Raw genomic sequence first — 144179 nt, forward strand, 5'->3', positions numbered from 1 at the left:
TTCAACTGCTTAGGAGACTCAAGATAAGTCAAGTTCTTATGATCAGTCAATACCACCACGCGATGCTTAGCTCCTTCAAGCCAATGACGCCACTCCTCGAATGCCCACTTCATGGCCAGCAACTCTCGGTTGCCCACATCATAATTTCGCTCAGCAGGTGAAAACTTCCTGGAAAAAAAAGCGCATGGTTTCATCACTGAGCAATCAGAACCTCTCTGCGACAAAACAGCCCCTGCTCCAATCTCAGAAGCATCAACCTCGACCTGGAACGGAAGAGAAACATCTGGTTGACACAACACAGGGGCAGAAGAAAAACGACACTTCAAGTCTTGAAAAGCTTCCACAGCAGCAGAAGACCAATTGACCAAATCAGCACCCTTCTTGGTCAAATCGGTCAATGGTTTGGCAATACTAGAAAAATTGCAGATGAAGCGACGATAAAAATTAGCAAAGCCCAGGAACTTTTGCAGACTTTCCAGAGATGTCGGCTGAGTACAATCATGGATGGCTTGGACCTTAACAGGATCCATCTCGATAGTAGAAGGGGAAAAGATGAACCCCAAAAATGAAACCTTCTGCACACCAAAGAGACACTTTGATCCCTTCACAAACAAAGAATTAGCACGCAGGACCTGAAAAACTGTTCTGACCTGCTTCACATGAGACTCCCAATCATCCGAGAAGATCAAAATGTCATCCAAGTACACAATCAGGAATTTATCCAGGTATTCTCGGAAGATGTCATGCATAAAGGACTGAAACACTGATGGAGCATTGGCAAGTCCGAATGGCATCACTAGATACTCAAAATGACCCTCGGGCGTATTAAATGCAGTTTTCCATTCATCTCCTCGCCTGATTCGCACCAGATTATATGCACCACGAAGATCTATCTTGGTGAACCAACTAGCCCCCTTAATCCGAGCAAACAAATCAGATAACAATGGCAAGGGGTACTGAAATTTAACCGTGATCTTATTTAGAAGGCGGTAATCTATACAAGGTCTCAGCGAACCATCCTTCTTGGCTACAAAAAAGAACCCTGCTCCTAATGGTGACGATGACGGGCGAATATGCCCCTTCTCCAGGGATTCCTTCACATAACTGCGCATAGCGGCGTGCTCAGGCACGGATAAATTAAACAGTCGACCTTTTGGGAACTTACTACCAGGAATCAAATTGATAGCACAATCACAATCCCTATGCGGAGGTAGGGCATCGGACTTGGGCTCATCAAATACATCCCGGTAATCAGACAAGAACTCTGGAACCTCAGAAGGGGTGGATGACGAAATTGACAGAAATGGAACATCACCATGTACCCCCTGACAACCCCAGCTGGACACCGACATGGATTTCCAATTTAATACTGGATTATGGGCTTGTAGCCATGGCAACCCCAACACGACCACATCATGCAGATTATGCAACACCAGAAAGCGAATAACCTCCTGATGTGCAGGAGCCATGCACATGGTCAGCTGGGTCCAGTATTGAGGCTTATTCTTGGCCAAAGGCGTGGCATCAATTCCTCTCAATGGAATAGGACACTGCAAGGGCTCTAAAGAAACCCACAATGCTTAGCATACTCCAAGTCCATCAAATTCAGGGCAGCGCCTGAATCCACAAATGCCATGACAGAATACGATGACAAAGAGCAGATCAAGGTAACGGACAGAAGAAATTTTGACTGTACCGTACCAATGGTGGCAGACCTAGCGAACCGCTTAGTGCGCTTAGGACAATCAGAGATAGCATGAGTGGAATCACCACAGTAGAAACACAGCCCATTCAGACGTCTGTGTTCTTGCCGTTTAACTCTGGTCAAAGTCCTATCGCACTGCATAGGCTCAGGTTTAAGCTCAGGTAATACCGCCAAATGGTGCACAGATTTACGCTCACGCAAGCGTCGACCGATCTGAATGGCCAAAGACATAGACTCATTCAAACCAGCAGGCATAGGAAATCCCACCATGACATCCTTAAGGGCTTCAGAGAGACCCTTTCTGAACATAGCTGCCAGCGCAGATTCATTCCATTGAGTGAGCACGGACCACTTTCTAAATTTCTGACAATATACCTCTATCTCATCCTGACCCTGACAAAGAGCCAGCAAATTTTTCTCTGCCTGATCCACTGAATTAGGTTCATCGTACAGCAATCCGAGCGCCAGGAAAAACGCATCGATATTACTCAATGCAGGATCTCCTGGCGCAAGAGAAAATGCCCAGTCCTGAGGGTCGCCGCGCAAAAAAGAAATAACAATCAAAACCTGTTGAACTGGATCACCAGAGGAGCGAGGTTTCAAGGCCAGAAATAATTTACAATTATTTTTGAAACTCAGAAACTTAGTTCTATCTCCAAAAAACAAATCAGGAATAGGAATTCTTGGTTCCAACATAGCTTTCTGATCAATAGTGTCTTGAATCTTTTGTACTCTTGCCGAGAGCTGATCCACAGATGAAGACAGACTTCTAATGTCCATCGCTACACCTGTGTACTGAACCACCCAAATGTCTAGGGGGAAAAAAAGGCAAAACACAGTGCAAAGAAAAAAAAATGGTCTCAGAACTTCTTTTTTCCCTCTATTGAGAATCATTAGTACTTTGGGCTTCCTGTACTGTTATGAAAGGCAATTCAGTACTACAATGGACATAGTGGTCAGAGCACATACAGTGATCTGACAATAACCCAAAATCATAGAACGAGCTCTGAGACGTGGGAACTCTGCAGACCGCAATCCCTAATCCTCTCCAAACAACACTAGAGGCAGCCGTGGATTGCGCCTAACTCTGCCTATGCAACTCGGCACAGCCTGAGAAACTAACTAGCCTGAAGATAGAAAATAAGCCTACCTTGCCTCAGAGAAATACCCCAAAGGAAAAGGCAGCCCCCCACATATAATGACTGTGAGTTAAGATGAAAAGACAAATGTAGAGATGAAATAGATTCAGCAAAGTGAGGCCCGACTTTCTTAACAGAGCGAGGATAGAAAAGGTAACTTTGCGGTCTACACAAAACCCTAAAGAAAACCACGCAAAGGGGGCAAAAAGACCCTCCGTACCGAACTAACGGCACAGAGGTACACCCTTTGCGTCCCAGAGCTTCCAGCAACAAATAAGACAAGCTGGACAGAAAAAATAGCAAACAAATAGCAAAGAAGAACTTAGCTATGCAGAGCAGCAGGCCACAGGAATGATCCAGGGAAAAGCAAGTCCAACACTGGAACATTGACAGGAAGCCAGGATCAAAGCATTAGGTGGAGTTAAGTAGAGAAGCACCTAACGACCTCACCAGATCACCTGAGGGAGGAAACTCAGAAGCCGCAGTACCACTTCCCTCCACCAACAGAAGCTCACAGAGAGAATCAGCCGAAGTACCACTTGTGACCACAGGAGGGAGCTCTGCCACAGAATTCACAACACACCCCAACCTGTCTGACTACCACTGGACTTAAGGAGGGCTGGCTAGGACAGGAGGTGGCTGGGAAGTCAGCTCCTGTGTGGTGAGGTTGGTGTGAACACAGCACATCAGAGAGAAAGGGAAGTGTATGGATTTTTTATCCTCTGTCTGCTGGATTATTGGACTCTCATCTCCTTGGACATTTTATCCTGTTTGTACTGAACTGCATTCATGTTCTGGACTATTGTATCCTCAGTGTGGTGGATTGTTTATGGACCTTTTAGTTTTGCCTATAATAAAGGTCTTGGGATTGTTCACACCGCTCCCGGCACATTAACCCCCGGAGCACACTGCGATCAAACATGATCGCAGTGTTCCTGCGGCATAGGGAAGCATCACACAGGGGGCTCCCTGCGTGCTTCCCTGAGACCCTCAGCACAATGCGATGTGATCGAGTTGTTCCGAGCATCTCATGCGTCCTTCTCCCTGCAGGTCCTGGACTCAAGATGGTCGCGTGGGGCCTTCCGGGTCCTGCAGGGAGGTGGCTTGCAGCTGGCAAGCCTGCAGCACGGCCTGTCAGATCGCTGATCTGACACAGGACTGTGCAGAGTGTCAGATCAGCGATCTGACACTATACCATTATGTCCCACCCTGGGACACAGTAAAAAAGTTTAAAAAAAATATTTCCATGTGTAAAAAAATAAATACATTTCTTTATGTAAATAAAGAAAACAATAAAAGTACACATATTTAGTTTTCCCACGTCCGTAACAACCCGACCTAAAAAACTGTCCTACTAGTTAACCCCTTCAGTGAACAACATAAAAACATAAAATTAAAAAAGAGGCAAAAAACAATGTTTTATCATCATACCGCCGAACAAAAAGTGGAATAACACGCAACCAAAAAGACGAATATAAATAAACTTGGTACCACCGAAAACGTCATCTTGTCCCGTGAAAAACGAGCCACCATACAGCATCATCAGGAAAAATCTTAAAAAGTTATAGCCCTCAGAATAAAGCGAAGCAAAAATAATTATTTTTTTCTAGAAAATGGTTTTTATTGTATAAAAGCACGAAAAAAATTATATAAATGAGGTATCGCTGTAATCGTACTGACCCGAAGATTAAAACTGCTTTATCAATTTTATGAAACACGGAACGGTATAAACGCCCCCCCAAAAGAAATTCACGAATTGCTGGTTTTTGTTCATTCTGCCTAACAAAAATCAGAATAAAAAGTGATCAAAAAATGTCATGTGCCCAAAAATGGTACTAATAATAACGTCAACTCGTCTTGCAAAAAACAAGTCCTCACATGACTCTGTGGACCAAAATATGGAAAAATTATAGCTCTGAATGTGGTAACGCAAAAAATATTTTTTGCATAAAAATCGTCTTTAGTGTGCGACAGCTGCCAAACATAAAAACCTGCTATAAAAACCCTCTGTAAATAGTAAATCAAACCCCCTTTATCACCGCCTTAGCTAGGGAAAAATAATAAAATTAAAAAAATGTATTTATTTCCATTTTCTCATTAGAGTTAGGGTTAGGGTTGGGGCTAAAGTTAAGGTTAGGGTTGGCGCTAAAGTAAGGGTTGGGGCTAAAGTTAGGATTGGGTAGGGGTTAAAGTTAGGGTTGGGGCTAAATTTAGGTTTGGGGCTAAAGTAAGGGTTGGGGCTAGAGTTGGGGTTAAAGTTTGGATTATGTTTACGGTTGGGTTAGGGGTGTGTCAGGGTTAGGGGTATGGTTAGGGTTGGGATTAGGGTTAGGGGTGTGTTGGGGTTGGGATTAGGGTTAGGGGTGTGTTCGGGTTAGGGGTGGGGTTAAGGTTGGGATTAGGGTTAGGGATTTGTTTGGATTAGGGGTGTGTTGGGGTTAGGGTTGGGATTAGGGTTAGGGGTGTGTTGGGGTTAGGGTCAGAGTTAGATTTGGGAGGTTTCCACTGTTTAGGCACACCAGGGGCTCTGCAAACGCAACATGATGTCCGATCTCAATTCCATCCAATTTGGATGGACCAAGTGGTCCTTCCCTTCCGAGCTCTGCCGTGCACCCAAACAGTGGTTTACCCCCACATATGGGCTATCATTGTACTCAGGAAAAATTGGACAACAACATTTGGGGTCCAATTTCTCCTGCTACTCTTGGGAAAATACAAAACATGGGGACTAATAAATCATTTTGGTGGAAAAAAAGATTTTTTATTTTCACGGCTCTGCGTTATACACTTTAGTCAAACACTTGGGGTTTCAAAGTTCTCACAACACATCTAGATAAGTTCCAAGGGGGGTCTAGTTTCCAATATGGAGTCACTTGTGGGGGGTCTCTACTGGTATATTAGGGGCTCTGCAAACGCAATGTGACTCCCCCAGACCATTCCATCAAAGCCTCATTCCAAAACGCCACTTCTTCCCTTCTGAGCTCTGCCATGTGCCCAAACAGTGGTTTACTCCCACATATGGGGTATCAGCATACTCAGGACAAATTGCTCAACAACTTTTTGGGTCCAATTTCTCCTGTTACCCTTGGGAAAATAAAAAATTGGGGGTGAAAAATCATTTTTGTGAAAAAACTAAGATTTTTTATTTTTACGGCTCTACATTATAAACTTCTATGAAGCACTTGGGGGTTCAAAGTGCTCACCACACATTTAGATAAGTTCCTTAGGGGGTCTCCTTTCCAAAATGGTGTCACTTTTGGGGGGTTTCCACTGTTTAGGCACATCAGGGGCTCTCCAAACGAGACATGGCGTCCTATCTCAATTCCAGCCAATTTTGCATTGAAAAGTCAAATGGCGCTCCTTCCCTACTGATATACAGTATCAAGTGACTCCACCCTCAATTTTTCACTTGAACATAGGTTCCTAGTTTATCAGTCGCTAGATTCATCTATTGGCATATTCCTGTTTTGTCTCACCTGTTATCGACCCAGCTTGCCTTCTCGTTTATCCAGATCTCTCCGCTCCTGACCACGGCTACAAATTCTGAACATGTGCTGCCTGCACTGACCTTGGACTGTCAGACTATGCTTATGTCTGGCCAACCTCTACCCCTTTCCTGAGTCTCTGACCCTCCAGTCAACTGCTGCAGTTTCGGAAACTGCCCTAGAGTGATAACTTGTGTGTACCTGCCACTCAGCCTATCCTAACCATCAGAGGCTCTAGTGAATATCCAGTGGACACATAGGTATGCCCCACCAGGGTATGAAAAGCCCATGGCGCAATAAGTTCACACCCACCAGCATTATACAAGTGACTAGGCCACATTCACACATTGAGTATTTGGTCAGTATTTTAAATCAGTATTTGTAAGCCCAAACCAGAAGTGGATGAAAAGTTCTAAAGTGGTGCACGTGTTTCTATTATACTTTTCCTCTGATTGCTCGACTCCTGATTTTGGCTTATAAATACTGGTGTAAAATACTGACCAAATACTCAACAACGTGTGCACATCACCTTACAATGGCCAAGTTCAGTTGCCAGTTAAATTAAAAAGCCATTGATTATAGGGGTGTACTTAATTTTTCACACACTACTTTTGCATTTTGGCGTATTTTTTGTTAAATAATGACATATTGTAACTCATCATGTGTTCTAGTTTATATGAGCTTATATTTACCTAATGTTAAGACCTTCTTAGTACCAAATGTTTTTTTTATGTACTGACACGTAAAAACATAGAGCTCAAAGATATAACATGACTGTCCATTGAGTTCATACAGTATATAAAGATAAAATCAAACATTCATGTCTGCATATATCCCTACACTGTCTTTCAGGCAGATGTCATAAAAAAAAAATCAGAAAATTGTATTTCTTCCGAGTACTAGACAAATGGTGAGGATAAATCTACCGTAATATAATGTCCTTGGAAAAAATCCTTGAAAATGTCGCTGCTCTATATGTTTCATAGCTTTGGTTCAGCTATAGCCTCTGTTCTCAATGCTGTTGTATTAGTTCTTTTATTCTTTCTGTGCTATTCTACAGAGGGGCAGACACTGACCGATTGGGGCCCTGTGCAAGAAATGTGTCTGGCCCCCTCTCCTTTTGTGGTGACAAAGCTATATATATGTTATATAACTTTACACAGTGACCTCTCTTGTCCTTTACATATCGGATTCTCATTATTTTTTATATTTATAGCGCCCTGTCTTTATTTCAGAGCATCCTCTCTTGTTAGATATGTAATGCAATGACTGCTGATGGAATATGGTAAAACATATTTTCTGATGAGGTGGCTGGTGGACTGGTCTTCTGGTCAGATGATGCTGCATCAGCAGTCATTATATAGTATATAGCAAGGGATGATACTATGTGCCCTATACCAATATGTAGTAGGTGAAGTAATATTAGCAAATGCCTTGCCTCCAATTAGAAATGTTCTCCAATTAGAAATAGATAATTAGCTATGTCATTTACCTCATCTGCAGGCATTGCAGTAGCTTAAGTATCAATGGTTACAACCACTAACTGCTGACTAATTACCTAAATTTCACTATGTATGCGGCCATAACCGTGGATACCTAAGCTACTGCAATGCCTGCACATTATGTAAGCAATATAGGTAATCACTAGTGTTGAGCATTCCGATACCGCAAGTATCGGGTATCGGCCGATACTTGCGGTATCGGAATTCCGATACTGAGATCTGATACTTTTGTGGTATCGGGTATCGGTATCGGATCCATAGGGATGTGTAAAATAAAGAATTAAAATAAAAAATATTGATATATTCACCTCTCCGGCGGCCCCTGGACATCACGCTGGTAACCGGCAGGCTTCTTTGTTTAAAATGAGCGCGTTTAGGACCTGCGAATGACGTCCCGGCTTCTGATTGGTCGCGTGCCGCCCATGTGACCGCCACGCGACCAATCAGAAGCGTGACGTCATTCGCAGGTCCTAAATTCCTAGAATTAGGAGTTTAGTGAATGAGAATGACGTCGCGGCTTCTGATTGGTCGCGTGCCGCTCATGTGACCGCCACGCGACCAATCAGAAGCCGCGACGTCATTCTCATTCACTAAACTCCTAATTCTAGGAATTTAGGACCTGCGAATGACGTCACGGCTTCTGATTGGTCGCGTGGCGGTCACATGGGCAGCACGCGACCAATCAGAAGCCGGGACGTCATTCCTCAGGTCCTAAACGCGCGCATTTTAAACAAAGAAGCCTGCCGGTTACCAGCGTGATGTCCAGGGGCCGCCGGAGAGGTGAATATATCAATATTTTTTATTTTAATTTTTTATTTTACACATTAATATGGATCCCAGGGCCTGAAGGAGAGTTTCCTCTCCTTCAGACCCTGGGAACCATCAGGATACCTTCCGATACTTGGTGTCCCATTGACTTGTATTGGTATTGGATATCGGTATCGGCGATATCCGATATTTTTCAGGTATCGGCCGATACTATCCGATACCGATACTTTCAAGTATCGGACGGTATCGCTCAACACTAGTAATCACGAGAAGGCCACCTATGCAGATTGATTAAATACTCAAACAATGAGAGTTGACCTCCTGCCAACCAACTTCCCCCCATATTGTGGAAAAATGCCTGAATAAGAGCTGTGAACTATAAAAGCGGGATTTACCTCTGTTTCCAGTGAGACTCTACAAAACAGCAGCCAGGACACCATGACTCCATCAGGAGAGACTCTACAGAGCAACAGTTAAGTCACCATGGCACCATCAAGCGGAACACAGATTTGGCATTCTACAGGATGCTAGCTTAAGAGACCTCTGTCTTAGCTGGAGGAATACAGATCAGCTTCATTCATTAACCTTTACGGAACCTATGAGATGTTTGGGAAAGCTAGATTGTGACCCTCCAGTCACCTGGCCTCATGGTTACGTTTTGGGGAAACCAGGTTGGGACACTGTCGGCATAGTTTGTCCTTCATCGCCAAGTGCAATGGGTAATCAACATATTAGCAAACACTGATTGTTCACAAAGATAGCAAACAATAACATGTTGGAGCTGATATAAGAGGTAAACAGCAACCATTCAACAATTTATAAGCATCAATTCAAGAGTCACCGTTCAGACTCATATGACAACAGTCTATGTTTCTTGACCCACTGAAGAAAAACACATAAATGCAATTGTCACCATTCAGACAATAGCCTATGACCTACTGAAAATAGATGCCTGGCATAAATAAGATTAAATGTTTTGTCATCATACTACATTTTTGTATTATATTTTTGCGCTGCTCAATTTTTTTTCTCAGACGGCACACAGACGCCCTGAGTATGTCCTATTCTGATCTTCAAAATGATATCAGAATAGGACATGCAATGCGTCTTACAGATCATATTCTCAGATCTGTGATTCTCGCAGATATGTGAATGGATTTATGAAACTCTATGTCCGTGTGCAAACCACTAAAAAAAATCCAGCAGCACACAGACATTTCCCATGAATGTGAGGATGCAGCCTAAGGAATTTTACAAATAACAGTATTACTCCTAGTCATACAGTGCAGATGCAGAATAAATACTTACATCCAGTGACTGCTGATATATAATTTAACATGCAATAATATCAATGCAACCGATGTGCCGAGCTTGAAAGAGTCAGCAACCTGTAGAACTGTGGACTCTGCTCTATGTGCATTGGTCAACTAGACTTTAGTAAGTGGCCATCTTCTCACAGCTTCAAATTGTGGACATTCGATGTTGGATTTGTTTCTGGATCATAACAAATATTAATAAATAAGAGAAAATGTTGTGTAGACAATATCTATCCTTAAGGCCTTATACATACGTCCATTTTTTATGTATGTATGCGGTCTGTTTTTTAATTCAATGGTGGTGCTCATATTTCAGGTTTTTCTCATGGACTGTGTGACTGTGTGAAAAACCCACAGGCATGTCCTTTTTTTCATGGAGCATGGTCAAAATGCGTGCTGCACATGTGCACACTGATGACACATGGATGGTGACTCCTCCCCATTACTAACCCCTGGGCTTGATGTTAGCTGACATTACAAAGCTGACATCAACCTCACAACTATTACCCCACTTGCTACAGCACCAGTGTAAGTGAGAAGAGCAGAGGTTAAGAGCCAGATGATTTGGTGTATGTTATGGAATGTGGCATTTCTGGGGCTGCTGAAAGCTGATTTTCTTAGTCTAAGAGAGGGTAAATATCCATGGCCCCTTCCCAGGCTATTAATATTAGCCCACAGCTGTCTGTTTAGCCTTTGCAGGATAGTAATCATAGGGGGACACTACATCATTTTTTTTCTGGGGACCCCTGTAAACTAACCAGTTAAGGCTAAGCAGACAGCTGTGAGCTGATATTATCCTCATCATGACCATGGAAGTATCCAGACATCCAGGTGGCCTGGCACTTACCGCCCCTGGATGTATGGATACATCCAGGTGATTTTGCATGGGCATGGGCTGGTACATGCTAGGTGTCAGCTGATTCTGACATCTGACACCCGGCACTCAGTGCCAGGAGCGGTGCCCGCATGGCTCCCGGGACTTTAACTCCCTAAATGCTGTGATCGCTGTGATCACAGCATTTAACGAGTAGGCACAGGGAACAAAGCTCCTCTGCCCTTGGATCAAAGATCCTGCAATTCATCGTGGGGTCCCAATCGCTGCATGATTTAACATGCATGATCTTACTAATTTGTGTCTGCAGGGCTGACAGGCTATAAGGTATAACAATGCTCCTGCCTTATAAAATATAATATAAATCTGGTATTGCTGTAATTGCACCGACCCAAAGAATAAAGTCGTCTAATCACTTATACGACAAGAAGAACGATGTAAAAAATAAATAAAACCAATTCTTCACCTGCTGTTGATTTGTTCATTCAGCCTAGAAAGGTTGGAGTAACGCTCGGCGCTCATTTATCCTGTGCTCTATGCTGAGCGCTTACACTGGGGTTTCCATGTAAATCTCTGAAATACATGATTCTGACGGCACCCCCGGCAGAAGACTACCTATAATGAGGCAGATGGAGGCACTGTGACCGCTGTCTGGACTGTGATCCAGTGATGTCTGTCTTTTTAGGCGTACATAAAATCGTGGCTGGCTACAGTTTTGTGCACTAATGAAAAGAAGGACAACGCTGAACAGAGGCCAGATGGAGTCCAGAGTAATTCTGCTGCCTCATTATAGTGAATGGATCCCTCGGTGGTTTCATCTGAATCATGTCGCTTTGAGATTTAGATGGAAACACTAAAGTAAGTGCTCAGAGTAGAGCCCTAGATAAATGTGATCCCAAACATTGTAAAATGTTACCAATTAGAGTTTCAAATCAGTCCACAAAAAAATCAAGTCTGCACTTAGGTCCATCACCTTTGAATGGTAATATAAAAGGCTTCCATGTTACTGATAGTACAAGGACTCTGGAAAAGCAAAATAGCTCCTTGCACTCCAAAAGAAATCCAGAGAATTCTGCGCTTTCAGAACCAAATGCCACTCTCTGTTCTGAGCTCCATAATGTGACTAAACCACATTTAGCGTCCACATGTTTTGGAATTTCTGCAGTGATAAGAGACCACCTAATTTACAGGTGCATATCTCGAGAAGCACAAACTGGTCATAATATACCTGTCACTACAGTGTATTGGTCTCTACAATGACAGTTTGCAATTTTCAGTTAGCAGCATCCACTGTTGCTTGTTTCTGAAAAACATCAATGGAGTAAAAATCGCCACGACACCTGTAGATAAATTGAAAAGGTATAATTTCTAAAATGGGGTCACTTGAAGGAGAATTCTGCTTTTCTAGCACTTCGGGGCTCTGTATATGTAGTACGTAAACTATTCTAGGAAAATCGGCGCTCCAGGAAACAAAAAGCACTCTGTCCCTCCAGAGTCTTACCGTGTGGCTAAGCAGCTCTATACAGCCACATATGGGGCATTTCCAGATTCAGCAGAAATTGTGGGACAAATTTTGGTGCCAAAAATATATTTATTTTTTCCTTCATAGCCCAATGGTATAACATTTTGTGACCAACCTGTCGTGTCAATATGATCACTGCACACCTAGATTAATTCATTGAGAGGTGTAGTTGTAAAATGAGGTCTCTTATAGGGGGTTCTGCTGTTCTGTCACCTTAGAGACTCTCAAAACAGTCCAGCAAAATCTGAACTCCAATATGGCGCTTCATCCTTTCTGAGCTTTGCGCTGTGCCTCAAAGCATTTTTTTTGGGCCACATATGGGAGTATTAGTGAACTCAGGAGAAATTGCCCAGTACCCATCTATCTCCAACCTGCACAGACTACTCAACCTAATACTGAGCCCCTGCTGCCTTATGTGTTCCTAATTTTGCACCTGCTGTGTGATACAAAAGCAATGCTCCTCATACTTCTTCACATAATAATGCCACCATTGGGACCTTTACACAGTAGAATGTCTCTTTTGTGCCCTCACAGTAGCTCCCACACTGTATATAAATCCAAGTTTATGATAGACCCCACAGTAACTCCCACACTGTATATAGGCCCCCATACTGTATGATGGCCCCCACAGTAGCCTTTAAACTGTACGCTATAATGGCCTCCGCATTAGCGCCCATACTGTATAATGTCCCTTACATTATTTGCTCCGATGCTGTATAATGACCCCCGCATTAGCTCATCTGCTGTATACAGTGTCTTGTGAAAGTATTCGGCCCCCCTGGAACTTTTCAACCTTTTCCCACATATCATGCTTCAAACATAAAGATACCAAATTTAAATTTTTGGTGACGAATCAACAACAAGTGGAACACAATTGTGAAGTTGAACGAAATTTATTGGTTATTTTATATTTTTGTGGAAATTCAAAAGCTGAAAAGTAGGGCGTGCAATATTATTCGGCCCATTTAACTTAATACTCTGTTGCACCACCTGTTGCTGCGTTTACAGCTGCAAGTCACTTGGGGTATGCCTCTATCAGTTTTGTACATCGAGAGACTGAAATTCTTGCCCATCCTTCCTTGGCAAACAGCTCAAACTCAGTGAGGTTGGATGGAGATCGTTTGTGAACAGCAGTTTTCAGCTCTTTCCACAGATTCTCGATTGGATTGAGGTCTGGACTTTGACTTAACAATTCTAACACCTGGATACGTTTATTTGCGAACCATTCCCTTGTAGATTTTGCTTTATGTTTGTCTTGTTGGAAGACAAATCTCCATTCAAGTCTCAGGTCTTTTGCAGACTCCAACAGGTTGTCTTCAATAATGGTCCTGTATTTGGCTCCATCCATCTTCCCATCAATTTTAACCATCTTCCCTGTCCCTGCTGAAGAAAAGCAGGCCCAAACCATGATGCTGCCACCACCATGTTTGACCGTGGGAATGGTGTGTTCAGGGTGATGAGCTGTGTTTCCTTTATGCCAAACATATCGTTTGGAATTGTTGCCAAAAAGTTCAATTTTAGTTTCATCTGACCAGAGCACCTTCTTCCACACGTTTGGTGTGTCTCCCAGGTGGCTTGTTGCAAACTTTAAACAACACTTTTTATGGATGTCTTTGAGAAATGGCTTTCTTCTTGCCACTCTTCCATAAAGGCCAGATTTGTGCAGTGTACGACTGATTGTTGTCCTGTGGACAGACTGCCCACCTCAGCTGTAGATCTCTGCAGTTCATCCAGAGTGATCATGGGCCTCTTGGCTGCATCTCTGATCAGTCTTCTCCTTGTTTGAGATGAAAGTTTAAAGGGACGGCCAGGTCTTGGTAGATTTGCAGTGGTATGATACTCCTTCCATTTCAATATGATCGCTTGCACAGTGCTCCTTGGTTGTTTAAAATTTTGGAAAACATTTTGTATCCAGATCCAGCTTTAAACTTCTCCACAACAGTATCACGAACCTGCCTGTTGTGTTCCTTGGTCTTCATGATGCTCTCTGTGCTTCAAACAGAACCATGGAGAATATCACAGAGCAGGTGCATTTATACGGAAACTTGATTACACACAGGTGGATTATATTTATCATCATTAGGCATTTAGGACAACATTGGATCATTCAGAGATCCAAAATGAACTTCTGGAGCGAGTAAAGGGGCCAAATAATATTGCACGCCCCATTTTTCAGTTTTTGCATTTACACAAAAATTTAAAATAACCAATAAATTTCGTTCAACTTCACAATTGTGTTCCACTTGTTGTTGATTCTTCACCAAAAACTTACATTTGGTATCTTTATGTTTGAAGCATGATATGTGGGAAAAGGTTGAAAAGTTCCAGGGGGTTAATACTTTTGCAAGGAACTGTAATTGCCCCCGAATTAGCTCTAACACTGTATGATGGCCCCCAAAATAGCTATCATGCTGTATATTGGCCCTACATTAGCTCCTATACTGTATAATGACCCCTGCATTAGCTCTCACACTGTATACTGGCTCCTGCATTAGCTCATCTGCTGTATAATGACCTCTGAATTAGCTCTAAGGCCGGCGTCACACTTAGCGTAGGGAAATACGGTCCATTTTTTACAGGCATAATACGCAGAAATGTTCCCAAAACAGTGTTCCGTATGTAATCCGTAGGCAAGGTGTGGCTGTGTATTTTGCACATGTAAACCTCCGTATGTAATCCGTATGGCATCCGTACTGCGTTTTTTTTTTTCGCAAGCTTCCAAAATGGACATTTAACGGTTTTCAGACCTGAAATTAATTTAAATCATCATCAGCGACCCTATTTAAGACCTGTACAACAGGTGGCAGCCTCCAATCTGGCCATTTTATTGCTGTGCTTCTGTTGTTGTGCTGGTGGTACAGTGGTCAAAAAAGAGGTTATAAGGGTGCTCACTGTCAAGAGGAAGGTGCTCTGGAGAAAATAAGTCCAATATAGCATAAATAGACTCCGGCACACTAAAGTTGCTTTTAAAGATGGATATTATTTTATTTAAAAAAAATATATATGATGGTAAGATTCCACTCAAAAAATTCTGCAATTTATACGATAGACATATGAGAAATTTTCCCAAAGTTTCGGCACATTTAGCCTTTCTCAAGGGACATCTGTCTTTCTGCAATATATACAAATAAATAGAACTTAAACATAAAACAAGGACCATAACAATACATGATACATAAGAGAATCATATTCTATACAATATATAGGATCCAACCATCTGTATAGATAGCTGTATGGATATAAGATATTAACTACGTGAAAGCCTTCGCAGTATTTATATGGGAAGTCTCATCTAGTATGTATTTTTCTAAATATACCGTATATACTCGAGTATAAGCTGAGATTTTCAGCCCACTTTTTTGGGCTGAAAGTGACCCTCTCGGCTTATACTCGAGTCAGTGTCGGTGTGAGGTCGGCGGGTGAGGGGGAGCGGCGGCTGTGATATATTTACCTGCTCCTGGCGCGGTCCCTGCATGTCCGAAGGTTTCCGGGCAGCTCTTCCTGTGTTCAGCGGTCACGTGGTACCGCTCATTTAAAGTAAAAGTATATTTTAATATGGAGCATCTTATGGGGCCATCATAAACTTTATGGAGCATTATATGGGGCTCCTGATTCAATATGGTTATTCAAAACACACTTAACCTACTGATGTCTCAATTAATTTTACTTTTATTGGTATCTATTTTTACTTTTGACATTTACCGGTAGCTGCTGCATTTCCCACCCTAGGCTTATACTCGAGTCAATAAGTTTTCCCAGTTTTTTGTGGCAAAATTAGGGGGGGTCAGCTTTGACTCGGGTCGGCTTATACTCGAGTATATACGGTATATACAAAACGAAGCATCTAAATAAAGAACCAACAGGAAAAAAAGGAAAATGGTGGCAAACTTGAGAGAGTGCATCCCTTCTGTCCATAAGAAAAAAGACATGACCTATCCTAATTGCGGTTCATCTCATTTGCAAGTAATGTAACCTTTTGTTTCTTTTCTTTCCTTGCACATAAATGACGACTATATACCACTGTACATATGGGGGATGGTAGTTATATTTTTTATTTTTCATATATTTATTTTCCTTTTTTTAGGACAATTAGGATAGGTCATGTCTTTTTTCTTATGGACAGAAGGGATGCACTCTCTCAGTGAGTGAGATCCATGATAGTGGATCCGCAAAAGAGGAGAAGAATGTGGGTGTATCCACTTTTGAAGCAATGCCTCATTAAAGGGCATTTTCACAGGCTGTATACATCTCTGCGGACCCATCCGGACAAATTCTATCAGTACTGTCACATGACCATAGCCACCTTTGACATTTTGTTTGAGAGAGTACGACCAGGCATTACGTATCAGAAAACCAGGATGCAGAAATGTATATCCGCAGAGGAGCGTCTTCTCCTTACTTTACGATATGTATTCACCATCTTCACAAACTGTATGTTGATGATGTTTATGTAATCGAACTTTGTTTTTTTCTGTGTCCTAGCTGCTGATTAAAATTGTTTAAAATTATATGGCTAACTTAAACAAAATTCAAAACAAAAATATGTCGTTAATGTAAAATTTCTGTAGCCAGTGTATTATTTTGAAGGTACACTGGAATTCTGCCTTTTTAGATCCACACATTACTTGTCTTTACTATGCTTTTTCACAAGCATTATTACATTGGTAATAATTGTTTTTTTGTTTGCTTTCAGCTTCTTGTCAACTGGATTATCATATGCTGGACTCCATCTTGAATTTCTAATAGGGAGGTCCACTATTTCCGGTGTAGTGCAGGCTACATGTATTGAACTGTGGGCAAGACTACATGAACTGGTGATACCTGAGCAAAAAATGGAGGATTGGGTGAAGATAGCACGTGGATTTCAAGACAATTGTGATTTCCCCCACTGTATTGGAGCCCTTGATGGGAAACATATCCGGGTGCGTAAGCCGCCGAACTCTGGCTCCCAATTCTACAATTATAAACAGTTTTTCTCTGTAATACTGTTAGCTGTAGTTGACAGTCACTACAGATTTATAATTATTGTAGATATTGGGAACTATGGTCGAACTAGAGACTCTAGAGTCTTCAATTTATCCATTATGGGTCGGCAGCTGCAAGAGAACCAGTTGGACCTACCACCACCACGACAACTCCCAAGCTCCAATGTTGAAGCAGTGCCATATGTCCTTATGGCAGATGAGGCATTCCAGTTGACAAGGCATGTCATGAGGCCTTATCCCCGTCGCAACCTGGACCACCGGTGGCAGGTGTTTAATTTGCAGCTGTAAAGGGCATGGTGACTGGTGGAGTGCGCCTTTTGGCATTCTGTGTGCCAATTGGTGGGTCCTTCCGTCTGCCATTCAGTTGAGTGAGTCAAATGTAAACGAAGTGATTAAAGCTTGTGTAGTATACATAACTTCACAAGACTACATGAGTGCTCCTCAGCTGATAGTGGTGAAGGCATGTTGGCCAATGTTGGTAAGCCTACACCACATGGCCTTCCTCAGTGTCGTCCACTTTCTGGAATAAAAGTTTGGGATATTTTGACCAATTATTTTGTTTCTCCTCAGGGTGCTCCTCCCTGGCAAGAAAATGCTGTTTCTATGTTGTGATTTGTTCCTTCACATACTGTATATAGTTTCATTTAAAATGAAAACATTACTTTACTTACTTAACTCTGTGTGCTGAATTGACTTAATTAACGGATGGTTAAGAACATAGTAATTGTGCATGATGTAATAATGATTGTTCCAGTAAACTTAAATTGGCTTTTTACTATAAATTTTAATAATAGCAAAAGCCAAATGTTTTTTGTTTTTAACACCATATTACCATCATATGGCTTTTGCGGCCAATTAAACTTGGCATGACAAAAATTTTTTAAAGATAACTAAAAGTGCAATCGCAACAGACAAACAAATATCTGGTTAGTAACCAAAATATGCAACAAAAGAACACATTTCTTACAGATTTCTATAAGTTGGTAGAGGTGATGGCGGCAGCTCGGTTTCCTGTTCTGGTGGCCTTTCTTGGGCCAATTGTCCTTCACCCTGTGTGGATGATCACGGGCTCTGCTCAAAATACTGGGCTTGCTCAACTGGGCTTGCTCATTGGCCATAAGGGTTTTGACTATGGGCCTCATGAGGATGGAAATATTGCCGTGACTCATACCCCCCAATATGGCCAAGTTGTCCAAACCCAGGTTGGGACCAGCCTCCAGTTCTGGGTCTGTACAAGTGGCCATATTGGGAAGGTTGATGGTAGGATGAGATATGGTAAAGTGCTGGCCTTGGTGGGTTTTGGGTGGGAACGGGTAGAGGTGTAGGCACACATGGAGGTGGTGCTTCAAATCCCTGTTGATCATGCACCTGTTGAGTTGTTGGAAGTCGTATGAGATTACGTGGTGACAGCTGCCACCTCTCAATGTATTCAAACAACTCATACGGGTCATTTGGGGGGGTGCATGCATCAATAAGGATTTGAATACACCCTCTCACACGTAGCCTCACCTCACGGGCTAGGGGATGGATGTACCGGACCAGGCTCCGTGAATAGGCCTCCTTACTCTCATCCTGAGCAGCCCTGGCCAGATAATTAAGGACCCTAGTTTCCACATTCCTCCTACTTTCCTGAAGCTCTCTCATTCTGCGACCACGGCGTGAAGTCACAGCAGGCTGTGGGGAGGTCTCCAGTGGAAAAGTAGGGCTGCTGCTGTTTCCAGGATCATCCTGGCTTATTGGAACTTGTGCTGCTGTGGGTGGTGGTGCAGTATTTGGCCCAGTTGTTGCCGGAGCTTGGGTTGGAGCAGAAGAGGTTACAGGAGGGATGGACCTGGAATGACGGGCCAGCCACCTCTTCTCCTTTCCCAACCGGATCAATGAGAACCTCGGAGTCTGACCCGGTCTCCCTCTCAGTGAGGTTGGACTGTGTTCTGTTAGGAAAGTATGAGAATATTAAAATAAAATGTAATATATGACCATTCTAAACATATGTGTAATGTGTTGTGAGGTTTGTACTTACAGTCTCAGATCCATACTGGGATCCAAAAAGGAGAGATGATCAAAATAGATGTATTTCCTTTTTTTGGAAGGAACGGCTGACCCCCTCCTGGCCCGCTGCTGCCTTTCCCTCCTGTATTGGTCCCTTATGCTGCGCCATCGTCTCATAACATCTTCCACTGCAATGACAGAGAAGAAAATAATGTATAAGGCCATTTTGCACAGTGGTACCACAAGGTGTCAGTGATTTAACATATCTTAATGTGCCCTAGTAAGCTGCATTTCTTACTAAATAACTTCAGTAATAAAATTAAAAACACAAATAGCACAATATGATATAAGGGGAACCCCATAGAATGTAAGTACACAAGGATAGGGTCCTCTCCCCTCTGTACCAGTCTGTCATTGTAAATTTACTTACTATAAACGACATCTATAACTCTGTACGTAACCCCTTTCTCATGTCCAGCACCATGAAATTAATGGTGCTATATACATAAATAATAAGAATACTAAAAATAATAATAGTGTGAAAATATTGTAATGACTGCAGTTTACAAGATTAACTAATTGAGAAACATGAGTGTACTTACTTATTTGCCTCTGGCCCTCACGTGGCCGCTGCTCATAATCAGGGAAAAGAATCCCACAAATGCTCCTCCAAGCAGCCTCTTTTTTGGCCCAATTTGAGTAATTGGCATCGCGTTGGTCCCAGATTTGTGGCCCCTCTTGGACCAGAATCAGAAGCATATCCACGTTATTGATGGATGCCATGCTGGTTGAGACTCCGTGGAGGCATGTGGCAGACTTCCGGGATGTCTGTCTAGCTTTTTCAGCTAATTAGCATGTCTAAGCTTCCTGATTGAGGGTTTGGCACATTTCCTGTCACCTGCAAAACTCTTGCGTATTTTTTGCAAATCACCCTGATTTTTCGTGTGCAATCCGTATTTTTCTCGCACCCATAGACTTTCATTGTGGATTTTTTGCGCAATATGCTGACAAACGCAGCATGCTGCGATTTTCTATGCCTGTAAAATACGGCTGTGAAAAATACGCCAGATAGGAGCTGCCCCATAGAGAATCATTGGTCCGTGTGCAATGCGTTGTTTTGCGCCTCTCATACGTCCGTAAAACTCTCTAGTGTGACCCCAGCCTAACACTATATAATAGTGCTGTAGCTACCATGCCTTTGATTCTGGTCTCTGTCAGTCCATGTTTGTGGGCTACAACCTGCAGAGTCCTGATATATATACGACAAAGGGCTAAATAGAAGAAAATAGAAACAGATAGTGGGTGTGTATAGAGGCCAGCGTATGTGCATAGCTCCCTTAATGTATCCAGAATTTTTCATGGTATTTAATCCATCATCCGTTTGTGTGCTGACTGACAAGTGTGAACAGAATCATATCTAGCAAGATTTTCTCATGGTATTTAAGCCATCACTCCTGTGGTGTTTTTTTTTCTTTTCCTTTTTTTTCTGGTTTCTGCTTTAAAGTGTTCAAAGCTATTTTTTTTTCTTTTTGGTTTCTGCTTTAAAGTGTATAAAGCTATTTTTATTCACTGTTTTATGGCCTTTTTCAGCATTGGTTGTTTACCCTGCAGAGTAATGCCTGCTCTGGCCTTGTGCTAATTGGTTAATTATTGATTGTGGCCATTTGGTGCCTAATGCTAGCAGACATTTCATTTCATATATATTCAGCTCTGGCTTGGGACAGCAAGTGTGCGGGGTCACGTGTGCAACAGATATTAAGTGCAACAGGATAAAGTGCTTGGCAGTTACACAATGGCAGTTGGACAGGGCAGGAGACAGTTAAGTGCATAAGTTTTTCATACAAACATGCTTCTTGGTCAGTCATACTACATTATGCATTGATCATATCAGTCTGCTTCTTATTTGTTTTTACTTCTGCTTTCTCACAACTCACCCGCCCTTTAACACATTCTGTGCACTCTCTCCATATCCCTTCCTTCTCCCCTCTCCCATGTATAACTCTGAGGCTCTACTGACATTTCTTACCCACTACAAACCATCCAATACCTCCATGCAACACTCAAAACGTTCATACAAATCCCCCCACCACCTGCTTTTTCTGTTTTTTTCTCCTTTTACTAGTTGCAGGTGACATCTCCCCCAACCCTGGGCCTCCCTCCACCAGCATACATTACTCTCCTCCAGCTGCATATGGAAACCCTGCTAATCTTATTAATATTCAGTGCGTGCCTTCTCCTATCGTTTTCCAATGTGCTCTCTGGAATGCATGGTCTGTGTGCAACAAACTAACTTACATTCACAATTTTTTCCTCTCTAATTCCCTTAACCTTCTGGCTATTACAGAAACCTGGACCCAGCATTCAGACACCACCGCCACTCTCTCTCTCGTTTGGTGGGCTGAAATTTTCACATACCGCCGGACTTGAGAACAGACAGGGTGGAGGTGTTGGTTTGCTCTTTTCATCACAATTTGCTTTCCGGTCATCCCCCAGTTCCCTCACTTGCATTTCATTCCTTTGAAGTCTATGCTGTCAGACTCTTTAAGCCCTTCTCCTTGCGAGTGGTGGTTGTTTATTGCCCTCCAGGCTCCTCCCGCCAGTTTCTAGACCACTTTGCCACCTGGCTTACTCACTTTCCATCCCGTGACATCCCCACCCTCATCAGAAGAGACCTTAACATCCCCATCAATAATCCCCTCTCCCCATCTCCCTCTCATCTTCTTTCTCTAACTTCTTCACTTCTTCATTCTTCATTCATTTAATAAAAAGTTATATAATTTACAATGTGAGATGATAGGACCCTCACCACGGCTACAGGACCAAGTCACAGGGTGTATATGTATATGTATAGCAAATAGATCAATGGCTGCACTCAACTGTACTAAAGCAAGGAAATGTGTGATCGCACATTTCCTTGCTTTAGTACAGTTGAGTGCAGCCATTGATCTATTTGCTATGTAAGCTTTTTTTGGTTATGCACCAGTTCAGCCTAGATTGCTGTTCAGTCAGTTTTCCTATATTTACTATGTATATGTATATACAGTACAGACCAAAAGTTTGGACACACCTTCTCATTTAAAGATTTTTCTGTATTTTCACGACTATGAAAATTATAAATTCACACTGAAGGCATCAAAACTATGAATTAACACATGTGGAATTATATACTTAACAAAAAAGTGAGAAATAACTGAAAAAATGTCTTATATTCTAGGTTCTTCAAAGTAGCCTTTTGCTTTGATGACTGCTTTGCACACTCTTGGCATTCTCTTGTGTAAATATGTAAATACAGTATATATACACCATGTTCCAAATTATTATGCAAATTATATTTTTCTAGGATTTTCTTAAATGGTTGGTGCAAATGACAGTCAGTCTAACAAAAGTCATCACCCGTTAGAGTATACATCAAATTTTATTAAAAAAAACCTCCCAATGATAACAGTATAATCTCCAAAATGAATAAAACCTCAAAATGCACTGTTCCAAATTATTATGCACAGTAGAATTTCTATACATTTGATATGTTTTAAAGAACTGAAAATGCTAATTTGTGGAATTTGCAGCATTAGGAGGTCATATTCACTCAACAAAAAACTATTTACCTCCAAAACATCCTAACAGGCCAAGTTAAATGTTAACAAAGGAACCCTTCTTTGATTACCTTCACAATTCTTGCATCAGTTGAATTTGTGAGTTTTTTGGAGAGTTTCTGCTTGTGTTTCTTTGCATGAAGTCAGAATAGCCTCCTAGAGCTGCTGTTTTATTGTGAACTGTCTCCCACCCTCATAGATCTTTTGCTTGATGATACTCCAAAAGTTCTCTGTAGGGTTGAGGTCAGGAGAAGATGCTATGTGCATAAAAGGAGTTTATCTCCTTTTATGCGCATAGCAGCCAATGACTAAAGCCCCCGTCACACACAGCGAGATCGCTAGCGAGATCGCTGCTGAGTCACAAGTTTTGTGACGCAACAGCGATCTCAGTAGCGATCTCGCTATGTGTGACACGTAGCAGCGATCAGGCCCCTGCTGTGAGATCGCTGGTCGTGTCGGAATGGCCTGGGCCATTTTTTGATCGTTGAGGTCCCGCTGGGTAGCACACATCGCTGTGTTTGACACCTTACCAACGACCTCGCTGACAGGACGTCCCATTGAATCGTCATGAAATAGGATCGTTGTACAGGTCGCTACAGGTCGCTACAGGTCGCCGCATCGCTGCTGCGTCGTTGGTGAGATCTCACTGTTTGACATCTCACCAGCGACCACATAGCGACGCTTGAGCGATCCCTGACAGGTCGTATCGTTGTCGGAATCGATCAAGCGTCGCTATGTGTGACGGGGCCTTAAGAGGTATTCTTTGCAGCATGAGATGGTGCATTGTCATGCATGAAGATGATTTTGCTCCTGTAGACACGTTTCTGCTTTATATACCATGGAAGAAAGTTGTCAGTCAGAAACTATATACTTTGCAGAGGTCATTTTCACACCTTCAGGAACCTTAAAGGGTCCTACCAGCTGTTTCCCCATGATTCTGGCACAAAACATGACTCCTCCATCTCCGTGCTGACATCGCTGTCTTGTTGGGACATGGTGGCCATCCACCAACCATCCACTACTGCATCCATCTGGACCATCCAGGGTTGCTCGATACTCATCAGTAAACAAGACTGTTTGAAAATTAGTCTTTGTGTACGTCTGGGCTCACTGCAACCATTTCTGCTTGTGAATACTATTTAGGGGTGGCCGAATAGTAGGTTTATGAGCTTTTGAATGATCCTACACTTTGAGGTTTGAGAAACTCCAGAGGCACCAGCAGCTTCAAATATCTGTTTGCTGGTTTGTAATGGCTTTTTAGCAGCTGCTCTATTAATCCCATGAACTTGCCTGGCAGAAACCTTCCTCATTATGTCTTTATCAGCACGAACACATCTGTGCTCAGATTCAGCTACAAATCTCTTAACAGTACTGTGATCACACTTAAGTTTTCGGGAAATATCTAATGTTTTCATCCCTTGACCAAGGCATTGCAGTCTTTGATGCTTTTCGGCAGCAGAGAGATCCTTTTTTCTTTTCAATGTTACTTGAAAATTGTGGCCTGCTTAATAATCTAGAACATATTAATTAGAATCACCTGGAAAACTAATTATCACATGTGTTTAAGATTGATTTCAGTGATCCATTGAGCTTTGAGACACAATACCATCCATGAGTTTATTTGAAAAACAAAGCAATTAAATCTTTATGACACTTACATCCAATTTGCATAATAATTTGGTACATGTTGTACATATACATATACACTGCTCAAAAAAATAAAGGGAACAAAAGGGAACACTAAAATCCCACATCCTATATATCACTGATTTAAATATTCCAGTTGCAAATCTTTATTTGTTACATAGTGGAATGCGTTGAGAAGAATAAAACATAAAAATGATTCACTGTAAACTAAAATTAATATCCCATGAAGCTCTGAATTTGGAATGATACTGTACTCAAAATCAAAGTGGAAAATCAAATTACAGGCTGAACCAACTTCAGTGGAAGTGCCTCAAGACAAGGAAATGATGCTCAGTAGTGTGTGTAGCCATCAACTGCCTGTATGCTTGGGTATGCTCCTGATGAGGCAGCGGATGGTCTCCTGAGGGATCTATTGCCAGACCTGGACTAAAGCATCCGCCAATTCCTGGACAGTCTGTGGTGCAATGTAATGTGGGTGGATGGTGCGAGACATGATGTCCCAGATGTGTTCATTTGGATTCAACTCTGGGGACAGTCCATAGCTTCAATGCCTTCATCTTGCAGGAACTGCTGACACACTCCAGCTACATGAGGTCTGGCATTGTCCTGCATTAGGAGTAACCCAGGGCCAATCGCACCAGCATATGGTCTCACAAGGTGTCTGAGGATCTCATCTCGGTACCTAATGGCAGTCAGGCTACCTCTGGCAAGCACATGGAGGGCTGTGCGGCCCTCCAAGGAAAGGCAACCCCAAACCATTACTGACCCACAGCCAAACCAGTCATGTTGAAGCATATTGCAGGAACCAGATCGCTCTCAATGGCATCTCCAGCCTCTGTCACATGTGCTCAGTGTGAACCTGCTTTCATCTGTGAAGAGCACAGGACACCAGTGGCAAATTTGCCAATCCTGGTGTCCTGTGGCAAATGCCAAGCGCACTGCACTGTGTTTGGCTATGAGCACAACCCCATCTATGGACGTCGGGCACCCAGACCATCCTCATCGAGTCGGTTTCTAACCGTTTGTGCAGACACATGCACATTTGTAGCCTGCTGGAGGTCATTTTGCAGGGCTCTGGCAGTGCCCCTTCTGTTCCTCCTTGCACAAAGGCTGAGGAAGCGGTCCTGCTGCTGGGTTGTTGCCCTCCTACGGGCCCCATCAACGTCTCCTGGTGTACTGGCCTGTCTCCTGGTAGTGCCTCCAGCCTCTGGACACTATGCTGACAGACACAGCAAACCTTCTTGCCACAGCTTGCATTGATGTATCATCCTGGATGAGTTGCACTACCTGAGCCACTTGTGTGGGTTGTAGAGTTAGTCTCATGCTACCACGAGTGTGAAAGCACAACCAACATTCAAAAGTGACCAAAACATCAGCCAGAAAGCATTGGTACTGAAATGTGGTCTGTGGTCCACACCTGCAGAACCACTCCTTTATTGAGTTTGTCTTGATAATTGCCAATAATAATAATATAAACAGGGAAAGACACATATTCTTATCTGTGCTGTCCTGCAGCTGGGGTGACGTCTATTAGGGCAGTGAATGATACTGACTATTTATGTCAGTGGCTCTATCTGAGGCACAATGATATTTATGGCAGCTGAATTGCATTTGCAGAGACACCTTCTGATCTGTTTAAAAGTTCAAGTAGCCACCATAAACCTACTGTTCCTCAGATACAAGACAGCAAATACAAGAAAATAAACAATCCAGGACTTGTAAGGAGGGGAACAGCAACCTGCCCTCTCCTCACTGCACAGACACCTCGGAATCCCCTCATCCCCCCCCTTCCTCCGCTGCACACAGCAGCCCAAGTTCTTACTCACTGCACCATCTTGTCTTGCTCCACTCTGGCAGGAAGAAGCCGGTGCTGCGTGGTGACGTATCTCCTGCAGACACACAGGGTGCAATGTGGACGTGTCTGCAGTTTGCAGGAGGCAGCTTACAGGTTTAGTGCCGGTATTTAGAGTCCCGTGGGGTGTATAGTATAGAACAGACAGCGGTAGTGCAGGGAGAAAATGTCTCCCTGCACTAAAGTGGAGCTTAACTACATGCATGCCGACATAGTTCACAGTGGCAGAAGCTCTGGGTGGGCCGTCTCAGAGCAAGGGGCCCGAGGCGACTGCACCCTCTGCCCCCTGGTAGCTACGCTACTGTTTCATCAGATCAATGTTGTAAAATTTTGTGAAGTTCCTGTGGGTTCAAGGTGATCAAGACACATCTAGATAGATTCCTTGAGGGGTCTAGTTTCCAAAACAGGGTCACTTGTGGGGGGTTTCCACTGTTTAGGCACATCAGGGTCTCTCCAACATAACATGTGCAAACTATTGCATCACAATCTGCATTCCAAAACATCACTCCTTCCTTTTTGTGCCTCCAAACAGTAGGTTTTCACCACATACGCAGTATCAGTGGACTGAGGAGAAATTGCACAACAATGGGGTCCATTATTTCCTGTTAACTTGTGAAAATAAAAAATGTGGGACTAAAAGTAAATTGTGGTGAAAAAAAACAGATTTATTTATTTTCACAGCTCAAAGTTATAAACTTTTGTGAAGCTCCTGGGGGATTAACCCCTTAGTGACGGAGCCAAATTTTTGAAATCTGACCAGTGTCACTTTATGTGGTAATAACTCTGCAACGCTTCAACAAATCCCAGTGATTTTGAGACTGTTTTTTCGTGACACATTATACTTTATGATAATGGTAAGTTTAGGTCAATATGTTTTGTATTTATTTATAAAAAATATCAAAAAGTTGAGAAAAATGTAAAAAAATTAGCAATTTTCAAAATTTGAATGATTATCCCTTTAATCCAGATGCTCATACCACAGCAAACCATTAATAAATAACATTTCCCACATGTCGGTTTTACATCAGCACCATTTGTAAAATGTTATTTTATTTTTTTAGCATTTTAGGAGGTTTAAAAATGTAGCAGCAATTTTTCATTTTTTCAAGGAAATTTACTAAATGTATTTTTTTTAGGGACTTATCCATGTTTGAAGTGACTTTAGGGGTCTCATATATTGGGAAACCCCCAAACATGATACCATTTTAAAAACAGCACCCCCTGACATATCGAAAACTGTTGTCAGGTAGTTTATTAACCCTTCAGGTGCTTTACAGGAATTAATGCAAAGTGGTATGACAGAAATGAAAATGTGTATTTTTACCACCTAAATGCCTCTAACTTCTGAACAGATTACTACAGCAGTCAGACTCTAAGGCCATGTTCACACAGTGCGTTTTTTACTGCGGAACCGCAGCGGTTTTGCCGCTGCGGTTCCGCAGCTGTTTTCCATGCAGGGTACATAACAATGTAACCCTATGGAAAACAGTCACTGCTGTGCACATGATCCGTAATTTCGTTTAAAAAGCCGCGCAGAATAGCTGCGGCAAAAAAGAAGGAGCATGTCACTTCTTTTTCCTGAACCGCAGCGGTTCTGCACCCATAGACCTCCATTGTGAGGTCAAAATCGCAGTAAAACCCGCAGATCAAAAATATATCTGCGGGTTTTACTGCGATTTGATGTGCAGAACCGCTGCAGCAGGAAGTGCGGGGGAGCGGGCGGAAGTGCGTGGGCGGAGTGTGGCTGCCCCCCTGTGCTCCGATCCCGCCCCCCATGCTCCGATGCCCCCCCCGTGCTCCGATGCCCCCCCCCAGTGCTCCGATGCCCCCCCCGTGCCCTAATCTCCCCCCCTTATACTTACCCAGCGTCCCGGTGTCCGTCCGGCCGTCTTCTCCCTGGGCGCCGCCATCTTGCAAAATGGCGGGCGCATGCGCAGTGCGCCCGCCGAATCTGCCGGCCGGCAGATTCGCTCCAAAGTGCATTTTGATCACTGAGATATAACCTATCTCAGTGATCAAAATAAAAAAATAGTAAACGACACCCCCCCACTTTGTCACCCCCATTGGTAGGGACAATAAAAAAATTAAGAATTTTTTTTTTTTTTTCACTAAGGTTAGAATAGGGGTAGGGGTAGGGTTAGGGGTAGGGTTAGGGTTAGGGTTAGGGGTAGGGTTAGGGGTAGGGTTAGGGTTAGGGGTAGGGGTAGGGTATTTTCAGCCATTTTAGCCCTAAAAAGCTTCCTAGGAAACACACAGTCTCTGCATAGAAAACTGCATAAAAAAAGGATAAAAAAACGCATCAAAAAACGCATCAAAAAACGCATCAAAAAAGGACAAAAAAAGGACCTGCGTTTTCTGCCAAGAGCTGCAGTTTTTTAAAAAAAACTGTCCTGAAAAAAAAAGGATGGAAATCCTGAACGTGTGAACATACCCTAAGGCCGCTATTTGGTCATGAATTGCCATTGCAAACATCAGGACCACAAAATCATGATCTGAGGGCACCAATTGGGATAAAGAGGAAGCCCCCACACTCTGTTAACCATATATAATGATGTAGTGACTATTTACAGCAGCATCTAAGGGGTTAAACAGATTTGGACGGTGCAAACACTGATCGTGGCTGATGCAGAAAGTTGTCAGCTGTATGGGGATACTATTCTCTTATATGTCAGGTCAGTTAAAAGGCGTATTGGCTGTCATTAAGGGAGTGGTCATCATACATCTAGATAAGTTCCCTGAGGTCTCTAGTTTCCAAACTGGTGTAACTTGTGGCTGGCTTAGGCCGGCCTCACACTCAGCGTATAAAAATACGGTCCGTTATTTACGGCCATAATACGCAGAAAAGTACCCAAAATAGTGATCCGTATGTCATCCGTAGGCAGGGTGTGTCAGCGTATTTTGTGCATGGCATCCTCCGTATGTAATCCGTATGGCATCCGTACCGCGAGATTTTTTCGCAGGCTTGCAAAATCGACATACGGACATACAATGGATGAATGGGCTCAAATAGTCGTAAAAACATATATACTGTCTATATATATATGTGAAAACCATCTAATATCCCTTTTTTTTGCATATTCCACACTACTAATGTTAGTAGTGTGTATGTGCAAAATTTGGTCGCTCTAGCTATTAAATTAAAGTGTTAAATCGCAGAAAAAATTGGCATGGGCTCCCACGCATTTTTTTCCGCCAGAGTGGTAAAGCCAGTGACTGAGGGCAGATATTAATAGCCTGGAGAGGGTCCATGGTTAATGCCCCCCACCCCCTGGCTAAAAACATCTGCCCCCAGCCACCACAGAAAAGGCACATCTGGAAGAAAATATTCTGAAAAGTTTCCAGGCCCGAGTTCATATGAGGACATCCATCAGAGGGCGCATCACCGCAACTCGAGGTAACTACAGGTCATTCACCTACATTCCATTCATTCGCCGGGGTTTTACAGCCAGGGGCGGCTGCATTAGCAGGCTTCTGCTTGTAAAATTAAGTAACCCCTTCAGATGGATTTACATCGTGGGACGTGACAGAACAACGGAAGGTATGGGATATTGTTGATTTTTTATTTGACCTTTTTTACAGAACGAGGGTCTTCAGGTGGATTACCAGTATAATAAAATATTACAAAAACCTGTGTCTTTATTTCATTAAAATACTTTGTAATAATGTGTGTGTTTTTTTAACCATTTCATATTATTGGATTAATAATGGATAGGTGTCATAATTGACACCTCTCCATTATTAATCTGGCTTAGTATCACCATACAATAGCAAGGTGACATAAACCCTTCAATACCCTATATCCCGCCGCTATTTTATTATACTGGAAATCCACCTGAAGACCCTCGTTCTGTAAAAAAGGTAAAATAAAAAAACAACAATATCCCATACCTTCCGTCGTTTTGAACTCGAGCCTGGGAACTTTTCAGAAAAAGGGTTATTAGTAGAATATATGTAACTTTCTTCCCACCACGCCATCACCAAATTAGCTACAGAAGGGGAAAATTTGGCCCCCATAGAAACTCCCCTGTTCTGAATGAAAAACTTTTTGTCAAACATAAAATAATTGTGTGACAATAAAAATGCCCCTCCCCCATATTGTCAATGAATTTACAGGAATAGACTTTGTAGAGCAGTATGGTTTGTCATCCCTCATTGATTTGGACACATATAATTCATCAATTTTGGACATCAATTTTATTTCTTCATTTAAAAAAAAAAATCCTACTTTTTACCCTGTTCAGACCAGAATGGATTCCATGGACCGGTTCCAAGAGAACATCGAAAGAGATATCCGTAATCTTGTTTCAAAATCTCCGGATAAAATGTACAAACCAAATTTATCCAAGCTTGAAACGGAAATCTTTAGAAAATATCAAAAATAACCATAGCATCGTTATAAAAATGTCGGACAAGGGAGGTTCCGTAGTTATTTTGAACAGAACTGACTATTTTGAATCCATTTATTGTATGTTATCTGCAAACGATGATTATAGACAGATTAAGTCAGATCCAACATTGGAATAAGGTTATACAGTGTAAAAAAAATTATTGACAGTGGTCTTAACCAGGGCTTCTTCTCTCAGAAACAGGCAGATTATTTATTTGTTGAAAATCCAATGATTCCCATCCTACATGCCTTCCCAAAACACACAAAGATACATTTCCACCTCCTATGCGACCAATTATCTCAGGTATCGGCTCATATAGTGAGCATTTAGGTGAATGGTTGGATACTGTTTTACAACCTTTAGCGCAGAGGGTTCCGGGTTATTTAAAGGACTCTCGGGATGTTTTATACACGTTTGAAGGTGTGGTCTGGAACTCACATTGGTCATGGCTCACTTGTGACGTTGTCGCTTTGTACACTTCGATCCCTCACAAAATTGCATTACATGCCATCCAATTTCATTTAACCAAATATAGTAATTTCTCCCTTGAATTGCAATCATTTATGATATCTGTCGTGGCATTTTTATTGTCACACAATTATTTTATGTTTGACAAAAAGTTTTTCATTCAGAGCAGGGGAGTTTCTATGGGAGCCAAATATTCCCCTTCTGTAGCTAATTTGATGGTGTGGTGGGAAGAAAGTTACATATTTTCTACTAATAATCCTTTTTTTGAACATATAAAATATTATTCCAGATATATTGATGATTTACTCATTGTCTGGTCTAGTGATCATATTTCTTTATCACATTTTATTTTTTACATTAATAATAATCCGTTCAACTTAAAATTTACTTATACTCACAATGATAGATGCATAAATTATTTGGATCTGACTCTTACAGGTACTCATGAGCAAATCGTTCAAAGTCAAACTTATCGTAAAAAAAACGCAGGCAATACAATCTTACACGCTCAGGGCTTCCACCCGCCTCATACTATACAATCTATTCCATAGGGCGAAGTACTCAGAGCCAAGAGAAACTGCAGCAATAATTCAGCTTTTAATCATGAAAAAACCATCATTAAAAAATGTTTGACCACCAATTGGAGCATTAATCGTGCTTTTGATATTGCTGACACCAAACACAGATCGGACCTTTTCAATATTAATTCCATTTCTGAAAAACAAAACATCACTAATAAAAATTCTAGTGATCAACCAGTTTTGGTATTAACCCATATTACTTTTTTTTAAATCTGTATCTAATATTGTTCATAAAAATCTTAACATATTAAGGGATGACCATATTATGGATACTATTCTCCAGGATGGTATAAAAATAGTATCAAGACGTGCTCCCACTTTGGGTAATGTTTTATCCCCTAGTTATTTAGATTCTATGAGTGCCAGGAATCCAACTGGATGGTTATCCACTAAAGGGTTTTTTTTAAATGCGGGTAACACCCTTGTAAAACCTGTCCCTATATTAAAAAATAACGCTAATTTCTCCTGTTCTGAAAATCAGAAGAATTTTTTTATTAAGAGTTTTTTGAATTGCAATACAAATTACGTAATTTATATCATTGAGTGCACAGATTGCAAACTTTTTTTATGTCGGATCTACTAAAAGAAGATTAAAAGATCGTTTCCGTGAACATCTTCATGACATATTGCAACCAACAGTCAGACACGTTTCCAACATTTCTAATCACTTTATCAGAATACATAACAGACAAACAACTTTTTAAAGAGTTTTTGCAATTGAACAGATATACCGAGATATCAGGAGGGGAGATAGAGAGAAAAAACGACGTGACAGAGAAGCATTCTGGATCTATTTGCTAAATACTCGTGTTCCATCAGGTTTTAATCTCAGAAAAGAAGCTATGTTGCATTATTAACCCCTTAGTGACAGAGCCAATTTGGTACTTAATGACCAAGCCAATTTTTGCAATTCTGACCACTGTCACTTTATGAGGTTATAACTCTGGAACGCTTCAACGGATCCCGCTGATTCTGAGATAGTTTTTTCGTGACATATTGTACTTCATGATAGTGGTAACATTTCTTCGATATTACTTGCGATTATTTATGAAAAAAACGGAAATATGGCAAAAAAATTTAAAATTTTGCAATTTTCAAACTTTGTATTTTTATGCCCTTAAATCAGAGAGATATGTCATGAAAAATAGTTAATAAATAACATTTCCCACATGTCTACTTTACATCAGCACAATTTTGGAAACAACATTTTTTTTTTAGTTAGGGAGTTATAAGGGTTAAAAGTTGACCAGCAATTTCTCATTTTTACAACACCATTTTTTTTTAGGGACCACATCACATTTGAAGTCATTTTGAGGGGTCTATATGATAGAAAATACCAAAGTGTGACAAAATTCTAAAAACTACACCCCTCAAGGTTCTCAAAACCACATTCAAGAAGTTTATTAACCCTTTACGTGCTTCACAGGAACTGAAACAATGTGGAAGGAAAAAATGAACATTTAACTTTTTTTTGCAAACATTTTAATTCAGAACCATTTTTTATATTTTCACAAGTGTAAAAACAGAATTGTAACCATAAATTTTGTTATGCAATTTCTCCTGAATACGCCAATACCCCAAATGTGGGGGTAAACCACTGTTTGGGTGCACCGCAGAACTTGGAAGTGAAGGAGCGCCGTTTGACTTTTTCAATACAGAATTGGCTGGAATTGAGATCGGACGCCATGCCACGTTTAGAGAGCCCCTGATGTGCCTAAACAGTAGAAACCCCCCACAAGTGACACTATTTTGTAAACTAGACCCCTTAAGGAACTTATCTAGATGTGTGGTGAGCACTTTGAACCCCCAAGAGCTTCACAGAAGTTTATAACGTAGAGCCGTGAAAATAAAAAATTGCATTTGTTTACAGAAAAATGATCTTTTCGCCCACAAATTCTTATTTTCACAAGGGTAACAGGAGAAATTAGACCACAAAAGTTGTTGTGCGATTTCTCCTGAATACGCCAATATCCCATATGTGGGGGTAAACCACTGTTTGGTTGCACGGCAGGGCTTGGAAGAGGAGTGCCGTTTTACTTTTTCAATGTAGAATTGTCTGGAATTGAGATCGGACGCCATGTTGCGTTTGGAGAGCCCCTGATGTGCCTAAACAGTGGAAACCCCCCACAAGTGACCCCATTTTGGAAACTAGACCCCCCATGGAACTTATCTAGATGTGTGGTGAGAACTTTGAATGCCCAAGTGCTTCACAGAAGTTTAAAATGCAGAGTCGTGAAAATAAAAAATAAAAATTTTTTCCACAAAAAATATTTTTTAGCCCCCAAGTTTTTATTTTCACAAGAGTAACAGGAGAAATTGGACCCCAAAAGTTGTTGTCCAATTTATCCCGAGTACGTTGATGCCCTATATGTGGGGGTAAGCCAGTGTTTGGGCGCACGGCAGAGCTCAGAAGGGAGGGAGCACCATTTGACTTTTTGAGCGCAAAATTGGCTGTCGTGTTTGGAGACCCCCTGATGTACCTAAACAGTGTAAACCCCCCAATTCTAGCTCCAACCCTAACCCCAACACACCCCTAACCCTAACCCGATCCATAATCCTAATCACTAACCCTAATAATAATCACAACCCTTACCCCAAAACAACCCTAATGTCAACCCTAACCATAACCCTAATCAAAAACCTAAATTCAACACACCCTGTTGTGAATTCTGCTTTTGAGCTCCCTCTGGTGGTAGCAGATGGTAATGCAGTTGTTTCTGGGCTGCAGTCTTGGACAGGTGTATCTGCTAATTGCAGTTCTGACTGGGATATTTAGGTGTGCATGATTCATTAGCCCTTGCCAGTTGTCAATGTCTTTTGGGATATGAGTGATCTCTGCCTGGTTTCTCCTGCTTGGCTGCTATTTCAGCAAAGATAAGTGTCTGTTTATTTTTCTGTGGCACACTGCTGTGTGCTAGTTTTTGATTGTATTCCTGCTCTGAATGTAGGATTCGCTGGAGTTGCAGATTTACGCTCCTATGTCTTTAGTTAGATGGAGGAAGTTTTTGTATATTCTGCTGTGGATATTTTTGAAGGGTTTTAATAGTGACCGCACAGAACTCTGTCCTATCCTGTCCTATTTTAGCTAGAGTGGCCTCGTGTGCTAAATCCTGTTTTTCTGCCTGTGTATGTTTTTCCTCTCCGACTCACTGCTAATATTTGTGGGGGGCTGTCTATCCTTTGGGGTTCTGCTCTGAGGCAAGATAGTATTCCAATTTCCATTTTTAGGGGTATTTAGTCCTCCGGCTGTGACGAGGTGTCTAGGATTGTTAGGTACACTCCACGGCTACTTCTAGTTGCGGTGTTACGATCAGGTTTGCGGTCAGTATAGTTACCACCTACTCCAGTGAAAGTTTTCATGCTGCTCCAAGGTCACCGTATCATAACACCCCTAATCCTAATCTCAACCCTAACCTCAAACCTAACCATAATCCCAATACTCCCCTAATCCCAACCCTAACCTTAACCCTAATCCCAAAACTAACCCTAATCCCAAGCGTAACCCTAATGCCAACCCTAATGCCAACCCTAACCCTAATACCAACCCTATTCCAAACCCTAACCCTAATCCCAACTCTAACCCTAACTTTAGCCCCAACCCTAGCCCTAACTTTAGCCCCAACCCTAACCCTAAGGCTACTTTCACACTTGCGTCATTTGGCATCCGTCACAACCCGTCATTTTGGACAAAAAACGGATCCTGCAAATGTGCCCGCAGGATGCGTTTTTTGCCCATAGACTTGTATTGCCGACGGATCGTGACGGATGGCCACACGTCGTGTCCGTCGTGCACTGGATCAGTTGTGTTTTGGCGGATTGTCGGCACAAAAAATGTTCAATGTAACTTTTTTTGTACATAGCATCCGCCATTTCTGACCGCGTAACTCCGCCCCCTACTCCCCAGGATATAGATTGGGCAGCGGATGCGTTGAAAAACTACATCCGCTGCCCACGTTGTGCACAATTTTCACAACGTGCGTCGGTATGTCGGGCCGACGCATTGCAACGGCCCCGTACCGATGTAAATGTGAAAGAAGCCTAACCCTAAATTTAGCCCCAACCCTAACCCTAAATTTAGCCCCAACCCTAACTGTTATGATCCGGTGACCTAGGAGCTGCATGAGAACTTTCACTGGAGAAAGTGGCCACTATACTGACCGCAAACCTGAACTTAACACCGCAACTAGAAGTAGCCGTGGAGTGTACCAAACACACCTAGACACCTCGTCACAGCCGGAGGACTAAATACCCCTAAAGATGGAAATCGGAATACTGTCTTGCCTCAGAGAAAATCCCCAAAGGATAGACAGTCCCCCACAAATATTGGCAGTGAGTCGGAGAGGAAAAAGCATACACAGGCAGAAAAAAACAGGATTTAGCACAGGAGGCCACTCTAGCTAGATAGGACAGGATAGGACTGAGTTCTGTGCGGTCAGTATTAAAACCCTTCAAAAAATCCACAGCAGAATATACAAAAAACTTCCTACATCCAACACTTCCAGAGAAACATTGACAACTGGAAAAGGCTAAAGGATCCTGCACACCTAAATATCCCAGTCAGAATTGTAATTATCCGATACACCTGGCCAGGACAGCGAGTCAGAGACAACTGCATTCCCACCAACAACCACTGGAGGGAACCCAAGAGCAGAATTCACAACAGTACCCCCCCTTGAGGAGGGGTCACCGAACCCTCACCAGGGCCCCCAGGACGATAAGGACGAGCCAGATGAAAGGCACGGACCAAATCAGCAGCATGGACATCAGAGGCAAAAACCCAAGAATTATCCTCCTGGCCATAACACTTCCATTTGACCAGGTACTGAAGCTTCTGCTTCGAAAAACGGGAATCCAAAATCTTCTCAACAACATATTCCAACTCCCCATCAACCAACACAGGGGCCGGAGGATCAGCAGAGGGAACAACGGGCTCCACATATTTCCGCAACAAAGATCTATGGAAGACATTATGGATAGCAAAAGAGGCCGGAAGCACCAGTCGAAAAGACACCGGATTAATAATCTCAGAAATCCTATCAGGACCAATAAACCGAGGTTTAAACTTAGGAGAAGAAACCTTCATAGGAACATGACGGGAAGACAACCAGACCAGATCCCCAACCCGAAGCCGGGAACCAACACACCGACGACGATTAGCAAAACGTTGAGCCTCCTCTTGAGACAACACCAATTTATCCACCACATGATCCCAAATCTGCTGCAACCTGTCCACCACAGAATCCACACCAGGACAGTCAGAAGGCTCAACCTGCCCAGAAGAAAAACGAGGATGAAAACCAAAATTACAAAAGAAAGGCGAAACCAAGGTAGCAGAACTATCCCGATTATTAAGGGCAAACTCGGCCAATGGCAAGAAGGCCACCCAATCATCCTGATCAGCAGACACAAAGCATCTCAAATAAGTCTCCAAGGTCTGATTAGTATGCTCGGTCTGGCCATTTGTCTGAGGATGAAATGCAGAAGAAAAAGACAAATCAATGCCCAGCCTAGCACAAAAGGCCCACCAAAACCTAGAAACAAACTGGGAACCTCTGTCGGAAACAATATTCTCCGGAATACCATGCAAATGAACCACATGCTGAAAGAACAACGGAACCAAATCAGAAGAGGAAGGCAATTTAGGTAAGGGCACCAAATGAACCATCTTAGAGAACCGGTCACAAACAACCCAGATAACAGACATCTTCTGGGAGACCGGAAGATCAGAAATAAAATCCATCGAAATATGCGTCCAGGGCCTCTCAGGGACTGGCAATGGCAAAAGCAGCCCACTAGCACGGGAGCAACAAGGCTTGGCCCGCGCACAAGTCCCACAGAACTGCACAAAAGAACGCACATCACGTGACAATGAAGGCCACCAAAAGGACCTACCAACCAAATCTCTGGTACCAAAAATGCCAGGATGACCGGCCAACACGGAACAGTGAACCTCAGAAATCACTCTACTAGTCCATCTGTCAGGGACAAACAATTTCCCCACAGGACAGCAGTCAGGTTTGTCAACCTGAAATTCCTGAAGAACCCGTCGTAAATCAGGGGAAATGGCAGAAAGGACCACCCCCTCTTTCAGAATACCGACCGGCTCTAAGACCTCAGGAGAATCAGGCAAAAAACTTGTAGAGAGGGCATCAGCCTTAATATTCTTAGAACCCGGAAGGTACGAGACCACGAAATCAAAGCGGGAAAAAAACAAAGACCATCGAGCCTGTCTAGGATTCAGCCGTTTAGCAGACTCGAGGTAAATCAAATTCTTATGATCGGTCAAGACCACAATACGGTGCTTAGCTCCCTCAAGCCAATGTCGCCACTCCTCAAACGCCCACTTCATAGCCAACAACTCCCGATTGCCAACATCATAATTGCGTTCAGCAGGCAAAAACTTACGGGAAAAGAAGGCACACGGTTTCATTAAGGAACCAACAGGATCACTCTGAGACAAAACGGCCCCTGCCCCAATCTCAGAAGCGTCAACCTCAACCTGAAACGGAAGAGAAACATCCAGTTGGCGCAACACTGGAGCAGAAGTAAATCGACGTTTAAGCTCCTGAAAGGCAGAGACAGCCGCAGAGGACCAATTCGCCACATCAGCGCCCTTCTTCGTCAAATCGGTCAAGGGTTTAACCACGCTGGAAAAATTAGCAATGAAACGGCGATAAAAATTTGCAAAACCCAAAAATTTCTGAAGGCTCTTCACGGATGTGGGCTGAATCCAATCATGAATGGCCTGAACCTTAACCGGATCCATCTCTATAGACGAAGGAGAAAAAATGAAGCCCAAAAAAGAGACTTTCTGCACCCCAAAGAGACACTTAGACCCTTTCACAAACAGGGCATTGTCACGAAGGATCTGAAATACCATCCTGACCTGTTGCACATGAGACTCCCAATCATCGGAAAAAATCTAAATATCGTCCAAGTATACAATCAAGAATTTATCAAGATAAGTCCGGAAGATATCATGCATGAAGGACTGAAAAACAGATGGAGCATTAGAGAGTCCGAATGGCATCACAAGGTATTCAAAATGGCCTTCGGGCATGTTAAACGCAGTTTTCCATTCATCACCCTGCTTAATACGAACAAGATTATATGCCCCTCGAAGGTCAATCTTGGTAAACCAACTAGCTCCCTTAATCCTAGCAAACAAATCGGAAAGCAAAGGTAACGGGTATTGAAACTTGACCGTGATTTTATTCAAGAGGCGATAATCTATACAGGGTCTCAAGGAACCATCTTTTTTAGCAACAAAAAAGAACCCCGCTCCCAACGGTGAAGAAGATGGCCGAATATGCCCTTTCTCCAAAGACTCCTTAATATAGCTCCGCATGGCGGTATGTTCAGGCACAGATAGATTAAAAGGTCGACCCTTAGGAAACTTACAGCCTGGAATCAAGTCAATAGCACAATCACAGTCCCTGTGCAGTGAAAGGGAACTGGACTTGGGCTCATCGAATACATCCTGAAAATCAGACAAAAACTCTGGAATCTCAGAAGGTGAAGAAGAGGCTGCAAGGGAAAACCACAACGCTTGGCAAACTCAAAATCCATTAAATTCAAGGCGGCGCCTGAATCCACAAACGCCATGACAGAAAATGATGACAATGAGCAGATAAAGGACACAGATAACAGAAATTTAGGTTGTACAGTACTGATGGTAATTGAACTGGCGATCCTCTTTGTCCGCTTAGGGCAGACAGAAATGACATGAGAAGCGTCGCCACAATAATAACACAACCTATTTTGACGTCTGAAACCTTGTCGTTCCGTTCTAGACAGAATTTTATCACATTGCATAGGCTCAGAAATTTGCTCTGAGGATAACGCCACAGCGCGCACAGTTCTGCGCTCCCGCAGGCGTCGGTCAATCTGAATGGCCAGAGACATAGAATCACTTAGACCGGAAGGCGTGGGAAACCCCACCATAACATCTTTAACAGATTCAGAAAGCCCCCTTCTGAAAATTGCCGCCAAAGCATCATTATTCCATTTAGTCAATACAGACCATTTTCTGAATTTCTGACAATACAATTCTGCCGCCTCTTGACCCTGAGACAGGGCCAACAAGGTCTTCTCAGCTTGATCCACAGAATTAGGTTAATCATAAAATAGTCCTAAAGCCTGAAAAAAGGAGTCAATATTAAGCAAAGCCGGATTCCCAGATTCCAGGGAAAACGCCCAATCCTGCGGGTCGCCACGCAGCAGGGAGATTACGATCTTTACCTGCTGAATGGAATCACCAGAGGATCGAGGTCTTAGAGCAAAAAACAATTTACAGTTGTTTTTAAACCTCAAAAATTTAGACCTGTCACCAGAAAACAAATCAGGAGTAGGAATCTTCGGTTCTAAAGCAGGAGTCTGAACAATATAATCAGAAATACCTTGCACCCTATCAGCAAGCTGGTCTACACGAGAAGCTAATTCCTGAACATTCATGCTTGCACCAGGCTCCTCAGCCACCCAGATATTAAGAGGGAAGAGAACACAAAACAGACTGGAGGAAAAAAAATGGCTCAAGAGCTTCCTTCCCTTCTTCTGAGATGCATTTAACTCATTGAGGGCCAGTTGTACTGTTATGATCCGGTGACCTAGGAGCTGCATGAGAACTTTCACTGGAGAAAGTGGCCACTATACTGACCGCAAACCTGAACTTAACATCGCAACTAGAAGTAGCCGTGGAGTGTACCAAACACACCTAGACACCTCGTCACAGCCGGAGGACTAAATACCCCTAAAGATGGAAATCGGAATACTGTCTTGCCTCAGAGAAAATCCCCAAAGGATAGACAGCCCCCCACAAATATTGGCGGTGAGTCGGAGAGGAAAAAACATACACAGGCAGAAAAAACAGGATTTAGCACAGGAGGCCACTCTAGCTAGATAGGACAGGATAGGACTGAGTTCTGTGCGGTCAGTATTAAAACCCTTCAAAAAATCCACAGCAGAATATACAAAAAACTTCCTACATCTACTAAAAGATGTAGAAGCGTAAATCTGCAACTCCAGTGAAACCAACCAGACTGAGAAAACACAGACACAGTCTAATCAGGACAAAAGAAAAACAAACGAACAGTACTGAAAATAAGCACACTGCATGTGTGCCACAGGAAAAGAAACAGACACTTATCTTTGCTGAACTGGCAGATAAGCAGGAGAGGCTAGGCAGAGATCCAACACTTCCAGAGAAACATTGACAACTGGCAGGGGCTAAAGGATACTGCACACCTAAATATCCCAGTCAGAATTGTAATTATCCGATACACCTGGCCAGGACTGCGAGTCAGAGACAACTGCATTCCCACCAACAACCACTGGAGGGAACCCAAGAGCAGAATTCACAACACCTAACCCTAAATTTAGCCCCAACCCTAACCCTAAATTTAGCCCCAACCCTAACCCTAGCCCTAACCCTAGCCCTAACCCTAACCCTAGCCCTAACCCTAGCCCTAGCCCTAACCCTAGCCCTAACCCTTGCCCTAACCCTAACCCTAACCCTAGCCCTAACCTAGCCCTAACCCTAACCCTAATTTTAGCCCCAACTGCTCTTCTCCTGCCGACCGGCAGATGCTGACAGATGATAATGTGTGCAAAACTGTAAAGCGCTGCGGAATATGTTAGCGCTATATAAAAAAATAAAGATGATTATGGCGGGCGCACTGCGCATGTGCCCACCATTTTCTGTTCCCATGAAGACGCTGGCGGCCAGGAGGAGCAGCAGGAGGACCCAGGGACACTGGTAAGTATAATAGGGTCCCCGAATCCCCCTATTTCTCTGTCCTCTGATGTGCGATCACATCAGAGGACAGAGAATTACACTTTGCTTTTTTTTTTGCGGTTGCCGGTAAACAGTTAATTACCGGCGATCGCAAAACAGGGGTCGGTAAAACCGACCCCGATCATGTTCTTTGGGGTCTCGGCAGCCGAGACCCCAAAGATTCTCCCAGTGCCGGCCGGCGGGCGCACGGCGCATGCGCCCGCCATTTTGAAGATGGCGGCGCCCATCGGGAGCCACAAGGAGCAACGGGGGAGACAGGTAAGTATTGGGGGGCTACCTGGGACCCCATTTCTCTGTCCTCTAATGTGCAATCACATCGGAGGACAGAGAAATTTAAAAAAAAATTGCGTTTTTTTTTTTGCGATCGCCGGTAAACGGTTAATTACCGGCGATCGCAAATGCGGGGTCGGTAAAAAAAACCCCGAATCATGTTCTCTGGGGTATCGGCTACCCCCGGCAGCCGAGACCCCGGAGAAAATCCGACTCTGGGGGGGCGCTATTCACTTTTTCCAGTACTTTATTAAGTACCCTTAGCGGACGCCGTTAAAAGGCCTGTCGGCGGTCGTTAAGGGGTTAACCCCTTTCTGCCATTGGACGTACCATTCCATCCATGTGGGGTGGGCCCTACTTCCCAAGGATGGAATAGTACGTCCAGCACGATCAGCCACGCTCACTGGGGGAGCGCGGCCGATCGCGGTCGGGGTCAGCAGACTATCGCAGCTGACATCCGGCACTATGTGCCAGGAGCGGTCACGGACCACCTCCGGCACATTAACCCCCAGCACACTGCGATCAAACATGATCGCAGTATTCCGGCGGTATAGGGAAGCATCGCGCAGGAAGGGGGCTCCCTGCGTGCTTCCCTGAGACCCTTTGAGCAACGCGATGTGATCGCGTTGCTCCGAAGGTCCGTACCTCCTCCTCCCTGCAGCAAGCCCGGATCCAAAATGGCCGCGGGGCTGCATCCGGGCCCTGCAGGGAGGTGGCTTCACAGCGCCTGCTCAGAGCAGGCACCGGGAAGCCTCCAGGAGTGCAGGTCAGATCGCTGATCTGACACATTGCACAGCAAAGTGTCAGATCAGCGATCTGTCACTTTACTGTTATGTCCCCCCCGGAGCAAAGTAAAAAAGTAAAAAAAAAAAAAAATTACATTTGTAAAAAAAAAATAAATCCTAAATTAATAATAATAATAATAATAATAATAATAATAAAATATTGTTCCAATAAATACATTCCTTTATCTAAATAATAAAAAAGCAATAAAAGTACACATATTTAGTATCACCGTGTCCGTAATGACCCGACCTATAAAACTATCCCACTACTTAACCTCTTCTGTGAACACCGTAAAAAAAAAAAAACAAGGTAAAAAACAACGCTTTATTATCATACCGCCAACCAAAAAGTGGAATAACACGCGATCAAAAAGACGGATATAAATAACTATGCTACTGCTGAAAACGTCATCTTGACCCGCAAAAAATGAGATCAGGGAAAAAATATAAAAGTTATAGTTCTCAGAATAAAGCGATGGAAAAATAATTATTTTTTCTATAAAATAGTTTTTATCATATAAAAGCGCAAAAACATAAAAAAATGATATAAATGAGGTATCGCTGTAATCGTTCTGACCCGTAGAATAAAACTGCTTTATCCATTTTACCAAACGCGGAATGCTATAAACGCCCCCCCCCCCAAAAAAAAAAATTTCATGAATAGCTGTTTTTTGGTCATTCTGCCTCACAAAAATCGGAATAAAAAGCGATCAAAAAATGTCACATGCCCGAAGATGTTACCAATAAAAACGTCAACTCGTCCCGCAAAAAACAAAACCTCACATGACTCTGTGGACCAAAATATGGAAAAATTATAGCTCTCAAAATGTGATAACGCAAAAAAATACTTTTGGCAATAAAAAGCATCTTTTAGTGTGTGATGGCTGCCAATCATAAAAATCCGCTAGAAAACCCGCTAGAAAAGTAAATCAAACCACCCTTCATCACCCCTTAGTTAGGGAAAAATTAAAAAATTAAAAAAAATGTATTTATTTCCATTTTCCCATTTGGGTTAGGGCTAGGGTTAGGGCTAGGGTTAGGGTGAGGGCTAGGGTTAGGGTGAGGGCTAGGGTTAGGGCTAGGGTTAGGGTGAGGGCTAGGGTTAGGGCTAGGGTTAGGGCTAGGGTTAGGATTAGGACTAGTGTTAGGGTGGTTACAGTTAGGGTTGGGGCTAAAGTTAGGGTTAGGGTTGGGGCTAAAGTTAGGGTTTGGATTACATTTACGGTTGGGAATAGGGTTAGGATTAGGGTTAGGGGTGTGTCGGGGTTAGGGGTGTGGTTAGGGCTACCATTGAGATTAGGGTTAGCGGTGTGTTTGGATTAGGGTTTCACTTATAATTGGGGGTTTTCCACTGTTTAGGCACATCAGGGGCTCTCCAAATGCGACATGGCGTCCGATCTCAATTCCAGCCAATTCTGCGTTGAAAAAGTAAAACAGTGCTCCTTCCCTTCCGAGCTCTCCCGTGTGCCCAAACAGGGGTTTACCCCAACATATGGGGTATCATCGTACTCAGGACAAATAGGACAACAACTTTTGGGGTCCAATTTCTCCTGTTACCCTTGGGAAAATACAAAACTGGGGGCTAAAAAATAATTTTTGTGGGAAAAAAAAAGATTTTTTATTTTCACGGCTCTGCGTTATAAACTGTAGTGAAACACTTGGGGGTTCAAAGTTCTCACAACACATCTAGATGAGTTCCCTGGTGGGTCTAGTTTCCAATATGGGGTCACTTATGGGGGGTTTCTACTGTTTAGGTATATCAGGGGCTCTGCAAACGCAATGTGACGCCTGCAGACTATTCCATCTAAGTCTGCATTCCAAATGGCACTCCTTCCCTTCCGAGCCCTCCCATGCACCCAAAAGGTGGTTCCCCCCACATATGGGGTATCAGCGTACTCAGGACAAATTGGACAACAACTTTTGGGGTCAAATTTCTCCTCTTACCCTTGGGAAAATACAAAACTGGGGGCTAAAAAATAATTTTGGGGGAAAGTTTTTATTTTTTTTATTTTCACGGCTCTGCGTTACAAATTGTAGTGAAACATTTGGGGATTCCAAGCTCTAACAACACATCTAGATGAGTTCCTTAGGGTGTCTAGTTTCCAAAATGGTGTCATTTGTGGGGGGTTTCTACTGTTTAGGTACATTAGGGGCTCTGCAAATGCAATGTGACACCTGCAGACCATTCCATCTAAGTCTGCATTCCAAATGGCGCTCCTTCCCTTCTGAGCCCTCCCATGCGCCCAAACAGTGGTTCCCCCCACTTATTGTGTATAATCGCACTCAGGACAAATTGGGCAACAAATTTTGGGGTCCAATTTCTCCTGCTACCCTTGGGAAAATACAAAACTGGGGGCTAAAAAAATAATTTTTGTGGGAAAAACTTTTTCTTTTATTTTTACGGCTCTGCATTATAAACTTCTGTGAAGCCCTTGGTGGGTCAAAGCGCTCACCACAGATCTAGATAAGTTCCTTAGGGGGTCTACTTTCCAAAATGGTGTCCCTTGTGGGGGGTTTCTACTGTTTAGGTACATTAGGGGCTCTGCAAATGCAATGTGACACCTGCAGACCATTCCATCTAAGTCTGCATTCCAAATGGCGCTCCTTCCCTTCCGAGCCCTCCCATGCGCCCAAACAGTGGTTCCCCCCACATATTGTGTATAATCGCACTCAGGACAAATTGGGCAACAAATTTTGGGGTCCAATTTCTCCTGTTACCCTCGGGAAAACACAAAACTGGGGGCTAAAAAAATTATTTTTGTGGGAAAAAATTTTTGTTTTATTTTTATGGCTCTGCATTATAAACTTCTGTGAAGCCCTTGGTGGGTCAAAGCGCTCAAAACACATCTAGATAAGTTTTTTAGGGGGTCTACTTTCCAAAATGGTGTCACTTGTGGGGGGTTTCAATGTTTAGGCACATCAGTGGCTCTCTAAACGCAACATGGCGTCCCATCTCAATTCCTGTAAATTTTGCATTGAAAAGTCAAACGGCGCTCCTTACCTTCCGAGCTCTCCCATGCGCCCAAACAGTGGTTTACCCCCACATATGGGGTATCGGCATACTCAGAACAAATTGTACAATAACATTTGGTGTCCATTTTCTCCTGTTACCCTTGTAAAATAAAACAAATTGGAGCTGAAGTAAATTTTTTGTGAAAAAAAAGTTAAACGTTCATTTTTCTTTAAACATTCCAAAAAGTCCTGTGAAAGACCTGAAGGGTTAATAAACTTCTTGAATGTGGTTTTGAGCACCTTTAGGGGTGCAGTTTTTAGAATGGTGTCAGACCTGGTTATTTTCTATCATATAGACCCCTCAAAATGACTTCAAATGAGATGTGGTCCCTAAAAAAAAATGGTGTTGTAAAAATGAGAAATTGCTGGTCAACTTTTAACCCTTATAACTCCCTAACAAAAAAAACTTTGGTTCCAAAATTGTGCTGATGTAAAGTAGACATGTGGGAAATGTTACTTATTAAGTATTTTGTGTGACATATCTCTGTGATTTAATTGCATAAAAATTAAAATTTTGAATATTGCGAAATTTTCTCCAAATTTCCGTTTTTTTCAAAAATAAACGCAGGTTAAAGAAATTTTACCACTATCATGAAGTACAATATGTCATGAGAAAACAATGTCAGAATTACCGGTATCCATTGAAGCATTCCAGAGTTATAACCTCATAAAGGGACAGTGGTCAGAATTGTAAAAATTGGCCCGGTCAATAACGTGCAAACCACCCTTGGGGGTAAAGGGGTTAACTCATACTTCTGTTTTTGTGTTTATCCCACACTTCATATTTAGTTATTCATTTTTTTTTCCATTTTGCCTGTTATGTTTTTTATTTCATGAATATTTTACATGTCTTGTTGTTATTGCAGTTTTTGCTTTGGTTCTCTCCCTCCTGCAAAATCGGCATGGTAGTGACCCAAAGTATTTAGCTGAATTATTTTCACCTGTTTTTACTGGTTATATATTGGGTTCATCTGTTTAGTCTTATGCTGAAGTCTAAGAGCGCCGTTTGTGCTCGAAATGCGTCCAGCGACTACATGGTAGCTTTCATGCAAATGATGAAATTTTTCGCCTGTCAGCAGTTTTCCATATTTTAATATGTTTAAATAAATTTTTGATACTTTTTATTCCTGGAGCTGGATTTTTCTTTCCATGTGCATTTGTTCCCTGTATTTGATATTATTCGATCACTGTGGTGGTAATATGTGGTCTGGACATGGTGTAGCGGTATTTTTTTGTTGTATGTGATATTATTCGGTCACTGGTGATAATATGTGGTCTGGGCATGGTGCGGTGGTATTTGTTCGTTGTATGTGATATTATTGGTCATTTTAAAAATTGAAAAATAAATAAAAATATACCTAAATTGTATTGCAAATTTTAACAAATATTTAGTAGGTTACAGTAGAGTAGGGCCCGGCCAAAAGTGTCTACCGTGTTATGGTGGCAGCTTAAAAAATCTTTTGGCCAAATCAAAAGCTGCTGGCTATATGTGTGATCTGGTGAAGGGAACTGTTAATGTGTGATAGGTGAGAAGTGGAGTTTTTCCAAGAGAGAGCGGTGGGGCTGTGGACAGTTCGATGGGTGGATGTGGGGCTGGAGTGGAGATTGGCGTAGTCTCAAAGGGGCCTCGAAAATTTTGACAGTATGGGGCCCCGAAATTTCTAGTGGCAGCCGTGGTGTCATATATGGGGGTTTTCCACTGTTTAGGCACATTAAGGGCTCTCCAAACACGACATGGCATCTGCTAGTTATTCCTGTAAATTTTGTATTCCAAAAGTCAACTGGAGCTCCTTCCCTTCCGAACCCTGCCATATGCCCAAACAGTGGTTTACCCCCCACATGTGGGTTATTGGCATGCTCAGGAGAAATTGCACAACAATCTTTGTTGTCCATTTTTTCCTGTTACCCTTGCTTTTTTTTGTGAAAAAAAGTAAAATGTTTATTATTTACCTTCCATGCTCTAAAAATTCCTGTGAAGCACCTCAAGGGTTAATAAACTTCTTGAATGTGGTTTTGAGAGCCTTGAGGGGGAGCAGTTTTTATAATGGAGTTAATTTGGGGTATTTTCTGTCATAAAAGCAATGTGGTCCCCCAAAAAAATGGTTTTGCAAATTTTGCAGAAAAAATTAGAAATCACTGATCAACTTTTAACCCTTTTAACTTTCTAACAAAAAAATTATGTTTCTGAAATTGTGCTGATGTAAAGTAGACATCTGAGAAATGTTATTTATGAACTATTTTGTGTGACATACCGCTGATATAAGGGCATAAAAATGTGAAAATTTCTAAATTTTCTGAATTTTGATCAAATTTCCATTTCTTTCATAAATTGTTGCAAGTCACATAGAAGAAATGTTATTACTATCATTAAGTACAATGTGTCATGAAAAAAAGTCTCAAAATCAGTGGGATACATTGAAACATTCCAGAGCAATTACCACATAAAGTGACACTTGATAAAATTGTAAAATTTTACCTAGTCATGAAAGTGTAAACAGCCTTGGGAGAGAAGGGGTTAATTGCCCGTGAACCTTTAGGGCCAAGAATAGTAACATCAGCCCTCAGGATCGGCTTTCCTTCTGCTGGTTATGAAAATTATGGTTGATCTTTTTTTTAATTAAATAATTTATTTAAAATAAAAAAAACTATAGAAAAAAAAGCAAACAAAGAACTGATTATACACACTGACAGCACAAGGACACACAGATGTCACATGTGTACACAGGGATGGGACACTGACCACGAATCTCACCAGTACTGTTTTTTCCAGGACCAAAATCACCAAGACGTCTGAAGAATGCCTAAAAGCAAGTCCCCTCTTCTGTACCCCTATCTGTAAAGCAAATTGGAGAGTTGTGGACAGGGTAAAATAAGCTGCCACTCATTTAAATAGAGACATGTCTTTAAAATGTTTAAGACTTGGATTTTTCTTCAGGAAATTTTAATTAGCTTTGACTTCTGAGGGATTTGATTGTATCTGTAATACTTTCTGGAACAGAATGTGGGCTAGCTTTATTCCATCACTTTGACCAGTTATGTTCACTATTGTTCAGCAGTGTATGTAAGGAGTTACTACAAGCCAGCCAGATGTCATAATAAATATTCATAGACTACGAAGCTTCATACTTATGACATCCAATGGAGCATGCCATGATTTGTGTGGAATTCAACAGAAAAAAAAAATGATACATGATTCCAAAAAAAAATCAGGAGCACAGGGAGGAATAGTAAGACTCAGTAGAAATTAGAGCAGTAGTATGGGAATATGCATGAAGCATCATCCTGCCATCACTAGCTCTGTACTTAAAGGGATTCCTATACATAACTGATGATTACGTTACCACAAACACACTGGAAATTTAACTAAGAGCAAATGAAAACTATAAAATCATAGCATACACAGTGTATTTTGATGGGTAGGACAAAATATTTAAATCATGAAATGGGAACCGTATAATTTTAGAATTGCTTCCTTTTACAGAATATAATTATGTAAATATTATTTACAGACAATATACACATATGCCAGTGCTAATAATGAACCTAAACAAGCTAAGTAAATAGTATTCGACAATTTAAAATCTCTTTATGTGCAGCAACATTCGCAAACATAAACAGCACTTCAGAGGGTTAACACTAGAGCGTATAAAAACTGTTTCATAAATGCAATCTACACGTAGCCATTCATTTCTGTATCTGCAGATGCAGGGGGAGAGGGAAGATTAGAATTTGCTGGGTGGATAGCTATCCAATGAACCCTGCCAGTGTATCCAGGGATGTTTGGAGTGCTTAAAAAAAAAAGAAAAATAAATAACATTAGTAATGCCAAAGACAATGAGATACCATCACTTTCAAGGTTATACAGTAGAGAAGTAAACAACTAAGCGTAATGATTAATTCACTTCATTTTGCCCCATAATGATTATGAAATAAAATGTATGTGTGAGATGGAAAGTGCATCTAAAATTATAATGAAATATTAAAATAATAAAAAAAAAGTTGATTTTTTACTTTAAAGGGAAAATGTTGTCAAGATTTTATACCCTGGTGATGTATTTATATATCGAAGGTGGTTATGTTGATATATTCATGTACTGATGATGGTTTTGGTGATATATTTATGTACTGATGGTGGTTCAGGTGATATATTCAGGTAATGATGGTGGTTCTGGTGCTGTTTTCCTGTACAGATAAAGATTCTGGTGCAACTGTATTGCAGTATATGGTAAAAATCATGGTATTCTATTAATCCCAGTGAAAGCACAGGATCTTGATCAGGTTTCAGTGAAGCACTGTCATGGCGGGACAGAAAGCCTCCAGCTGATATGGCAACCTATCGACACCCTGTGATCTCATTGCAGGAGGGGAGACAGATGAGCACACGGAATAGCATTCTCCGTGACTCATGTGCTTTAACCCCTCCCTGACATATGACATATGGTTACATCATATGGTAGGTTCCTGACTTTGATGCAGGCTCACAAGTCAAGCTGGAACCTTTCCTGGCTGATAACCCCTTTACCCCCAAAGGTGGTTTGCACGTTAATGAACAGGCCAATTTTTACAATTCTGACCACTGTCCCTTTATGAGGTTATAACTCTGGAATGCTTCAACGGATCCTGATGATTCTGACAATGTTTTCTCATGACATATTGTACTTCATGATAGTGGTAAAATTTCTTTGATATTACCTGCGTTTATTTGTGAAAAAAACTGAAATTTGGCAAACATTTAGAAAATGTTGCAATTTTTCAACTTTGAATTTTTATGCCCTTAAATCAAAGAAATACAGTACAGACCAAAAGTTTGGACACATCTCATTTAAAGATTTTTCTGCATTTTCATGACTATGAAAATTGTATATTCACACTGAACGCTTCAAAACTATGAATTAACACATGTGGAATTATATACTTAACAAAAACGTGTGAAACAACTGAAATTATGTCTTATATTCTAGGTTCTTCAAAGTAGCCATCTTTTGCTTTGATGACTGCTTTGCACACTCTTGGTATTCTCTTGATAAGCTTCAAGAGGTAGTCACCGGATATAGTCTTCCAACAATCTTGAAGGAGCTCCCAGAGATGCTTAGCACTTGTTGGCCCTTTTGCCTTCACTCTGCGGTCCAGCCCACTCCAAACCATCTCGATTAGGTTCAGGTCTAGTGACTGGAGGCCAGGTCATCTGGCATAGCACCCCATAACTCTCCTTCTTGGTCAAATAGCTTTTACACAGCCTGGAGGTGTGTTTGGGGTCATTGTCCTGCTGGAAAATAAATGATGGTCCAACTAAACGCGAACTGGATGGAATAGCATGCCGCTGCAAGATGCTGTGGTAGTCATGCTGGTTCAGTTTGCCTTCAATTTTGAATAAATCCCCAACAGTGTCACCAGCAAAGTACCCCCACACCATCACACCTCCTCTTCCTTGCTTCATGGTGGGAACCAGACATGTAGAGTCCATCTGTTCACCTTTTCTGCATCGCACAACGACACGGTGGTTGGAACCAAAGATCTCAAATTTGGACTCATCAGACCAAAGCACAGAATTCCACTGGTCTAATGTCCATTCCTTGTGTTCTTTAGCCCAAACAAGTCTCTTCTGCTTGTTGCCTGTCCTTAGCAGTGGTTTCCTAGCAGCTATATTACCATGAAGGCCTGCTGCACAAAGTCTCCTCTTAACAGTTGTAGAGATGTGTCTGCTGCTAGAACTCTGTGTGACATTGACCTGGTCTCTAACCTGAGCTGCTGTTAACCTGCAAATCATGTGGAGCCATTATACAGTATGGAGCATCATGTGTGGCCATTATACAGTATGGAGCACTATGTGTGGCCATTATACAGTATGGAGCATCATGTGTGGCCATTATACAGTGTGGAGCATCATGTGTGGCCATTATACAGTATGGAGCATCATGTGGGGCCATTATACAGTATGGAGCATCATGTGTGGCCATTATACAGTATGGAGCACTGTGTGGCCATATTTTTTGTTTATAATTATTGTTTATGAAACATTGTGATCAGCAGTGCTAAATGGGTGTGGTTGTGGCATGACTAGTTGTGAAATGGGTGTGGTCATAGGCGTGGTCTAAAATTCGCCACGCTATCTTGTGTATGGAGCAGATTTGTGTGTGTACGAGGTGTACGGAGCGGACGCCAGCTGTGTCGGATCGGAGCAGATATTGCTCCTCGCTCTGACATTGACTGGCACAGGAGACACGGAGAGGTCTTTATCAGTGGCGTATCACAGCTGCAGTGACGTGAGCAGTCAGTGGCACAGCTGGATGACATCATTCAGCGCCACAGGAGTGGAAACTGCCGGCTGCTGCAAGGGAGCACGGTGAAAGGTGTGTGTCTAGTGATGGGGGTGGGGTAACCATATGTGGCCATTATACTGTACCCAGCATCATGTGGGGCCATTATACTGTACAAAGCATCATGTGGGCCCATTATACTGTATGGAGCATCACGTGGGGCCAGTACACTGTATGCAGCATCATTTGGGCCTTTATACAGTATGTAGCACTATGTGTGGGCTTTATACAGTATGAGGCATCATGTGTGGCTATTGTACAGTAAGGAGCATCATGTGTGGCCATTATACAGTATGGAGCTTCATGTGGGGCCATTATACAGCATGGAGCATCATGTGTGGCCATTATACAGTATGGAGCACTGTGTGGCCATATTTTTTTTTGTTTATAATTATTGTTTATGAAACACTGTGGTCAGCAGTGCTAAATGGGTGTGGTTGGGGCATGACTAGTTGTGAAATGGGTGTGCTCAAAGGCGTGGCCTAAAATTTGCCACGGCACCGCGCTAACTTTATCACGCTTTCCCTTCCTCATAAGTTGGGAGGTATGAGTCCATGAAAATTATTTCCTTTTCCGATAGATCAGCATCTGATTCTCCTCATAGAGGAAAGGGTTTACCAATATGGCCAGACTTAGCTTCAAGATCTTTGACACTAAGGGAACTCCCGCTCAGGGCATTCACTTCATCTCATGTTCTATTCCAACCTGGCCCAATACCTTTTAGAGCTGCAAGCTACTCGGACCCATGCTGCTAGGTGTACCCTCTCCAGACACTTCTCACTCCTCTCTGGTCAGCCCTCCGAACTGGCACTGTCCTTCTCTCTCTCTCTGTTTCAGTCTGTTTTTCATGATCCCACTGTCTCTATCTTGGTCTCCTTTCTTGCCACAGAACATCCAATGCATGCAGCTTTGCTGAGCACTCAGACCAAATGTCTGCTCCAGCTGCAAGCTAAGCCCGGTCTAAGCTTCAAGAAGGAAACTGTCACTGTGCCTTGCAGTCCCTCCCACTATGGGATAATCCCAAACAACAACTCTAACTGTCCTTGCTCACTCTCTGTTGCTGGGCAAACACATCTTTCTCACAGTACATTGAAAAACATTACAAGGCAAACATTAACTCTATCTTGCCCTACTGTCTGGTACAAAACAGTCACTAGCAGCACATATTACAATTCACATTACACATCATTAACACTTATCACATTATACATTACAGTTCTCATTACATCACATCACCCCCATTTTATCTTCCTTAGTTGGTAGCCGATTGCTAGACGATCAAAGTACAATGTCAATGTCAGCTCATAGTAGTGTATCTGTGGCAGAAAGCAACCTTTCCTTATCATCAACAGTTTTTACAGTTTTTTTTATATGTGGCATTAAAAGTCCAACAACATAAAAAAATTAGTCAAAGCATCAAAGCATTGCATCTTCCTGAAGTCAGATGTCAATAGAGTTAAGCGAATATTTCAATGTTTGACTCGGATTACGATTACCGAATTAGCAATATTCGCCGATTAATTAATCAAATATTCGCTTAATAACTGAATGTCATTCATGTCAATGGGAAGCAAAAACAAATGCATGCACAACACCTTATAATGGCCCCAAATGCTACAAAAACACATCAAATGAGGGACAGACAACAGGAAAGTGGCCTCAATTCACCCACAGTACAAATTGTACCATGGTACTGCAGCAATCAGCCAGGCATAAGGTATCGGGGTCTGGGACAGCATTTACAGTTTTGAATTGAACATCACATTATGACAAGGTGGGTGAGGGATTCATGTAGGCCTCCTTTGCTGGGAGCCCTGATACCACATGCAACACCTCTACCTGCTTTCATGCTGAGCCACACTCAGGTGGCACAAATATCAGTTTTGTAGACTACTTTTGTCAGAAAAATTTAAGGATAATAACACGGGTAATTGAGGAAGTGGAAGCCTGACGGTCTCGGAGGCCTACTGCTACAGGCCACACACATTTCCAAAAATTATTGGCAGGCACTACCAAAGTGGCATCAATTTCACCACATTAGAAATAGTATAATAGGGATCGACATGTCTCCCACTACACTCAATCCAGCAGATAGAGACCCAACCAGGAGTGTTCACATTTCCAAAAAATATTGGTAGACACCACCAAAGTGGCATCAATTTCACCACAGTAGAAATAGTATAATAGAGACCGACAGGTCTTCTACTACGCCCAATCCAGCAGATGGGCACCTAACAAGGAGTGTTCACATTTAAACAAATGAGGGCCTTAAGCCACAGAAGTGGCATAAATTTCACGAGAGTAGAAATAGTAAAATAATATAATAGGGACCGACAGATGTTCCACTACACCCAACCCAGCAGATGGACACCTAACCAGGAGTGTTCACATTTCCAATAAATATTGGTAGACACCACCAAAGTGGCATCAATTTCACCACAGTAGAAATAGTATAATAGGGACCGACAGGTCTTCTACTACGCCCAATCCAGCAGATGGACACCCAACCAGGAGTGTTCACATTTAAACAAATGAGGGCCTTACGCCACAGAAATGGCATAAATTTCACGAGAGTAGAAATAGTAAAATAGTATAATAGGGACTGACAGATCTTCCACTACACCCAATCCAGCAGATTGACAACCAACCAGGAGAGTTCACATTTCCAAAAATTATTGTCAGACAATACCAAAGTTGCATCAATTTCACCACAATAGAAATAGTACAATAGGGACCAACTGGTCTTCCACTACGCCGAATCCAGCAGATGGGCACCCAACCTGGAGTTTTCACAATTTAAAAAATTAGGAATAAAAAAGGGGATAAGCCAGTGCTGCTTATGGACAAAACGCAATACATAAAGTGCATATGCACATATTAAGTTCTAACTGTATTTCAAAATGAGACATATAGCAAACAATTGATCAATTCTTTGAGCAACCCTGCCACGCCAAGGCATACTCAAATGGGGCAGTCCTACTCTATGTTTTTTATGTTCGCTGTGCCATTATGGCCTCCTAAATGTATTAAAAGCAAGACCATATTAAATGCAAATTGTACCTGAATCACTCCCATGGCACCAGAAAGGGCAAGCGCAGATATAGGTGGACCAGGTCTGGACATAGATATTTCAGGTCCAACCTCCACACTGCACTGCCTACCCAGCACCACAGATGAAGGGTGAAACAGGCCCAGACACAGGTGCACAATCAAACAGAGCCTAGGGCAGGGCAGGGCTGTTGTATGTGTGTACAGCAGCCTAGATCAATCACAATGAACACAGAAGGAATGGCGTGCATAACCCAGCGCGCACGGCAACAGTGGTGGTCAGCCACAAACCAATGTCAAAATAAAAAAGGGGAGAAGCCAGCGCTGCTTATGGTCAGAATGCAATACATAAATTGATCGCTAAATGTCTCATTTTGAAATACAGTTAGAAATTAATAAGTGCATATGCACTTTATGTATTGCATTCTGACCATAAGCAGCGCTGGCTTCTCCCCTTTTTTAATTCAAAAAGTTAGGGCCTAACACCACCAAAGTGGAATAACTGTCACAAGAATACAAATAGTATAATTGGGACCGATACTTCTTCCACTACAGCTAACCCAGCAGATGTAGGACAACCCTGTCTGTTCACATTTCCACAAATTTGTGTTAGCAGCAGCAGCCACAACAGTTACAGAAGCCACACTAAAGATATCACAGTGTACAGTTACATGACATTAATGCATCACACTAAAAAATGCTATATAACCTCGTCTGTACAGATTAGGGTGCAAACGTCTTTGGCGATCCATGACTTGTTCATCTTGATGAAAGTTAAGTAGTCTATACTTTCAGGGAACATCCAGCTGCACTTATCCGTCAGGACACCACCAGCAGTGCTGAAGACACATTCTAAGAGAACGCTGGCTGCCGGGCACAATAAAACCTCCAAGGCGTGTGAGGCAAGCTCAGGCTACTCATCCATTTTAGAACACCAAAATGTGAAAGGGTCCAAACGATCTCTGTTGGTATTCATATTCAGTTCTCCATTCGCTCACCACATGTAAGACATGGACTCTGTTGTGCTGTTGCAAGAGATGTTCTAAAAAAGGTGTCAAAGGACTTGCTTCTACCACTTACACCACTGCTGCTGCTGCTAATGTTTTGCGTTGACGAATTAACGTGCCAGAGGTTGGAAGTCTAGAGCTGCAATATGAACTGTGTGCTTCACTGCTGTCTTGGGGAAAAGCTCTTTTAAGGTTGTGTAACAGCGTGTTTCGATACTCCAGCATTCGCGGGTCCCTTTCAAGGGCGTTAAGCATCTGGCAAAATTTGGTTTTATAATATGGATCTAACAGAGTGGCAACCCAGTAGTCAGCAGTATTCCTAATCATAACTATACGGGGATCATGTTGCATATAGTGCAGCAAGAAGGCACTGATATGTCGGGCTCCACCATGACGTCTAAGTCCATGCTGTTTTGGTGGCTGGTTAACAATGAGGCTTGTTTCCTGCTTTCCCTCCCGCCAACTACGAACAACAGAAATGGGAGGATTATCCTCTTTATCTGATAGTTGCTAGCCCATCACCTCTTCAGCCTCCATTTGTTCCTAGGATCTTGCACCTTCCATAACAGTTTGTCTTTTATCACCAGCCCCCAGGAGCAGCCTCTCTGCACTGGTAGAGTGTCAAAATGGCACTAAGGGTGCTGTCACACAGTGGCATTTTGATCGCTACGACGGAACGATCCGTGACGCTCCAGCATCGTAACAATATCGCTCCAGCGTCGTAGACTGCTGTCACACTTTTCAATGTACGACGCTGGAGCGATAATTTCATGACGTATGTGCGATGTAGAAGCCGTTGGTTACTATGCACACATCGTATACAATATCGTGCACACCTTTGTCACACCATGCGATCATGCCGCCACAGCGGGACACTAGACGACGAAAGAAAGTTTCAAACGATCTGCTACGACGTACGATTCTCAGCGGGGTCCCTGATCGCAGGAGCGTGTCAGACACAGCGAGATCGCTGGAATGTCACGGATATATCGCTGGAACGTCACGGATCGTGCCGTCGTAGCGATCAAAATGCCACTGTGTGACGGTACCCTAAAACAAGATGTTCACTCTTTATATGGAGAGGGACATATGATTTCAGCAGCCAATGACACAAGCCATGGTGTCAGAACATTGTGGATGTTTCCTGCTCCCTGATTGGCCAGCCGTGATGTGCACACATAAAGATAGGGGGGAAAAAAGTTTACAAGAATGCCACGCCTATGAGCTCTGAAAACCCCTTCCCCTCATCAAACACATGCAAAACTCTCATGATACACCACCATTTTCATTGCAAAAGTGCTGAAAATACTTTTGTGGCAACGTAAATATTTTCCCACACTTTTACCGAATGTTACCAATTTTATAAAGTTTTGCTCTTGTTTCTGATCATGAATCCAAATGTGCCATATTAGTGCCAAATTTATGTTTGGTGATTGTTTTCCAAACAAATCCGTTCGTTCACTAGTTGTCAAGTCAGAATCTGAAACAAGCTGTTGTCAGTCTCTCCAGTCTCCAGGTCTGAAGCTGCAGCCTCAACAAGACATTCAGAGACTCAAAGGGGTTTTCCAGGACTGAACAATCAATCACCAATGTTTAGGATAGGCCATCAATATGAGTTTGGTGGTGGTCCAACACCTGATACCCACTGACCAGCTGAAAACTCTCCAGCTGTGGCCAGAACTAAGCGATTGAACATTGTAGTCCCGGGTGGTAGGCTTAAAAAATCTTTTAGCCAAAACAAAAGCTGATGACTATGTATGTGATATGGTGTTCGATGAGAACTGTTAATGTGTGATTAGTGAGGAAGAGGTGCAGAAGTGGAGTTTTTCCAAAAGTGAAAGGTGTGACTGTGGAAGGTTCGAGGGGTGGAGGCAGAGCTGTGGTTGAGCTTGGGCGGAGTCTCAAGGGGGCCCGAAAATTTTGCCAGTATGAGGCCCAAAGATTCCTGGTGGCTAGGCTTGAGCGAAACGGATCATTCATTTTCATAAGCCGCCGACTTTTGGCAAAGTCGGGTTTCATGAAACCCGACCCGATCCCTGTGTGGGGTCGGCCATGCGGTACGCGACTTTCGCGCCAAAGTCGCGTTTCAATGACGCGAAAAGCGCCATTTCTCAGCCAATGAAGGTGGACGCAGAGTGTGGGCAGCGTGATGACATAGATCTCAGTCCCCACCATCTTAGAGAAGGGCATTGCAGTGATTGGCTTGCTGTCTGCGGCGTCACAGGGGCTATAAAGGGGCGTTCCCGCCGACCGCCATCTTACTGCTGCTGATCTGAGCATAGGGAGAGGTTGCTGCCGCTTCGTCAGAAGCAGGGATAGCGTTAGGCAGGGTCCATTAACCCCGAAACCGCGTGTGCTGTAGCGATTTCCACTGTCCAACACCACCTTTTGTTAGCAGGGACAGTGGAGGCTACATTTTTTTTCCTCAGCGCTGTAGCTCATTGGGCTGCCCTAGAAGGCTCCCTGATAGCTGCATTGCTGTTTCTACACCGCTGTGCAAACCAACTGCTTTTTTTAAAGCACAAATCCTGTTGTTCCTTCCTTTCTGCACAGCTATCTTGTTTGTTTGTCCACACTTTTGATTTAATTTGTGCAGCAGTCCACTCCTTGTTATTGCTGCCTGCCATACATTGCTGAGATTACTGCAGGGAGATAGTAATTGTAGTACAGTCCCTTATTTTTTTTTTCTCGTTACATCTCTTCAAGCCACTTTCTGCCACAGAAAATATACTCTAATACAGTGGTCCCCATTTATTGACTAGTCTCGCTGAATTAAAAAAAAAAAGGGTGCAGATTAAAATTGGCAAATCTGCATCAGTGGCAGTCCTGTGTGTGGCATCTGTGTCTCATTTTCTGGCACAGAAAACATACAGTCTAACAGTGGGCCTGATTTCTTGCCAATTCTCCCAGAAATAAAAATAGTGGGAGATTAAGATTGGCATTTCTGCTTGAGTGCCAGTCCTGTGTGTGCCATCTCTCTCAAATTTTGGTGCACAGAAAGCCTAGTGTCTAATACTGTTTTTTTCTTTTTTATTCTCCCTGAAAAAAAAAAATAGTGGGAGATTAATATTGGCATTTGTGCTTGAGTGCCAGTCGTGTGTGCCATCTCTCTCAAATTGTGGGGCACAGAAAGCCTAGTGTCTAATACTGTTTTTTTTTTTTTTTAAATTCTCCCAGAAAAAAAAAATAGTGGGAGATTAATATTGGCATTTGTGCTTGAGTGCCATTCGTGTGTGCCATCTCTCTCAAATTTTGGGGCACAGAAAGCCTAGTGTCTAATACTGTTTTGGTTTTTTTTTAATTCTCCCAGAAAACAAAAAAATAGTGGGAGAATAATATTGGCATTTGTGCTTGAGTGCCAGTCGTGTGTGCCATCTCTCTCAAATTTTGGGGCACAGAAAGCCTAGTGTCTATAACACTGTTTTTTTTTTTTTTTAATTCTCCCTTAAAAAAAAATTGTTGGAGATTAATATTGGCATTTGTGCTTGAGTGCCAGTCGTGTGTGCCATCTCTCTCAAATTGTGGGCCACAGAAAGCCTAGTGTCTGTTTTTTTTTTTTTGGTTTTTAAATTCTCCCTGAAAAAAAAAATAGTGGGAGATTAATATTGGCATTTGTGCTTCTGTGCCAGTCGTGTGTGCCATCTCTCTCAAATTGTGGGCCACAGAAAGCCTAGTGTCTGTTTTTTTTTGGGGGGGGGGTTTAAATTCTCCCTGAAAAAAAAAATAGTGGGAGATTAATATTGGCATTTGTGCTTCTGTGCCAGTCGTGTGTGCCATCTCTCTCAAATTTTGGGGCACAGAAAGCCTAGTGTCTATAATACTGTTTTTTTTGTTTGTTTTTTAATTCTCCCAGAAAAAAAAAACATAGTGGGAGATTAATATTGGCATTTGTGCTTGAGTGACAGTCCTGCGTGTGTGGCATCTCACTCATTTTGTGCCACAGAAAACCGAGTGTGTAACGTTGTGCCTGATTTTCCTTGCAGTCTCACCCACCTATAAAGGGATATCTAAATCCTACAGAAGTTTGAGTTCACCTTGTAAGTTGTTTTACAGTAACAAATACCGTTACTTTGGTTACGTTTTTCAAACAATGAGGAAGTCTGGTGGAAGAGGTCGTGGCCGTGGGCGGTCATTGCCAGCTGGTAATGATGGTAGTGGTGGTGGAGCATCAGGTGGTCGTGGGAAAAGCAATATAGCACCTAAGTCTCGAGTTGTGGAGCCAGGTTCGTCGTCTGGCTACACAAGGCCTCGAACGCTCCCTTTTTCTGGGAGTAGGAAAACCGCTTTTAAAGCCGGAGCAGCAAGAGCAAGTTTTGGCTTTCCTTGCTGACTCAGCCTCTAGCTCTTTTGCCTCCTCTTCTGAAACTGGTAAATGTAAAAGCAGCGCGTCGTTAGTGGATGTTCACAGACAGGGACAAGTCGCTTCCTTGTCCTCTTCAGCAAAAACAACAACAGAGAAGGATGCGTCAGGCGACACAACGGGTTACTCCATGGAGCTCTTTACACATACCGTTCCTGGGTTAGAAAGTGAAACAGTTAACAGGCCATGCCCATTACAAGTTGAATCGGACATGGAGTACACAGATGCACAGCCACAGCCAGATTACTATGCTGTTCCTTTGACTCAGACCACAACATTGCCCTCGCAGTGTACTGATCCAGAATCAGACCCTGATGAGACTATGGTGCCCCGTCACGAACGCTATACCACCGGCTTACACGGTGACACAGACGAAGTTGCACATGAGATAGAAGAGGAGGTCATAGATGACCCAGTTGTTGACCCCGATTGGCAGCCATTGGGGGAACAGGGTGCAGGCAGCAGTAGTTCTGAAGCGGAGGAGGAGGGGCCGCAGCAGGCATCAACATCGCAACAGGTTCCATCTGCCGGGCCCGTATCTGGCCCAAAACGCGTGGCAAAGCCAAAACCAGTTGGAGGACAGCGTGGCCATCCGGTTAAAGAAGCTCAGTCTGCAATGCCTGAAAAGGTATCCGATGGTAGAAAGAGTGCAGTCTGGCATTTTTTTTAAACAACATCCAAATGATCAGCGCAAAGTCATCTGTCAAAAAATGTTCAACTGCCTTAAGCAGAGGTCAGAATCTGAAAAGTCTAAATACAAGTTGCATGCATAGACATTTAACCACCATGCATTTGCAAGCCTGGACTAACTACCAAACGTCCCTTAAGGTTGTAGCACCCTCGACCAATGAAGCTAGTCAGCAACGCTACATCCCTTCCGTCACTGTAAGGCCACCATTTCCAGCACCACCTGCAGTATCTGTGCAGGTTTCGTTGCCAGGCCAAAGCAGTCAGGGTCAGGGAAACACCAGTTTCGTAGTAGGAAACACTGCATGAAGGGCACCGGCAAGAATACCGTCTCCAACCGTCTCTCAGTCTGCCATGTCCACCGGCACCCACGCTAGTTCCACGATCTCCAGCTCTCCAGTCCAGCTCACCCTACATGAGACTCTCGTTAGAAAAAGGAAGTACTCATCCTCGCATCCGCGTACACAGGGTTTGAACACCCACATTGCTAGACTAATCTCGTTAGAGATGATGCCCTACCGGTTAGTTGAAAGCAAAGCTTTCAAAGCCCTGATGGACTACGCTGAACCACGCTACGAGCTACCCAGTCGACACTTCTTTTCGAGAAAAGCCATCCCAGCCCTCCACCAGCATGTTAAAGAGCGCATCGTCCATGCACTCAGGCAATCTGTGAGTACAAAGGTGCACCTGACAACAGATGCATGGACCAGTAGGCATGGCCAGGGATGTTACGTGTCCATCACGGCACACTGGGTGAATGTGGTGGATGCAGGGTCCACAGGGGACAGCAATATTGGGACAGTTCTGCCTAGCCCACGGTCTAGGAAACAGTTGGCTGTAGCCGTTCGCCCCCCCTCCTCCTCCTCATCCTCCTGCAGAAGCGAGAGCTCGTCCACAGACCGCAGTTGCACAACCACTCCATCCGCAGCTGCCACTGTTACACACCAGGTGTCCCATTGTGGGGCAGCTATTGGCAAGCGTCAGCAGGCTGTATTGGCTATGAAGTGTTTGGGCGACAACAGACACACCGCGGAAGTTCTGTCCGAGTTCTTGCAGAAAGAAATGCAGTCATGGCTGGGCACTGTAGATCTTGAGGCAGGCAAGGTAGTGAGTGATAACAGAAGGAATTTCATGGCTGCCATCTCCCTTTCCCAACTGAAACACATTCCTTGCCTGGCTCACACCTTAAACCTGGTGGTGCAGTGCTTCCTGAAAAGTTATCCGGGGTTATCCGACCTGCTCCTCAAAGTGCGCGGACTTTGCTCGCATATCCGCCGTTTGCCCGTACACTCCAGCCGTATGCAGGACTATCAGCGGTCTTTGAACCTTCCCCAGCATCGCCTAATCATCGACGTTGCAACAAGGTGGAACTCAACACTGCACATGCTTCAGAGACTGTGCGAACAGAGGCGTGCTGTTATGTATTTGTTGGAGGATACACATACACGGGCAGGCAGTAGGATGGCAGACATGGAGTTGTCAGGTGTGCTGTGGTCGAAGGTACAAGACATGTGTCAAGTCCTTCAGTGTTTTGAGGAATGCACACGGCTGGTTAGTGCAGACAACGCCATAATAAGCATGAGCATCCCCCTAATGCGTCTGCTGATGCAAAGTTTGACGCACATAAAGGAGCAGGCGTCTGCAGCAGAGGAAGAGGAAAGCCTTGATGACAGTCAGCCATTGTCTGGTCAGGGCAGTGTACAGGACGAGGTAGCTGGCGAACAGGAGGAGGAGGACGAGGAGGATGATGGGGATGAGTATTTTTTTAATGAGGAAGCTTCTCCGGGGCCAATGAAAATTGGTGGCGTGGAAAGGCCGTGTTCTGGTTTTTTGAGGGACACAAGTGACGTAGATTTGCCTGTAACTGCCCCTCCACCCAGCACAACCGCAGATTTGGCAACTGGAACTTTGGCCCACATGGCGGATTATGCCTTACGTATCCTCAAAAGGGACCCACGCATTATTAAAATGATGAGCGACGATGATTACTGGTTGGCCTGCCTCCTTGATCCTCGCTATAAAGGCAAATTGCAAAATATTATGCCACATGAGAACCTGAAACAAATATTAGCAACCAAACAATCAACTCTTGTTGACCGTTTGATTCAGGCATTCCCAGCACACAGCGCCGGTGATCGTTCTCACACGAGCTGCAGGGGGCAGCAGACCAGAGGTGTTAGAGGTGCACAAATCAGAAGTGGCGTTGGACAGAGGGGTTTTCTGACCAGGTTGTGGAGTGATTTTGCTATGACCGCAGACAGGACAGGTACTGCAGCATCAATTCAAAGTGACAGGAGACAACATTTGTCCAGTATGGTTACTAACTATTTTTCATCCCTTATCGATGTTCTCCCTCAACCGTCATTCCCATTTGATTACTGGGCATCCAAATTAGACACCTGGCCAGAATTGGAAGAATATGCATTGCAGGAGCTTGCTTGCAGCTAGTGTGCTATCAGAAAGAGTATTCAGTGCTGCTGGTTCAATATTAACCGAAAAAAGGACTCATCTGGCTACCCAAAATGTTGATGATCTAACCTTCATTAAAATGAACCACTACTGGATTTCGAATTATTTTGCCCCACCTTTCCCGGCTGACACCTAGCTTTCCTATGAAAAGGTCTTGCTTGTGGACTGGTCTGACTGAGTTTTCCAATCTCGTAATTTGCAGCAGCTGTTTGTCCACCATACGACATGTTTACACCTCCCTAAATGGGCAAACTCCCCCCACGGGGCCGTGGTCTCGCAACTTGGCGCAAGCACCCGTGAGAGTGCCGTTTGTCTGAAGAGGTGGGTGTGCACGCTTTTGGTCGACAGCACTGCCACTGGGTCCCTCATAGTACAATAAAGTGTCTCTGGCGGTGGTGGTGCGCAACCAATGTCAGACACACCGTTGTAACATGAGGGGCCCTGGGCATGTACCGCCGGCCACAAGACAGTTCCCCCCCCAGCTCAAACAGTGCTCTACGATTTGCAAAATTATCTCTCACAGCTCCACCAATGTTTAGTCTATGCACTGACATCCTTCAATGCCTGGCAATGACAATACCAATGTGTTGACATGTATGATGCTACTTAAAATAGTCAGGGGCAGTGTCCTATATTTACACCAGTAAATACTTAGCGCCAAATTACTAGGTCTGAAACTCAGCAGAGGGGCCCACCCCTGTACCTAAGTATGCCACCCTTTTGTTTTTTGGTTTTGTTGTATTGCGAGACATTAACATCTATTTATTTTTTGGGAGTACTAACTGTCAGACACTCCTTACAATCGGCCTCCACTGACAACACCAATGCTGCCTGTGTACCCCTGCAAGATAATTCCAAGTGCATAGAGCCCACTTTTGTTATGTTAGGCCTACTAAGCCTGTCTGCGGTCCCTCCTTCCAATAGTCCTCCACTGACCAGACCAATGCTGGCCGTGTACCCCTGGAACCTATTTTAAATTGCATTGAGCATCCTTTTTTTAATTGTAGGTGTACTAAGTCTGTCTGCAGTCCATAATAGAAATTGTCCTTTACTGACCACACCACTGCTGCTCGTGTACCTCTGGAACCTACTTTTAAGTGCCTACAGCCTACTTTTCTTATGTTAGGCCTACTAAGCCTGTCTGCGGTCCCTCCTTCCAATAGTCCTCCACTGACCAGACCAATGCTGGCCGTGTACCCCTGGAACCTATTTTAAATTGCATAGAGCATCCTTTTTTTAATTGTAGACATACTAAGTCTGTCTGCAGTCCATAATAGAAATTGTCCTTTACTGACCACACCACTGCTGCCCGTGTACCCCTGGAACCTACTTTTAAGTGCCTACAGCCTACTTTTCTTATGTTAGGCCTACTAAGCCTGTCTGCGGTCCCTCCTTCCAATAGTCCTCCACTGACCAGACCAATGCTGGCCATGTACCCCTGGAACCTATGTTAAATTGCATAGAGCATCCTTTTTTTTAATTGCAGGCGTACTAAGTCTGTCTGCGGTCCATAATAGAAATTGTCCTTCACTGGCCACACCACTGCTGCCCGTGTACCCCTGGAACCTACTTTTAAATGCCTACAGCCTACTTTTCTTATGTTAGGCCTACTAAGCCTGTCTGCGGTCCCTCCTTCCAATAGTCCTCCACTGACCAGACCAATGCTGGCCGTGTACCCCTGGAACCTATGTTAAATTGTATAGAGCATCCTTTTTTTAATTGCAGGCGTACTAAAGTCTGTCTGCGGTCCATAATAGAAATTGTCCTTCACTGACCACACCACTGCTGCCCGTGTACCCCTGGAACCTATGTTTAAGTGTCTACAGCCTACTTTTCTTATGTTAGGCCTACTAAGCCTGTCTGCGGTCCCTCCTTCCAATAGTCCTCCACTGACCAGACCAATGCTGGCCGTGTACCCCTGGAACCTATGTTAAATTGCATAGAGCATCCTTTTTTTAATTGTAGGCGTACTAAGTCTGTCTGCGGTCCATAATTGAAATTGTCCTCCACTGACCAGACCAATGCTGGCCGTGTACCCCTGGAACCTAGCTGAAAGTGCATAGAGCCTACTTTTTTTCTTTATTTTATATTTATAAAGCCCAGATGAACTAAGCTGTACCACGGTTCGAGCTACCCAGTCGACACTTCTTTTGCGAGAAAAGCCATCCCAGCCCTCCACCAGCATGAAAAAGTCCGCATTGTCCATGCACTCAGGCAATCTAAGAGTAGAAAGGTGCACCTGACAACAGACGCATGGACCAGTAGGCATGTCCACGGAAGGTTACGTGTCCATTACGGCGCACTGGGTTAATGTGGTGGATGCATGGTCCACAGGGGACAGCCTACTAAGTCTGTCTGCAGTCCCTAATTCAAATTGTCCTCCGCTGACCACACCAATGCTCCCTGTGTACCCCTGTAACCTTTTTTAAACTGCATTGAGCCAAATTTTTTGTTTAAGGCCTACTACCTGTGTCTGTCTGCGCCACTCAATACAGCTGTCCTCCTCTGAAAAAAGCTGAGCGTCAATAGTCTGGTTTTCAGCCTATAGGAATTTGAAAACTGCATTGGGGCTACTACTTCGGTAGGGCCTACTAACGGTGTCTGCCGCTCCAAGGTGTTCTCCTGGTTGCCTTTCCTGAGCTTCAATCTTCAGGCTCGTCTTAAATAGTTTTTTAATCGAACAACTGCAGTGGGCTACTAGTTTGGTTGGGGCCTAGTAAGATTGTCTGTCGCTCCAAGGTGTTCTCCTGGTTTACTTTCCTGAGCTTCAATCTTCAGGCTCGTCTTAAATAGTTTTTTAATCGAACAACTGCAGTGGGGCTACTAGTTTGGTTGGGGCCTACTAAGATTGTCTGTCGCTCCAAGGTGTTCTCCTGGTTTACTTTCCTGAGCTTCAATCTTCAGGCTCGTCTTAAATAGTTTTTTAATCGAACAACTGCAGTGGGGCTACTAGTTTGGTTGGGGCCTAGTAAGATTGTCTGTCGCTCCAAGGTGTTCTCCTGGTTTACTTTCCTGAGCTTCAATCTTCAGGCTCGTCTTAAATAGTTTTTTAATCGAACAACTGCAGTGTGGCTACTAGTTTGGTTGGGGCCTACTAAGATTGTCTGTCGCTCCAAGGTGTTCTCCAGGTTGCCTCTCCATAGCTTCAATCTTCATGCTCGTGTTAAGTAGTTGTTGAAACAGCACTACATTAGGCCTACAAGTTGGATCTGGGTCGTAGAGACGGTGTCTGCCGCTCCAAGGTGTTCTCCAGGTTGCCACATAATCGAAGCTGCATACAGCCTATTTTGTTATTTTAGGCCTACTAAGTCTTTCTGCGGTCCCTCCTTCCAATTGTCCTCCACTGAGCACACCAATGCAGACTGTGTACCCATGTAACCTTTTTTAAACCTGCGTCGAGCCAACTTTGTGGTGTAAGGCCTACTTGTAGTGTCTGGCTGCGCCACTCAATACAGCTGTCCTCTTTACAAAAAATGACCTGCAATTATCTGGTTTTCAGCCTATCGGAATTTTAAAACTGCAGTGGGCCTACTAGTTTGGTTTGGGCCTACTAACAGTGTCTGCCACTCCAAGGTGTTCTCCTGGTTGCCTTTCCTGAGCTTCTATCTTCAGGCTCTTGTTAAATAGTTGTTAAATGAAACAACTGCATTTGGCCTACTAACAGTGTTTGCCGCTCCTTGCTGTTCTCCTGGTTTCCTGTCCTGAACTTCCATTTTCAGGCTCTCGTTAAGTTGTTGTTAATGTTAGACTGCATTTGGCCTACTAGTTGGTTTGGAGCCTACTATCGGTGTCTGCGGCTCCTTGCTGTTCTCCTCCAGTGAACAAAGCTGTGCCGCCTGTTTACTACTGTTGCCAATTTTTAACTGCATTTTGACTACTTACTGATTTGGGCCTACTCTCTGTGTCAGCCTCTCATTCCAGTTGTCCTCCACTGAACAAAGCAATGCCCCCTGGTTAGTCCTGTTACCAATTTTGAACTGCATTTAGCCCACTTTATTCTTTGGGCCTATATCTGTGTTTCCTCCTCATCCTGCCCATTGCCCAGCCAGTGATAGATGAGTCTGCTGGTACATTGACCCATAATGCAACATTCCCCGTGCATGCTACACAGCAAGATTGTGACCCTGCTGAAAGTCAGGTTACCCTTCCCGCATACCATACCACCTTACACGGGGACAAAGAGGAAGGTGCAGATGAAAGTGCAGGTTCCTTCATCAGGTGGGGGGAGGAATACTCGTTGGTGACGTCACTGACACAGGGCCCCTCATAGTACGCAAAAGTGTCGCTGCCGGTGGGAGGCGCCCCCGCCGTGCAAACACACCGCCGTACTTTGAGGGGCCCTGTGCCAATGCCAACGAGTGGGCCCCCCCCTGCTTGCTCAGGATCACAGCACTTGCAAAGTTGAAATACTTACCTCTCCCTGCTCCACTGCCGTGACGTGGTTCAGATTTCCTGGGCCCACTAAATACTTGAACCAGCCCTAACCCCCACAACTTTAGCCAAATGACCCCCAATTTCCAATGCCTTACTATTATTATAAGGTAAATTTAGATTGACAAGCTTCAGTAACAAGAATGTATGTTTTTTGCCATTGAAATGGGCACTGTACATGTTTTCCTGGCCTCCACTCACTGCCGACTATGCTCCCCCATTGACTTGCATTGGGTTTCGTGTTTCGGTCGATCCCCGACTTTTCGCGATAATCGGCCAATTCCACTCGACTCGACTTTTGAGATAGTCGGGTTTCGCGAAACCCGACTTGACCCTAAAAAACTAAAAGTCGCTCAACCCTACTGGTGGCAGCCCCGCATCTGAGTCACGTGTGTAGGGTGTGTGGTGTTCATGGTAAAGATAAAAACAAAGGGGCTAACCAGAAAGGAAGCAAGCAGAGTGTGAAGACCAGAGGTGCAGAAGACACAGCTAATGGGGCAGAAGCTACTGTTCACAAGTACTTCTGAAGGCAATATACTATGTGTTAATTAGTAGTGATGATAAGAGAATAGTAAAATATTTGGATTCGGGAAAATCGGCAAGAATAATTTATAATATCAGTGTATTCGTACCGAATAACAAATCAAATGCAAGTAAATTGGAAAGCCGAATATTTTTCTGCTGGACCCAACAAACAGGTCTGGGGGCATGAGAAAAAAGCTGAAATGGATGGGAAAGATCTACAGCCAAATAGGAACAGCATTGAGAAGATGACGGCATGCCTTTCTGACTCACATATGGCATCTGGGAACAATGTCAGACTATTGTGCCAGTTTTACAGATTTATAAAAAGACCTACCAAACCTACATTTTTTTTCCTTCATAATCCTTCCATTTTTTTCCTTCATAATTGTATGTGTATAACACAAAATAAAATTAATTTAAAAAAATTATATCTCCCCTTTAGCATATGTTCACGCGGAGTGTTCTGGCTTTAGTCTTTCCTTTAACATTTGTGAGGGCTCTCACTCCTACATTTGGGAGGGCTCTCACTCCTACATCATTTGGGAGGTCCCTGCCTTCAAAATGCCAGTAAAAACATGCCTATTTGAATTTTGGGCTTCGTCTGCCAACACCACTGTCATGTCCATCGCCATGTCATTATGTGGCCCTCGCTTCACATTTTCAGAGGTCCAGCAGGTACAGTGAAACCTTAGTTTGGGAAAGGTCCTCAGGTGGCACTGTATTATACATTTGGGAGAGCTGTCACTCCTACATTTGGGAGGGGAGAGCTGTCACTCCTACATTTGGGAGGGCCCTCCCTCATTCCAAATTGTTAGCTAGTGTAAAGCTGCAGTAGCATCGTGCGCAGTGAAGAAGCAGTGAACCACAAATTCAAACACAAAAGTCTCCTTTAATGTGTTTCTTCACAGCATTAAAGTCCAATTCACATAAATGCATATAACTTCAGTGGATATTATCAGTGACCAGTTTACACCAGATCAAAGCAATACATATCACATGGCTTTAGATTTGCGGTCCCTAAACAGGCCAGAATTCCCTTGTCCAGTTTCCCTGGGCGACCGCACGCCATCTCACGTCTCCATAGACACAGCCTCATATGCTGCAGACACTACACACGCCAGCCCTCCTCTGACTAGTTCTCGTGGGTGTCCTGCATCACTGAATCACAGTCTCTTTACTCACACAGTTGTACACAGTTCAGGATATCCTCCGGATAGCAGCCGGGCACCATATCCACCTGTTTGCAATCGTTGCACATGCTAGTCCTCATTCGGGTACAGGACATCCACCTCCGGGCACAGGACTGTCCACATCTGACTCATTCGGGCACAGGACATCCACCTCCGGGCACAGGACTGTCCACATCTGACTCCTACGGGCACAGGACATCCACCTCCGGGCACAGGACTGTCCACATCCGACTCCTTCGGGTACAGGACATCCACCTCCGGGCACAGGACTGTCCACATCCGAGACCAGTACTTGCATCTCTGTGTACGCTGCGTGTGCCAGGCTATTCAGCTGCCCTGGGTGCTGGCTCTGCTGGCCTCCATGCAATCTGCAGACCAGCAAACACCAGACTGACACTGACGTGCACCTTGCACACCTGGCGTGACCTGGCCAGACACCTGACACACCCATACCCCTTACTGCAGGGCTTTTACACACACACAAACCTGTGGCCTTCAGCCACCTGGAAAACCCAGACCGGAGATCCGTGACTCTCATGCACACCTATGGACTTCATCTGTCTGCATGCACATTCTGGGGAGGACAAACAGTGCCCCTAGCTGTATCAGAGGCCACAGCCTCACATATCCTCCCCCCTGTTCATACCTGTGGGGTTGAACACTTGTTACCCCGTATGGGCATGAGATAATAAGGCATCGGTATGACCCTGTGACATCTCCGCCCAAAACAACGTCCTCAGTTTCTCCTGCCAATACCTCTAGGGGTTAGCCTATCGGGATTACACTCTGACCCTAATTTGGCGACCCCTATGGCAGGTATCTCAATATTTTCAGGTTCTACGCCCAAAACAGTACATAAACACATTCTCATTGCAGCGCCTCTAGCTGCTGCTGCTAGAACTGCAGCTCCTGCTGCGCAGAATTCGTGGACCCGCCGATCCACAGCAAGTCTTTGTAACCCCACCGAGTTACCGCCAGAAGCCTTCAATCTTCATGGCCCTGCCAAGCCACAGCAAGCTGTCTTGAGAAGAAAAAAAAAAAATTCCAGCCGACTTTGCACAATGCTATGCAGCATGCTTTGGGGTATGCCTCAGTTCACACTGCCCCTCGCATTCTCCACCATATGTAAAGCTTCAGTAGCATCGTACGCAGTGAAGAAGCAGTGACCCACAAATTCAAACACAAAAGTCTCTTTTAATGTGTTTCTTCACAGCATTAAAGTCCAATTCACATAAATGCATATATAACTTCAGTGGATATTATCAGTGACCAGTTTACACCAGTTCAAAGCAATACATATCACATGGTTTAGATTTGTGGTCTCTAAACAGGCCAGACTTCCCTTGTCCAGTTTCCCTGGGCGACCGCACGCCATCTCACGTCTCCATACACACAGCCTCATATGTTGCAGACACTACACATGCCAGCCCTCCTCTGACTAGTTCTCGTGGGTGTCCTGCATCGCTGTATCACACACAGTCTCTTTACTCACACAGTTGTACACAGTTCAGGATATCCTCCGGATAGCAGCCGGGCACCATATCCACCTGTTTGCAATCTTTGCACATGCTAGTCCTCATTCGGGTACAGGACATCCTCCTCTGGGCACAGGACTGTCCACATCCGACTCCTTCGTGTACAGGACATCCACCTCCGGGCACAGGACTGTCCACATCCGAGACCAGTACCATGGATGACTTGCATCACTGTGTACGCTGCGGGTGGCAGGCTATTCAGCTGCCCTGGGTGCTGGCTCTGCTGGCCTCCATGCAATCTGCAGACCAGCACACACCAGACTGACACTGACGTGCACCTCACACACCTGGCCAGACACCTGACACACCCATACCCCTTACTGCAGGGCTTTTAAACACACACAAACCTGTGGCCTTCAGCCACCTGGAAAACCCGCACCGGAGATCCGTGACTCTCATGCACACCTATGGACTTCATCCGTCTGCATGCACATTCTGGGGAGAACAAACAGCACCCCCTAGCTGTATCAGAGGCCACAGCCTCGCACTAGATAGTGTAATACATATTCCCGATCCCTTCACAATGCCAGTAAAAACATGACCATTTGAATTTTGGGCTTTGCCCACCACCACCACGATGTCCACTGCCATTTCATTATGTGGCCCTCGCTTCACATTTTCAGAGGGCCAGCAGGTGCTGTAAAACCTGAGTTTTGTGAGCTCCATAGTTCATTTTAGCCACCGGACTCCAGTGGAGCCACTGTCATAGCAAGTGATGTCACTGTAAGGTGAATATAATATAGGAGTTGGGGGAGCTGTATATTCAATGTCAGTAAATTGGATTCTACCAGACACCAAAAGCATATAATTAAATTCTGAGTACAGTGTATGCAAGTGAGGGCCTGTATTGTGGTCAGTGTGTCAGGCCTGAAACCCATGTCAGGAACATGTACAAGCCTCATTTTACATGTACAACCAAATAAATCAATGGAGTACTCAGTCCAAACAAATCTTCCTTTTTTCAAAACATGTAAAGTACTTTATTAAATAATTAATGAATACATTAGCACAAAGTATAATACAAAAACAGGGTAAGGGTAGTCACAGGTACCCGGCTCATACTGATAAAGTGCATAGTGCTCATAATCTACATGAGAAGCTCATCTCCCATTCATATCACATATAGCATCACAAGTATCCACACTGTGGTGGCATATCAATATGCAGTTAAATGCTAATATTTATTAGGGGGCTTACCCATAACAGCGTGGAGTGCCGGGCCCGTGTCACGCCGCCACCGACGCGCGTTTCGCAGATCTTTATCAAGGTGCGGTCACCTTGATAAAGATCTGCGAAACGCGCGTCGGTGGCGGCGTGACACGGGCCCGGCACTCCACGCTGTTATGGGTAAGCCCCCTAATAAATATTAGCATTTAACTGCATATTGATATGCCACCACAGTGTGGATACTTGTGATGCTATATGTGATATGAATGGGAGATGAGCTTCTCATGTAGATTATGAGCACTATGCACTTTATCAGTATGAGCCGGGTACCTGTGACTACCCTTACCCTGTTTTTGTATTATACTTTGTGCTAATGTATTCATTAATTATTTAATAAAGTACTTTACATGTTTTGAAAAAAGGAAGATTTGTTTGGACTGAGTACTCCATTGATTTATTTGGTTGTATAGTGCTAGTAGGAGTGTCCATTTGATGTTAATATGCCTATGATATGAGGACTATGAGAATTCAACTCGTGGGCAGCATATGTAGAGTGTTCTATTTGGTTTGGTTTCACCTCATTTTACATGGAAGCAGCCTCCACAAGGGAAAGAGACAAGAGTGTAATTGACGAATCTGCACAAGCCTATGCACTTCTGGAAACTACACAACCAAGCAGAATGCATCTTTTGCATGGTTTGGAGCATCAATGGAGTAATTACAGGATATGTCCCAGAGAATGTCTAGATCTGTGGAGTGTATTACTCAGGTGGCAGGCAGTGCAACAGAGCTCAAGTAAAGGCCTTAGCGAGGCAACAACCATGTCCCAATACAGGTCCTTCTCAAAAAATTAGCATATAGTGTTAAATTTCATTATTTACCATAATGTAATGATTACAATTAAACTTTCATATATTATAGATTCATTATCCACCAACTGAAATTTGTCAGGTCTTTTATTGTTTTAATACTGATGATTTTGGCATACAACTCCTGATAACCCAAAAAACCTGTCTCAATAAATTAGCATATCAAGAAAAGGTTCTCTAAACGACCTATTACCCTAATCTTCTGAATCAACTAATTAACTCTAAACACATGCAAAAGATACCTGAGGCTTTTATAAACTCCCTGCCTGGTTCATTACTCAAAACCCCCATCATGGGTAAAGGTACTGTCACACTAGACGATATCGCTAGCGATCCGTGACGTTGCAGCGTCCTCGCTAGCGATATCGTCCAGTGTGACAGGCAGCAGCGATCAGGCCCCTGCTGGGAGATCGCTGGTCGGGGAAGAAAGTCCAGAACTTTATTTCGTCGCTGGACTCCCCGCAGACATCGCTGAATCGGCGTGTGTGACACCGATTCAGCGATGTCTTTGCTGGTAACCAGGGTAAACATCGGGTAACTAAGCGCAGGGCCGCGCTTAGTAACCCGATGTTTACCCTGGTTACCATCCTAAAAGTAAAAAAACAAACACTACATACTTACCTACAGCCGTCTGTCCTCCAGCGCTGTGCTCTGCTCTCCTCCTGCTCTGGCTGTGAGCGTCGGTCAGCCGGAAAGCAGAGCGGTGACGTCACCGCTCTGCTTTCTGGCTGCCCGGCGCTCACAGCCAGACCAGAGAAGCAGAGCGCCGAGGACAGACGGCTGTAGGTAAGTATGTAGCGTTTGTTTTTTTACTTTTTAGGATGGTATCCAGGGTAAACATCGGGTTACTAAGCGCGGCCCTGCGCTTAGTTACCCGATGTTTACCCTGGTTACCGGGGACCTCGGGATCGTTGGTCGCTGGAGAGCTGTCTGTGTGACAGCTCTCCAGCGACCAAACAGCGACGCTGCAGCGATCCGGATCGTTGTCGGTATCGCTGCAGCATCGCTATGTGTGACGGTACCTTAAGACTAGCGACCTGACAGATGTCAAGAAGGCCATCACTGACACCCTCAAGCAAGAGGGTAAGACCCAGAAAGAAATTTCTCAACAAATAGGCTGTTCCCAGAGTGCTGTATCAAGGCACCTCAATGGTAAGTCTGTTGGAAGGAAACAATGTGGCAGAAAACGCTGTACAACGAGAAGAGGAGACCGGACCCTGAGGAAGATTGTGGAGAAGGACCGATTCCAGACCTTGGGGAACCTGAGGAAGCAGTGGACTGAGTCTGGTGTGGAAACATCCAGAGCCACCGTGCACAGGCGTGTGCAGGAAATGGGCTACAGGTGCCGCATTCCCCAGGTAAAGCCACTTTTGAACCATAAACAGCGGCAGAGGCGCCTGACCTGGGCTACAGAGAAGCAGCACTGGACTGTTGCTAAGTGGTCCCAAGTACTTTTTTCTGATGAAAGCAAATTTTGCATGTCATTCGGAAATCAAGGTGCCAGAGTCTGGAGGAAGACTGGGGAGAAGGAAATGCCAAAATGCCTGAAGTCCAGTGTCAAGTACCCACAGTCAGTGATGGTGTGGGGTGCCATGTCAGCTGCTGGTGTTGGTCCACTGTGTTTCATCAAGGGCAGGGTCAATGCAGCTAGCTATCAGGAGATTTTGGAGCACTTCATGCTTCCATCGGCTGAAATGCTTTATGGAGATGAAAAAACCACTGGTAAATGGTTTACTGACCATGGTATTACTGTGCTCAATTGGCCTGCCAACTCTCCTGACCTGAACCCCATAGAGAATCTGTGGGATATTGTGAAGAGAAAGTTGAGAGACGCAAGACCCAACACTCTGGATGAGCTTAAGGCCGCTATTGAAGCATCCTGGGCCTCCATAACATCTCAGCAGTGTCACAGGCTGATTGCCTCCATGCCACGCCGCATTGAAGCAGTCATTTCTGCCAAAGGATTCCCGACCAAGTATTGAGTGCATAACTGAACATTATTATTTGTTGTTTTTTTTGTTTGTTATTAAAAAACACTTTTATTTGATTGGATGGGTGAAATATGCTAATTTATTGAGACAGGTTTTTTGGGTTATCAGGAGTTGTATGCCAAAATCATCAGTATTAAAACAATAAAAGACCTGACAAATTTCAGTTGGTGGATAATGAATCTATAATATATGAAAGTTTAATTGTAATCATTACATTATGGTAAATAATGAAATTTAACACTATATGCTAATTTTTTGAGAAGGACCTGTATGTGTAAGACTGTGGCCTGAATAGGTCTGTGGAACGTATTAACCCAGTCTCTTAGACGTGCTTAAAATGTACAGAAACTGGCCAATACCCCACCTCCTTTTTTTTAAGGACCCAAATTTAGAAAATGTAAGGGATGCGACAGTGTAATAAAGAGACGCAAGTCTCATTTAGGAGCCTGGAAAAGCCAGCAATGGTCTTTGTCCAGCACCGGACATTGTAAAGTGCTAACAAATATGTATGCCCTATCTAACTAACAATTTGTGAACTGACATATATGTTGACAAGGCACAACTGAACCCTGCGCTGGGTCAATGAACTGGATGTGGTTGCTGACTATTGTGTCTCTGCAGCTGAAGGTTGTGGCCAGGAGGCATCAGCGCCTACTTGCTGGCCAGCAGATTGGTAAGGCCGTAACACAGGGGAAGGGCCAGTGGTTTCATCATCAGACACAGATTTGATACCCAGGTGTTCCGCACACCTACTGGGGTGCTGCGTATATCAGCAGTATATGGCGTATGCTGATAGAGGTATTATGTCAAAATCAACATCAGGCTAGCAGATACATGCTTAAAGAGACTGTAAGAAGGACAACACAATAACAACATTATAATAATAGAATATATAAAGATTGAGAGTAGAAATTTAACCATTGCCCAATGTACAAAGGTTTCCAAAAAGTACCCCAAGGGGTCTGTATCATAGACGCTGAAAGGGGCCATGATAGGGACCTCCCAAAACATTTTGCAGTTATTACAATAGGTAGAGATAGGGAGTAAAAGTTTCACAATGGCACAATGTTCAAAGTTTTCCAAAAATTACACAAGGTGTCTGTTTCATACAAGCTGAAAAACACCGTGATGGGGACCTCACAATACATTTTGTAGTTATTACAAGAGGTAGAGATAGGGAGTACAATTTTCTCTGTAGAGCAAACCAAAAACTCCCGTCCCTCCTCCTCCTCCTGTTCCTTGTCATCATTCATCACCCAATGTGGCCTGAGAATATTGTGTGAGGCTGGGCTGTGTGGTATCAGCCACTGTAAAGCTTCATAGCCACCTGCTCAGCATTCAAAGCTTTCTCTTTGAGATTCTACAGTGAACATTTTAATGGACAGAGCAGCGGGATGGTTATGCTGATAATAGTCTCATCAGTGCTCATCATCTTGGTGCAGTACAGTTTTTTTGTATTACCTTGCTGACAGACTGCAACAGCAGACTAATACAAATTATTGCTACTGGTAAATTGTGATGTTTGCTTATCTCTGCATGGATTGCGCCAATTGCACAACTGCTAATAACAATATGCTATTTATTAAACCAGTAGAAAATTATTTATTTTTTATATAGCCTTGCTGACAAACTGCAACAGCAGACAAATGACAATTATTGTCACTGGTGAATTGTGACATTTGCTTATCTCTGCACGGATTGCCAGTCGCACAAATGCTAGAAAAAAATGCACTATTTAACCAATAGAATTTTTTTTATATTTTTTTAGATCACCTTTATGTAACATGCCAACAAGCAGGGAAATTGCTGGTAAATAGTGATGATTCCATAGCTCAGCAGATTTTGCACCAGCCGCACAACTGCTAGATAAGTATTAGCTATTTAACCCCTTCATGACCCAGCCTATTTTGACCTTAAAGACCTTGCCGTTTTTTGCAATTCTGACCAGTGTCCCTTTATGAGGTAATAACTCAGGAACGCTTCAACGGATCCTAGCGGTTCTGAGATTGTATTTTCGTGACATATTGGGCTTCATGTTAGTGGTAAATTTAGGTCAATAAATTCTGCGTTTATTTGTGATAAAAACGGAAATTTGGCGAAAATTTTGAAAATTTCGCAATTTTCACATTTTGAATTTTTATTCTGTTAAACCAGAGAGTTATGTGACACAAAATAGTTAATAAATAACATTTCCCACATGTATACTTTACATCAGCATAATTTTGGAAGCAAAATTTTTTTTTGCTAGGAAGTTATAAGGGTTAAAATTTGACCAGCGATTTCTCATTTTTACAACGAAATTTACAAAACCATTTTTTTTAGGGACCACCTCACATTTGAAGTCAGTTTGAGGGGTCTATATGGCTGAAAATACCCAAAAGTGACACCATTCTAAAAACTGCACCCCTCAAGGTACTCAAAACCACATTCCAGAAGTTTATTAACCCTTCAGGTGCTTCACAGCAGCAGAAGCAACATGGAAGGAAAAAATGAACATTTAACTTTTTAGTCACAAAAATTATCTTTTAGCAACAATTTTTTTATTTTCCCAATGGTAAAAGGAGAAACTAAACCACGAAAGTTGTTGTCCAATTTGTCCTGAGTACGCTGATACCTCATATGTGGGGGTAAACTACTGTTTGGGCGCACGGCAGGTCTTGGAAGGGAAGGAGCGCCATTTGACTTTTTGAATGAAAAATTGGCTTCACTCTTTAGCGGACACCATGTCACGTTTGGAGAGCCCCCGTGTGCCTAAAAATTGGAGCTCCCCCCCAAGTGAACCCATTTTGGAAACTAGACGCCCCAAGGAACTTACCTAGATGCATAGTGAGCACTTTGAACCCCCAGGTGCTTCACAAATTGATCCGTAAAATTGAAAAAGTACTTTTTTTCACAAAAAAATTCTTTTAGCCTCAATTTTTTCATTTTCACATAGGCAACAGGATAAAATGGATCCTAAAATTTGTTGGGCAATTTCTCCTGAGTACACCAATACCTCACATGTGGGGGTAAACCACTGTATGGGCACATGGTAAGGCTCGGAAGGGAAGGAGCGCCATTTGACTTTTTGAATGAAAAATTATCTCCATCGTTAGCGGACACCATGTCGCGTTTGGAGAGCCCCTATGTGCCTAAACATTGGCGCTCCCCCACAAGTGACCCCATTTTGGAAACTAGACCCCCCAAGGAACCTATCTAGATGCCTAGTGAGCACTTTAAACCCTTAGGTGCTTCACAAATTGATCTGTAAAAATGAAAAAGTACTTTTTTTTCACAAAAATATTCTTTTCGCCTCAATTTTTTCATTTTCACATGGGCAATAGGATAAAATGGATCATAAAATTTGTTGGGCAATTTCTCCCGAGTACGCCGATACCTCATATGTGGGAGTAAACCAATGTTTGGGCACACGGCAGGGCTCAGAAGGGAAGGCGCGCCATTTGACTTTTTGAATGGAAAATTAGCTCCAATTGTTAGCGGACACCATGTCGCGTTTGGGGAGCCCATGTGTGCCTAAACATTGGAGCTCCCCCACAAGTGACCCCATTTTGGAAACTAGACCCCCCAAGGAACTTATCTAGATGCATATTGAGCACTTTAAACCCCCAGGTGCTTCACAGAAGTTTATAACGCAGAGCCATGAAAATAAAAAATAATTTTTCTTTCCTCAAAAATGATTTTTTAGCCTGGAATTTCCTATTTTGCCAAGGGTAATAGGAGAAATTGGACCCCAAATGTTGTTGTCCAGTTTGTCCTGAGTACGCTGATACCCCATATGTGGGGGTAAACCACTGTTTGGACGCACGGCAGGGCTCGGAAGGGAAGGCACGCCATTTCGCTTTTTAAATGGAAAATTAGCTCCAATCATTAGCGGACACCATGTCACGTTTGGAGAGCCCCTGTGTGCCTAAACATTGGAGATCCCCCAGAAATGACCACATTTTGGAAACTAGACCCCCCAAGGAACTAATCTAGATGTGTGGTGAGGACTTTGAACCCCCAAGTGCTTCACAGAAGTTTATAATGCAGAGCCGTGAAAATAAAAAATAAAAATATTTTCTCAAAAATGATCTTTTAGCCTGCAATTTTTTATTTTCCCAAGGGTAACAGGATAAATTTGACCCCAAAAGTTGTTGTCCAGTTTCTCCTGAGTACGCTGATACCCCATATGTGGGGGTAAACCACTGTTTGGGCACATGCCGGGGCTTGGAAGTGAAGTAGTGACGTTTTGAAATGCAGCCTTTGATGGAATGCTCTGCGGGCGTCACGTTGCGTTTGCAGAGCCCCTGATGTGGCTAATCAAGTAGAAACCCCCCACAAGTGACCCCATTTTGGAAACTAGACCTCGAAAGGAACTTATCTAGATGTGTGGTGAGCACTTTGAACCCCCAAGTGCTTCATAAAAGTTTATAATGCAGAGCCGTGAAAATAATAAATACGCTTTCTTTCCTCAAAAATAATTATTTAGCCCAGAATTTTTTGTTTTCCCAAGGGTTACAGGAGAAGTTGGACCCCAAAAGTTGTTGTCCAGTTTCTTCTGAGTACGCTGATACCCCATGTGTGGAGGTAAACCACTGTTTGGGCACACGTCGGGGCTCAGAAGGGAAGTAGTGACTTTTGAAATGCAGACTTTGATGGAATGGTCTGCGGGCGTCACGTTGCGTTTGCAGAGCCCCTGGTGTGCCTAAACAGTAGAAACCCCCCACAAGTGACCCCATTTTAGAAACTAGACCCCCCAAGGAACTTATCTAGATATGTGGTGAGCACTTTGAACCCCCAAGTGCTTCACAGACGTTTACAACGCAGAGCCGTGAAAATAAAAAATCATTTTTCTTTCCTCAAAAATGATGTGTTAGCAAGCATTTTTTTATTTTCACAAAGGTAACAGGAGAAATTGGACCCCAGTAATTGTTGCGCAGTTTATCCTGAGTATGCTGATACCCCATATGTGGGGGTAAACCACTGTTTGGGCGCACGTCGGGGCTCGGAAGTGAGGGAGCACCATTTGACTTTTTGAATACGAGATTGGCTGGAATCAATGGTAGCGCCATGTTGCGTTTGGAGACCCCTGATGTGCCTAAACAGTGGTAACCCCTCAATTCTACCTCCAACACTAACCCCAACACACCCCTAACCCTAATCCCAACTGTAGCCATAACCCTAATCACAACCCTAACCACAACCCTAATTCCAACCCTAACCCTAAGGCTATGTGCCCATGTTGCGGATTCGTGTGAGATATTTCCGCACCATTTTTGAAAAATCCGCGGGTAAAAGGCACTGCGTTTTACCTGCGGATTTTCCGCGGATTTCCAGTGTTTTTTGTGCGGATTTCACCTGCGGATTCCTATTGAGGAACAGGTGTAAAACGCTGCGGAATCCGCACAAAGAATTGACATGCTGCGGAAAATACAACGCAGAGTTTCCGCGCGGTATTTTCCGCACCATGGGCACAGCGGATTTGGTTTTCCATAGGTTTACATGGTACTGTAAACCTGAAGGAAGACTGCTGCGAATCCGCAGCGGCCAATCCGCTGCGGATCCGCAGCCAAATCCGCACCGTGTGCACATAGCCTAATTCTAAAGGTATGTGCACACGCTGCGGAAAACGCTGTGGATGCGCAGCAGTTTCCCATGAGTTTACAGTTCAATGTAAACCTATGGGAAACAAAAATCGCTGTACACATGCTGCGGAAAAACTGCACGGAAACGCAGCGGTTTACATTCCGCAGCATGTCACTTCTTTGTGCGGATTCCGCAGCGGTTTTACAACTGCTCAAATAGAAAATCGCAGTTGTAAAACTGCAGTGAAATGCGCAGAAAAACCGCGGTAAATCCGCCATAAATCCGCAGCGGTTTAGCACTGAGGATATATCAAATCCGCTGCGGAAAAATCCGCAGAGGACCAGAATACGTGTGCACATACCGAAACCCTAACCCTTACCCTAGCCCTAACCCTAACCCTAGCCCTAACCCTAGCCCTAACCCTACCCCTAACCCTAACCCTAGCCCTAACCCCACCCCTACCCCTACCCCTAACCCTACCCCTAACCCTAACCCTACCCTTAACCCTATTCTATCATTAGTGGAAAAAAAATTTCTTTATTTTTTTATTGTCCTTACCTATGGGGGTGACAAAGGGGGGGGGGTGATTTATTATTTTTTTATTTTGACCACTGTGATAGATTATATCTCAGTGATCAAAATGCACTTTGGAACGAATCTGCCGGCCCTGGAAGATGGCTGCGCCCAGGGAGAAGACGGACGGACCCCGGCAGGATCGGTAAGTATGATGGGGTGGGGAGGGGAGCACGGGGGGGGGGATCGGAGCATGGGGGGGTGGATCGGAGCGCAGGAGGGGTGGAACGGAGCACGGGGGGGTGGAACGGAGCACAGGGGTGGTGGAATGGAGCACGGGGGGGTGGGCGTTTTTACCGCGATTTTACCGCGATTTTGACGCGGTTTTGACACATTTTTGACGTGTTTTTGGTGCGTTTTTTGTGCATTTTTTCCCAAATGCATAGAATTGCGGGAAAAACGCAGAAAATCCGCAAAAATAATGAACATGCTCATTTTTTTACCGCGATGCGTTTTTTTTTGCGGAAAAAAACGCATCCATGTGCACAAAACATGCAGAATGCATTCTAAATGATAGAATGCATAATGTATGCGTTTTTAATGAGTTTTTATAGCGTTTTTAGCGCGAAAAAAAGTGAAAAAAACGCGAAAAAACCTGTACGTGTGCACATAGCCACAGTCTGTTCCTAATGCTAAACTATACAACACAATGATAAAATAGCAGCATGTGCTTGCAATGATGAGAACACCCAGATGCTTGCCTTTCACTCTCCCTCCTATTAAATCTCTCCCTACGCTATCTCCACCTAACAAAGAAATAATCTTTACCCTCTTCAGCTCTTAGGGTATGTGCACACATACGGATTTTTTCCTGACAAAATCCTGAGAATTCTGCCAGAAATCCGCGTGCTTTTTTTGCGCGGAATTTGCGCGTTTTTGACGCGTTTTTTGCGTGGATTTTTTGCGTTTTTTTACGGACACTCCAATTTGATGGGAAATCCACAAAAAATCCGCAAAAATAATGAACATGTCCGTTTTTTTTGCGGTATGCGTTTTTTTTGCGGACAAAAAACGCAAAAATATGCACAAAAAATGCGGAATGCATTCTAAATTATAGGATGCATAATGTTTGCTTTTTTTAGCGATTTTATAGCGTTTTTATCGGGAAATTCCGCAAAAAAAACGCTAAAAATCCGGACGTGTGCACATACCCTTAAAACAGCTTTTTTAAAATAAATAACTCTTCCTATACGCTCCTATCACTCTCCCTACACTCACTCTACACGCTGACAGGGATTAAATTTCCCTTATGACGCTGTAAAACCAGCCAATCACACTAATGCCACACCAAAGATGGTGCCAGCATTACTGTGATTGGCAAGAAAGCCCAGCATGTTCATTCTCTTCAAATAAAGTGCGAACCATGCTGAGCGGGTCGCTCGAATATGCCGACGTAAATACCAAATTACTCGCCGAGTAATGAATAGCCCGAATAGCATACTATTCGTGCGAGTAACGAACAGTGCCGAATGTATCGCTCATGACTATTAATTAGGCAAGTTAGTATTTTGACCATATCATCATAATTTTTCTGCAATTTTTTCAACTCCAAGCTGTATAACTTGAATGGTTATTAGATGAAGCAGATCAAGTGATGTGTATTTTTGTAATGAGGGACAATGTGGTCAAGGTGTACAGAATTATTAGGCAGCTTGTTTTCCTCAGGAAAAATGGGCCAAGAAAATATTTAATTGACTCTAAGGCTATGTGCACACGTTGCGGATTAGGCTTAGGAATTTCTGGTGCGGATTCTGCCTCTCCTGGCAGAAAACGCACCTGTGGATTTGTTGCGATTTTTGTGCATTTTTGCTGCGGTTTTCTTTCAGATTTGCTGCGTTTTTTACCCCTACGGTTTTCTATAATGGAATGGGTACAAAAACGTTGCAAATTCACAAAAAAAGTAGTGACATGCTACTTCTTTTAAATCGTAGCGTTTCCGCAGCAGATTTTCCGCAAAGTGTGCACAGCATTTTTTTTTCTCATTGATTTACATTGTACTGTAAATCAATTACGGATCTGCAGCATTTCTGCACTGCAAAAAACGCTGCGGATCCGCAGAGAATCCGAAACGTGTGCACATACCCTAAGGCTATGTGCCCACATTGCAGATTCGTGTGTGGATTTTTCACCGTTTTTGAAAAATCCGCAGGTAAAACACCTGCGGATTACTATTGAGGAGCAGGTGTAAAACGCTGCGGAATCCGCACAAAGAATTGACATGCTGTGGAAAATACAACGCAGAGTTTCCGTGGTTTACATGGTAGTGTAAACCGCATGGAAAACTGCTGTAAATCCGGATTGGCCGCTGTGGATCCACAGGCAAATCCGCACCGTGTGCACATAGCCTTATAGAGGGATGCCATACCGTTGAAATTGCTTAGATATTGGACCATGATCACAGACTCATCAAAAGTTTGGCTGCAAATAGTCAACAGGGTCGCAAAAATGTGTTGAGAAAAAAAAGAGCATTAACTGCCAAAGATTAGAGAACAATAAAATGTGAATTGACAGGAAGCCGTTATCCTGCAGTGCTGTTATATTCCAGAACTGCAACCCACTGGAGTGCCCAGAAATATAAGGTGTTCAGTGCTCATAGACATGGCCGAGGTGAGAAGGCTGAAACCCAACCACCACTGAACATGACAAGTGTGGAAACCACAAGACAGGGCCAAGAAAGACAGATTTTTCAAATGTTTAATGGACTGATGAGGTTAGAGTGACTCTTGATACACCAGATGGCTGGATTAGTAATAGGCACAGACCTCTACTTTGACTCAGACGCCAGCAAGGTGCAGAAGAGGTACTGCTACGGACTGGTATTATTAAAGATGAGCTAGTTGAACTTTTTGGGAATGAAGATGAACTTAAAATTACCGTATATACTCGAGTAGAGTTGAGCGACCTTGACCTTTTTAGAGTCGAGCCGGGTTTCGCGAAACCCGACTATGTCCAAAGTCGGGTCGAGTGAAATCGGCCGATTATGACGTAAAGTCGGGATCGACCGAAACACGAAACCCAATGCAAGTCAATGGGGCAGCATAGTCGGCAGTGAGTGGGGGCCAGGAAAACACCTAGAGTGGCCATTTTAATGTCAAAACCATCCATTCTTCTTAATGAAGCTTGTCAAGCGTAATTTACCTTATAATAATTGGAAGGCATTTGAAATTGGGGGTCATTTGGCTAAAGTTGTGGGGGGTAGGGCTGGTTCAAGTAATTAGTGGGCCCAGGAAATCTGGACCACGTCACGGCAGTGGAGCAGGGAGAGGTAAGTATTTCAACTTTGCAAGTGCTGTGAACCTGAGCAAGCAGGGGGGGCCCACTCGTTGGCATTGGCACTGGCACAGGGCCCCTCAAAGTACAGCGGTGTGTTTGCACGGCGGGGGCGCCTTCCACCGGCAGCAACACTTTTGCGTACCATGAGAGGCCCTGTGCCAGTGACGTCGCCAACTAGTATTCCTCCCCCCACCTGATGAAGGAACCTGCACTTTCATCTGCACCTTCCTGTTTGTCCCCGTGTAAGGTGGTATGGTATGCGGGAAGGGGGACCTGACTTTCAGCAGGGTCACAATCTTGCAGTGTAGCGTGCACGGGAAATGTTGCGTTATGGGTCAATGTACCAGCAGACTCATCTATCACTGGCTGGGCAATGGGCAGGATGAGGAGGAAACACAGATATAGGCCCAAAGAATAAAGTGGGCTAAATGCAGTTCAAAATTGGTAACACAGGACTAATCAGGGGGCATTGCAGTGGAGGACAACTGGAATGAGAGGCTGACACAGAGAGTAGGCCCAAATCAGTAAGTAGTCGAAATGCAGTTCAAAATTGGCAACAGTAGTAAACAGGCGGCATAGCTTTGTTCAGTGGAGGAGAACAGCAAGGAGTGGCAGACACCGATAGTAGGCCCCAACCCAACTAGTAGGCCAAATGCAGTCTAACATTAACAACTACTTAACGAGCGCCTGAAAACGGAATTTCAGGACAGGAAACCAGGAGAACAGCAAGGAGCGGCAGACACCGATATTAGGCCCCAAACCAACTAGTACGCCAAATGCAGTTGTTCCGTTTAACCACAATTTAATGAGAGCCTGAAGATAGAAGTTCAGGAAAGGCAACCTGGAGAACACCTTGGAGTGGAACACACCATCTCTCTACACCCCATACCCAATTTGTAGGCCTAATGCAGCGTAGTTTCCAACAACTACTAAACGAGAGCATGATGATCGAAGCATTGGCGAGGAAACCTGGGGAACACCTTGGAGTGGAACACACCATCTCTCTACAGTGGAACACACCATCTCTCTACACCCCATACCCAATTTGTAGGCCTAATGCAGCGTAGTTTCCAACAACTACTAAACGAGAGCCGGAAGATCGAAGCAATGGAGAGGAAACCTGGGGAACACCTTGGAGTGTAACACACCATCTCTCTACACCCCATACCCAATTTGTAGGCCTAATGCAGCGTAGTTTCCAACAACTACTAAACGAGAGCCGGAAGATCGAAGCTCAGGAAAGGCAACCTGGAGAACACCTTGGAGTGGAACACACCATCTCTCTACACCCCATACCCAATTTGTAGGCCCAATGCAGCGTAGTTTCCAACAACTACTAAACGAGAGCCGGAAGATCGAAGCAATGGAGAGGAAACCTGGGGAACACCTTGGAGTGTAACACACCATCTCTCTACACCCCATACCCAATTTCTAGGCCTAATGCAGCGTAGTTTCCAACAACTACTAAACGAGAGCCGGAAGATCGAAGCATTGGCGAGGAAACCTGGGGAACACCTTGGAGTGGAACACACCATCTCTCTACACCCCATACCCAATTTCTAGGCCTAATGCAGCGTAGTTTCCAACAACTACTAAACGAGAGCATGATGATCGAAGCATTGGCGAGGAAACCTGGGGAACACCTTGGAGTGGAACACACCATCTCTCTACAGTGGAACACACCATCTCTCTACACCCCATACCCAATTTGTAGGCCTAATGCAGCATAGTTTCCAACAACTACTAAACGAGAGCCGGAAGATCGAAGCTCAGGAAAGGCAACCTGGGGAACACCTTGGAGTGGAACACACCATCTCTCTACACCCCATACCCAATTTGTAGGCCCAATGCAGCGTAGTTTCCAACAACTACTAAACGAGAGCCGGAAGATCGAAGCTCAGGAAAGGCAACCTGGGGAACACCTTGGAGTGTAACAAACCCTCTCTCTACACCACGGAAGGGCTGATTCTTAGGAAGGAAGGCTGTCGGAAAGAAGCAGGGCGCGTCCGAGGGTGATTATATTCTTATTAGGTATATACTCACCCTCGGACGCGCCCTGCTTCTTTATTTGTAATGAATGTTTATTTGCAATGTGGTTTTGACTTACTCTATTTTTTTGGTAAATAATGATTTTATTATTTTCATTGTTTTGCATCTTCTTGGCAATAATATAAAGAAGACGCGACAGGACAACACTCGGTGGATGCCATATCTGTGTTTAAAATTGAAAAAACCTTTCAGTTAACTACTTGCAGGAGAAAGTTATTGTAGCTGGTGGCCATTTTTAGTACTGTACCAGATTTTTGTTGTATGTGTTTGTTTTTAATGTTAAAATGTCTGCATTTGATATCTCTCCAGTATTTTCTTTTTTATAAGCAAAATACTTATTTTTATATTTTCTGATGTTGGTTCCAGGGGTACACGGGCAGCAGTGGTGTGGTCAGTGGAGGCCTAGTGGAAGGAGTGACCGCAGACAGGCATCGAAGGCCTAAAATAATAACACATGGCTGTAGGCAATTTTAAATTGGTTCCAGGGGTACACGGGCAGCAGTGGTGTGGTCAGTGGAGGCCTAGTGGAAGGAGTGACCGCAGACAGGCATCAAAGGCCTAAAATAATAACACATGGCTGTAGGCAATTTTAAATTGGTTCCAGGGGTACACGGGCAGCAGTGGTGTGGTCAGTGGAGGCCTAGTGGAAGGAGTCACCGCAGACAGGCATCGAAGGCCTAAAATAATAACACGTGGCTGTAGGCAATTTTAAATTGGTTCCAGGGGTACACGGGCAGCAGTGGTGTGGTCAGTGGAGGCCTAGTGGAAGGAGTGACCGCAGACAGGCATCGAAGGCCTAAAATAATAACACATGGCTGTAGGCAATTTTAAATTGGTTACAGGGGTACACGGGCAGCAGTGGTGTGGTCAGTGGAGGCCTAGTGGAAGGAGTGACCGCAGACAAGCATCGAAGGCCTAAAATAATAACACATGGCTGTAGGCAATTTTAAATTGGTTCCAGGGGTACACGGGCAGCAGTGGTGTGGTCAGTGGAAGCCTAGTGGAAGGAGTGACCACAGACAGGCATCGAAGGCCTAAAATAATAACACATGGCTGTAGGCAATTTTAAATTGGTTCCAGGGGTACACGGGCAGCAGTGGTGTGGTCAGTGGAGGCCTAGTGGAAGGAGTGACCGCAGACAGGCATCGAAGGCCTAAAATAATAACACATGGCTGTAGGCAATTTTAAATTGGTTACAGGGGTACACGGGCAGCAGTGGTGTGGTCAGTGGAGGCCTAGTGGAAGGAGTGACCGCAGACAGGCATCGAAGGCCTAAAATAATAACACATGGCTGTAGGCAATTTTAAATTGGTTCCAGGGGTACACGGGCAGCAGTGGTGTGGTCAGTGGAGGCCTAGTGGAAGGAGTGACCGCAGACAGGCATCGAAGGCCTAAAATAATAACACATGGCTGTAGGCAATTTTAAATTGGTTCCAGGGGTACACGGGCAGCAGTGGTGTGGTCAGTGGAGGCCTAGTGGAAGGAGTCACCGCAGACAGGCATCGAAGGCCTAAAATAATAACACATGGCTGTAGGCAATTTTAAATTGGTTACAGGGGTACACGGGCAGCAGTGGTGTGGTCAGTGGAGGCCTAGTGGAAGGAGTGACCGCAGACAGGCATCGAAGGCCTAAAATAATAACACATGGCTGTAGGCAATTTTAAATTGGTTCCAGGGGTACACGGGCAGCAGTGGTGTGGTCAGTGGAGGCCTAGTGGAAGGAGTGACCGCAGACAGGCATCGAAGGCCTAAAATAATAACACATGGCTGTAGGCAATTTTAAATTGGTTCCAGGGGTACACGGGCAGCAGTGGTGTGGTCAGTGGAGGCCTAGTGGAAGGAGTGACCGCAGACAGGCATCGAAGGCCTAAAATAATAACACATGGCTGTAGGCAATTTTAAATTGGTTACAGGGTTACACGGGCAGCAGTGGTGTGGTCAGTGGAGGCCTAGTGGAAGGAGTGACCGCAGACAGGCACCGAAGGCCTAAAATAATAACACATGGCTGTAGGCAATTTTAAATTGGTTACAGGGGTACACGGGCAGCAGTGGTGTGGTCAGTGGAGGCCTAGTGGAAGGAGTGACCGCAGACAGGCATCGAAGGCCTAAAATAATAACACATGGCTGTAGGCAATTTTAAATTGGTTACAGGGGTACACGGGCAGCAGTGGTGTGGTCAGTGGAGGCCTAGTGGAAGGAGTGACCGCAGACAGGCATCGAAGGCCTAAAATAATAACACATGGCTGTAGGCAATTTTAAATTGGTTACAGGGGTACACGGGCAGCAGTGGTGTGGTCAGTGGAGGCCTAGTGGAAGGAGTGACCGCAGACAGGCATCGAAGGCCTAAAATAATAACACATGGCTGTAGGCAATTTTAAATTGGTTCCAGGGGTACACGGGCAGCAGTGGTGTGGTCAGTGGAGGCCTAGTGGAAGGAGTGACCGCAGACAGGCATCGAAGGCCTAAAATAATAACACATGGCTGTAGGCAATTTTAAATTGGTTCCAGGGGTACACGGGCAGCAGTGGTGTGGTCAGTGGAGGCCTAGTGGAAGGAGTCACCGCAGACAGGCATCGAAGGCCTAAAATAATAACACATGGCTGTAGGCAATTTTAAATTGGTTCCAGGGGTACACGGGCAGCAGTGGTGTGGTCAGTGGAGGCCTAGTGGAAGGAGTGACCGCAGACAGGCATCGAAGGCCTAAAATAATAACACATGGCTGTAGGCAATTTTAAATTGGTTCCAGGGGTACACGGGCAGCAGTGGTGTGGTCAGTGGAGGCCTAGTGGAAGGAGTCACCGCAGACAGGCATCGAAGGCCTAAAATAATATCACATGGCTGTAGGCAATTTTAAATTGGTTCCAGGGGTACACGGGCAGCAGTGGTGTGGTCAGTGGAGGCCTAGTGGAAGGAGTGACCGCAGACAGGCATCGAAGGCCTAAAATAATAACACATGGCTGTAGGCAATTTTAAATTGGTTACAGGGGTACACGGGCAGCAGTGGTGTGGTCAGTGGAGGCCTAGTGGAAGGAGTGACCGCAGACAGGCATCGAAGGCCTAAAATAATAACACATGGCTGTAGGCAATTTTAAATTGGTTCCAGGGGTACACGGGCAGCAGTGGTGTGGTCAGTGGAGGCCTAGTGGAAGGAGTGACCGCAGACAGGCATCGAAGGCCTAAAATAATAACACATGGCTGTAGGCAATTTTAAATTGGTTCCAGGGGTACACGGGCAGCAGTGGTGTGGTCAGTGGAGGCCTAGTGGAAGGAGTCACCGCAGACAGGCATCGAAGGCCTAAAATAATAACACATGGCTGTAGGCAATTTTAAATTGGTTACAGGGGTACACGGGCAGCAGTGGTGTGGTCAGTGGAGGCCTAGTGGAAGGAGTCACCGCAGACAGGCATCGAAGGCCTAAAATAATAACACATGGCTGTAGGCAATTTTAAATTGGTTACAGGGGTACACGGGCAGCAGTGGTGTGGTCAGTGGAGGCCTAGTGGAAGGAGTGACCACAGACAGGCATCGAAGGCCTAACATAACAAAAATGTCAATACAATGGTATTGTCAGTGGCAGGCATTGAAGGATGTCAGTGCATAGACTAAACATTGGTGGAGCTGTGAGATAATTTTGCAAGTGGTAGAGCACTGTTTGAGCTGGGGTGGGGGGAAACTGTCTTGTGGCCGGCGGTACAGGCCCAGGGCCCCTCATATTACAACGGTGTGTCTGACGTTGGGTGTGCACCACCACCGCCAGAGACACTTTATTGTACTAGGAGGGACCCAGTGGCAGTGCCGTCGACCAAAAGCGGGCTCACCCACCTCTTCAGACAAACTGCACTCTCACGGGTGCTGTCGCCAAGTGTCGATACCACGGCCCCGTGTGGGGAGTTTGGCCATTTAGTGAGGTGTAAACATGTCGTATGCTGGACAATCAGGTGCAGAAAATTACGAGATTGGAAAAGGCATTCAGAATAGTCCACAGGCAAGACCTTTTCATAGGAAAGCCAGGTGTCAGCCGGGAAAGGTGGGGCAAAAGATTTCGAAATCCAGTTGTGGTTCATTTTAATGAAGGTTAGATCATCTACATTTTGGGTAGCCAGACGAGTCCTTTTTTCTGTTAGTATTGAACCTGCAGCACTGAATACTCTTTCTGATAGGACACTAGCTGCCGGGCAAGCAAGCTCCTGCAATGCATATTCTGCCAATTCTGGCCAGGTGTCTAATTTTGATGCCCAGTAATCAAATGGGAATGACGGTTGAGGGAGAACATCGATAAGGGATGAAAAATAGTTTGTAACCATACTGGACAAATGTTGTCTCCTGTCACTTTGAATTGATGCTGCAGTACCTGTCCTGTCTGCGGTCATAGCAAAATCACTCCACAACCTGGTCAGAAAACCCCTCTGGCCAACGCCACTTCTGATTTCTGCCCCTCTAACTCCTCTGGTCTGCTGGCCCCTGCAGCTCGTGTGAGAACGATCACAGGCGCTGTGTGCAGGGAATGCCAGAAGCAAACGGTCAACAAGAGTTGATTGTTTGGTTGCTAATATTAGTTCCAAGTTCTCATGTGGCATTATATTTTGCAATTTGCCTTTATAGCGAGGATCAAGGAGGCAGGCCAACCAGTAATCGTCATCATTCATCATTTTAGTTATGCGTGTGTCCCTTTTGAGGATACGTAAGGCATAATCCGCCATGTGGGCCAAAGTTCCAGTTCTCAAATCTGCGGTTGTGCTTGGTTGAGGGGCAGTTTCAGGCAAATCCACGTCACTTGTGTCCCTCAAAAAACCAGAACCCGGCCTTGCCGCGCCACCAATTTCCAGTGGCCCCGGAAAAGCTTCCTCATTAAAAATATAATCATCCCCATCATCCTCCTCGTCCTCCTCCTCCTCTTCGCCCGCTACCTCGTCCTGTACACTGCCCTGGCCAGACAATGGCTGACTGTCATCAAGGCTTTCCTCTTCCTCAGCTGCAGACGCCTGATCCTTTATGTGCGTCAAACTTTGCATCAGCAGACGCATTAGGGGGATGCTCATGCTTATTATGGCGTTGTCTGCACTAACCAGCCGTGTGCATTCCTCAAAACACTGAAGGACTTGACACATGTCTTGAATCTTCGACCACTGCACACCTGACAACTCCATGTCTGCCATCCTACTGCCTGCCCGTGTATGTGTATCCTCCCACAAAAACATAACAGCCCGCCTCTGTTCACACAGTCTCTGAAGCATGTGCAGTGTTGAGTTCCACCTTGTTGCAACGTCTATGATTAGGCGATGCTGGGGAAGGTTCAAAGAACGCTGATAGGTCTGCATACGGCTGGAGTGTACGGGTGAACGGCGGATATGTGAGCAAAGTCCACGCACTTTGAGGAGCAGGTCGGATAACCCCGGATAACTTTTCAGGAAGCACTGCACCACCAGGTTTAAGGTGTGAGCCAGGCAAGGAATGTGTTTCAGTTGGGAAAGGGAGATGGCAGCCATGAAATTCCTTCCGTTATCACTCACTACCTTGCCTGCCTCAAGATCTACAGTGCCCAGCCACGACTGCGTTTCTTTCTGCAAGAACTCGGACAGAACTTCTGCGGTGTGTCTCTTGTCGCCCAAACACTTCATAGCCAATACAGCCTGCTGACGTTTGCCAGTAGCTGCCCCATAATGGGAGACCTGGTGTGCAACAGTGGCAGCTGCGGATGGAGTGGTTGTGCGACTGCGGTCTGTGGACGAGCTCTCGCTTCTGCAGGAGGACGAAGAGGAGGAGGAGGGGGTGTGAACGGCTACAGCCAACTGTTTCCTAGACCGTGGGCTAGGCAGAACTGTCCCAAACTTGCTGTCCCCTGTGGACCCTGCATCCACCACATTCACCCAGTGTGCCGTGATGGACACGTAACGTCCCTGGCCATGCCTACTGGTCCATGCATCTGTTGTCAGGTGCACCTTTGTGCTCACAGATTGCCTGAGTGCATGGACGATGCGCTCTTTAACATGCTGGTGGAGGGCTGGGATGGCTTTTCTGGAAAAAAAGTGTCGACTGGGTAGCTCATAGCGTGGTACAGCGTAGTCCATCAGGGCTTTGAAAGCTTCGCTTTCAACTAACCGGTAGGGCATCATCTCTAACGAGATTAGTCTAGCTATGTGTGCGTTCAAACCCTGTGTACGCGGGTGCGAGGCTAAGTACTTCCTTTTTCTAACCATAGTCTCATGTAGGGTGAGCTGGACTGGAGAGCTGGAGATCGTGGAACTAGCGGGGGTGCCGGTGGACATGGCAGACAGAGACGGTGGGAGATGGTATTGTTGCCACCGGTGCCCTAGATGCAGTGTTTCCTACTACGAAACTGGTGATTCCCTGACCCTGACTGCTTTGGCCTGGCAAAGAAACCTGCACAGATACTGCAGGTGGTGCGGAAAATGGTGGCCCTACACTGCCGGAAGGGATGTTGCGTTGCTGATTAGCTTCATTGGCCGAGGGTGCTACAACCTTAAGGGACGTTTGGTAGTTAGTCCAGGCTTGCAAATGCATGGTGGTTAAATGTCTATGCATGCAACTTGTATTGAGACTTTTCAGATTCTGTCCTCTGCTTAAGGTAGTTGAACATTTTTGACAGATGACTTTGCGTTGATCAATTGGATGTTGTTTAAAAAAATGCCAGACTGCACTCTTTCTAGCATCGGATACCTTTTCAGGCATTGCAGACTGAGCTTTAACCGGATGGCCACGCTGTCCTCCAACAGGTTTTGGCTTTGCCACGCGTTTTGGGCAAGATACGGGCCCGGCAGATGGAACCTGTTGCGATGTTGATGCCTGCTGCGGCCCCTCCTCCTCCGCTTCAGAACTGCTGCCGCCTGCACCCTGTTCCCCCAATGGCTGCCAATCGGGGTCAAGAACTGGGTCATCTATTACCTCTTCTTGTAGCTCGTGTGCAACTTCGTCTGTGTCACCGTGTCGGTCGGTGGTATAGCGTTCGTGATGGGGCAACATAGTCTCATCAGGGTCTGATTCTTGATCAGCACCCTGCGAGGGCAATGTTGTGGTCTGAGTCAAAGGACCAGCATAGTAGTCTGGCTGTGGCTGTGCATCAGTGCACTCCATGTCAGATTCAACTTGTAATGGGCATGGACTGTTAACTGCTTCTCTTTCTAAGCCAGGGACGGTATGTGTAAAGAGCTCCATGGAGTAACCCGTTGTGTCGCCTGCTGCATTCTTCTCTGTTGTTGTTTTTGCTGAAGAGGACAAGGAAGCGACTTGTCCCTGACCGTGAACATCCACTAACGACGCGCTGCTTTGACATTTACCAGTTTCACGAGAGGAGGCAAAAGAGCTAGAGGCTGAGTCAGCAAGATAAGCCAAAACTTGCTCTTGCTGCTCCGGCTTTAAAAGCGGTTTTCCTACTCCCAGAAAAGGGAGCGTTCGAGGCCTTGTGTAGCCAGACGACGAACCTGGCTCCACAGCTCCAGACTTAGGTGCAATATTTTTTTTCCCACGACCAGCTGATGCTCCACCACTACCACTACCCTCATTACCAGCTGACAATGAACGCCCCCGGCCACGACCTCTTCCACCATACTTCCTCATTGTTTTAAAAACGTAAACAAACTAACGGTATTTGTTGCTGTCACACAAATTACACGGTGAGCTATAACTTCAGTATGATTTAGCTACCCCTTTACAGGTGAGTGAGACCACAACGAAAATCAGGCACAATGTTACACACTCTGTTGTTGGTGGCAACAAATGAGAGAGATGCCACACACGCAGGACTGTCACTGAAGCACAAATGTAAATATTAATCTCCCACTGATTTGATTTTTTTTTTTTTTAAGGGAGACTTTAGGAAAAAAAAATAATAGAATAAAATGATTTTTTCAGGAAGAATTTAGAAACCAAAGAAAATAAAATGATTTTTTCAGGGAGAATTTAGAAAACAAATAAAACAAAAAAAGGTTTTCTATGGCCCACTGAGTGAGAGATGACGCACACAGGAGTCAGGAGTGGCACACAAGCCCAGAGGCCAATATCTATCTCCCACTGATTGATGTAGTGATTTTTTCAGGTAGATTTTGGAACCCAAATCAAGCTAAAAAAAATAATAGGCTTTCTATGGCCCACAATTGGAGAGAGAGAGAGAGATGGCACACCCAGGAGTCAAGACTGGCACACAAGCAGAAAGGGCAATATTAATCTCCCACTGATTTGTTTTTTTTTTTTGTTTTTTTTTCAGGGAGACTTTAGGAGAAAAAAAAATAGAATAAAATGATTTTTTCAGGAAGAATTTAGAAATCAAATAAAATAAAATGATTTTTTCAAGGAGAATTTAGAAAACAAATAAAACAAAAAAAGGCTTTCTATGGCCCACTGAGTGAGAGATGACGCACACAGGAGTCAGGAGTGGCACACAAGCCCAGAGGCCAATATTTATCTCCCACTGATTGATGTAGTGATTTTTTCAGGTAGATTTTGGAACCCAAATCAAGCTAAAAAAATAATAGGCTTTCTATGGCCCACAATTGGAGAGAGAGAGATAGAGATGGCACACCCAGGAGTCAAGACTGGCACACAAGCAGAAAGGGCAATATTAATCTCCCACTGATTTGTTTTTTTTTTTTGTTTTTTTTCAGGGAGACTTTAGGAAAAAAAAAATAGAATAAAATGATTTTTTCAGGAAGAATTTAGAAACCAAATAAAATAAAATGATTTTTTCAGGGAGAATTTAGAAAACAAATAAAACAAAAAAAGGCTTTCTATGGCCCACTGAGTGAGAGATGACGCACACAGGAGTCAGGAGTGGCACACAAGCCCAGAGGCCAATATTTATCTCCCACTGATTGATGTAGTGATTTTTTCAGGTAGATTTTGGAACCCAAATCAAGCTAAAAAAATAATAGGCTTTCTATGGCCCACAATTGGAGAGAGAGAGAGAGATGGCACACCCAGGAGTCAAGACTGGCACACAAGCAGAAAGGGCAATATTAATCTCCCACTGATTTTTTTTTTTTTTTTTTTTTCAGGGAGACTTTAGGAAAAAAAAAATAGAATAAAATGATTTTTTCAGGAAGAATTTAGAAACCAAAGAAAATAAAATGATTTTTTCAGGGAGAATTTAGAAAACAAATAAAACAAAAAAAGGTTTTCTATGGCCCACTGAGTGAGAGATGACGCACACAGGAGTCAGGAGTGGCACACAAGCCCAGAGGCCAATATTTATCTCCCACTGATTGATGTAGTGATTTTTTCAGGTAGATTTTGGAACCCAAATCAAGCTAAAAAAAATAATAGGCTTTCTATGGCCCACAATTGGAGAGAGAGAGAGATGGCACACCCAGGAGTCAAGACTGGCACACAAGCAGAAAGGGCAATATTAATCTCCCACTGATTTGTTTTTTGTTTTTGTTTTTCAGGGAGACTTTAGGAAAAAAAAAAAATAGAATAAAATGATTTTTTCAGGAAGAATTTAGAAACCAAAGAAAATAAAATGATTTTTTCAGGGAGAATTTAGAAAACAAATAAAACAAAAAAAGGCTATCTATGGCCCACTGAGTGAGAGATGACGCACACAGGAGTCAGGAGTGGCACACAAGCCCAAAGGCCAATATTTATCTCCCACTGATTGATGTAGTGATTTTTTCAGGTAGATTTTGGAACCCAAATCAAGCTAAAAAAATAATAGGCTTTCTATGGCCCACAATTGGAGAGAGAGAGAGATAGAGATGGCACACCCAGGAGTCAAGACTGGCACACAAGCAGAAAGGGCAATATTTATCTCCCACTGATTTGTTTTTTTTTTTGTTTTTTTTCAGGGAGACTTTAGGAAAAAAAAAATAGAATAAAATGACTTTTTCAGGAAGAATTTAGAAACCAAATAAAATAAAATGATTTTTTCAGGGAGAATTTGGAAAACAAATAAAACAAAAAAAGGCTTTCTATGGCCCACTGAGTGAGAGATGACGCACACAGGAGTCAGGAGTGGCACACAAGCCCAGAGGCCAATATTTATCTCCCACTGATTGATGTAGTGATTTTTTCAGGTAGATTTTGGAACCCAAATCAAGCTAAAAAAAATAATAGGCTTTCTATGGCCCACAATTGGAGAGAGAGAGAGAGATGGCACACCCAGGAGTCAAGACTGGCACACAAGCAGAAAGGGCAATATTAATCTCCCACTGATTTGTTTTTTTTTTTTTTTTTTCAGGGAGACTTTAGGAAAAAAAAATAGAATAAAATGATTTTTTCAGGAAGAATTTAGAAACCAAATAAAATAAAATGATTTTTTCAGGGAGAATTTAGAAAACAAATAAAACAAAAAAAGGTTTTCTATGGCCCACTGAGTGAGAGATGACGCACACAGGAGTCAGGAGTGGCACACAAGCCCAGAGGCCAATATTTATCTCCCACTGATTGATGTAGTGATTTTTTCAGGTAGATTTTGGAACCCAAATCAAGCTAAAAAAATAATAGGCTTTCTATGGCCCACAATTGGAGAGAGAGAGAGAGATGGCACACCCAGGAGTCAAGACTGGCACACAAGCAGAAAGGGCAATATTAATCTCCCACTGATTTGTTTTTTTTTTTTTTTTTTTTCAGGGAGACTTTAGGAAAAAAAAAATAGAATAAAATGATTTTTTCAGGAAGAATTTAGAAACCAAAGAAAATAAAATGATTTTTTCAGGGAGAATTTAGAAAACAAATAAAACAAAAAAAGGCTTTCTATGGCCCACTGAGTGAGAGATGACGCACACAGGAGTCAGGAGTGGCACACAAGCCCAGAGGCCAATATTTATCTCCCACTTTTTTTTTTTTGTTCCAGGGAAAATTTATAAACCCAATAAAAAAAATAATAAATAGGCTTTCTATGGCCCACTATCTGAGAGACAGAGAGAGATGGCACGCTTAGGACTGGCACACAAGCCCAAAGGCCAATATTAATCTCCCTTTTTTTTTAAGGGAGAATTTATAAAACCAAAAAAAAAAAAATAAATAGGCTTTCTATGGCCCACTATTTGTGAGAGAGATGGCACGCTCAGGACTGGCACACAAGCCCAGAGGCCAATATTAATCTCCCACTTTTTTTTTTTTTCCAGGGAAAATTTATAAACCCAATAAAAAAAAAAAAAAAAAAATAGGCTTTCTATGGCCCACTATCTGAGAGAGAGAGATGGCACGCTTAGGACTGGCACACAAGCCCAAAGGCCAATATTAATCTCCCACTGATTGATTTATTGATTTTTTCAGGTAGAATTTAGAACCCAAATAAAGCAAAAAAAAAAAAAAAAGGGCTTTCTATGGCCCACTGAGTGAGTGATGATGCACACAGGAGTCAGGAGTGGCACACAAGCCCTGAGGCCAATATTTTTCTCCCACTGATTGATGTAGTGATTTTTTCAGGTAGATTTTAGAACCAAAATCAAGCAAAAAAATAAATAGGCTTTCTATGGCCCACTGAGTGAGTGATGATGCACACAGGAGTCAAGAGTGGCACACAAGCCCTGAGGCCAATATTTTTCTCCCACTGATTGATGTAGTGATTTTTTCAGGTAGATTTTATAACCCAAATCAAGCAAAAAAATAAATAGGCTTTCTATGGTCCACTGAGTGAGAGATGACACAGACAGGGATGGCACTCTAGCAGAAATGTCAATCTTAATCTCCCACAAAAAAAAAAAAAAAAACAGGGAGTGTCCTTCAATTACTATCTCCCTGCAGTAATCTCAGCCAGGTATGGCAGGCAGCAATAAGGAGTGGACTAATGCACAAATTAAATAAAAAGTGTGTACAAACCAAAAAGATAGCTGTGCAGAAAGGAAGGAACAAGAGGATTTGTGCTTTGAAAAAAGCAGTTGGTTTGCACAGCGGCGTACACACAGCAATGCAGCTATCAGGGAGCCTTCTAGGGCAGCCCAATGAGCTACAGCGCTGAGGGGAAAAAAAAAAAAAATGTAGCTTCCACTGTCCCTGCACACCGAAGGTGGTGTTGGGCAGTGGAAATCGCTACAGCACAAGCGGTTTGGTGGTTAATGGACCCTGCCTAACGCTATCCCTGCTTCTGACGAAGCGGCAGCAACCTCTCCCTAAGCTCAGATCAGCAGCAGTAACATGGCGGTCGGCGGGAACTCCCCTTTATAGCCCCTGTGACGCCGCAGACAGCAAGCCAATCACTGCAATGCCCTTCTCTAAGATGGTGGGGACCAGGACCTATGTCATCACGCTGCCCACACTCTGCGTTTACCTTCATTGGCTGAGAAATGGCGCTTTTCGCGTCATTGAAACGCGACTTTGGCGTGAAAGTCGCGTACCGCATGGCCGACCCCGCACAGGGGTCGGATCGGGTTTCATGAAACCCGACTTTGCCAAAAGTCGGCGACTTTTGAAAATGAACGACCCGTTTCGCTCAACCCTATACTCGAGTATAAGCCGACCCGAGTATAAGCCGACCCCCCTAATTTTGCCACAAAAAACTGGGAAAACCTATTGACTCGAGTATAAGCCTAGGGTGGAAATGCAGCATTTACCGGTGAATTTCAAAAATAAAAATAGATCATTATTTCCCCATAGCTCTGCCATATAGTGCTCTGCACCGTTCATATTGCCCCATATCTGTGCCCTGTATGCTCTGCACCGTTCATACTGCCCCATATAGTGCTCTGCACCGTTCATACTGCCCCCATATCTGTGCCCCATATAGTGCTCTGCACCGTTCATACTGCCCCCATATCTGTGCCCCATATAGTGCTGTGCACCGTTCATACTGCCCCCATATCTGTGCCCCATATAGTGCTGTGCACCGTTCATACTGCCCCATATATGCACTGCACGGTTCATACTGCCCCCATAGATGCTCTGCACCGTTCATACTGCCCCCATATCTGTGCCCCATACAGTGCTCTGCACCATTCATACTGCCCCATATAGTGCTCTGCACCGTTCATACTGCCCCCATATCTGTGCCCCATATAGTGCTCTGCACCGTTCATACTGCCCCATATAGTGCTCTGCACCGTTCATACTGCCCCCATATCTGTGCCCCATACAGTGCTCTGCACCGTTCATACTGCCCCATAGATGCTCTGCACCGTTCATACTGCCCCCATAGATGCTCTGCACCATTCATACTGCCCCCATAGATGCTCTGCACCGTTCATACTGCCCCCATAGATGCTCTGCACCGTTCATACTGCCCCCATAGATGCTCTGCACCGTTCATACTGCCCCCATAGATGCTCTGCACCGTTCATACTGCCCCCATAGATTCTCTGCACGTTCATACTGCCCCCATAGATGCTCTGCACCGTTCATACTGCCCCCATAGATGCTCCACATAAATCTGTGCCGCTGCTGCAATAAAAAAAAAAAAAAGCCATACTCACCTCTCTTGATTGCAGCTCCCGGCGTCTCGTTCCGGCGTCCGGTCCCGGCGTCTCTGCACTGACTGATCAGGCAGAGGGCGCCGCGCACACTATATGCGTCATCACGCCCTCTGACCTGAACAGTCAGAGCGGAGCGGAGTGACGCCGGGAAGACAGAGCGGCGCCCGGCGGCTGGAACGGGGACAGGTAAATATGACATACTTACCTGGTCCCGACGTCCGGCTCCCTCTGCCTGTCCCACGGTCTTCTGTGCTGCAGCTTCTTTCTCTATCAGCGGTCACCGTTACCGCTGATTAGAGAAATGAATAGGCGGCTCCACCCCTATGGGAGGTGGAGCTGCCTATTCATTTTTCTAATGAGCGGTCCCACGTGACCGCTGAAGAGGGGAAGAAGCTGCAGCACAGAAGACCGTGGGACGGCAGGGACAGCGCCAGGATCGCTGGAAGCAGGTAAGTATGCCTCAGCGCCCTCACCCTCTCACCCGCCGACCCTGCCACCCACCTTGACTCGAGTATAAGCCGAGAGGGGCACTTTCAGCCCAAAAATTTGGGCTGAAAATCTCGGCTTATACTCGAGTATATACGGTAGCTCCTAAACCTACTGCCAGTAGAAGTCTGCATCTTTCAAGAAAATCATGAATTTTAGGCATGACAATGCTCCATCTCATGCATTGAAGTCTGCACTGCTTGTCTAGCGAATAATGGAAGTGCACTAAAATGCTTCCACACATGACAAACTATAAAGTTTTACGAAAGCTAAATAACGGAAAGTGCCTAAAACAAAATCGCAATGAGAAAACATTAGTAACCAAATATTGCTAAAAAGTGCAGAAATGATGTAGAAAACCTAACATAAAAAAGGAAGCAAATACTCATTGTGGAAACTTAAGGTACCTTCACACATAACGATATTGTTAACGATATCGTTGCTTTTTGTGACGTAGCAACGATATCGTTAATGAAATCGTTATGTGTGACAGCGACCAACGATCAGGCCCCTGCTGGGAGATCGTTGGTCGCTGAATAAAGTCCAGAACTTTATTTCGTCGCTGGACTCCTGCTGACATCGCTGGATCGGCGTGTGTGACACCGATCCAGCGATGTCTTCACTGGTAACCAGGGTAAACATCGGGTAACTAAGCGCAGGGCCGCGCTTAGTAACCCGATGTTTACCCTGGTTACCATCCTAAAAGTAAAAAAAAACAAACACTACATACTTACCTACAGCCGTCTGTCCTCCAGCGCTGTGCTCTGCTCTCCTCCTGTACTGGCTGTGAGCGTCGGTCAGCCGGAAAGCAGAGCGGTGACGTCACCGCTCTGCTTTCCGGCCGCTGTGCTCACACAGACAGTACAGGAGGAGTGCAGAGCACAGCGCTGGAGGACAGACGGCTGTAGGTAAGTATGTAGCGTTTGGTTTTTTTTACTTTTAGGATGGTAACCAGGGTAAACATCGGGTTACTAAGCGCGGCCCTGCGCTTAGTTACCCGATGTTTACCCTGGTTACCGGCATCGTTGGTCGCTGGAGAGCGGTCTGTGTGACAGCTCTCTTAGCCTTATTCCCAGCAAAATAAATTGTAGTATATGTAAAGATATGTGACAAGATGTCTTTTCAGGTGGATTCTGAATGGGACCAACCTTAAAAAGTGCTAAAAAAAATTAAAAAGAATGAACAGAAGCACAGTAATTTTAAAACGACTTGCTTTTCATATGTTTGACCTTTTGTAGTTTATTTTAATTGCTCCATGCTTCGAATGACGTTAAGGAGCTGAAAGACGCGACCTGTGTAGTGTAAGATAAAGACGCCTTTGGCAAAGAGGCCGTAAAAGACAGCCAACAATGATGTTAGAAGAGACACTGCCGGTGTTTTCCTGAAGCGTTTTCCTACAGCAAAAACTGAGGGTCCACTGATTGTCTAAAAGATGCCATGGGCACATACCCTAAAGCCTGCAAAAATCATAGCTATTGTCCAACCAGCTGCGACTCTATTGACTCTACTATACACATGCCAACACAGCTAAGCAAATGTTCAAAAGCTAGAAATCCAACATGACCAATGTCTTTTTCCTCACACATTAGCCATTGGGATCAGGCAGCAGACATATTCTATATCAACAAGAGATAGGAATCCTCATATTCAGTGAATCTCTTTGAGGACAGAACTGGGAGCAATATTTTTTCATCAGAACTGTGAAATCTTCACAACATGTCAACTTAGCGACATCTAGTGGCAATAAAGTGTAAATTAAATTTTTTAACTTCATATTTTTTAAGTTATTATTAGAGATGAGCAAACTTGTCGGCACAAACATAGCACATTCGGATTCGAGTTCGCTTTCACAAGCATTTTTACTCAAAATTGGCAAATTCAGTCACAGTTTGGTAAATTATCATGCCTTCACAACTACATTTGTTGCTAATTTGGCTAGGATAGTGCTGCCGGATGATGAGCAGCGGGGATGGGGTGACGTGTATGATTAGGGGAGGGGGTGTGGAAAGGATGCAGGAGCAGTGCACGCTTTTTTTTCTATTAACTTTATGTGTGTTGATTCCGGCAGCCAATCAGGGCATATAAACCATCCACAATGTCATGACACATGGTCTTCTGTGATTGGTTGCAGAAGTAACCTGTCCCTGGCTATTTAAAAATGGACATCTTGTTTTGTTGGTGCCATTTTCTCAGTGTCACAGTGCAGAAATGCCGCTCCTGATAGTGCTGCAAGTGAACTTGTCAGTTAGCTACATAGGATCCTGTCCTGTGTGAAATCGATCTTCCAGCATCTAACTAGATTGTGCAAAAACTGTGAGACAGTCACCGGAGGCACCATTTGTTAATCCAAATCGTTGGTGATGAAACTGTGCTTCAATGACAAATTTCCGCTTAAAAATCGTTAGGCCTAATATTGGGGTGCACCCACAAGGCCCAATTAGCTAATCCAAATAGTTTGGGCTAATAATATGTTGCAGGCATCAGGTCTCATTTCATAAACCAAATCATTTGGGATAATAGACTTGTGCGGGTACCAGACCTCAGTGCCGCCATCTGGCTATTACTGCCCTTACTGCTGTATGGGGCGAGTGAGCAGAAGGAAAGACGGGGGGCCCGGAGCCCCACTCTTGTGCTTCAGCTCATCTGACCCCAGGGTATCGTGTGTCAGAGCACTGCCACTAACAGCACACATCTTTGCGTAGGGAGGATTGGAGCTCTTGCAGTCATGCAGCTCTCTTGCTCCCTCCATTTCCTCTGTGATGCGCTACTGAGTCTGACGGCATGTATGCGCTGAAATGTACAACTGCCAAGATGCCAGTTCAGAAGTGAAGCTGCATGGGGATCATATGAGAGGTAAGTATAGAAAACTTATTTTTTCCTAATAGAATTAATTAAATGATCTTGGGGCAGAGCAAATGATGAATTTGACAGTGAGGGTAGAGCAAATGATGAAGTGGCAGTGGGGAGGGCAAAGCAAATGATGAATTGGCAGTGGTGGCAGAGCAAATGATTAATTTGGAGTAGGAGGCAGAGCAAATGATGAATTGGGAGTGGGGGTCGGGGGACAGCAAATGATGATGAATAGAGGGTGGGTGTGAGAGACAGAGAGAGAGAGAGAGTGAGAGGACATGATATAATGAATTGGGGAGGAGGGCTGCATGTAAACATAATGGATCAGAGGAGTGGGAGATTGACTGAGGATGATGGCGTGTGACTGGTAATTAATTGGGGGAAAGTATAGGTGCTAATTAATTTATATCTTTCTTGGGTGGGGATAGTGGCTATTTATAGTTAGTGGAGGGACAGTGGTAGATTACAATTTATATTTTAAATGGTGGGTATAATGGTTGCATTGTAATAGAGTACAGAGTAGAGTATGTCACCACGGAAAAGACAGACCAACTGTTGAGGGGGGGTTATTAACAGGAGCAATATTCTCCTCGCAGGGAGAAAACAGTAGAATATAAACTGATAAAATAACTGTGCAAATATATGGGAAGCAGTATAAGTTCCCAGACAGTCAAACAGTATAACGGTAGCAAACGGAATTTCTTGGGAAAACACTTATCAGTCTGAAGAGGACTTGCTTGTAGGGTCGTCTTCTCCAATGTAGGCGCCGAGAAACAGCAGCACTTGTCGTCCCTCTGTTATCCGTGGGCTGTGTAGTCTTTAGGAACCCACAACCTGGGGTTTAAATGGTTACTGTGGTGAGCAGAGGGGAAGCTAGGCAAACGGAGTCCCCTGTGCTCTGAGTCTTTTGCTTCAACAGTGCAGCCTAGCCCGGGAGAATGATGCTCAGTCTATTATTGGGTCTCCCAACAGGAATCAGGGGCTCTGCACTAATACCGTGGGTTCTAGGGGCCATTGTCTCTGCACGGGCCACTGTCTCTGAATGAGTCACTGTCTCTTCACGGGCATCAGGGCGCACCTCTCAGTCACAGCAGAATCCACTTTCACATACTCACAAGATGCAGTCTTTCTGGACAATCTCCCTGTATCAGTCCTCCAACCGGGAGCTCTCTCTCTCTTCCCCAGAGCGCTTCTGCGTGCTGTATCCGCTGCTCTCCCCACTGCGCCCGCTGTTCTCTCTGCTGCACATGCTGCCCTAACCCTGGAATGCACAGCTTTTTCCTCCCTCAGCCCGGCCTCCTTCCTGTCCTGGTCTCTAAGTCTGCCCCCTGGGAAACCTGCTGCATAGCTAAATGGTTCCAAGCACGGAGCAGAGAAGGTAACCCCCTTACATTCCCCCCTCTTTTTCCTCGCCATTCCGCTGGCGAGAGTTCCCGAAGTTCCTGTTGGCAATCTTCCAGTCCTTGCACAATCTGCTGCCAGATGAACTCGTCCTGATTGTAGCAAACAGGGGTTCACCAGCCGTTGAACGTTCAGTGCGTCTCAAATCAGCAGGGGTGGTGATGTCAACTGCTGTAGGAGGAATGGGGGTTGAGGTCTCCTCTGACACGTTTGTCATTCCAGGCACCAGCTCTGTTTCTGGGTTCCCTGGGAGAAATTGGGAGTCTTCCTTGTCTTCTACATCAACATTGATCACTGGCGCAGCCGGTGAGGGCGCTGGGGGTAATTGAACCGATTCAGGATCTCGAGACAAACATGGACGAAACATATTCCTGTGCAGTGTGCGGGTGGGGGTCCCCTCTTATGTTTCGGGCTGAACCTCATAAATTGGACTCCCGTTGCCGAACTGCCGCTTCACTCGGTACGGCCTCTTCTCCCACCGGTACCCCAATTTGTTGTGTTGGCGCTTTTCCCTCACTAAGACTCGGTCTCCAGGCCGCAGGGCTGGCCCCCTTTGAGCAGCTACCTGGGGGTGTTCCAATTCTTGTAGATGGTTCTGCACTAGCCGTTAAATGGTCCGCAGCTGATGATGATGTTCTTGAACCAAGGAGTACACCCCCGTCCGTGGGTACTCCTCCTCAGGCTCCAGCTCCGCCAGCCCCTTCCCGGGTCGGCCGAAGAACAAAGAGTAGGGAGTGAATCCAGTGGTGCTGTGTTTCCGATTGTTATACGCCCACACCAATTCAGTTACGGACTCAGTCCACCTTACCTTCTGGTCCTCTTCCAGTTTCTCAGCATTTGAATCAGAGTGCGGTTAAATCTTTCACAAGCCCCGTTCCCCTGTGGATGGTAAGGAGTGGTCCGTGACTTATCGATCTTGTACAGCTGGTGCAACTCCTCCATCACTCTTCCGAGGAAGCAGGCCCTCTGATGCACTTAGGACACCCGAACACCAGTATGAAGTGCTTGCAGATTGCATTAGCAGCAGACTCGGCAGTCTGGTCCCGTGTGGGCGTCACTACGGCAAATTTAGTAAAGTGGTCTATCATCACTAAACAATGCTCATAGCCTTGGTGCGCTGGTCCAATTGTCAAGTAATCTATGGCCAGGATGTCCATTGGGCCAGAAGACCTCACCATCTCTGTGGGAGCTCGTGGTTCTGGTGGTTTGACCAGCTCTCAACTCCTGCATTGCTGACATGCTTTCTCCACAATGTTTCTCAGGTAGGGATGATAAAATAGGTGCTGCAACCACTGGAAAGTTTTTTCCGGCCCAAAGTGTGCTCCTTTCTCATGCGCTTCCTTAGCCACTTGATCTATCAGGGATGAGGGAATAACAGTTTGCAATACAGGACCGAGTTCTGTTTACAGTAAAGGATACCATCCCGCAACTGGAGCCTCTCCCACTAGCGTAACATCTTCAGCACTACGCATGACATGGCCCTCCTCTCGTGACGATTGGGCATTTGTTCAGACACGACCCACCACCTCAACTGAGCTAGTTCCTGATCTTTTTGCTGCACTCGGACCCACTCATCGCGGGGCTGCTCCAACAAATTCACACAGGCCTCTTCCTGTTCAATTTCCCACGCCGCTGACATTGTTCTGGCAGTCTATCCAAAACCTGGCACCTCCAGTTCTTCATCCTGGCTGGGTGCTGGTTTGTGATAGTTCACTTGAAAGAGGGCAGCTGCCTGAACATTCTTGGCTCCTCTTTTATACGAAATTCTGTATCGAAACTTGGCCATTCGGGCTACCCAACGTTGTTCTAGGGCCCCTAACTTGGCAGTCTCAAGATGGGCCAGCGGATTGTTATTGGTGCGTACATGAACTTCTGAGCCAGCCAGATATTCCACGAACTTCTCAGTCATTGCCCACACCAGCGCCAACAATGCCAGCCTAAACAAACTGTAGTTTTCTGGATTCCTTTCCGAGTCATGCAAAGACCGACTGGCGTATGCGATGACACGCTTTTTTCCATCCTGCATCTGCGATAGTACTGCCCCGAGGCCCTGCAGGCTCCCAACAGTGTGCAAGATGAACGACTGCGTTAAGTCGGCGTAGGCCAGCACAGGGGCCTCCGTCAGAGCTTTCTTCAGAGCTAAGAATGCCTCTTCCTGACACTTCCCCCACTGTATGTTCCAGATCTTGGTGCAAAAGGGCACTCCCCTCAACAACTCCTGGAGTGGATTAGCAAGGTGAGCAAAGTCTTTTACGAAGCGTCTGAAGTATCCTGTGAGTCACAGGAATGCACGCACATCCTTCACAGTTTTTGGAGTTGGCCACTCTTGTACCGCAGCGATCTTCTCCTGGGAAGGCCTCACCCCCTCAGCGGAGACAACGTGCCCCAAGTATTCAATCTCAGTCCGGAAGAGGTGACATTTCTGGGATTTCACTTTCAAGCCGTACTTCTGTAGCCGACTCAGAACTTGCCCCAGTCTCTGCAGATGCTCCTCAAAGGTGGGGGCAAAGACGATGATATCATCCAAGTAAATCAAAGTGGCTTCAAAGTTCACGTCTCCCATACATCTCTCCATGAGTCGCTGAAACATTCCAGGGGCGTTGGCTAGGCCAAAGCGCATCCGGTTGAACTCATACAGTCCCATTGGAAGGATGAAAGACATCTTAGCTCGGTCTCGCTCGGACTTGGGCACCTGCCGGTAGCCGCTGGCCAAGCCTAACGTGGAGAAATACCTGGCATTCCCTAGTGCCAACAGGGACTCCTCTATCCTGGGCAGTGGGTATGAGTCCCGCACAGCAAGCGTTGAGCCGGCGATAGTCCACACAGAACCGCAAGGACCCATCCTTCTTCCTCACCAAGACTATAGGAGCAGCCAGCGGGCTCTGACTTTCACGTATGACTCCCTTCTTCAACATATGTGACAGCATTCCCTTCACCTCCTGGTAGATCTGTGGGGGTTTTTGGCAGTACCATCCCCGGTGGGTATCTTGTAGGTGATGGCTGTGGTACATCCAAAGTCGTCTTCGTCTCTGGCGAACACCTCCCGATATTTCCCCAATAAGGCTTCCTCCTTAGGTACCTACTGTGGGGTAATTTCTGAGAGCTCCACCCTCATGCGTTCCAATATCTGTCGCCCTTCTTGCAGCAGTATGGGGTCCGGAGCTGCCTCCACTTTGACGTTCACCAACCATGGATCTTCGGGCCTAGCGGTCAGCTGTACTGTTTCCGATGGAACCAGCTCATCTGGAAGGCCCAGGACCTGGGCAACTTCACTCCTGCGGGGTAAAATTGCATCTGTCTCCCCCAAATTCATGCAGCGCACAAGGACAGTACCGTCCCGCACGGTAGCCAGGGACCGTGCAACCAATATTCCTGACAGTAGCTGGTCGACTCTGCTGGTCTCAATCTGGACTTCCACCCCTTCCAGCAGGATACCAGTTCGTATAGGCAGGGGAAGGACCGTCTGCCCAGGGGGAAACACTCGATTGACAGAGGCGGGGATGATGACTTTGCCAAGATCCTTTCCATCGCTGTATGCTTTCCGGACCTGGGCTGTCTGTATCAGTTGTTAAAAAACCCTTTTTTGGGGTGTTTGGTCGCTCCATTGTTGTAGGATCTGTTCCAGGGACTCGTTGAAAAGAAGGCTCCCGAGGTCTTTTAACACATTCATGCCAAGGGTCACGGTATGGTCTTTAGATACTTCTCTGTCCACCAATACTACTCCTGTTCTCCCGACATCTTTACCGCAGACCTCTATGTTCATCCATACCACCCCTGCGACCGGGATGGGCAAGTGATTGGCCGCCATAAGTTTGATCACAGGGCACCATTCAGGCCATAGCGTGTTGTGAATTCTGTTATCGAACTCCCTCCTGTGGTCATGAATGGTACTTCGGCGAGTTCTGTCCATGGACTCCCTCTGGTGGCTGTGAGTGGAGTTGCTGGTTCTGAGGTTCCTTCCACAGGTGACCTAGGTTATTCTTAGGCTGGCTTCTCTATTTAACTCCACTCAGATCGTTACTCCATGCCAGCTGTCAATGTTCCTGTACTGGTTCAGTTCGCTCTTGGATCTTTCTGGTGACCTGTCTCTTCCTGCAAGAAGCTAAGTCCCCGATTGTTATTTTCTGTTCTTTGTTTCCTTGTGCAGCTTGCTTTCATGATTTTGTCTTGCTAGCTGGAAGCTCTGGGATGCAGAGTGGCACCTACGCACCGTGAGTCGGTGCGGGGGTCTTTTTGCACACTCTGCGTGGTCTTTTGTAGTTTTTTGTGCTGACCGCAAAGATACCTTTCCTATCCTCTGTCTATTTAGTTAACACATTTCAAAAACCTGACCTGCACATCCAAACACAGACTAAGTGTGAACAGGTGCTGAACCTAGAGTCGCCAACTCGTATATAGTTAAATAAATAAGGCAGCACACTGCAGCGCTAGAACATACAAACTTGAAATACGAAATTTGAACTGCATTACTGCACTAGAAATATGAAAAATGAGAGCGTTTAGCGCATAAAAATGGCCAATTTTATGTGTACCTGGTAGCCACTTTACGGCATCTCTCCTATACCAGGTCCTACGCTTGCCTTACCTCGCTGAGAATAAACGTCTCCACCTGAATGGGTACATGTGAAACCTCTTCCTAGACTAAAATTCTCTCTCTCTATGGAGGGGCATTGGACCTGCTGTAATTAAAACACCTGTGGCTAGAAGGCGGAGTGCACGATCAGAAGGCTAGAGAACACATTTCAAAAACCTGACCTGCACATCCAAACATAGACTAAGTGTGAACAGGTGCTGAACCTAGAGTCGCCAACTCGTATATAGTTAAATAAATAAGGCAGCACACTGCAGCGCTAGAACATACAAACTTGAAATACGAAATTTGAACTGCATTACTGCACTAGAAATATGAAAAATGAGAGCGTTTAGCGCATAAAAATGGCCAATTTTATGTGTACCTGGTAGCCACTTTACGGCATCTCTCCTATACCAGGTCCTATGCTTGCCTTACCTCGCTGAGAATAAACGTCTCCACCTGAATGGGTACATGTGAAACCTCTTCCTAGACTAAAATTCTCTCTCTCTATGGAGGGGCATTGGACCTGCTGTAATTAAAACACCTGTGGCTAGAAGGCGGAGTGCACGATCAGAAGACTAGAGAACACATTTCAAAAACCTGACCTGCACATCCAAACATAGACTAAGTGTGAACAGGTGCTGAACCTAGAGTCGCCAACTCGTATATAGTTAAATAAATAAGGCAGCACACTGCAGCGCTAGAACATACAAACTTGAAATATGAAATTTGAACTGCATTACTGCACTAGAAATATGAAAAACTAGATGGCAGCCCGATTCTAAAGAATCAGGAGTCTAGAATCCATATATACTTTATTTATTCAAATGTAAGAATAATACAATTAATAAATAATAGTAAGAATGAAAAAAAAATGGCTGCACTCACCAGCTCTTGACAATTCTTGTTATTTAAGGTACAGTTACACAGGATCCACGAACATGCTTATGAGGGGAGGGATGAAAGACATCAGACGACAACTTTGCGTGTTGTGGCAAATGCCACAACAACGGTTCTTTGCTTAAGAACAATAATGTAAATAATAAATAATATGTATCAATAACTATGTATATTGGTATGTTCTATGACATTTTAAAATATTTCATTATTATGTGGAAAGGCTCTTAGTACCCATACTGGCGCATACTTGTGTGCCCATCAGGTATTTTCACAGTAATTTTACATCTGATGGGTTGGTATGAAACGTTTTTAATCATCTCTTGGGCTTAGCTAAGCCTTCATTTTAAATAATTCTAATAGGTACAACAGAAATAAAAGCCTTTTTGTGTACCCAAATTTTTTGTGTTTATTTTTACAGAAGTGTAAAATTTAAGAAATCAACGTTCATAGTACACCGATGGGCTAATATAAGCATGCCCATCAACCACATCACGGTAGCCTTTGAACTGATGGGTCCTAACTAACTGATTCCTATTTCTTAATACTCAGACCTCTTTCACATCTGCATGTTTCTGATATTTGCAGAAGTAATGTTAAAAACAATACAACTTCCACACTTGGCACCAAAGAACTGACCTACAACACACTTTCAGCAAGTGCCATGCAATGTAGATGAAGCTTGGAGTTAACTTGCAATAAATGCAGCAAACGCGGCTTCGGCAATTGCATTAAATGCAGCCACAACAAAAACACTGGTAAGTGGAGATTTTGTGGTGAAAACAGCAGAAACCACATGTGCCGCACCTGCCGCAAGTGAAGTACAAATTCCGTATACATTGCATGCATCTTACAGCAAGAGTGGCGTGGGTCAGCCCTTAGGCAGGAAGTGCAGAAATAGCCTTTTTTCCACCATAAATTCTCCAAATAGCAGAAAAATGTTGATGTGAAAGCAAAATCTCTATTCTTTCCCTATCTATCTAAAAATGTACTTATCTATATATCTATTTCTATGTACAGAACACACCTGAAGATAGAGATGTGTGTGAACAGCCATCCCACCCGTCTCTTACCTGTTCACAAAAACCTCACCCTTTTTAAAAACAAAATGAAATCTCTCAGCAGCTATACTGCTGGAGCTTCAAATACAGGTTCCTATCACCAAATACAGGCATTTGAATGATACACATCTTACATCTTGTACTTAATGTGTGTTCTACTTACCTATAAAAATATGTATTGATATATCATATTTCTAAATTGATGTAGATATGATATAGAGTTATTAACCCTATATGCTAATGAGTACGTATGTTATATACGTATTTCCTACATAAGTACTTAAAATCTATATGTCTATGGCTACACTCATTTTTTTTTATTTTTATTTTTTTTTCCTTATCTCTACACATAGAATTTGCCTATTGCTGTCTATGTTATTAGAAAAACTGAATAATGAAAAAAAAGAAAATTAAGTTTAAACTAAAATATTTTTGTACACAATATTACGTGTGAAGACTTTAGTACTATCAGCCAATAATTGTCCTTGAAGTGGTGTATTAACCACTTTAACCCTCACATTGCAACATTGCTTCACCCTGGAAAAAGCAACATACAATTGACCATGGGCAAAAGCAGGTTCTGGTAGATAAATGCCAACTCGATGGAGGGTCTGGCCTTGAGATTTATTTATGGTCATTGCAAATGCGGGCTTGATGGGAAATTGTCTCCGTCTTAATTTAAAAGGTAATCCAGTCTCTGATGGACACAAATCAATTCGTGGAATGAATACCACATTTCCTGCTGCTGACCCACTAATTACTTTAGCCAGTATGATATTGGCATATAAGGCAGTGACAATGAGCCGCGTACCATTGCAGAGACCTTTGTTCGTGTTCACATTACGTAATAACATGACAATGGTGCCAATTTTAAGTTTCAGCCGATGTGAAGGCATACCAGTTGGTGTTAGTGAATTCAAAAACTCAAGTGGGTATTGATCGAAGTCATCAGCTTCATCAGGATCGATGGAATCATCACTGATATATTCAGTATAGTCACCTATCAATAAATCCATGACTTGGGAATTGACTTTCTCAACGTCCTCATTTTTTGGACATAAAATTGCATGAGATGCAGCTGTATTTATACTTTCGGTGTCATTCACATCAATACAAAGATTATCTCCAAAAATTTCAATTATTAAAGAGCCAGTACATACCATGTCTGGAGGAATTTCAATTACATCATCTCCAAGGTTATGTTCATTAGATAGTTCACCATTTCCCAGTTGAAGCAACCAACTGCTGTAGTGAGGATCAATGGAGCGCATGTTGTTAATAAGTGGCAGGCGAGTAAAATGTTGCCAGTGTTGTGAATATTTTATACAGCTCTCTACAACATCAGTTCTTGTCACATGAGGGATGACAGGAAGACATTGTCTAAAGTCACCTCCAAAAACAATCACTTTACCTCCAAACGGTGTTTTTTCTTTGTGAGCTACATTTGTTGTCATGACATCACGTAAAACTCTATCAATGACATGCAATGCATATTTGGATAGCATTGTGCACTCATCAATAATAAAAAGTTTAGTGCTGTGCAAATCTTTTGCTGCATCGGTATCATTCTTAATCCTGGAAACAGATGTTTCATTCACAGGAATTGGAATCCCATAAAGAGAATGAATGGTTCGTCCACCTTGTAGCAAGTTGGCGGCAATTCCAGTAGTGGCAGCAGGTGACACAATGTCTCCTTGTCCTCTTAGCTGATGTAGGAGTAGATGATATAGGTACGTTTTTCCGCTGCCACCAGGACCATCAAGGAAAAAACACTTTGCTGTAGAATTAGTGTCTTCTAAAGCTTGAGTGATAGCATCAAAAGCAAAAAGTTGGTCCTCATTTAGAGTAGCTTTCATTTCAGCAGCTGCTGATAACTCATAATCTTTATCATACTGTGGGAGGAGGTGTTGTTTCTTGACTGGACGTGGCAAATTAAAATCAATATAAGTTTTGCCATGAGCTTTAAGAACATGTTGGACATCTGTCATAGCATAGCCTTCACAATTGACACACTCCAGAGTGTCGGAGTGGTATGCATGGCAGTAGTCTTCTACAAAGTGTTCCTTAAATTCATCCCATAAGTCCCGAGGTTTAGCTGGAGGACCAAAAATACAAATGTAGGCAAACATGTCACGTAGCTCTGCTGGCATGTTGAGAATACTGGCATCAAGTAATGTATTTCTCCACAGACTATCATCAAATAGTAAGCCAAGAGCTAATGCCGCATCTTTGAAAGTTTCATGTGTGACTCCGTGTACAGTTTTTATGCTGTCAAAACTGGTTGCACCTTTGACATGTAACAATAACAATCTTAAATAGTAGCGTTCTTGGTCTTTCACACTGACAGTATACATTCGTCCAATCACAGAACCACCTGCTCGCTTTCTAACTTCCCAAGAACCTTCTTTCCAAACATAGTTTTCGGGAATTTCACGGTATAAATAAATATGAGCATGATGGTCGTTCTGATTAAGCTTGAAGTAGGCCATAAGTGTAGAATTTTGATGGAGCTTTTGTTTGATGTTTCCAATAGAGTCATCCTCATGAAAATAGAGTGGCTGAGAATGCGGTAGATGTACAGCAAGGCGAATGATGCTATGAGATTGTTTATGCATTGGATATGAGAATATTCGCCAAGCTGCCTCTGTGCATTGACATATCTTGAATCCATGAATTGGTGTGTTTCATCATGTTGGATGTTAGTCTGGCAGATTTCAAGATTGGCTTTATCATGTCCTTTGTAGACGTATTTAAATAAATATTTCACAGCCTGAATGGAACCACAAACTTCGACATTTATATGGCACTTGTATTTTAATAGCAGGAACGGATTATATGGAACCACCCACGAATTATCAATCATGTTAGAATGATGTTGAAAAGATGGGCCAAAGTGTCTGCGGTAAGTAGGATAGGCGTCCTTAGCTATGATGGTTCTTGGTTGCAAATCTTTAGGGAAACCTTTTGTACACTTCCCCAGATCCATACAGGGAGAATTTGGGTTGTGTTCTCCACACGGACCATGAATCATATGTTGGAGAACAATTTTATGGAGTTGAGGGTAGTGGGTAGGATTGGGAATTTCAGCCCACACTGTATTGTCTATGTCCTCCTCAGTCCTTAATTTGGAGTTGCTGTCCAGAATAATCAAAATGTGAGCGTGTGGAAGGCCACGTTTTTGAAATTCAATTACATGAACCATAGCGCAAACTTTCCCAAATAATCCATTGTTAATGTCTTTTAAGAGTGCTTCCAGTTTTATTTTGAAAACACGTGCCACCAAATCAGGTCTATGTTCCACACGCTGCCAAGGTTCCAAATTCTCAGTAATCTCATTCCATTTCGGATTACAGGTCATGGTGATGAATAGATCAGGATGACCATATTTAGTCACAATAGCCATGGCATCCTGGTACCGCTGCTGCATATTCCTGGGACTGCCTTCAAACGAAGATGGTAAAATGACCGTTTTTCCAATGGGGATGCCCTTCTCAATGGATTTTTTCTGGAGATGTTCCTGGAGTACACAATAATCCTCTACTTTCAAATCCTTTTGGTGTTGACGGATATAATTTAGGCGATTTGCCTCGATTTTCACATAAGCATCCACTAAGTACTGCTGAGTGAGTTTGCCATCATTCAGGAGTGGATTAAACTGATTACGGACAGACAGCACATAGCAGTAATATTGCAGTTGTGTAACTCTGCGTGGACTTTGCCCTTGTTGCTTGAGGCCATCATGCCAGCCCTGGTCTCCGTAAGGGAAAAATAAAGGATAGAGTAAAGCATCTAAATTACTGTGTAGAATGCTGACCTGTTGTGTTCTTGGCGCCAAAGGATTTTTGGGGTCCTGTTGTAAATGTATTAAAATATCACGATTAAATGGTGGCTCTCCATTGTCATTTTCAAATACGACAGCAACTTCATTGACAGTTGGATTATTATATCGGCGAGGGTCTTGATTCCGATCTTGTTTAAGGGCCATGATGATATTTGGCATGAGAGTGCCATTAGCTTCAGCTTTAAGATGTTCTTCATGTTCCACATCTCGTAACATTTTGTAGGCAGCAACAAAGGGATTCACATTGTCTAACTGAAGAGCAATTATACTCATCAAAGTGGGATGACATTTTTGATTTTGTTCACAGTTTAAACGTTGTTCATTCGCGGTAGCGGTATCCAAAATATACAGTTGGGCATAAGCTGGAACTTGATCATCACTGGGATGTAGAGTTCCAGTACGATGATATATTTGTCCATGTATACGGAAACAGTAAGGGCCATGTCCAGGTGGAGGGGATATATTGGCACCCATGGAGGCGAAAGCACATGAGCTGTTAATACTACGAATATTTTCCATGAGATTCTTACTGAACTCACTCTCCCCTGTCAGCAATCGTTTAAAGACCTCGGGATATTGGGGTATAGCTATATGCACTTTACTCTTGTGACAACACAGAGTAAAATTTTTATCTGCTGGTATCTCAGCATTAAAATGTAATGCTTGACAATGTTCACATAAATAGTTCATAGGACCACAGGAGTGTTCTACTATGGTACTGTCATCATTAGTAAAACCTGTAGGATGTTGAGGTACAGGTTGTGATAATGGAGCATTGGAATGTTTCTGTAAGCCAACATATATAAAGCGTGGACCTGGTAGAGGATCTTCACTGTCCACAGATTCAATCACTGAGGAGTTGGAAGGTGTATTGTGGTCAGAGTTTATTAATATGGAGGTGCAAGCGGTTTTTTTGCGCCATTCACGGCGTGCACCAGCTGCATTTGGTAATGGTTTGTTTGTTGCCTTAGAAGAGTCAGGTGTGAAGCATGTCTTATAAGCAGACTTAACAGTGTGCAGGCGACGGCGTTTATCATTTGGAGTGTAAGTAGGACAGTGTTTGCGCTTACGTGCAGATTTACCAACGGTTAAAGGAGCTTCAAGCTGCACACATTCTATGAATGGAGACAAAGAAGCTGTATTGTGGGCAGAATCTATGACTGAGGACGTGGAAATATTATGTTTGCAACGTTGAGAGCGTGCAGCAGCAGCTTTATTACTTAATCGATTAGTTTTGTCCTCAAAAGACTCATTAGTAATGCGTTTATTGCAAGCAGCATTAACAGTGTCCAGGCGCTTATGTCTGTCCTCTGTAGTCTCGTTAGCACGCTGTTTGTGCTTACGTGCGGCATCGGCGGCTTTTCGCTCAGCGTCATTGGTATACTTATTATCAGACCTGATGTTACGTGCGCCATCAGCAGCTTTGGGCTCTGTGTCATTAGTATACTTAACAGTGTCCAGGCGCTTGCATCTCTCCTCTGTACTCTTGTTAGCACGCTGTTTGCGCTTACGTGCGGCATCGGCGGCTTTTCGCTCTGCATCATTACCATACTTTATATCAGACCTGATCTTACGTGCGCCATCAGCAGCTTTGGACTCTGTGTCATTAGTATACTTAACAGTATCCAGGCGCTTGCATCTATCCTCTGTACTCTTGTTAACACGCTGTTTGCGCTTACGTGCGGCATCGACGGCTTTTCGCTCTGCATCATTACCATACTTTATATCAGACCTGATGTTACGTGCGCCATCAGCAGCTTTGGGCTCTGTGTCATTAGTATACTTAACAGTATCCAGGCACTTGCATCTATCCTCTGTACTCTTGTTAACACGCTGTTTGCGCTTACGTCCGGCATCGGCGGCTTTTCGCTCTGCATCATTACCATACTTTATATCAGACCTGATCTTACGTGCGCCATCATAAGCTTTGGACTCTGTGTCATTAGTATACTTAACAGTGTCCATGCGCTTGCATCTATCCTCTGTACTCTTGTTAGCACGCTGCTTGCGCTTACGTGCGGCATCGGCGTCTTTTTGCTCTGCATTATTAGTATACTTTCTATCAGACCTAATCTTACGTGCGCCATCAGCAGCTTTGGGCTCTGTGTCATTAGTATCCTTACTATTAGAGCTCATGTTGGCTAAGCTAAACAGCTTTAAGCGTGGTGGTGGCAAACAACAGGTTAATAAGAGGCAGTGTCAGGTAGTAGGAAAATAGCCAGTTAATAATAGGCAATAGTTCTTTGCAGGAATGCAGATATTAATAAATAGGCAGTTTATATTGCAGAGAAATTGCTGGGCAATAATGGACAATGTCCTTATGTGGCAAATAATAGAGCAATATACCCAATGTGGCAAAGAAGAGGTTAATAAACGGCAGTCTCTCAGTATAACAGTCAGTGAATAATAGGCAGTATATGGAGAAAACACCAAACAAAAGTTCAAAATTGGTGTGAAAATGTCACTGAACCACTTCACAACTAAATATATATAGTTTTGGTAAATGGTATTATCATTTTTTTGACGAAATTCGGCAGGAGCTTGAAGAGCAACGTCACTGGGCCCGCCTCCACGCAGTAGAAACTTGCTGTGAGGTAAAAATTCAAAAATCACACCAAAATGGCGGGCGGAGTATGTCACAGTACGGCACGTTTCTGATTGGTCGCTCGCAGCAGGCGGCAACCAATCAGACACTGGACACTGTTGATGTCACTTATCTCCGGACATTAGCTCCGGACATTAGCTCCGGACATTAGCTCCGGACAAAGCCACGGAAGTTGGCACAAATTGCAGGAATTAGTATTCTAGGCAATTATATATTAGATGAGAGCGTTTAGCGCATAAAAATGGCCAATTTTATGTGTACCTGGTAGCCACTTTACGGCATCTCTCCTATATCAGGTCCTATGCTTGCCTTACCTCGCTGAGAATAAACGTCTCCACCTGAATGGGTACATGTGAAACCTCTTCCTAGACTAAAATTCTCTCTCTCTATGGAGGGGCATTGGACCTGCTGTAATTAAAACACCTGTGGCTAGAAGGCGGAGTGCACGATCAGAAGGCTAGAGAACACATTTCAAAAACCTGACCTGCACATCCAAACATAGACTAAGTGTGAACAGGTGCTGAACCTAGAGTCGCCAACTCGTATATAGTTAAATAAATAAGGCAGCACACTGCAGCGCTAGAACATACAAACTTGAAATACGAAATTTGAACTGCATTACTGCACTAGAAATATGAAAAATGAGAGCGTTTAGCGCATAAAAATGGCCAATTTTATGTGTACCTGGTAGCCACTTTACGGCATCTCTCCTATACCAGGTCCTACGCTTGCCTTACCTCGCTGAGAATAAACGTCTCCACCTGAATGGGTACATGTGAAACCTCTTCCTAGACTAAAATTCTCTCTCTCTATGGAGGGGCATTGGACCTGCTGTAATTAAAACACCTGTGGCTAGAAGGCGGAGTGCACGATCAGAAGGCTAGAGAACACATTTCAAAAACCTGACCTGCACATCCAAACATAGACTAAGTGTGAACAGGTGCTGAACCTAGAGTCGCCAACTCGTATATAGTTAAATAAATAAGGCAGCACACTGCAGCGCTAGAACATACAAACTTGAAATACGAAATTTGAACTGCATTACTGCACTAGAAATATGAAAAATGAGAGCGTTTAGCGCATAAAAATGGCCAATTTTATGTGTACCTGGTAGCCACTTTACGGCATCTCTCCTATACCTTTTCCTTTGGGGAAATTTCTCTGAGGCAAAGTAGGCTTTATTTTCTATCTCTTGGGCTAGCTAGTTCTTAGGCTGTGTCGAGGCGTCTAGGCCATGTTAGATACGCTCCACGGCTATTTCTAGTGTGTATGATAGGATTAGGGATTGCGGTCAGCAGAGTTCCCACTTCCCAGAGCTTGTCCTGTATCGGTTTAACCATCAGGTCATTTCGGGTGCTCCTAACCACCAGGTCATAACAGTACAGCTGGCCCAAAGTATTAATGCATCTCAATAGAGAGATAAGAGAAGTTCTGAGAACATTTTTTTTCTCTGCAGTGTGTTTTGTCTTTCTTTTCCCCTTAACCTCTGGGTGGTTCAGGACACAGGTGTAGACATGGACATTCAAGGTCTGTCCTCTTGTGTGGATCATCTCACTGCAAGGGTACAAAACATTCAAGATTTTGTGGTTCAGAATCTGATGTTAGAGCCTAGAATTCCAATTCCTGATTTGTTTTCTGGGGATAGATCTAGGTTTCTGAATTTCAAAAATAATTGTAAACTGTTTCTTGCTTTGAAACCCCGCTCCTCTGGTGACTCCGTTCAACAAGTAAAAATGATTATTTCTTTCTTGCGTGGCGACCCTCAAGACTGGGCATTTTCCCTTGCGCCAGGAGATCCTGCATTGCGTGATGTTGATGCGTTTTTTCTGGCGCTTGGATTGCTTTATGATGAACCAAATTCAGTGGATCAGGCAGAGAAAATCTTGCTGGCTTTGTGTCAGGGTCAGGATGAAGCGGAGGCATATTGTTAGAAGTTTAGACAGTGGTCTGTGCTTACTCAGTGGAATGAGTGTGCCCTGGCGGCAATTTTCAGAAAGAGTCTTTCGGAAACCCTTAAGGATACTATGGTGGGATTTCCCACACCTGCTGGTCTGAATGAGTCTATGTCCTTGGCCATTCAGATCGATCGGCGTTTGCGTGAGCGCAAAGCTGTGCACCATTTGGCGGTACTCTCTGAGCATAGGTCTGAGCCCATGCAATGCGATAGGACTTTGACCAGAGCTGAACGGCAGGAACACAGACGTCAGAATGGGCTGTGTTTTTACTGTGGTGACTCCACTCATGCTATTTCCATATGTCCTAAGCGCACTAAGCAGTTCGCTAGGTCTGCCACCATTGGTACTGTACAGTCTAAATTTCTTTTGTCCGTTACTCTGATTTGCTCTTTGTCGTCCTATTCTGTTATGGCATTTGTGGATTCAGGCGCTGCCCTGAATTTGATGGACTTAGAGTTTGCCAGGCGCTGTGGTTTTTTCTTGGAGCCCTTGCAGTATCCTATTCCTTTGAGAGGAATTGATGCTACGCCTTTGGCCACGAATAAGCCTCAGTACTGGACTCATTTGACCATGTGCATGGCTCCTGCACATCAGGAGGATATTCGCTTTTTGGTGTTGCATAATCTGCATGATGTGGTCGTTTTGGGGTTGCCATGGCTACAGGTCTACAACCCAGTATTGTATTGGAAATCAATGTCTGTGTCCAGCTGGGGTTGTCAAGGGGTACATGGTGATGTTCCATGGCTGTCAATTTCGTCTTCCACTCCTTCTGAAGTCCCTGAGTTTTTGTCGGATTACCGGGATGTATTTGATGAGCCCAAATCCGGTGCCCTACCTCCTCATAGGGATTGTGATTGTACTATTGATTTGATTCCTGGTAGTAAGTTTCCTAAGGGCTGACTGTTCAATTTATCTGTGCCAGAACACGACGCTATGCGGAGTTATATAAAGGAGTCCTTGGAGAAAGGGCATATTCGCCCGTCGTCATCAACGTTGGGAGCAGGGTTCTTTTTTGTGGCCAAGAAGGATGGTTCTTTGAGACCTTGTATTGATTACCGCCTTCTTAATAAGATCACGGTCAAATTTCAGTACCCTTTGCCGCTACTGTCTGATTTGTTTGCTCGGATTAAGGGGGCTAGTTGGTTCACCAAGATAGATCTCCGAGGGGCGTATAATCTTGTGCGTATTAAACAGGGCGATGAATGGAAAACAGCATTTAATACGCCCGAGTGCCATTTTGAGTACCTGGTGATGCCATTCGGGCTTTCTAATGCTCCACCTGTGTTTCAGTCCTTTATGCATGACATCTTCCGAAAGTACCTGGATAGATTCATGATTGTATATTTGGATGATATTTTGGTCTTTTCGGATGATTGGGAGTCTCATGTGAAGCAGGTCAGAATGGTGTTCCAGGTCCTTCGTGCGAATTCCTTGTTTGTGAAGGGGTCTAAATGTTTCTTTGGGGTTCAGAAGGTTTCATTTTTGGGTTTCATTTTTTCCCCTTCTACTATCGAGATGGACCCTGTTAAAGTTCAAGCCATTTATGATTGGACTCAGCCTACATCTGTGAAGAGCCTACAAAAGTTCCTGGGCTTTGCTAATTTTTACCGTCGCTTCATCGCTAATTTTTCTAGTGTTGCTAAACCGTTGACTGATTTGACCAAGAAAGGTGCTGATGTGGTCAATTGGTCCTCTGCGGCCGTTGAGGCCTTGCAGGAGTTGAAGCGTCGTTTTTTTACTGCCCCTGTGTTGTGCCAGCCAGATGTTTCACTCCCGTTTCAGGTCGAGGTTGATGCTTCTGAGATTGGAGCAGGGGCTGTTTTGTCTCAAAGAAGTTCGGATGGCTCGGTGATGAAACCATGTGCTTTCTTTGCTAGAAAGTTCTCGCCTGCTGAGCGCAATTATGATGTTGGCAATCGAGAGTTGTTGGCTAAGAAGTGGGCATTCGAGGAGTGGCGACATTGGCTTGAAGGAGCCAAGCATCGCGTGGTGGTCTTGACGGATCACAAGAATTTGACTTATCTCGAGTCTGCCAAACGGTTGAATCCTAGACAAGCTCGATGGTCGCTGTTTTTCTCCCATTTCGATTTTGTGGTTTCATACCTTCCAGGCTCTAAGAATGTGAAGGCTGATGCCCTTTCAAGGAGCTTTGTGCCTGACTCTCCGGATGTTCCTGAGCCGGCTGGTATTCTCAAAGAGGGGGTAATTTTGTCTGCCATCTCCCCTGATTTGCGGCGGGTGCTGCAGAAGTTTCAGGCTGATAGACCTGACCGTTGTCCAGCGGAGAAACTGTTTGTCCCTGATAGATGGACTAGTAGAGTTATCTCTGAGGTTCATTGTTCGGTGTTAGCTGGTCATCCTGGAATCTTTGGTACCAGAGATTTGGTGGCTAGATCCTTTTGGTGGCCTTCCTTGTCACGGGATGTGCCTTCTTTTGTGCAGTCCTGTGGGATTTGTGCTCGGGCTAAGCCCTGCTGTTCTCGTGCCAGTGGGTTGCTTTTGCCCTTGCCGGTCCCTAAGAGGCCCTGGACGCATATTTCCATGGATTTTATTTCAGATCTCCCTGTCTCTCAAAGGATGTCGGTCATCTGGGTGGTTTGTGATCGCTTCTCTAAGATGGTCCATTTGGTACCCTTGTCTAAGTTGCCTTCCTCCTCCGATTTGGTGCCATTGTTTTTCCAGCATGTGGTTCGTTTGCATGGCATTCCGGAGAACATCGTCTCGGACAGAGGTTCCCAGTTTGTTTCGAGGTTTTGGCGGTCCTTTTGTGCTAAGATGGGCATTGATTTGTCTTTTTCTTCGGCCTTCCATCCTCAGACAAATGGCCAAACCGAACGAACCAATCAGACTTTGGAAACATATCTGAGATGTTTTGTTTCTGCTGATCAGGATGATTGGGTGTCCTTCTTGCCTTTGGCTGAGTTCGCCCTTAATAATCGGGCCAGCTCGGCTACTTTGGTTTCGCCTTTTTTCTGTAATTCTGGTTTCCATCCTCGTTTTTCTTCAGGGCAGGTTGAGCCTTCGGACTGTCCTGGTGTAGATTCTGTGGTGGACAGGTTGCAGCAAATTTGGACTCACGTAGTGGACAATTTGACATTGTCCCAGGAGAAGGCTCAACGTTTCGCTAACCGCCGTCGCTGTGTTGGTCCCCGACTTCGTGCTGGGGATTTGGTTTGGTTGTTGTCTCGTTATGTTCCTATGAAGGTTTCCTCTCCTAAATTTAAGCCTCGTTTCATTGGCCCTTATAAGATATCTGAAGTTCTCAATCCTGTGTCATTTCGTTTGGCCCTTCCAGCTTCTTTTGCCATCCATAATGTGTTCCATAGGTTGTTGTTGCGGAGATATGTGGCGCCTATGGTTCCCTCCGTTGACCCTCCTGCCCTGGTGTTGGTCGAGGGGGAGTTGGAGTATGTGGTGGAGAAGATTTTGGATTCTCGTATTTCGAGACGGAAACTCCAGTACCTGGTCAAGTCAAGGGGTTATGGTCAGGAAGATAATTCCTGGGTTGTTGCCTCTGATGTTCATGCTGCTGATCTGGTTCGTGCCTTTCATTTGGCTTGTCCTGATCGGCCTGGGGGTTCTGGTGAGGGTTCGGTGACCCCTCCTCCTTTCCATAGCTGTATGCTTTCCGGACCTGGGCTGTCCGTATCAGTTGTTGAAAAACCCTTTTCTGGGGTGTTTGGTCGCTCCATTGTTGTAGGATCTGTTCCAGGGACTCGTTGAAAAGAAGGCTCCCGAGGTCTTTTAACACATTCATGCCAAGGGTCACGGTATGGTCTTTAGATACTTCTCCGTCCACCAATACTACTCCTGTTCTCCCGACATCTTTACCGCAGACCTCTATGTTCATCCATACCACCCCTGCGACCGGGATGGGCAAGTGATTTGCCGCCATAAGTTTGATCACAGGGCACCATTTGGGCCATAGCGTGTTGTGAATTCTGTTATCGAACTCCCTCCTGTGGTCATGAATGGTACCTCGGCGAGTTCTGTCCATGGACTCCCTCTGGTGGCTGTGAGTGGAGTTGCTGGTTCTGAGGATCCTTCCACAGGTGACCTAGGTTATTCTTAGGCTGGCTTCTCTATTTAACTCCACTCAGATCATTACTCCATGCCAGCTGTCAATGTTCCTGTACTGGTTCAGTTCGCTCTTGGATCTTTCTGGTGACCTGTCTCTTCCTGCAAGAAGCTAAGTCCCTGATTGTTATTTTCTGTTCTTTGTTTCCTTGTCCAGCTTGCTTTCATGATTTTGTCTTGCTAGCTGGATGCTCTGGGATGCAGAGTGGCACCTCCGCACCGTGAGTCGGTGTGGGGGTCTTTTTGCACACTCTGCGTGGTCTTTTGTAGTTTTTTGTGCTGACCGCAAAGATACCTTTCCTATCCTCTGTCTATTTAGTTAGTCTGGCCTCCCTTTGCTAAAACCTGTTTCATTTCTGAGTTTGTGACTTTCATCTTTACTCACAGTTAATATTTGTGGGGGGATGCCTTTTCCTTTGGGGAAATTTCTCTGAGGCAAGGTAGGCTTTATTTTCTATCTCTAGGGCTAGCTAGTTCTTAGGCTGTGTCGAGGCGTCTAGGCCATGTTAGGTACGCTCCACGGCTATTTCTAGTGTGTGTGATAGGATTAGGGATTGCGGTCAGCAGAGTTCCCACTTCCCAGAGCTTGTCCTGTATCGGTTTAACCATTAGGTCATTTCGGGTGCTCCTAACCACCAGGTCATAACAATAGCGCCTCCGTGAAGTGACAGCGGAAATATCTCTCAGGCATGGTGGTCACTTGTGAACCTGTGTCCAACAGGCACCGCACCGCTCTTCCATTGATTTCTGCCCAGACCAGGGGGCACGTGGAAACAAGGCTGGGGGACTTCTACTACTCCTCTTCTGCTCTCCACGCTCCAAGCGGTGTCCCTCGAGCTCGGAGCCCCCTTGTTTAAAGGAGGGCGTGGGGATAGTCAGCTCCGGCGGGAACACCATCAGGTGATGTGGCCGGGCTCTCCACAGGTGTAGCATGTAAGAGGGCTTCTCCTCCTGGTAGCTTCACCCTCCTTTTGGGGGGCAGCTTCTCTGCCTCACACCAAAGGTCCGGGTCCTACTGCCAGAGTTCTTCTTGAGGCCACCATTTCTTCACGAACCTGCTTAATCTCCATTCTCAGGACCTCCACCCATTGAGGGATATTGTTTGCGGTGGTGGATACCTCCCCGCTCCATACCCTCCCCACTGGCCCTGTCACTCCCTGTTCTTGTTCTCGCACACGTGCCTCACTGCCAACCTCAGAGAAATTCATGTCTGGCTTCACCCGCATGCGCTCTCGCAGTGCCTGTTTCATCATTGTGTCATGCAGTCCCATCACCAGCCGATCCCTGAGCACCACATCAACTGGCCCTACACCTACACCGTCTTTCCGTCTAATAGCAGTGTGGAGCTTTTTTAGGGCATTCATGAATTGGGTCACGGTCTCCCCCTCTCTTTGTACCTGATGAAACAGTCGCATGCAAAGTTCCCCTACGTCAGTGTTGTCCCCATGCGTCTCCTCCAGTATGCACAGCACTTTGTCTAGGGTATCTCCCTCCCAGGGAGACCATGCATGACAGAATCCCGTGCCTCTCCCTCCAGGGCCATTAACCCCTTCATGACCCAGCCTATTTTGACCTTAATGACCTGGTAGTGCTGCCATATGATGAGCAGCGGGGATGGGGTGACGTGTATGATTAGGGGAGGGGGTGTGGAAAGGATGCAGGAGCAGTGCACGCTTTTTTTTCTATTAACTTTATGTGTGTTGATTCCGGCAGCCAATCAGGGCATATAAACCATCCACAATGTCATGATACATGGTCTTCTGTGATTGGATGCAGAAGTAACCTATCCCTGGCAATTTAAAAATGGACATCTTGTTTTGTTGGTGCCATTTTCTCAGTGTCACAGTGCAGAAATGCCGCTCCTGATAGTGCTGCAAGTGAACTGTCAGTTAGCTACATAGGATCCTGTCCTGTGTGAAATCGATCATCCAGCATCTAACTAGATTATGCAAAAACTGTGAGACAGTCACCGGAGGCACCATTTGTTAATCCAAATCGTTGGTGATGAAACTGTGTTTCAATGACAAATTTCCACTTAAAAATCATTAGGCCTAATATTGGGGTGCACCCACAAGGCCCAATTAGCTAATCCAAATAGTTTGGGCTAATAATATGTTGCAGGCATCAGGCCTCATTTCATAAACCAAATCGTTTGGGATAATAGACTTGTGCAGGTACCAGACCTCAGTGCCGCCATCTGGCCATTACTGCCCTTACTGCTGTATGGGGCGAGTGAGCAGAAGGAAAGACGGGAGCCCGGAGCCCCACTCTTGTGTTTCAGCTCATCTGACCCCAGGGTATCGTGTGTCAGAGCACTGCCACTAACAGCACACATCTTTGCGTAGGGAGGATTGGAGCTCTTGCAGTCATGCAGCTCTCTTGCTCCCTCCATTTCCTCTGTGATGCGCTACTGAGTCTGACGGCATGTATGCGCTGAAATGTACAACTGCCAAGATGCCAGTTCAGAAGTGAAGCTGCATGGGGATCATATGAGAGGTAAGTATAGAAAACTTATTTTTTCCAAATAGAATTAATTAAATGATCTTGGGGCAGAGCAAATGATGAATTTGACAGTGGGGGTAGAGCAAATGATGAAGTGGCAGTGGGGAGGGCAAAGCAAATGATGAATTGGCAGTGGTGGCAGAGCAAATGATTAATTTGGAGTAGGAGGCAGAGCAAATGATAAATTGGGAGTGGAGGGGGCAGAGCAAATGATGAATTGGGAGTGGGGTCGGGGGACAGCAAATGATGATGAATAGAGGGTGGGTGCGAGAGAGAGAGAGAGAGAGAGAGAGAGAGGACATGATATAATGAATTGGGGAGGAGGGCTGCATGTAAACAAAATGGATCAGAGGAGTGGGAGATAGACTGAGGATGATGGCGTGTGACTGGTAATTAATTGGGGGAAAGTATAGATGCTAATTAATTTATATCTTTCTTGGGTGGGGATAGTGGCTATTTATAGTTAGTGGAGGGACAGTGGTAGATTATGTGGCACCCCTAGGGGTATTTGCCACAAAAATAGTTACTGACAGTAAATACAAATACTAAATTAGCAAGACTGCACTACCACCTCCGGCCAGAAGGGGGAGCTCCAGAGACTCCCCTTGATCCATTCTGGTCTGAGAGAAGAAATGGCAGTTGGGCTAAGGAGCTGAAAGTGAGAGGTCATACAGTTGAATCTCTAACAGCCCTGTGACTGTTACTAGGCCTAAATCACCGGCCTGAGGAGAAGAGGGATAGAGAAAAAGGACATTGTGAGAACCGGGTAGCATTAATCACTACCCAGAACAGGCGCAAAGACGGATACCGGATCCGTGGCTGTATTCATTACATATAATACAGCAACCGGAAAAACGTGAGGTGATATCAGCTTCACTAGGGTCGGACGCAGCAACAGACACAGAGTTCAGCGGTACTCCTGGAGGGGGTAAGCCGATAAAAGGACTCGGGTTGCCCGTCGAACCAGGACCCGGAGGGGACAGATTGGGCCGGCAGCCAGTTCACATACAGCAGCAGGGCCACACAGATATTGCGTACAATAAGAGGCGAAGACCCCGGCAGGTTCAAAGTAACTCAGAGTTCCCATACAGACTCCGGTGACAGGACTGGTTGTAAATCCTTTTTTGTTAAAGTAAACTGGTTAAACGTTTCAGTGCCTCAGTCTTTCATTTGGACAATAGCCATCTATCCAGGATTGGGATCATCACCGCTGGGAGAACCTGCTGCTGATCAAGTAAGTGCCTGTTCCCTCACGATACCCTTTACACTGTGCATTGCCTGAGGCCACAGCACCGGGTCAAGCCACCCGTGACACCCCCCTCAAGAAACAGACCCCATTGGTCTGGTGCTGGGTACCCCGGTCTCTTGGGCGTCACAATTGGCGTCACGAACAGGATCTAGCCAGCCCGTATACCGGGTATTGTGTGCCGTGATTGGAGCCCAAAACTGTGAAAACTTGGATGAAAAATCTTGAAAATTGACTTTATTAAAGAAAAATCCATTCTCCATTGAAAACTATTGAAAGTGACTTTTCCCCATTGGTTATAATGGAGTAAAGATGGCCGCCATCCCCTGAGGTAATCACTTCATAACCGTTAGGCACGAGACTGTTAATTGAGCTACGCCATCACCTGAGCCCCAGTCTAACTGAAAAACTTCAGAATCCACCATTACAGAGCGCGGTGGGTGGGAGCAGCAGGGGGCGTGTCATTGTGGGCGGCACCAAGCTGAGCGCTCTGACATCAGAGCAAGGGGAAAATTGATCCTGCTGCACAGCGGAACGAATCTACACTATCCCGACGGAAGCGGAGGACCGGAAGGGTCCGGATTAACTAAGGGGGCACAGTATGTCGCAGCACGGAGACGCCGCAGCACCCGGCGACGCTAATGCAGCTGAAAGACAGAGTGTCGATAGAGAGTCCGGTAGCGCAGCGGTGCAAGGAGTGGCGCCCATCATGCCGGTGCTGATGCCATATACCCCGGGTGGCCCATGGCTTCCAATGTATGAAGGTGAGCCTAATACCCTTGACGATTTCAGAGAAAAGATGCTGGCCCATTTTGACATGTTCCCTGTGGGTGAAGTTCAGCGTGTTAGTCTCCTGATGATGCAGTTAAGTGGCCATGCTAAGCGAGAAGTCACAGCATGGGCAGCTGATCTAAAAGGCACTGTTGAACGCATATTTGCTGGATTAAAAGCTACATTTGAAACCACTGCCAGCAGCAAAGCTAAAGTACGATTCTTTAATTGCAAACAAAAAGTTAATGAGGGCGTGAGAGACTTTGCCTTAAACCTGCAGGAAGCCCTTAAATCACTTACACTGGCTGAACCCATTTTTAACACCGGAGCGGATAAACTGCTAAGAGATCAATTTATTGAGGGACTCTACACCCCTTCTCACCGGGGGCATGTGAGCATGCTTGTTTTTAAGAACCCTGAATTGACATTTGCCCAATTAAAGTAGAGCGTTATACGTCTCCAGCTGGCAGAGGCACCTCGGGATCAGGATCCTGCGCAACTCATGGCAGAGGCTCCTCAACAACATGGAGTACCAGTGACATCAGCTATGTCCGGGGCCATTGCTAAGCCCCTGGGGCCCAGTACTAATGAGGCTCTTCAACAAAAGCTTGACTCTTTAACTGATGTTGTTGCTTCAATGGCTAAAACCATGCAGGAGATGAGAGGACCCAAGATGGAGTTGTCAAACCGTAGAGAAGGTGTTCCATGGATGAGACCCCGGAGATACCCGACATGGAGAGGACGACCCCGCGACCGCTACCAACCGGATGGACAGCCCATTTGCCGCCGTTGCCAGCAGCCAGGCCACTTTGCACGAGATTGTGATTTAAACGGGAATCCCCTGGGAATGCGGGCCGCTTCGCAGGAATGAACTTTCAAGGCCCAACACCCTGGCACGACAGGTACATCGGAGGACGACCCATTATCCCTATCGTGCTGGACGGAATGCCCCTCAACGCTTTGCTGGACACAGGTTCCCAGATTTCATCTATACCGTATATCCTTTATAAGAGGTACTGGGCTGATGCAGATATTGATAAAGGGCCCTCTGATGTTGAACTAGATATATGGGCCAGTAATGGTAAGTTGGTACCGAAACTAGGATTCAGGGAGATGACCATAAAGATTGGTAAAGTAGAATTGAAGAAACAGGGTATAATTGTTGTTGATGTTGACCGGCGGAACTGTGAACCAACTGTATTGATAGGAATGAATGTGTTAGAGAACTGCTTTTCCGAAGTCATTTCTGTCTTACAGCAAATTGCTGAAACTGCCCAATCCTGCCAGCAGAGAGTTCTCCGGAGGGAAATAAAAGTATTGATGTTAAGGCAACAGGTAGAAGTTGCAGGTGGAGAAATCGGCAGTGTGAGGGTAAGTGATCCAACATCTATTGTAATCCCACCAAAAACAGAAATGCTGGTATGGTGTAGAGCAGCCATTGGTACTAAGGGACGAGATTATCAAGCCTTAATAGAACCAGTGTACACCGACAGCAGGCCCACTATACTCACAGCACGAGGGATAGTCGAGGTACACCGGGGACGAGTGCCGGTACGACTTTTGAACTGTGGAGAGGAAGAGGTCACTTTGCCAAGGTATGCTACAATGGCAAAGCTATATACTGTTGACAACAATGCCATCACAACCATTGAGCCCTTAGAACCAACCTGTCAGGTGGAAGGCAATGGCTCAGATGGAGAAATGGAGGATTGGTGCCAACAGCTACACGTGGGCATAAATTCAACACCTACCCATCAAAAACAAGGGGTGTATAGGCTAGTGACGGAATATGAACAAGTCTTCAGTAAACACCCATTGGACTTCGGACGGATAGAAGGGGTAGAACACACAATCCCCACCAGTGACCATCCCCCAATAAAAGAAAGATATAGACCCATACCGCCCGCTCACTATCAATGTGCAAAAGATATGCTGAGGGAGATGAAACAGGCCGGGGTAATAAGAGACAGCTGTAGCCCCTGGGCGGCCCCTCTAGTGATTGTCAAAAAAAGGACGGAACCATGAGAATGTGCGTAGACTACCGGAAGATTAATAACATCACCCATAAAGACGCCTACCCCTTGCCTAGGATAGAAGAGTCCTTAACTGCTTTGAAATCTGCTAATTATTTTTCCACCTTAGACTTAACAAGCGGGTATTGGCAAGTCCCTGTGGCTGAGCGAGATAAGGAAAAGACGGCATTCACCACACCAATGGGTCTATGTGAATTTAATCGCATGCCGTTCGGACTCTGCAACGCATCCGGTACCTTCCAGCGGCTGATGGAATGCTGCCTCGGACACAAGAACTTCGAGACCGTCCTCCTGTACCTAGATGATGTGATCGTCTACTCAAAGACTTACGAACAACACTTAATAGACCTGGCAGAAGTGTTCGAAGCCTTATCCAGGTATGGCATGAAAGTCAAGCCATCCAAATGTCACCTTCTCAAGCCAAAGGTACAGTACCTGGGACACATCGTGAGTTCGGAGGGAGTAGCACCAGATCCCGAGAAAATAAGCGCCATAAGGGATTGGCCAAGACCTACCAGCGCAAAAGAAGTGAGACAATTCCTGGGATTGGTGGGTTACTATCGCAGATTTATAAAAGGATTTACCAAGTCGGCAGCACCCTTGCAAGACACCTTGGTAGGGCAGACGAAGAAACCTTCAAACCGAAACTCTCCTTTTCAGTGGAACGACGAAAGGGAAGACTCCTTTGAACAACTAAAGAAGGCACTAACCGGAGAAGAGGTTCTGGCATACCCAGATTACCATCAACCTTTCATCCTCTACACCGATGCCAGTAATGTGGGACTAGGAGCGGTGCTGTCACAAAAGCAAGAAGGTCGGGAGAAAGTCATCGCCTTTGCAAGTAGAAAGCTCCGGCCTACTGAAAGAAATTCAGAAAATTACAGCTCCTTCAAATTGGAACTACTGGCAGTAGTTTGGGCTGTGACTGAACGTTTCAAACACTATCTGGCCGCTGCAGAATTTATTGTCTATACTGACAACAATCCGTTGACCCACCTGGACACAGCCAAATTAGGTGCGTTAGAACAGCGATGGATAGCCCGGTTATCTAATTACAACTTCAAGATCAAGTATCGAGCAGGTCGCAAGAATGGAAATGCCGATGCCCTATCCCGGATGCCACACTTGAGAGATGTAGAAGAAGAAATGGGGGAGCTTGAAGAAATTGAACTACCAGCCTTCCATCATCCCAAGGCAAAACATCATCAGTCAAGTACCTATCAGAAACAACAAGAGGTGAATTTAAATCCGTTAGCACACCATAGATGGGCTGACACCCAAGACAGCAATCCGGCTGTGAAGTTGGTGAAGGAACTGTTAACTGAGCAAAGTGCATATCCCGATGAGGATGCCCCAGAAGAGACGCATCAACTCTGGAAAGAGAGAGGCAAAATGTTCCTGTATCAAGGGAAGCTCTGTAGAAGGTACACCAATCCGAAAACACATGAATTGGTTTGGCAGATTATCGTGCCTAAACAAGATGTCAAGATGGTCCTCGAAGCTTACCATAATGGTGCTGGTCACTTCGGTTGGAAAAAGTTAGAAGTACTTCTAAGAGAAAGATTTTATTGGGTCGGGATGAGAAAATCAATCGAACAGTGGTGCAGAAATTGTGGCCCGTGCAACCTCAGAAGAAACGATCAAAAGAACCAAAGAGCACCACTGCAGCCCATAATCACCAAACAACCACTTGAACTTGTAGCCATGGACCACGTGAAGTTGACACCAAGCCGGTCTGGCTATGTCTATGCCTTGACCATCGTGGACCATTATTCACGCTTCTTGGTAGTAGTACCCGTAAAAGATCTGACAGCAAAAACAGCAGCCAAAGCATTCCAAACGTACTTTTGTAGACCCCATGGATATCCGGAACAGGTTCTCACCGACCAAGGTACAGCCTTTGAATCAGAGATCTTCAGAGAATTCTGTAATATGTATGGTTGCAAAAAGTTCCGGACGACGGCCTATCATCCACAAACAAACGGCTTATGCGAGAAGATGAACCATATTGTAATAGAACTACTAAAGACTTTACCTGAGGCAGAAAGGAATCAATGGCCAGAGAAATTGCCTGACTTGGTGGATCTGTATAATCATGTCCCGGTGAGTTCCACCAATTGCACCCCAGCTTACCTTATGCGTGCAAGACCCGGCCAATTACCAATCGATCTAGAAATGGGAATTCTGAAACCAGACGCAGAAGTCCAAGACTCCAATTGGGATATCATACGGCAAAAGCAGTATCGCCAAGTGCAAGAGAGTGTGGAAAGAAGCCTTCAGCAAACTAGAGAAAGACAAGAGCGAACTTTCAACCAGAATGCTCTAGCGACCCCATTAAGACCAGGTGACCAAGTGCTCAAGAGAAATCGTCGAACCAATAAACTGGACAATCAGTGGGAAGCCGTACCCTACACAGTTTTACCAACAAGAGTGGATAATCCTAAAATGTGTCTCATTAGCAAAAACGGAGGCTTAACATCTGTACTAGTGTCAAGAGACAATCTTAAATTATGTCCGGAAGCATTGAAAGAGCCAGACGTTGTCCAGCCAGAACCAGAAGTTATTCAACCCATACAGGTTCAACCAGTAAAGGAAAAAGAAGAGGAAGTGTATCACACCTGTATAGGAGACTTTCCCAAAACCCTACTAACATACCATGGTGCAGTAGTGGTTCCCATGGTGGCCTTTTACCCAACACCGAACCCAATACCAGAAGTCCCAAGACAGGAAGAGGCTGACCCCATACTACAGGAGGTTCCAGGCCAGGAAGAACAGATTCCTGGTCAGAGTAATCCCATTCACGGTGGACTTGCCAACTCCATAGTTATGGAATTATCTTTAGCAGAGCAGGCAGATACTACATCCGCAGTAGACAGTAGTACACCACATGAAGAGACACCGCTATTACGTAGATCACAGCGTAGTACCCAGGGTCAATTACCGGCCAGGTATGCAGATTACCAACTATAAAGCTCATAATGTGAATTGTATATATGTTATGCCGTATATAGTTAAACAGAAAATGTAGTATAGTCATTGTTATCAGTCTGCAACGTTTAAGCCCAGTGCCTACAGAGACTTGTCTGTATGAACTTCTTGCATATTCTTGAACTTTTTATCAGCCCGGAGGCACTAAATCAAAGCTCCGGAAAGACTGCTTTTTGAACTTTGCTCCTCGCTCTTTTTGAACTTTCTTTAGACTTTATATTGATAACTCCGTTGGAAAAATGGAACTAAATTCCTGGACACTAAGTACAGTGCCTTTCCTAATACCTTCAAGGATAGAACTGTATTAATGGACGCTATTTGAAGTGACTTTGTACAGAACTATATTTTTGTTTCCTCGAGTGGTTTTTGTAACTTTTCATTTTTAAGACTCTGTACATATTAATTGTTATTTCAAAATGTTATTGTCCCACAGTCCCGGAGTACTGTTCTTAACTAAGGGGGAATGTGGCACCCCTAGGGGTATTTGCCACAAAAATAGTTACTGACAGTAAATACAAATACTAAATTAGCAAGACTGCACTACCACCTCCGGCCAGAAGGGGGAGCTCCAGAGACTCCCCTTGATCCATTCTGGTCTGAGAGAAGAAATGGCAGTTGGGCTAAGGAGCTGAAAGTGAGAGGTCATACAGTTGAATCTCTAACAGCCCTGTGACTGTTACTAGGCCTAAATCACCAGCCTGAGGAGAAGAGGGATAGAGAAAAAGGACATTGTGAGAACCGGGTAGCATTAATCACTACCCAGAACAGGCGCAAAGACGGATACCGGATCCGTGGCTGTATTCATTACATATAATACAGCAACCGGAAAAACGTGAGGTGATATCAGCTTCACTAGGGTCGGACGCAGCAACAGACACAGAGTTCAGCGGTACTCCTGGAGGGGGTAAGCCGATAAAAGGACTCGGGTTGCCCGTCGAACCAGGACCCGGAGGGGACAGATTGGGCCGGCAGCCAGTTCACATACAGCAGCAGGGCCACACAGATATTGCGTACAATAAGAGGCGAAGACCCCGGCAGGTTCAAAGTAACTCAGAGTTCCCATACAGACTCCGGTGACAGGACTGGTTGTAAATCCTTTTTTGTTAAAGTAAACTGGTTAAACGTTTCAGTGCCTCAGTCTTTCATTTGGACAATAGCCATCTATCCAGGATTGGGATCATCACCGCTGGGAGAACCTGCTGCTGATCAAGTAAGTGCCTGTTCCCTCACGATACCCTTTACACTGTGCATTGCCTGAGGCCACAGCACCGGGTCAAGCCACCCGTGACACCCCCCTCAAGAGACAGACCCCATTGGTCTGGTGCTGGGTACCCCGGTCTCTTGGGCGTCACAATTACAATTTATATTTTAAATGGTGGGTATAATGGTTGCATTGTAATAGAGTACAGGGTAGAGTATGTCACCACGGAAAAGACAGACCAACTGTTGAGGGGGGGTTATTAACAGGAGCAATATTCTCTTCGCAGGGAGAAAACAGTAGAATATAAACTGATAAAATAACTGTGCAAATATATGGGAAGCAGTATAAGTTCCCAGACAGTCAAACAGTATAACGGTAGTAAACGGAATTTCTTGGGAAAACACTTATCAGTCTGAAGAGGACTTGCTTGTAGGGTCGTCTTCTCCAATGTAGGCGCCGAGAAACAGCAGCACTTGTCGTCCCTCTGTTATCCGTGGGCTGTGTAGTCTTTAGGAACCCACAACCTGGGGTTTAAATGGTTACTGTGGTGAGCAGAGGGGAAGCTAGGCAAACGGAGTCCCCTGTGTTCTGAGTCTTTTGCTTCAACATTGCAGCCTAGCCCGGGAGAATGATGCTCAGTCTATTATTGGGTCTCCCAACAGGAATCAGGGGCTCTGCACTAATACAGTGGGTACTAGGGGCCACTGTCTCTGCACGGGCCACTGTCTCTGCATGAGTCACTGTCTCTTCACAGGCATCAGGGTGCACCTCTCAGTCACAGCAGAGTCCACTTTCACATACTCACAAGATGCAGTCTTTCTGGACAATCTCCCTGTATCAGTCCTCCAACCGGGAGCTCTCTCTCTCTTCCCCAGAGCGCTTCTGCGTGTTGTATCTGCTGCTCTCCCCACTGCGCCCGCTGTTCTCTCTGCGGCACATGCTGCCCTAGCCCTGAAACGCGCAGCTTTTTCCTCCCTCAGCCCGGCTTCCTTCCTGTCCTGGTCTCTAAGTCTGCCCCCTGGGAAACCTGCTGCATAGCTAAGTGGTTCCAAGCACGGAGCAGAGAAGGTAACCCCCTTACATTCCCCCCTCTTTTTCCTCGCCATTCCACTGGCGAGAGTTCCCGAAGTTCCTGTTGGCAATCTTCCAGTCCTTGCACAATCTGCTGCCAGATGAACTCGTCCTGATTGTAGCGAACAGGGGTTCACCAGCCGTTGAACATTCAGAGCGTCTCAAATCAGCAGGGGTGGTGATGTCAACTGCTGTAGAAGGAGTGGGGGTTGAGGTCTCCTCTGACACGTTTGTCATTCCAGGCACCAGCTCTGTTTCCGGGTTCCCTGGGAGAAATTGGGAGTCTTCCTTGTCTTCTACATCAACATTGATCACTGGTGCAGCCGGTGAGGGCGCTGGGGGTAATTGAACCGATTCAGGATCTCAAGACAAACATGGACGAAACATATTCCTGTGCAGTGTGCGGGTGGGGGTCACTTCTTATGTTTCGGGCTGAACCTCATAAATGGGACTCCCGTTGCCGAACTGCCGCTTCACTCAGTATGGCCTCTTCTCCCACCGGTACCCCAATTTGTTGTGTTGGCGCTTTTCCCTCACTAAGACTCGTTCTCCAGGCCGCAGGGCTGGCCCCCTTTGAGGAGCTACCTGAGGGTGTTCCAATTCTTGTAGATGGTTCTGCACTAGCCGTTGAATGGTCCGCAGCTGACGATGATGTTCTTGAACCAAGGAGTACACCACCGTCCGTGGGTACTCCTCCTCAGGCTCCAGCTCCACCAGCCCCTTTCCGGGTCGGCCGAAGAACAAAGAGTAGGGAGTGAATCCAGTGGTGCTGTGTTTCCGATTGTTATACGCCCACACCAATTCAGTTACAGACTCAGTCCACCTCACCTTCAAGTCCTCTTCCAGTTTCTCAGCATTTGAATCAGAGTGCGGTTAAATCTTTCACAAGCCCCGTTCCCCTGTGGATGGTAATGAGTGGTCCGTGACTTATCGATCTTGTACAGCTGGTGCAACTCCTCCATCACTCTTCCGAGGAAGCAGGCCCCCTGATGCACTTAGGACACCCGAACACCAGTATGAAGTGCTTGCAGATTACATGAGCAGCAGACTCGGCAGTCTGGTCCCGTGTGGGCGTCACTACGGCAAATTTAGTAAAGTGGTCTATCATCACTAAACAATGCTCATAGCCTTGGTGCGCTGGTCCAATTGTCAAGTAATCTATGGCCAGGATGTCCATGGGGCTAGAAGACCTCACCATCTCTGTGGGAGCTCGTGGTTCTGGTGGTTTGACCAGCTCACAACTCCTGCATTGCTGGCATACTTTCTCCACAATGTTTCTCAGGTGGGGATGATAAAATAGTTGCTGCAACCACTGGAAAATTTTTTCCGGCCCAAAGTGTGCTCCTTTCTCATGCGCTTCCTTAGCCACTTGATATATCAGGGATGAGGGAATAACCGTCTGCCATACAGGACCGAGTTCTGTTTGCAGAAATAACTTCCGGTAAAGGATACCATCCCGCCACTGGAGCCTCTCCCACTAGCGTAACATCTTCAGCACTACACATGACATGGCCCTCCTCTCGTGACGATTGGGCATTTGTTCAGACACGACCCACCGCCTCAACTGAGCTAGTTCCTGATCTTTTTGCTGCACTTGGACCCACTCATCGTGGGGCTGCTCCAACAAATTCACACAGGCCTCTTCCTGTTCAATTTCCCACGCCGCTGACACTGTTCTGGCAGTCTCTCCAAAACCTGGAACCTCCACATACTCCAGTTCTTCATCCTGGCTGGGTGCTGGTTTGTGATAGTTCACTTGAGAGAGGGCAGCTGCCTGAACATTCTTGGCTTCTCTTTTATACGAAATTCTGTATCGAAACTTGGCCATTCAGGCTACCCAACGTTGTTCTAGGGCCCCTAACTTGGCAGTCTCAAGATGGGCCAGCGGATTGTTATTGGTGCGTACATGAACTTCTGAGCCAGCCAGATATTCCACGAACTTCTCAGTCATTGCCCACACCAGCGCCAACAATACCAGCTTAAACAAACTGTAGTTTTCTGGATAACTTTCCGAGTCATGCAAAGACCGACTGGCGTATGCGATCACACGCTCTTTTCCATCCTGCATCTGCGATAGTACTGCCCCGAGGCCCTGCAGGCTCCCATCAGTGTGCAAGATGAACGACTGCATTAAGTCGGCGTAGGCCAGCACAGGGGCCTCCGTCAGAGCCTTCTTCAGAGCTAAGAAGTTTTTGGAGTTGGCCACTTTTATACTGCAGCGATCTTCTCCTGGGAAGGCCTCACCCCCTCAGCGGAGACAACGTGCCCCAAGTATTCAATCTCAGTCCGGAAGAGGTGACATTTCTGGGATTTCACTTTCAAGCCATACTTCTGTAGCTGACTCAGAACTTGCCCCAGTCTCTGCAGATGCTCCTCAAAGGTGGGGGCAAAGACGATGATATCATCCAAGTAAATCAAACTGGCTTCAAAGTTCACGTCTCCCAGACATCTCTCCATGAGTCGCTGAAACATTCCAGGGGCGTTGGCTAGGCCAAAGGGCATCCAGTCGAACTCATACAGTCCCATCGGAAGGATGAAAGCCATCTTGGCTCGGTCTCGCTCGGACTTGGGCACCTGCCTGTAGCAGCTGGCCAAGTCTAACGTGGAGAAATACCTGGCATTCCCTAATGCCAACAGGGACTCCTCTATCCTGGGCAGTGGGTATGAGTCCCGCACAGCAAGCGTTGAGCCGGCGATAGTCCACACAGAACTGCAAGGACCCATCCTTCTTCCTCACCAAGACTATAGGGGCAGCCCACGGGCTCTGACTTTCACGTATGACTCCCTTCTTCAACATATGTGACAGCATTCCCTTCACCTCCTGGTACATCTGTGGGGGTTTTTGGCAGTACCATCCCCGGTGGGTATCTCGTAGGTGATGGCTGTGGTACATCCAAAGTCGTCTTCGTCTCTGGCGAACACCTCCCGATATTTCCCCAATAAGGCTTCCACCTTAGATACCTGCTGTGGGGTAAGTTCTGAGAGCTCCACCCTCATGCGTTCCAATATCTGTCGCCCTTCTTACAGCAGTATGGGGTCCGGAGCTGCCTCCACTTTGACGTTCACCAACCATGGATCTTTAGGCCTAGCGGTCAGCTGTACTGTTTCCGATGGGACCAGCTCATCTGGAAGGCCCAGGACCTGGGCGACTTCACTCCTGCGGGGTAAAATTGCATCTGTCTCCCCCAAATTCATGCAGCGCACAAGGACAGTACCGTCCCGCACGGTAGCCAGGGACCGTGCAACCAATATTCCTGACGGTAACTGGTCGACTCTGCTGGTCTCAATCTGGACTTCCACCCCTTCCAGCAGGATACCAGTTCGTATAGGCAGGGGAAGGACCGCCTGCCCAGGGGGAAACAATCGATTGACAGAGGTGGGGATGATGACTTTGCTGAGATCCTTTCCTTCGCTGTATGCTTTCCGGACCTGGGCTGTCCGTATCAGTTGTTGAAAAACCCTTTTCTGGGGTGTTTGGTCGCTCCATTGTTGTAGGATCTGTTCCAGGGACTCGTTGAAAAGAAGGCTCCCGAGGTCTTTTAACACATTCATGCCAAGGGTCACGGTATGGTTTTTAGATACTTCTCCGTCCACCAATACTACTCCTGTTCTCCCGACATCTTTACCGCAGACCTCTATGTTCATCCATACCACCCCTGCGACCGGGATGGGCAAGTGATTGGCCGCCATAAGTTTGATCACAGGGCCCCATTCGGGCCATAGCGCCTCCGTGAAGTGACAGCGGAAATATCCCTCAGGCATGGTGGTCACTTGTGAACCTGTGTCCAACAGGCACCGCACCACTCTTCCATTGATTTCTGCCCAGACCAGGGGGCACGTGGAGACAAAGCTGGGGGACTTCTACTACTCCTCTTCTGCTCTCCACGCTCCAAGCGGTGTCCCTCGAGCTCGGAGCCCCCTTGTTTAAAAGAGGGCGTGGGGATGGTCAGCTCCGGCGGGAACACCATCGGGCGATGTGGCCGGACTCTCCACAGGTGTAGCATGTAAGAGGGCTTCTCCTCCTGGTAGCTTCACCCTCCTTTTGGGGGGCAGCTTCTCCGCCTCACACCAAAGGTCCGGGTCCTTCTGCCAGAGTTCTTCTTGAGGCCGCCATTTCTTCACGAACCTGCTTAATCTCCATTCTCAGGACCTCCACCCATTGAGGGATATTGTTTGCGGTGGTGGATACCTCCCCGCTCCATACCCACCCCACTGGCCCTGTCACTGCCTGTTCTTGTTCTCGCACACGTGCCTCACTGCCAACTTCAGAGAAAGTTATGTCTGGCTTCACCCGCATGCGCTCTCGCAGTGCCTGTTTCATCATTGTGTCATGCAGTCCCATCACCAGCCGATCCCTGAGCACCACATCAACTGGCCCTACACCTACACCGTCTTTCCGTCTAATAGCAGTGTGGAGCTCTTTTAGGGCATTCATGAATTGGGTCACGGTCTCCCCCTCTCTTTGTACCCGATGAAACAGTCGCATGCAAAGTTCCCCTACGTCAGTGTTGTCCCCATGCGTCTCCTCCAGTATGCACAGCACTTTGTCTAGGGTATCTCCCTCACAGGGAGACCTATGCATGACAGAATCCCGTGCCTCCCCCTCCAGGGCCATTAACCCCTTCATGACCCAGCCTATTTTGACCTTAAAGACCTTGCCGTTTTTTGCAATTCTGACCAGTGTCCCTTTATGAGGTAATAACTCAGGAACACTTCAATGGATCCTAGCGGTTCTGAGATTGTTTTTTCATGACATATTGGGCTTCATGTTAGTGGTAAATTTAGGTCAATAAATTATGCGTTTATTTGTGATAAAAACGGAAATTTGGCGAAAATTTTGAAAATTTCGCAATTTTCACATTTTGAATTTTTATTCTGTTAAACCAGAGAGTTATGTGACACAAAATAGTTAATAAATAACATTTCCCACATGTTTACTTTACATCAGCACAATTTTGGAAACAAAATTTTTTTTTGCTAGGAAGTTATAAGGGTTAAAAATTGACCAGCGATTTCTCATTTTTACAACAAAATTTACAAAACCATTTTTTTAGGGACCACCTCACATTTGAAGTCAGTTTGAGGGGTCTATATGGCTGAAAATACCCAAAAGTTACATCATTCTAAAAACTGCACCCCTCAAGGTACTCAAAACCACATTCCAGAAGTTTATTAACCCTTCAGGTGCTTCATAGCAAAAGAAGCAACATGGAAGGAAAAAATGAACATTTAACTTTTTAGTCACAAAAATTATTTTTTAGCAACAATTTTTTTATTTTCCCAATGGTAAAAGGAGAAACTGAACCACGAAAGTTGTTGTCCAATTTGTCCTGAGTACGCTGATACCTCATATGTGGGGGTAAACTACTGTTTGGGCGCACGGCAGGGCTTGGAAGGGAAGGAGCGCCATTTGACTTTTTGAATCAAAAATTGGCTCCACTCTTTAGCGGACACCATGTCACGTTTGGAGAGCCCCCGTGTGCCTAAAAATTGGAGCTCCCCCACAAGTGACCCCATTTTGGAAACTAGACGCCCCAGGGAACTTATCTAGATGCATAGTGAGCACTTTGAACCCCCAGGTGCTTCACAAATTGATCCGTAAAAATGAAAAAGTACTTTTTTTCACAAAAAAATTCTTTTAGCCTCAATTTTTTCATTTTCACATGGGCAACAGGCTAAAATGGATCCTAAAATTTGTTGGGCAATTTCTCCTGAGTACACCGATACCTCACATGTGGGGTTAAACCACTGTTTGGGCACATGGTAAGGCTCGGAAGGGAAGGAGCGCCATTTGACTTTTTGAATGAAAAATTATCTCCATCGTTAGCGGACACCATGTCGCGTTTGGAAAGCTCCTGTGTGCCTAAACATTGGCTATCCCCCACAAGTGACCCCATTTTGGAAACTAGACCCCCCAAGGAACTTATTTAGATGCCTAGTGAGCACTTTAAACCCTCAGGTGCTTCACAAATTGATCTGTAAAAATGAAAAAGTACTTTTTTTTCACAAAAAAATTATTTTCGCCTCAATTTTTTCATTATCACATGGGCAATAGGATAAAATGGATAATAAAATTTGTTGGGCAATTTCTCCCGAGTACGCCGATACCTCATATGTGGGGGTAAACCACTGTTTGGGCACTCGGCAGGGCTCGGAAGGGAAGGCGCGCCATTTGACTTTTTGAATGGAAAATTAGCTCCAATTGTTAGCAGACACCATGTCGCGTTTGGAGAGCCCCTGTGTGCCTAAACATTGGAGCTCCCCCACAAGTGACCCCATTTTGGAAACTAGACCCCCCAAGGAACTTATCTAGATGCATATTGAGCACTTTAAACCCCCAGGTGCTTTACAGAAGTTTATATCGCAGAGCCATGAAAATAAAAAATAATTTTTCTTTCCTCAAAAACGATTTTTAGCCTGGAATTTCCTATTTTGCCAAGGGTAATAGGAGAAATTGGACCCCAAATGTTGTTGTCCAGTTTCTCCTGAGTACGCTGATACCCCATATGTGGGGGTAAACCACTGTTTGGGCGCACGGCAGGGCTCGGAAGGGAAGGCACGCCATTTGGCTTTTTAAATGGAAAATTAGCTCCAATCATTAGCGGACACCATGTCACGTTTGGAGAGCCCCTGTGTGCCTAAACATTGGAGATCCCCCAGAAATGACCCCATTTTGGAAACTAGTCCACCAAAGGAACTAATCTAGATGTGTGGTGAGGACTTTGAACCCCCAAGTGCTTCACAGAAGTTTATAACGCAGAGCCATGAAAATAAAAAAAAGAATTATTTTCTCAAAAATGATCTTTTAGCCTGCAATTTTTTATTTTCCCAAGGGTATCAGGATAAATTTGACCCCAAAAGTTGTTGTCCAGTTTCTCCTGAGTACGCTGATACCCCATATGTGGGGGTAAACCACTGTTTGGGCACATGCCGGGGCTCGGAAGTGAAGTAGTGACGTTTTGAAATGCAGACTTTGATGGAATGCTCTGTGGGCGTCACGTTGCGTTTGCAGAGCCCCTGATGTGGCTTAACAGTAGAAACCCCCCACAAGTGACCCCATTTTGGAAACTAGACCCCGAAAGGAACTTATCTAGATGTGTGGTGAGCACTTTGAACCCCCAAGTGCTTCACAGAAGTTTATAATGCAGAGCCGTGAAAATAATAAATACGTTTTCTTTCCTCAAAAATAATTATTTAGCCCAGAATTTTTTAATTTTCCCAAAGGTAACAGGAGAAATTGGACCCCAATATTTGTTGTCCAGTTTCTCCTGAGTACGCTGATACCCCATGTGTGGGGGTAAACTACTGTTTGGGCACATGCCGGGGCTCGGAATTGAAGTAGTGACGTTTTGAAATGCAGACTTTGATGGAATGCTCTGCGGGCGTCACGCTGCGTTTGCAGAGCCCCTGATGTGGCTAAACAGTAGAAACCCCCCACAAGTGACCCCATTTTGGAAACTAGACCCCGAAAGGAACTTATCTAGATATGTGGTGAGCACTTTGAACCCCCAAGTGCTTCATAGAAGTATATAATGCAGAGCCGTGAAAATAATAAATACATTTTCTTTCCTCAAAAATAATTATTTAGCCCAGAATTTTTTATTTTCCCAAGGGTTACAGGAGAAATTGGACCCCAAAATGTGTTGTTCAGTTTCTCCTGAGTACGCCGATACCCCATGTGTGGAGGTAAACCACTGTTTGGGCACACGTTGGGGCTCAGAAGGGAAGTAGTGACTTTTGAAATGCAGACTTTGATGGAATGGTCTGCGGGCGTCACGTTGCGTTTGCAGAGCCCCTGGTGTGCCTAAACAGTAGAAACCCCCCACAAGTGACCCCATTTTAGAAACTAGACCCCCCCAAGGAACTTATCTAGATATGTGGTGAGCACTTTGAACCCCCAAGTGCTTCACAGACGTTTACAACGTAGAGCCGTGAAAATAATAAATCATTTTTCTTTCCTGAAAAATGATGTTTTAGCAAGCATTTTTTTATTTTCACAAGGTTATCAGGAGAAATTGGACCCCAGTAATTGTTGCGCAGTTTGTCCTGAGTACACTGATACCCCATATTGTGGGGGTAAACCACTGTTTGGGCACACGTCAGGGCTCGGAATTGAGGGAGCACCATTTGACTTTTTGAATACGAGATTGGCTGGAATCAATGGTGGCGCCATGTTGCGTTTGGAGACCCCTGATGTGCCTAAACAGTGGTAACCCCTCAATTCTACCTCCAACACTAACCCCAACACACCCCTAACCCTAATCCCAACTGTAGCCATAACCCTAATCACAACCCTAACCCCAACACACCCCTAACCACAACCCTAATTCCAACACTAACCCCAACACACCCCTAATCCTAACCACAACCCTAATTCCAACTGTAGCCATAACCCTAATCACAGCCCTAACCCTAACCCCAACACACCCCTAACCCTAATCCCAACTGTAGCCATAACCCTAATCACAGCCCTAACCCTAACCCCAACACACCCCTAACCCTAATCCCAACTGTAGCCATAACCCTAATCACAACCCTAACCACAACACACCCCTAACCACAACCCTAATTC

The sequence above is a fragment of the Ranitomeya imitator genome, chromosome 6 (assembly GCF_032444005.1).
Source record: "Ranitomeya imitator isolate aRanImi1 chromosome 6, aRanImi1.pri, whole genome shotgun sequence".
In the NCBI taxonomy this organism is placed as follows: domain Eukaryota; kingdom Metazoa; phylum Chordata; class Amphibia; order Anura; family Dendrobatidae; genus Ranitomeya; species Ranitomeya imitator.